Source organism: Cupressus sempervirens, chromosome 11 (assembly GCF_028749045.1).
Source record: "Cupressus sempervirens isolate cs-2001-9-10 chromosome 11, ASM2874904v1, whole genome shotgun sequence".
NCBI classification, from domain to species: Eukaryota; Viridiplantae; Streptophyta; class Pinopsida; order Cupressales; family Cupressaceae; genus Cupressus; species Cupressus sempervirens.
Window position 1 is genome coordinate 696,443,123 of NC_143128.1, and position 144,179 is coordinate 696,587,301.

The window sequence follows — 144,179 nt, forward strand, 5'->3', positions numbered from 1 at the left end:
CAATCATCACATTCAGAGGATGAAGAAAGAGGAGAGACCTTGGTAAATGAAAGAGTCCTACTAAGTGGTGAGATTGAACCAGGACAATGAAGGAGTTTGTTTCATACTAGATGTAAGTGTGAGGATAAATTTTTTGATGTGATCATTGATGGTGGTAGCACTGATAACTTGGTATCAGAAGAGATGGTCTCTAATTTGAAGCTCAAGAGGGAGAAACATCCCTAACCCTATCAAATTGCTTGGGTAAAAGATGATCATAAGGTCCTAGTAAGTGAACAATGTTTAGTAAAATTCAAAATTGGGAGTTACCATGATGAAGTTCTCTGTGATGTTATTTCGATGGATATTTTCCATCTATTGTTGGGTAGACCATGGTAGTTTGATAGACATGCAGTACATGATGGACATGCAAACACATACTCTCTGACAAAGGGTGGAGTTTGCCACAAATTGAAGCCCATGAAAAAGGAAGGTGAAAAGGTATGCAACAGTACTAGGATTTTTCTTGTTGATCAAAGGAAGTTTTTAGATGGCATGAAACATTAGCATATGTGCTATGCTTTGATTCCTAGGAAAGATAAAGAAGGTAGTAGTGAAATACCACTTGAAGTTTCAGATTTACTAGGGGAATTTGGAGATATTATCTCTGATAATGTTCCAGATGTATTGCCACCAGTAAGGCAAATTAGTCATCAGATAGATTTGATTCCAGGAGCTATTTTTCCTAACAAGGCTACGCATAGGATGACTCCTACTAAAAAAAAGGAGCTAAATAAGCAGGTTCAGGAGCTATTGAGGAAGGGCTTGATTTGAGAGAGCCTGAGTCCATGTTCAGTACCTGTAGTACTTGCACCAAAGAAGGATGGGGAGTGGAGGATGTGTACAGATTCCTGAGCTATAAATAGGATAACCATCAAGTATCGATTTCCTTTGCCAAGGATGGATGATCTTATGTACTGCTTGAGTGGAGCTCAGTACTTCACAAAGCTAGATCTCAAGAGTGGCTATCATCAAATATGGATTCGAGAAGGAGATGAGTGGAAAATAGACTTCAAGACCAAGGAGGGTCTTTATGAGTGGTTAGTCATGCCCTTTGGATTGACGAACGCCCCAAGCACCTTCATGCAGCTGATGAATGAGGTACTTAAGAATTTCTTGGGAAAATTTGTTATTGTCTATTTGGATGATATTTTAATTTTTAGAAAGACTTTGGAAGAACATTTATTGCATATTCATAATGTCCTTGAAAGGCTAAGGGAAGAGAAACTGTTAATTAATTTGAAGAAGTGTATCTTTGCAAAAAGGGAGTTAGTCTATTTGGGGTTTGTTATATCACCTAAAGGTCTCAAAATGGATCCAGAGAAGGTAAAAGCCATCTTGGAATGGCCTATTCAAGGTCTACTACTGAGGTAAGATCATTTCATGGTCTAGTTAGTTTTTACAGGAAGTTTATTAATAATTTCAGTGGCATATGTGCACCCCTAACTGATACAATAAGAGGGGATAGAAAAGAGTTCAAATGGACTGCAGCAACTACGAGAAGTTTTGAATTGCTAAAGAAGAAGGTGATAGAACAGCCTGTGTTGGCACTTCCAGATTTTAGAAAAGTGTTCCAAGTGGATTTTGATGCTAGTGGTAGCGCTATTGGGGCTATATTAAGCCAAGAAGGTAAGCCTATTGCATATTTTAGTGAAAAATTGAATGATGCAAAGAAGAAGTATTCTGTTTATGATCAAGAGTTCTATGCAATAGTTCAAGCCTTAAAGAAATGGAGGCATTATTTATTGCCAAAGGAATTTGTTTTGTATACTGATCATCAGGCATTATAGTACCTAAATAGCCAAGGTAAATTGAATCAGAGGCATATGAAGTGGGTAGAGTTCTTGCAGAGTTATACATTTTTGTTGAAGCATAGAAGTGGAAAATCTAATAGGGTTGCAGATGCACTAAGTAGGAGAGGGTTGTTGCTTACAGTAATGCAGGTTGAAGTAGTTGGGTTTGATGAACTCAAGAATTTTTACCCCGAGGATCTTGATTTTTCTGAAGCATGGAAAGCTTGTAAAGAACCTATTGCTGTAGATAGAACCAAGTGGTTAGACTATTTGATTCAAGATGGCATGTTGTTCAAGGGTAGTCAATTGTGCATTCCAAGGAGTTCCATGAGGGAAAATCTGATTAAGGAGAAACACAGTGGAGGGATGGCAAGACATTTTGGTCGAGATAAGAACATTGCCATTCTGAGAGAACATTATTTTTGGCGTCAAATGTCACAAGATGTGAATGTAGATACCTAAAAATCCTTTCGAAAATAAAGTATTTTTATTTTCTAAAAAATTCCTGATGACATCATCATTTATTAATTAATTAATTATTTAATTAATTAATTTATTTTTATGCCATTAAATCCCTTTATCTTAATTAAAAATATTTAATTAAGGAATCCCTCCCAAAAATGTTTAAATCTTATTTAAACATTATTTCCTTATTTATTAATTATTTAATTAAACCCAAAATAAATAAATTTTTTTTTTTTGCCCAAAACTTGGCCAATTTCCTTAAGACCACTAACCTCTTCCAAAATCTTCTAATCCTTCTTTAATTTTGATTAAAGGCTAATCCCATCATTTCCTACCCCTAATCCCAACTCAAAATATTTAATTAAGATTAAATATTAATCCTCATGTTTATGAAAAAAGTTTTAATAAATATCTCCTCAACCCAAACCCTTGAAATAAATAAAACTTTATTTATTTCCTAAAAATCTAATTTATCTTCATCCTAAGAAGTTCTATACTCTTCTAGAAAGTCTTCATCCTCATCCTAGGAAGTTCTAGACTCTTCTAGAAAGTCTTTATCCTCATCCAAAGTCTAGACTCTTCTAGAAGATGTCTTTAAACCTAATCCTAATCTCCTCCTAACCTTGTCACATTCCTTAAAAATGGGTTAAGACTTACTAACCCAAGCCAAAGTTAACAAATATCTCCTCCTTCACCCACCCTCATTAAATGCCATCCACTTGCCTATCCCTAAGCTAATCCTAAACCATCCTAATCCATCCTCTAATCATTTGCACAATCCTAAGCAAGCTTAAAACCTTCCTAATCAAGCCCAAGTTGAAATTCCTCTCATCTCCCTCAAAATATCCCAACGATAAAACTTTATGAAGCCCACTAGGCCATCTTCCAAGCCCTTTTATTGCTCTTACAAGCCATTATGAGGGTCTTTATGAAGATTTTATCCCTTGAACCTCCTTTTTTGACTCATCCTTCCCCTTTCCTCCATCCTCTCACCCTGTGACATGTGGCACTCCTTGATTGGCTGTAAGGAAGCACAATCCATGTGCTCTCCTCTCATGCAATCTGAGCCTTCCATAAGATTTTTCCCATCCTTGCATCCTAGCCCTTGATCCCTCAAGCCCTTTGCCTATTTAAGGAATCCTCTCCCAAGCCATTTTAACACAATCCATGAAGTAAAGTCATAATGCCATTTAAAGAAGCCATTTTACATCAAAACCATACACTCACACCCAAATTCCAACTTCATTTGAAGCCCTTTTTGAAGCATAAGCTTGAGCATACATCCTATCTATTTAGACAAAGCCACTCAACAAGAGAGCTTCTCTTTGAGAGAGTCCATTAATGGCTCATATTCTCAATTAAGAGTTCATCTTAGTCTATCTTGAAGTTTATGAATTTTGTTTAGTTTGTAGAAGCTTTATTTAAATTTGGTTTCTATTAGCATACTAACATTGGTCATATACAGTGAAAAGGTTTGTACAGAGTTGTCAAGTTTGTCAAGTTGCTAAGGGATTTAGCCACAATACTAGACTATATCAGCCATTACCTATTCCATCAAAACCATGGGAGGACATAAGTATGGATTTTGTTCTTGGATTACTGAGGACACAAAGGGGTAATGACTTAGTATTTGTGGTGGTTGATAGGTTTTCCAAAATGGTACATTTCATTCCATGCCACAAAACTCATGATGCTGTCCATATTGCAAACTTATTTTTCAAAGAGGTGGTAAGAATACATGGTCTTCCAAGGAGTATAGTTTCAGACAGAGATACTAAATTTGTGGGGTATTTCTGGAGGACATTGTGGAAAAAGTTGAGAACAGAGTTGAAATTCAGTTCCACGTAGCACCCACAAACTGATGGCCAAACAAAAGTGGTAAATAGAAGTCTAGGCAATTTGCTGAGATGTTTAGTTGGGGATAAGCCCAAGGGATGGGATTTGATTCTACCACAAGCAGAGTTTACTTACAATAACTCTATAAATAGGAGTACTGGAAAATCACCATTCCAAATTGTACATGGGAATAGCCCAAGGACTGCACTAGAGGTGAGGAAGATAGAACAAGGGGAGAGGACAAGTGCTGAAGCTGAGGAATATGCTGAACATATCAAGCGTCTACATGAGGAGGTTCAGGCACACATTACCAAGATGAATGAAGAGTATAAAGCTAGGGATGATCAAAGGAGAAGACATAAGAAATTCCAAGTAGGGGATCTAGTCATGGTGCGCTTACAAAAAGAAAGATTTCTAGCCGATACTTACAACAAGATGAAAATGAAGAAATTTGGCCCCTGCAAAATTTTGAAGAAACATGACTCAGGAAATGCATATGAGGTGGATCTAGCAGATGGTATTCACATTTCTCCTATTTTCAACATTGCAGATTTAATAGAGTATCATGATGATGGTGCAGATGAGGAGCTGGTGTTAGAGCCATGTCCGATTCCTGCTTCTAAGAAGGAGGAGATAGAAGACATTCTAGATCATTGTGTGGGTAGGAGTACCAGAAACAAGCAGTATGAAGAGTATTTGGTCAAATGGAAATGATAGCTGATCAAGGACTCAACTTGGATTTCAGCAGCTGAGGTTTCCCATTTGGGATTTCCTCTACCATTCATAAAGTGGCAGGGTCATTTTTCAATCTACCCTGGGTGTCTGATGTAGGAGCATCTAGAGGTATAAGGGAAATCTTGTGTCACCCAAAAAATATACTTAGACTTAGTTTCTGTTTCATGTGTTTTCATTTTTGGACACCCATTTGGGTCAAATAAAGGTTCCAACTCTCACAGTTCCACTATCAATGTGCTAGTAAATCCTGAAAAAATAGGAGTATGTAATTGGGCCATCATTTTGGTGAACTAGGAGGTGTAAATTGTCCAAATGAATGTAATTGTGATTTAGAGCATTCCAAAAAAAGAATTAGGTCAAAAGGCCCCACAGTTTGAAAGTAATTGCAGTTTTTTGGGTTGTGGAGACCTCCTAAGAATGCTTCAAAGTCAGGTTAGGGCCATTAAATGACCTCAAAAAGGGCCAAAAAATGGGGGATGAGCAAAGCTGGTCCATAGGGCTATAGAGCACTTCGAGAGCTTTTTGAAAATGTAAACAGTTCGTCAATCGGGGCTATGATTCAAAAGTTATGCCTTCCGAAAGTTTGATTACCATTTTTGGATTCTTCTAGATTTGTGCCAACTTCTAATGCAACTTCTGGAGCCTTCTGTTTGGTTGGTGGATACCTACTAGCACTTTCTAGAATGTATTCCTAGTCCTTAACCCTTCAGGGTCTATTTAAGGAGATTTCTGGCATTGTAAAAGGCAGTTCGGAGTGGAGTTTGAGAGGAGGTACTGATAGGAGAAATTATCTCTGCATTTATGCTATTGTAAGCCCTTAGGGCATGTTTTGAAGTTTATTTTCTATGTATTGAATGTACTAGATTATTTTTTTAGTTAATACAATTTCCCTTCTTTTGTTGTGTCCATTTTGTTCCTGGGTTGTGTCCCCATCACATTGGAAGCACAGTAGATTGGTTCTAGAATTTACATGATAGTTGCATCACTTGTTGGAATGATCTCGAGGTGAAATTTCTTTAGAGATTTATGCCTATGGTTGATGTTGCTAAGATCTTATTAAATTTCATTTAAATCAAGATCAAATAAGGGGAATTCATGAGAGATTTTATTGATATATTTAATAGAAGTGTTGGTAAGATACCTCTAACTAGCCAACCAATTGAAAATAACCAGTTGTGTGTTTTCATTGCTTCTATACAAATAGAAACTAAATTCTTGCTTCTTCATTTAAAATTGCAAAGGTTGCAAGATGCATGAAGGGAAGCTATTAATTTAGAAGATGACATGATTCTAAGTGGAATGAAGTGTAAAGAAATTACATAGACAGGAATTAATCTCTATGAACAAAAGGATTATCTAAAGGAAAAGCCTAAACAAAAAGGCTCATTCTCAAAGCAATTAAATCACCACCTCCTATTTATCAAAATTTAATGGCTTTCAATGATGAAGATCACCTAATCTCTCCTATGTTTGAAAACACTTCATGTAGTGTGGCTAGAGCCTACCATCTAAATGTTGATTATGATGATGAATGTGCCTCACAATCAAATAACTCAATGATTGGCCCAAATATACCTCCTATCAAACAAAGCCCGGGGGGTGAAAGATAAAATGAAAACTTATGAAAGGATGTTTTAAATGTAGAATTTGATTCTTTTATATTTGAGACTACTATTGATATTTCACCAATTAATATTGTTTAGGAAGGTTTGAAAGATCAACACACACAAGAAATGATTGATGATAGATGCTCTTCTAAAAGTATGTCCGATCTCACAATGAAATGTCTCTCAACATGCTTGGATGGCTCTTCCTATGGGCATGAAGTTGATTATGAATTATTCCTATTTGATCTCTTGGAGACTAATGAAGCATTATTACAACCTAAAAAATCAAATGATTTCGAAGAAGCAGGAAAGGATTCATGTGTTTTTGAGCCTCTAACAAATTGTTTGCCTTCTTTTCCTTTGGAAGAATCAATGCAGCAAATTTCAATTGAAGAATCACATGGGCAATCCAAAAATTGAAGGACTTAAGGTATGGAAAAAATAGATGACATTCCATCTATCTTTCTAAAAGATAATATTGATTTGAAAAATGTGGAGGAAAATCTTGAATCTATATTTATTTTCCCTCCTGTGCATTCATTTTATATACATGAGTTAAAGATCACATCGGCCATTTTGTTCACTCGTGTGTAAAAAATTCTTCCATTGTATCCAAAGTTGGTTTAGAAGGGCTCATACTTTTCCTAGCCTATAAGTGGTCACATCTAAGTTTTTAGGGTTTTACCCTCTCTATTGTAAATAACCATTTCCTTTTGCAAATTTTGGCTTGAGTTTGCTTCCTACTTTTTTGTTACTTCCCTTGAAAAGATGCATCCTATCTAAATCTTCCCTTTCCTTGAGGTAATCCATACTCTAAGGAGTTTCAAGAAATAAAGACCCTGCTGAGATGATTGGCAACACTTCGTACTCATCTAGTTCCACTATCCAAGTTAGATTCAAAGGTCAATTTTAAATCTTAGGATGTAGTTCCAAAGCTCAATTTTTCGAAGCTTATATATGATTGTGAGGACATGAATTTGAAATAACTTGATCAGATTTTCATAATCTTTGTATAATGGTTGTATTAGAGGGAGATTCCTTGAAGACATTGAGACAGATGAAAATGATCAGCCTATAGATTTTTGTGACTTGGGAGATGGATGAATCTTTTTAATTAAAGTTGTGCTTGGCCTATATTCAACCTAGGAGAAGGTCCTAATCATATCTGAAATACAAGCATAGACTGAGTCTCATGCCTTGTTTTGTGGTTAGGTGACTAGAAGAAATAGTTTAGACTAGAAAAGGAACTCACACAATTAAAAACCCTAGTTATTTCTTTGATTAAATTGTTTAGATGGGACACTTAAAATTTGATGTATTACTATTTAATTTTTAGGGAGAGATGTTGATCATCCTTTGGAGGCTTGAAAGGTATGTGATATCATTATATTTGACATAGATTCTTAAAATTTAGAAAGACCACTATGAGAAATTCTACAATAAAACCATATGATATCGTAGATGATTTATGGCTCTCACATAAATGTGGATGATCAGATAGCTATGTAGATGTAGAGGGCATATTATGAGTTGATGCAAAATTTCCTTGAAGTCCAATGTTATCAACATGTCACAATATTTTGATAATTATATTGTTGTCTAACTTTTAATATGCCGTGGAAGTTTCTTGATAATAGATAGTCAGAGGCTAGTTCTGAAGATGATAAATGTAGCTATTTATTTTAGATGGTAATTGCATCAAAGCCAAACACATGTAATATAACACAAAGTTCACAAAAATGCCAGTGAGTAATGAATTTGGTAGAGTTGCATAGAAAGTTTGTGAAATAAGCATAGGTTCAAGTTTCCCCAATATTCACACCCTAGAATTTTTTTGACATCAAGATCTTTACAGCTCAATAGGACATGTGTATTGGGGCTATCTTCTTCCTCACTTTAGATTATAAAAAGTGGTGGGTTGGAAAGTTGGAACTATGATGTATGTTCCAAAGGCGCAAGTATCATTTTTAAGGAGCATCTCACTTTTAAAATACATAAGGTGGTGTACAAGGTTAATAAATATTTGTGAATAACATGATAGAGGTACAGATTTGACATGTGTCACCTGGTGCCCATCAATTCAAATATCAAAAAATAAATTATTGCATGTTTGAATCGCCAAGAGAAAGATTAGAAGTAGGATAGTTCTTAGCACTTCATTGGCTTCAGTAATAGACAATGCCATCATCCTCCTGGTAGGTGGAATAGAGCTAGTGCTTCATTCACTTACACTTGAGCTCAAATGGTTTTAAATGTGATAGATAATGTTCAGCTTAGTCTTGTTTTAACACCAGTTTTGAGTGCAATCAATGCATAGAAATGAAAAGGCTGAATCATGAGATCAATTATTGTTTGCAGGTGAATACTTGAAAAATGCACACAATCACAAGATCAATTATTTCTACATCATGATCATCTAAAACAAATGGGCCTAAAGAATCAAACCTTGTCAGTTGATACTTTGAATGTAATCAAGTTTCTGTTGGTGATCCTACTTATTCCATTTCAAAAAAATATGAAATAGACAAACCAACTATCTTCTTCTTCTTCTGAGGAAGTAGTGAGCCCCAACAAGCCATGGTGACACCCTAGAAGTTGGGAGGTTCATCAAAAATTACATTTATGTGTTCAAAGTTAAGACGCTAACAAGACAATGAGTGTTATAAGTAAAATGGTGATCGAGCTAGATCTTTTAGATCAAGATGTGATAAATATAGCAGCCATGATTGATGCTGAAATACTCACTCTTGTGCCAAGAGGAATGTCTCTTAGAATGGTTTTACAGCTCCCTGAAGTAGACCAAACTAGTATTTCTTGTAAGTAGATGCTAGCACATCTAGATGTCTATATAGGTGGGAAGAGCATGAGCATAGAAGAAAGAAAAGTGCTTGCACCAGAGAAACACAAAAGAAACTAGCGGGCTAGCATTGGAATGTATCCAATTTTACTTATGAAGCATAGACAATGTTGTCATAAATGAATGAATGTTATTGAACCTGAATAATTTTAGGGTTACCAATCTATTTGTGTAGCTTTCCATTCAAATATAGAATACATGTGTAGAAATAACTGATAAAGTAACACAAAAGGTTTGCATAATGTTCAAGAGCTTATTGATAGTGTCAAAGCTGTTATTTGAAGATTGGGCTTGAATGGGAAAAATGGCTTAAAATATTTTCCACTTGTCATGGTTGGTGATGTACTTGAGCCTGAGGGGAGAAAATAGATGGAGAAGAAAATGTGAATGAGTCAGAATCCTACTTCACTCAAGAAAGCACACGAGGAAGTTATAGAGTACTGCAAGGAAGGAATCCATAATTTGCAGATATGAGATTACAATGATAAATGACTTTATAGCCCAAGGAATCAAGGCAATAGATAGTAGTAGATAGAGATCCTGGAGTTCTCTACACCCTAGCATAGAGTGCAACCCCCAGAGAGAGCCACTGTTACCTAGGGTTTTGAAACTCTAACTATTTCCCTCTAGCTCAACTATGTGAAAAGATTTTAAAAAAAAGAAAAAGAAAGCGTTTAAATTAATAATTTATTAATTATTTTTCTTTATATAATATTTAATTCCTAAAATAATTAAATATTAATATATTTAAATGCAAAATAATTAAATGTCAAATTAATTTTAAAAGAGCATTAATTTCTCACATAATTAATTCTATAGGAATTATGTGAAAAGAAGTGAGTTAGCGAGAGTGGATTGAATTTGAAGAAAAATGTAAAATAATTAATTCTTAGTAGAATTAATTATTATTGTAATATGCATAGTGATTTGTGAAATTGGAGTGGGGGATAAAGTATAGAGATAAAAAAAAATTAGTTCGAAAGAATTTGGGGGGTAGTTGAACTTCTTTGAAAATTAATTAATAGGTGAAGAAGAATTGTAACCTCTTCTTGTTCTTCTTGGGTGGGGGGAAATGTCAGCACATTTTTCAATACAGGGGAAGGCATTTTAAGTTGGAGTATTTGTAATAGAGAAAGGGAAGGAGAAATTGATTTTATTTTGTAAACTTGTTTATGATATAGGGATAAAGTGATCCTATGGTTGTTTTGTTTACATATTTGGAATAAAGAGAAATTTAATTTTAGATCCTATGGTTTGAATTTACATTTCTCTGGTTGGAAATCAATTATTTTGAATCAAAAGGAGGGAGTTGTACCTCTATTTCAAAATTCAGAGAGCACTTGACAAGATAACTACAAGTGACTCTATTGTTAGTTTCAGAGTTTGTCTTCTTTAGGGTATTCAAGAGTCAATTGTAATGGTGTTTTCTAGAGAGAAAAAACCTATTTAGTAACAATGATGAAAAAGAGGATGATGATAAAGATAACATAGTTGGAGAAGAATAGAGAGTGCATGATACACAATTTTCGAGTGTTAGTCCTCCCCATGACACAAAAAAAAAAAATTGAAACTATAACTATAAAGGATGTCTCTAATCCATCAACCAAGAACATCAATCCTCTTACTATAGAAGACTTGAAGAAGATATTAGATCAATCTACATTACAAGCCAAACTATGTGGCAATCTAGTTTTGGTTAGCATAGAAGAAATACAAAGGGCAGTAACTGATGTCACAAGGGAAAAGGTGAATCCACAGGAAACACCTTCCTTCATCCCTTTATTTACTCATGTACAACCTTTGGTCCTAATGCCAAAAGTTACACTACCAAGATTGATACAATTGTTAAGGTTGTTACTATTGAGAAGAAAGCAAAAGAAAAGGACACCATCGTAGGACAATAGAAGTAACTAGGATAGATAGATTCATCTCTACCTATAGCACAAGAACAAGGTGAAAACTAAGTCATAGTGATAGACCAAGACAAGCCTAAAGAAAAAAAACCAAAGGTGAAGGAACAAGTGGCCATCCAAGCATTGGTAGCCTTACCAACATCTGGCACTCCTTCCACACAAACTCTTCAAAAGTCAAGAATAGATGCCACTCTATTGTTCATCTCAATGCCACGCCCAATCTCATCAAGGGTTGAAAAGGTAATACATTATGGAGACATAAGCCTTGATGAAGAAATTATTATTCCAATGTATGATTATGATACTATGACATTAGAACAAATAGGCAATTTATAGCAAGCCTTAGAAAGGAAAAAACATTAAGAAATGGTTAGGAGAGAACATAGGTAGAAGCAAGCACTTTAAGATATTAAGGAAATCTTTCTAGATGCATTTCATCTACCAACTCTTGAAGAGACCAAGCCACTAATAAAACAACTAATAGATATAGTGGAGAAGGTGAGTAATGAAGACCTTGATACAAATGAAAAACTTTTAGAATAGTTAGAAAAGAAGTTCCAAAATAGAGTAAATGAGAAAATATCAGTTGATATAGCACTAAATCAAGTTGCATTGGAAACTAAGGTTGAGGATGTGAAGAAGTTATTTGAGAAAATATTCTCATTGTATACAAAACTATGCAATCCTACACTCTTCACCAAAGAGACTAGAAGTCACTTTCTGAACCTAAAAAGTCAAATATCTACATTAGGTGCAAGACTACCTACAAATCTAGTTCAAAGTGAGAAGCATTTTAGGAGATTGCTTTAGAAATAGAGTTAGTTAGCTATCTTAATAGCAGATAAGGCTAACATTAGAGCCAGACTAACAAGCACACAAGCTACCCTCACCCCACACATGGAAATATTATGCAAGGAGCTATGCTATGTTGAAACTCTACTAAAGAAAGACCGTAATCTTTCTACTTTAGATGGTCTAGTACACCTTGTTTCCAAGCTTGCAATCCAAATAAAGTTATTGAATGTTGCATGTGATAACTAGGATGTAGCCCTCAAGATAACAATGGATGTCCATAAATATTTTTTGGACAAAAACACCATAGGTATATAGCCCATTTGACATAAGTGTCAACAAGGGGGAGAAAAATAAGAAAGGGTGCATATAGTAGTCGGGAGAATAAAACAAAGGAGAAAATGGGGAGATATATCACTGGGGATATATATATATATATATATATATATATATATATATATATATATATATATATATATATATATATATATATATATATATATATATATATATATATGGGGAAAATGAGCAAAAGGGGAGAATGATACAAGAAGAATTAGATAAAAAAGTACCAACATAAATACATTTATTCAGAGGGAGTACATAATTTTGGTTATAAAATAGACATATTAACTCAGGGGGATTCATCAAAATTGGGAGTTATCAAAATTTGAGATATCTAAGTTATTGCAAAATTTTTGAAATTTTTAAGTTTTGTATATAAGTTGAGTCATGGATATGTTATGCTCGAGAGATTAAGATGTATAATGTATCTTTTTGACACTCATGTCAAAGGGGAAGATTGTTGATCTTAGATTGGTGTTGATAAGTGAGTGTCAACACACTTAAGCTATTTGCTTAATTCATGCCAAACTAGTAATACATGCCAAGAACAATATATAAATATTAGATCATGCTGAGTTACAATGAGTACTGAGTCACTCATATGCCGATTCACTCAAGTGTTGAGTAGATAGACCATGCTAAGTGATTCATGAGTTGAGTAAATAATGGATGCCAAGCAATGTAGGTGCTGATTCATAGTAATTAGAACAATACATACCAAGCATCAGAGACTTTATATGCCGAGTAAGATAGTTTTGACATATTTTTTTGCAATGGAACAAACAACTATGTAAACTATTTTTAAGCTGACTTAAGATTATGTTTTGATATTTTAGAGATAAGGAAAAATTTATATTTGAATTCCCTATGAAATTACATGCAACCAATCAGAAAATAGCAAGGTTTAAGTGGAAAAAAGGATGAATCTCAACCACAGATTCATACCTAACCCTAAGCTACCAAAGTCTTGTTAAGGAGGATGAAACCCTAAACTTATAGAGACTGAAATGAATTAAAGGAGCGAAGAGAATAATTTGCATGTTAAAACAAAGCATTCATGGTGACTTAGAAGAAAGAGTAAATTGAAGAATGAATTAGAGAAGAATAGAGGATAGAGAAAGGAATACAACATTAAGACATCAGAGAAAAAAGGATCAAGAAGACATTGTTTAGAGGTGATCTATTATTGGGCAAGCAAGTGCCAACTACAAGATCTATGCTGAGATATTTTAACAGATGATTTCAATCAAATCTCTTTAGAAGAGTAATCCTAATAGGATATATGAAATCCTTTAATAGGGTGTTTAGTTGTAAGGTGAAGTCCTCTATCAAGGCACACTTCTAATAGGGTGTTGAAATCCTCTAACAAGGTGAGACCTAATAGTCTTTGTTAACCTTTAATAGGGTAGACCTTTCATAGAGTAGATTATAATTCATGGTCAAAATATTGTAACCTTCATTATATACACTTTATTACTATAGTAGTGAAGATTTGTGGGTGTCATCCCCACACTAGTTTTACCTTCTCACTTGGAGGGTTTATACATAATCATATCTAGTGTATATGTGTGAATTCTTGCATGTTTATATGATTTAGATGCACATGCTTTACATGTTATTTCGATTCATCTATTGAATGTATAAGATGGATATATGGTGAAAGTTTTATGTGTCTAAGTTTGAACTAATAATTCACCTCCCCTCTCTTAGAAGTTCACCTTTCCTAAGGTAATTCCAACAATTTAGATCTAATAGAGGAGGAGAATTTATCTATAATGGATTCAACATATTCTACAATGGTAGAAGAATAAAAAGATAGATGTTAGCACCTAGGACACCTACCCAGAAGGAATAGCTAAAAGGAGAAATGGATCAATCATGGATTGTGCTAGAACATTGATGATGGAGAAGAATGAGTCATAGAAATACTGAAGAGAAGTTTTAAGTACAATAATTTATACTTTGAATTGACTACAAGTCAAGAAATCTACAAACATTACACCCTTTGAGTTATGATATGAATATGCACCTAATGTGAGGTATTTTAAAGTCTTTGAAAGAAAATTTTATATACTAAAGGATAATAGAAATAGAAACTTAATGCTAAAAGTGATGAAGACATATCCCTATGATACTACACTAAGAGAAAACATAAGTGTTTGAACTCTAACACTAACAAAGTTGTGGAAAGTGCAAATGGGAAAGTTGATGAATATATAGAGAAGAATGAAGTTGAATGCAACAAAGAATCTAAATATTACAAAACATTCATATATGTCAATGAAGGAATTCCCTACACCCTACTTGAACTAGAGAACAAGGCTATTTATAAACAAAAAATTGTGAATGTAGAGTTACAACTTCAAGCTACCGAGTAATAAAATGTACTATTGAGCATCAAAAAAATGATGTTGTGATACAAGATGAAGCTTCCATACACTAGGAAGCCAATGACAAGAAACCAAAAGTAGAAAGAGATACAAAATGAACTTGAAATAAATTTTGAGATGAATCTGAAGAATAAGAAAGAAGAAAAGAACTAACACAAGAAAAGTATGTGAGAAGACACCATGCACTTGAATAAATCATTAGAAATAAAGACTCTATATTTATGAAAAAGAAAAGAATAAGAAGTGATAAATGTTTACTTTGTGAGTTTGAGCCTAAATCAATAAAATATTCTTTGGATAATGAAGACTAGATTCGAGCAATGAATGAAGAAATTGAACAAATACAGAAGAGAAAATCTTGGTCACTGGTACCTAGACCAAAGGACAAGAATGTTATTGGAACAAAGTGGGTATTAAGGAATCAGCAAATGAAAATGGTGAAGTCAGAAGGAAAAATCCTAGATTGGTATAAAAAGGATATGCACAAGATGAAGGTATTGATTATGGGGAAACATTTTCCCCAATTGCAAGATTGGAAGAAGTTAGAACATTACTTATATATTTTTCTTACAAATGACTTAAAGTTTATCAAATCGATGTCAAATCTACATTTACAAATGGAATACTAAAAGAAGAGGTTTTTATTGAACAACCAGAAAGATCTATTGATCCCAACAAGAATATAGTAAGTAAACTCTACAAAGAAATGTATGGATTGAAACAAGCCCTTAGAACATGGTATGAAAGGTTGCACAATTATTTGATAAAGATTGGTTTTGCAAGAACTAATGATAACAGTAATTTGTACTTGAAAATTGAAGGTGCTAAAGGGATACTGTTTGCTGAAAAATTTGTTGATGATATCATATTTAGAGGAAACAATGCATTATGAAAATAATTTACTAATGATATGACAAAGGAATTTGAAATACTTATATTTGAGGAAATCAAATTATTTTTTGGATTACATGTATATCAGATGAAGCAAGGTATCTAAATCACTCAATCAAAATATATCACGGAGATACCAATTTTTTGGGGATGGAAGATTCAAGACTAGTTAGCACACCTATGGATATAGAACATAAGCTATCTAAGAATGATGATTGCATTGATGTCAACTAGATATTGTATAGACTAATGATTGGAATCTACAATATGTAGTTCACATCAAACTAGCTATTGCATTTAATAGTTTGAATTATTGCAAGATCTTTTTGTAAATATTAAGGGGAATCATATGATGGTAGTGAAAATGATACTGAGATATTTGAAAGGAGCAAAGGATCATTGTATTATTACAAAAAAAATGACAAGTTTGAACTAAAAGTGTACATAGATGTTGATTGGGAAAGAAATATTGATGACAAGAGCAATACAAGTGTTAGAGCTTTCTTTCTAGGAAAGAGACTAGTTTCTTGGACAAGTGAGATGCAAAACCATATTTAATAATCAATAGTAGAAGTTGAATATGTAGCAGCACCAACAATGAATTTTTCTAACATTTTATGGATTAAGAAATAATTAAGAGAAATGAAGGAAGAAATCATTGATCATGTTGTTATCTACTATTATAACACAAGTGTTGAAAATATATCAAGGATCCCTATCATGCACATAAAAATAAAGCATATTTCTATCAAGTATCATTACTTGAGAGAGTTAGTTCAAGAAAAAGAAGTAAGACTAAAGTATGTGAACAATAATGCATTACCTAAGGATGCATGTGAGTAATTAAGAGGCAAATTAGGGGTGATTCCCTTAGCTAAGATAACTTGAGCTAAGATAGAGCTCTATATCAATTGTGTTGATCAAAATATCTTACTAATTAATGTAGAAAGATATACTTTATGAGCTACCTAAAGTAGTGAACCTATCCCAAAGAACTATCTATCTCTGCAACTGATGAAGAACCCTTCCGCAACTACTGATCATAAGTATCCACAATCACCTCAACCTATGACAATTGATCGTGTAGAGAATGAACAAGAGAGTCTGATGGAGCCCTCATGACAACTGAAGAAGGTAATTCTACATCAAGAAGAAGAGGTAGATCATGAATACTATCCCCCAAATCTATCACTAAACTTGTATCTGGAAGATTGGATGCACCTTGTCATTCTAGACCTATCACTATGGCTATGTATACATGTGGAATGAACTGATGAAGTGATCTCTCATTGCAACTGTCGGTAGAACCTCACGTTTTTGATTCTATTGAAGCACTATCACTGAAATCACTACCAGTTTCCACATTGTATGATGTGCGAAGAGGAGTAGAGGACAAGCTTGGTGAATTTTCCTCAAAATGTACATCCTTCTTCATAAATATCTGATGTGTCTGAGGATCTAGAAGTCTATATGCCTTCACACCATCTTCATAACTAATGAAAGTACAAGGATGAGGTGTTTTTACCTTGCATCCCTTGGAAGATCTCTTTGCCCATGCAGGACAACTGAAGACTCTGAAGTTTGTCACAATAGGTTTTCTGCCACACCATGCCTCGAAAGGAGTCTTTCCATCTAAGGCTAGATGAGGAGAATGATTACGAATGTGAGTGGCACTAGATATTGCTTCGACTTCTAATGATGGATCTAGAGATTTGGCATGAATCATGCAACTTGCCATAGACTTAAGAGTTATAATCCTTAGTTTTGCAACATCTATCTTATGCAGACTAAATGCTGGCTGAGTCTGAAGATCAATTCCTTCATGTCTGTAAAAGTCCTTAAGTCCTCTATTCAAATCCATGTTTCCATTGTCCATGCGGAGTACTTTGATGGCCTTTCTAGATTTCAGTTCTACATGAGCCTTGAAGTCTAGAAACTTGTCCAACACTTCATCGTTGTTATGCAGAAAGTAGACCCAAGTGAACCTTGAAAAGTCATCAACATAGGTAAGTATGTAGCGACCTTGGTTGAATGCAAAAGGGCCTGCTAGTACCATGTGAACCATTTGTAGAACACCTATTGCTCTAGAAGACTTCCCTCTTTGTAACTTTCCCTTCGGATACATATCCACTGAATCTATTGAACATTTACCCATAGAAAAGTTGATTTGAGGTAGACCATTGACCATGTGGTATGTACAAAGTTGCTGAAGATAGTGGAAGTCAAGATGACCATACTACTTATGCCATAATTGCATGTTTGAATTTGATTGTGATAACAAGGCCTTTGAAGGAGACTTGGGTACAAAATGAGAGAAAGAGTACAACCTCTTATGATCATTCACTTTCCCCACTGCAACGAAGGAATTATCTTGAAGATTGTGCATCTGAATTGAGTCTGAAAGGAAATCAACTATATGTCCATCTCTAAGGTGAGTGATTTGGTAGATTGATAAGAGATTTGAACTTAGGTTTGGAACATAGAGAACCTCTTGAAACCCTCCATTTTCCATCTCCACATTTCCTTTTCCTTCAACTTCCATTTTGCTATCATTCCCCATGAAGATGTGCGGTACCTTTGAGTGATTCAATGAAGAAAAATGCTCCTTTGAAGAACCCATGTGAAATGAGGCACCTAAGTCAAATATCCATTCCTTTGAAGAGTTTGCATTTTCCATGAATGCTTTCCCTTTGCCCTTTGAATTTGAAGATGGACCTTTTATCTTGTAAGCATTAGGAAATGGAACATTATGTTTCTTCATGATTTTGGTCAATTCATCAATCTTTTTGAAATAACACTCATGCTCTTCATGACCCATTTTCTTGCAATAAGTGCACTTCTTCTCCTTATTATTGTCCCCTTTCTTATTGGAATTTGAGGACTTGCCTTGTTGATTGGATTGAGGTGTTGTCATTTTTGCATCCTCAGATTTATCTTTCTTCCATTTCTTCTTACCCTTTCCTTTATTTGAAGACTATCTAGCTGAATTTTGAGAACCTTCATTGTTGGCCACCAATGCTTTGGACTGAGGTGTTTTGAGAATCCCCATTGATTTCAACTTCTTTTCTTCATCATCCAACAGTTTAGCATATTCATCAAAAGTGACTTTCTTGTAGGGAGACCCTAAGGTAGTCTTTGAGGTGTTAAAAGAAGATACAAATGTGGAATATTCTAATGGTAGCTTGTTATGAATGAGATAGATCAGTCTATCATCTTTGATAGAACTCCCACAATCAGTAATATTTGCCCTTAATTCATTCACCTTGATGATGAAGTCCTGTATTGAGTCATATGACTTAGGATCTAAGGAAACAAGCTTATCTTCAATTTTGAAAACACCCTCTTTAGACACTTTACCATAAAGGCTTTCAAGGGTATCCCAAGCTTCCTTGGATATAGTACATTTCTTAATTTGATACATGATCTTATCATCTACCCCCAAACATATATCACCTAGGGCTTTCTTATCAATTGCTACAAAATCTGAAATTTCACTTGTTGATACATTATCACCTACTAGTTTAGGAAGAGTACCATCTACATATTGTGAAACTCCATTATGCATTAAGTGATACAACATTTTGATTGACCACGAAGCATAGTTATGAGGAGTTAATTTAGGAGACTTAAAGTTGCCCATAATGCAGAAAATGAAAGAAAAGTACAGAAAAGAGAGAACACAACACCAAGAACACCCACCCTTTCACTAAATCAAGAAACCCCCCCAAAATACATGCTTTGGGAACTTTATCAGTAGTGTGATTACAATGAGCCACTTGCCAATTTTGACCTTCTTGGACTTTTGAATTTACTTGTTACAACTTCTTAATGGAGTACAAATCTGAAACTTTACAATGTGCTACACCTCTGAAACATTATAAAGAAAAGAAAGGCCCTATTGCTGAAAGTGAAACTTTTGTCCACACAACACTATAATTTAATGTCAAATCTAGAAAGTAGACAAAAAAATACGCACTTTCAAAGAAAATGAAACCTGTTTTCGACTCTAGATAAGCCCGTATAAAGCATTTGAAGTTGCAAAATTTAGGATTATACAGGTATAGTGGCTAGAAAATGCAATTTTTGAACAATTCGTGCACCAAAACTAGAAAATAGATGCACCATTGAAAAATTTAGAAAATTCTACCCAATTTCTAAAAACATTGCACCTGATTTGGAGTCTAGATGTTTGAGTTATGACCTCCCGAAGTCGGACTGCAAAATTGAAAATGAATCTGGAGAGAGGTTGCATCAGTGAATAATAGGGTTAAATTTGATGGTCATACAACCATCATAGTAGTTCAAATTTTCCCTTAAATGATGTCCAAATGGGCATCAAATTTAAGATCAGGGACGTCACTATGTAAGGAACTGTACAAACATTACAATCCTTGCTGGCTCGACATACAGATAAGCTGAATGGGATATTGTACAAGATGCCTACATGGGTGCTAACTGGAGGATGGTATTAGATGAAATGGAACGTGTCTACAATAACTTGGGTGCCTATGCAAAGATACACTCACTGATGACTATGCAGTGGATGTGGTAGTATGGGTCACATGGGTGTATGAGATTATGTCACGTGGCATTAGGTTTGCACAGGTCGATCCTAAAATTGGTTTGAAAAATGCTAAACTATATTCTCATGCTAGAGATCCTTTCTGCATTGTTGAAGGTTCAAACTTAGTCCCACATGTGTGGGTTGAGTGCTCAATGTTCTATTTAAAAGATAAGGCTCACACAATGGAATGCAAACAGGTGACAGGGGAAAGGGTTCCCACAGGTAGTGAGAAGATTGTTGGGTTATTGCCGTCGGTGAATGATACCTGTTGAAAAATTTGTGCAGGTGCTCAATATGATTTGTGTGGTACGGTGGCTGATGTGTAATATGAAGCTCGATGAATATAATATATTAACCCTGCAAAATAAATTACAAACTATCCACCACCAAAAATGTAGAATCAAGCCGGGGTGTCACTAACCAGTTCAACCAAAAAAAAAATTCTGACAAAATTTGAAAAATAATTTCAAAAAAAACACAGAGAAATAAAAATAATTCAGATCTGCAAACTGAATTAATTAGATCCGAAATTGATCATACCCGAGCTGTAAATCGAGGCCTCAGGGTTTCGATTTGCAAAAAATTTTTGCCTCACGATCAACTCTCACAAAATATAAGAAATTTATAGCTGATCTTCATTAAATTGATGCTCTGGATGCAACAATGAGGTCAGTTGTGGCTCTAGATGCTCCTAATTTTCGTGGATCCTCTGAATTTGTGTTGAGGTGCTGAAGCATGAACGGTCTTGAATGGCTACATGATGAGAATCTCCCTCAGCTCTAATACCATGTAAGAATTTGTCTTAGGCCAAAATTCATCCAAGAACTAAAGAACTCAACACAAGCATACAATAGACCAAAATAGATAGTGTATGATCAGAATGACGATATTCATTCAATAACTTGTTGAGAGTACACTAGGAGTGCCTGAATATAAAGGCCTCAGGAGAGCTTCTAGAATGCATAGAAATTAGCATCATGATATGTCATACAACTAGGCAGATGTCTACCAGAAATGGGTTATACTCCATTAAGCATAGGATTAAGTGCAATGATGTGAGGATAAGCCTACAATGGTGTAGCACACAAATTAGTGGTCTAGACAACATGTGCTAAATAAGGAGTGCAGATAACTATGTTGTCAACATGACAACTCAATGAATGGTGCATGCTCCTATGTTGTAGACACCATGTGCATAATTAGAGTTGCATAACTCAATGAGAGTACACAAACTCCTAAGTGTGTCACCTAAAATAATAATAAAATAATGCAAAATAATTAAATAATGCATTAACCTAAGTAAACTAAAGTAAGTGTAATAAATAAATACTTATTTACACCAACAGAATCAAAATGTAACTAAGGATATAAATGGAGATCTAATACTGAACACATAGGGAGCTTCTCAAAGAGCTTGGATGTTTTGGATTGCATGGTCATTAGATGTGTTGCCATCATTACGAAAGAGGGAGATTGTTAGAGATACAATTGGATATTTCTTTATGTTATCATTGATGTCAAACCTTATTGGCAAGATATTTTCTATCTGAGTGGAGTGGCAATCAAGATGATTGATGAAGAGAATTTGAGAAGAAAAACATTAAAAAAGGACCTAGCAGAAAAGTTGAGTTATGAACAAACTACAATGGGCACTTGATTAGTTAAAATTTGACAAGATAATATGGTTGTTTCATCATAACCAAGTGGAGAAGATAGTGATATTGAAGCCTAGAAAAAGTTATCAAAGAAAGACCAAAAGCATAGGATTGACCAAGAAAAAGAGAAGAAGATTAAGGAACTAGAATTTTATACTGAGTTATGCTAGAGTTGATAGAGAGATATTATAAGTCAAGGAAAATATAGTTTTAACTGAGCATCAATATCAAATGATTATCGAGAAGTATTCTAAGAAAGACCATTTAGTTGAGGGACAACATTTGATAGCTTATGTAGAAATTTTGATTTCTAGCTTACACAATTCAATTCTTTGAATATGAAAAGCATGTTGAAGATAAGTTTGGATAACCTAGAACATTTAATTCAAGGGAAACCATTTTTTAGCATTTCTATGCATTGACTCAAGGAGAAGTTTTGAGAATTTTCTAGAAGAGAAAAGAGAAGATGAAATGTTGGAAGGATTTGATGAAATTGACCAAACCTAAGATCTATGATGATGTTTAAGTGGAAAAAGATTAGAATCAGCTATTTAAGAAGGCACAAGGGGTATACTAAAAGATGTTAGCAGAGATGGTGAAGAGCTAGTAGAGGTTGGAGAAGTTGTTGATTCTATTAATTGGTAAATTTGAGTAGAAAGTTGAATAGTGTAGTGTTGAAGTAAAGAGTGATTGCTTGAAGGGTTGCAAGGAAAATCAATGATGAATATTTTAATGGAGGCTAGTCAATGAGTCAATTGTTGGACCAGATTTGTGATCTATATATGAAAAGTGAGTCGGATTTATCAATCTACCTAATATTACTTTATAACCATTGTATACATTTAAAAAAATAATACTCAAGTTGGAATTCTAATGGAATTTTCTAAATCCCTTTAACAAGACCACTCCTAAAAAAGTCACATTAACAATGTGTTTTGTAACCTTGAATAGGGTTGGCTCCTAACATAGCTCAATTTAGAATAGTGAAAAATTGGTGACATATTACTGGGTTTTTTTTCCCCAAATTGGGGTTTCTACATTAAATCCTTATGTCATATTTGTATGGATGTTATCTGAGATGTTTTGTTGTTTATGTTTTATGTTCTACAAGTTTTTTTACTATTAGGATAGCAGACTACAAGTTTATTTTGTTGATTATTTACTATAAAGATTGAGCTACTAAAAATTTAGATCTAAAATATTTGAACTAATTAAAAATTCAATTGGTATATCTGGACCTAAGGATGAAATATTCACCCCCTCCCCCTCTTATTTTCTCTAAAATATTCTAATATTACTTTGTTAAGAGTATACAATCAAATCTCCTAAGATCTACCTTCTTTAAGGACTTTACAACACTATCCTAAGTGTGTACTCTATTAGGAGATTTTACATAAGACTAATAGGGTTATTTCAAATTTTAAAAAGAGGCTAGACTTGGTTACCAAGGTTGGCCAAAATACATTAGAAAAAGCCCAATTTGGTTTTGAAATCAGATGGATTTTATAGGGAAAAAATATCTTCAAAAATCAATTGGGTAATTCAAAACCTAATCGGGTGTGAAGAAATAAAAATAGGCTTTGTTGTGAAAGCCATAACTTTTACATCTAGAGTCTAATTGACTCTATTCAAAATGAATTTGAGAGTTATTAAAGAGATCTACAACATAAAAGCAACTCAAATAATACAAGGTGACTATAAAGAAAATATAAACCTCTTCTCAACCCTAATTTCTAAAAGGAATTATCCAAATTAATTAAACACTTCAATGTAGAAATGGATCAAGTGATAGAAAATAGGGAGAAAGGGGGTCATATGATCTTTCTATTATGGGGGAATATGTGCCTAATTCTTGAAATAGATAGAAGATAAATACTAACCTTGAATCTCGAAAATGTTGTTTTCTAATGTCTATATGTAGTCTCTGGAAAATCTGCAATCCATTCTGAATAGGAAATATCAAGATGGAGAGAACCTATAAATCTTGTCTTTTTGAAGGGAGGTCAACCTTGACCCTATTAGTGGGGTATAATGTTAACCTAGAGCACAATTGTACCCCAAAAAGTTAACCTTGACTTGCACTTCTCTGACAAATTTTTTGTTCATGAATCTCATAAGTTCAATGAAAGGGGTATCTAAATTAGCTTTCTAATTCATTGTTCGAGACTTGTATCTGCAAGAAGAATAGTTTGTTTGTTGGATGGATGGTTTTCCTTAGTCAAACCCTAATTTAGAATTAACCTTGAAATATAATTTAAATTATAATATGCATAAATAAAGTAAAAATGAATCCTTCAAAGGCTAACAATGGATCTCCTTGATAAATTGGATACTTGAATACTTGATAGAAATTCACTTAATGTAGGTGGATGCTCACATAATAATTAGATAGCTTGTAGATGTGTGTGGATAAAAATTAGATGTCAAAATGAGGGAAGAATACTTCCTTATATAGAGATCTAGGGCACAAATTCCTAGAGAAGGTTGACATAGGAGAATTAAATGCCATTTAACCTTAACCCCTAGGAATGGACCTAGATTAAATGAAATTTAAGAGTCGACCATTTCAAAACCTAAAACAACCAACCCAAAAGTGGGAAAAGAAACTTTCCAAAGCTCGAGACCCTAAAACTCCAAAAAATTGAAAATGAGACTCGGGTTAGGGACAGGGTCAGCCCTACCCTAGGTCAGGGTCAAGGTTGACTTTTTCCTAGAAGGTCATTCTTGAATTAAAGGTCAATGTCCTTAGTTTAACAAAATAGTTTGTCAAAAATAGTTTATATATATATATATATATATATATATATATATATATATATATATATATATATATATATATAGAGAGAGAGAGAGAGAGAGAGAGAGAGAGAGAGAGAGAGAGAGAGAGGCATGAGTGGAAAATAGCTAGATCCATGCAAAAACCTATTCAAAGTGTTTAAAGTTACCCCAAACCACTTACTTGGAGGGCTAAACACTCTTAACATCAAATTTCTTCTATTTTAAGATGATACATTAAGCCCCCACTTTAGCAAGAGTATGGACTCAATGCAAACTCTTTGTAAAGTAGATCATAGTGAAAAGATAATCTTATTAAAATCAAAGGGACAAAGAAATCCTCAAGCCCCTAGAGAATGAAGTCTTCATCAAATCCAAGATCATAATTATTGACATATCAGTCAATTTTTTTATTAGTGACACACATTTATTCAGATTGTATATAGCTATCGAGCTTAGTGTATAGTTCACAGTGTTTGCCATGTATTTTAGTTTTCACTGAGTTCTACAGTTGCCACCGAGTCCTTTGCACAAAACCTAGTGGTTATCGAGTAGATTCAATTAATATGAAGACTAGAAGTGTAAATTGTGCATTCAAATTTATGGCAAATTTATCAATGGTTACCAACAAGTGCAATGTTCACTAAGTTAGTAGTGTATGTGATGAGAGTCTAGTGTTAACCTGGCTTCCTAGTGTTAAATAAGACTCAATTTATATTGAGCTCAAAGTAAGAAGATTTACCAAGTCATACAATGTAAATCAAGAGACTCAATTTATATGATGAGTTTCACAATGTCTCAAGTTCAGTATGGACTGAGCTTCTATGTCTCAAGTGCATGACAATGCCAAGTATTGATAGTGGATCCCAAGTATTAAAACCTCACTGAGTCAGTCTTCAAAACCTAAATTTCTTCATGTCAGTTGACTTTGTCACATTTGTGGTAACTTGTATGATGGCTAACTTTGTAATTTGTATAATTGGATTGATATATATGTAATGCATTGTATCATATCCAAAGCATGGATTATGTAATATGTGAAAAATAAAAAAATGTGAATGCAAATTACATTAGAGAAAAGTAGAAGGAGCGAACTGTAAAGGCCATAATAGCATAAGGAGCAATAGAGACATATCTTCACAAAAAGGTGATTAGTATACAAAGGAATCTCATTCAGCAAGCCAAGTTGCAAATTAGAGATCATTTACTATTTCATCCTAATAGGTAGATTAGTCAAATCCTTTCACAAGGTAGATCTAATAGTCTTTTGTAAATCTCTTTACTAAGCGTATACTTAACTATATGTTTGGAAATCCTTTCACAAGGTGTATCTAGCAATATATATTGCTCCTAAAAGGGAAAATCATCAAAAGTGGTCAATGTAAGCTTTAATAGGCTAACTTTATACTGCACTACTAGAGTTGTGAGTATCATCCCCACCCCAGTTTTACATTCTATTTGGAAGTTTTTGGGGTCACCAAATCTTTGTGTCTTAGTATTATGAATGTTTTCAGTTTCTTATGCATGTGATTAGATCATAATTTATATTATGGATTAAATGTTAATTGAATGGTTTGATTAAACGTTAAATTTTTTGAAGTTTTATAAGTTACTTATTCACTCCTCCCCTCTTAGTAACTTAGCTTAGTCTTGAATATTTCCAAAAATTGGTGTCAAAGCTTTTTTGGTTCTTAGTAGAAAGCTTAATAGCTTGAACAAAGATCAAGGCCATGGAGATATTGAGACTTGAAAAAGCCATTGATAATAAAAAGTTGGATTTTAGAAATGGTCGTTGCCCAACTCAAGAAAGCAAATGAGAAACTCTCTCAATACTTGAAAAGAACAAAAGAACTTGCAATTCAAATGAATGATCAACTCTACATTGAAGAAAGAATTGAAGACCTTCATTTAAGCAATTCAGATAAAGGCAATGAAGTAATCAAATAATTACTAGAAAAGAATGGTTCATTGCAAGAAGAAGTAAGAAAGCTAAGAAGAGAACAAGAAATTTAGTTAGTAAGGTTATGTGAAGTCTTGGAGGATAGAAACAAGATAAAAGAAGAGATAGATGGAAGGAACAATGAAATCTAGAACCAATTTGATGCAAGCAAAAGGGTGAATAACTAGGGCCAAAGGCTCAACCAGCTATCCAAACCACCCTCAAAGAGTTAACACAACAGAAGAAAACACAAGTGGATAGCAACTAAAGGAGGAAAAAGAGTGAATTACTTTTATTGATCCATTAGGATATCTTTGTACATGCCCAACTATAAGGCCTTCTGGGTTACAGCCAATTACAAATACATTCACATTCAAAGATCCAACTGCAAATTTGCACTTTTAGTTCTGCTCTCTAATCTTCTTTTCAAAATCTTCTCCAAAACTTGCCTAATTCTAAGCCTGAACATTCTATTTATTCTTACCAAAATGGCTTATAGATAATTCTAGAATCATTACATAAGAGGAAGGCTGACCCAACAATAGTTTGGACTCATCCCAAGAAAATATCTTAACATAAATGTCATGAATGAAATAAATCCTACAAGTTGCCTCACAAAATCACATCTAAATACTGACACTCAACTTACACTAGATAACTCGGCACATGAAGAAACACTTAGCATGCACTGAGTAACTTGGCACATGAAGAAACACTCGGCATACATTGGGTAACTTAGCACATGAAGAATCACTTGGCATACACTAGGCAACTCGACACATGAAGGAATACTATAGTAACTTGGCACATGAAGGAATTTCTACAGTAACTTGACACATGAAGAAAATAGGGTTACTAGGAACATGAAGAAAACAGGGTTACTAGGCACATGAAGAAAATAGGGTTACTAGGCACATGAAGAAAATAGGATTGGTATGCACATGAAGGAATTGCTAGGCACATGAAGAAAATAGGATTGCTAGGAACATGAAGGAATTGCTAGGAACATGAAGAACTACTAGGAACATGAAGGAATTGCTAGGCACATGAAGGACTACTAGGCACATGAAGGAACTACTAGGCACATGAAGGATCGCTAGGCAGATGAATGACTGCTAGGCACATGAAAGAAATGCTAGGCACATGAAGGACTGCTAGGCACATGAAGGAACTACTAGGCACATGAAGGACTACTAGGCACATGAAGGAATTGCTAGGCACATGAAGGACTACTAGGAGAACAAAATGAGTAGGATAAAAAGGCAACCCAAGATGCTCATGCATCAAACAACAAGGGTTGAAAGAAATGATTCTCCTAAATCATTGAGATGTCCCAACTTGAGCTAAATCCAACTAAAATTGAGAAATCCATGAAACATCTTCAATAGGTTTGTTGTTCCACTTCACCAAATATTCATAGTAATATTTTGCTCTTGTACTCTTGCCAGCTCTCTCATCCAATATCTATACAACTTCCTCAATCTGTTTCTTAGGATAATCATCTAGTATAACAACTTCATCCTCTAACTCCTGATACTTATACAAATCAGCAATATTAAATATGAGAGATATATCCATGTCATTAGGTAACTCAAATTCATAAGAATTACCATTGTCAAACTTCTTCAGGATCTTGCAAGGTCCAAATTTCTTCATCTTCAGCTTGCTATATGTTCCAATTCAGAATCTTCCTTTCTTTAGATGAACCATCACCTTGTCACTAACTTGAAAATCATGGTGTCTTCTAGACTAATCAACATTCTCCTTATACTTCTGATTGCTTTGTTCCAACCTCAACTTCACTTCCTTATTCAAGGACTCCATAAAATTAACAAATTCTTCTCCTGTAGTGCTTTTCTTTTCTTCACTAGCAACATCTCTCAAATTTGATATACCTCTAGGATGCATTCTGATAACAACCTCAAAAGGTGTCTTCCCTATACTCCTATTCACAAAATTGTTATATGCAAATTTAGCTTGTGCCAATACCATCTCCAAATTATGTGGCTTATTCCAAACTAAACATCTCAAAAAATTTCCCAAGCTTATATTCACAACCTTTGTTTGCCCATCTATTTGTAGATGGAATGTAGAACTGAACTTCAGCTCAGTACCCATCTTTTTCCACAAAGTCTTCCAAAAATAACCAAAAAACTTACTATCTCTATTTGAAATAATTCTTCTTGGTAATCCATGCAATCTCACAATCTCTTTAAAGAAAATTTTAGCAACATGTTCAAAATATGATGTCTTCTTACATGGTATAAAATGAGCCATCTTAGAAAATATATCTACTAAGACAAATATGGAATCATACCATTTCACTATTTTAGGCAATCCAAGAACAAAATCTATACTAATGTCAGTCCAAGGTTTCTTAGGAATAGTAATAGGTGTATACAAACTAGTATTTTGATTCACTCCCTTTGCAACTTGACAAATTCCACAACTCTTTACAAATTTTTGAACATCCTTATACATTTATGGCCAATAATACTTCTCTTTCAGCAAACTCAATGTCTTATCAATTCCAAAATGTCCAACTAATCCACCACTATGCTTTTTCTTAATCAAATTCAACTTCATAGGACTTCTAGGAATACACAATTGGATGCCTTTGAACAACATACCCTCTTGAATGAAATACTCATCATACTTACTAATGTGACCTATCAAATTTGGTGCTCTGTACTCTCTCCACGCCTTAGAAAAATTAGGATCAACATCATACAATTCTTTCATTTTTTCAAAACCAAGAACTTCAAGCTTCATTTTAGTCAACAAAGAATGTCTTCTACTCAATGCATTAGCAACTTTGTTAGTAACTCCACTCTTGTGCTTGATCACAAATGTAAAACTCTGCAAATACTCAACCCACTTCATATGTCTTTGATTCAATTTATGTTGACTTCCTAAGTATTGTAAAGCTTTATGATCAATATACAACACAAACTCCTTATGCATCAAATAATGTCTCCATTTCTTCAATGCTTGAACAATGACATAATTCTTGATCATAAATAGAATATTTCTTTTTATCATCATTCAAATTTTCACTAAAGAAAGCAACAGGCTTATCTTCTTGACTTAATATAGCTCCAATTGCATTACCACTTGCATTACATTCAACTTGAAATACTTTGTTGAAATCAGGTAAAGCCAATATAGGTAATTCATCAACCTTTTGTTTCAAAGTCCTAAAACTCCTATCAGCTCCATGTGTCCACTTGAATTCCTTTTTATCTCCCCTCATTGTTTCAGTCATAGCATCACAAAAAACACTGAAATTCTTTATAAACTTTCTGTAAAAACTAGCCAACCATGAAATGATCTTACCTCACTCACATTCTCAAGTGTAGGCCATTCCAAAATTACTTTAACCTTCTTAGGATCCATCTTCAAACCATTAGCTAAAATCACAAATCCCGAATACACAATCTCCTCTTACATAAAAGAACACTTTTTTAGATTAATCAACAACTTTTCCTTTTTCAACCTCTACAATACTTATCTAATATGCTCAAGATGTTCTTCCTTAGTCTTTTTGAATATCAAAATATCATCCAAATAAAAAATCCCAAACTTACCCAAGAATCTTTTTAGAACTTCATTCATCAACCTCATGAAAGTACTAGGTGCATTAGTCAGACCAAAAGGCATAACCAACCATTCATACAAACCATATTTTGTCTTGAAAGCAATCTTCCATTCATCACGTTCTCTAATTCTGATCTGATGATATCCACTCTTCAAATCAATCTTGCTAAATACTTTGCTCCACTCAAACAATCCATTATGTCATCCATCCTTGGCATAGGAAACCTATATTTCACTGTTATCTTCTTAATGGCTCTGGAATTAGTACACATTCTCCATTCTCCATTATTTTTAGGTGTTAATATAGTAGGTACAGAACATGGACTCAAGATTTCTTTGATCAAACCTTTCTGCAACAACTCATGCACTTGTCTATTAAGTTCTTCATTCTCTGCAGGTGTCAATCTATATGGTGGTTTGTTTGAAAAATTAGCTCCAAGGATCAGATCCATACAATGACTTATACTTCTTACTAGAGGTAAACCATCAAGAATATCATCAGCCATAATTTCTTTATACTCATTCAAAAACTCTACAATTTCTTTTGGCACTCGGTGAATACTACCATATATCATTTGGTCACCACTGACTAGCACTTAGTTAACACTATTTTCTTGCACTCAGTCTTCATTGACAAAACTTGGTTTTCTTGGAATTATAGAAAAAAATACTTAATTCTTTTTCATTTCCTTTTCAAATTGTTTCCCATTAACCATGCAAATTTTTATAGTAGTACAATTAACCTCATCTAGACTTTCGAACAAAGGCAACAATGTTTGTTTCTTTCCATTTACCCAAAGAGTATATTGATTCAATCTTCTATCATGTACAACATATCTATCATATTGCCAAGGTCTACCCAAAAAAATATGACAACAATCCATAGGCATAATATCACACAAAACTTCATCAAAGTAATGTCCAATTTTGAGCTTCACAAGGCATTGCTCACTTACCAATATCTTATGCTCATCTTTGATCCATGAAACATGATAAGGTTTGGGATGTTTTAGCCTCTACAACTACAACTTTGTAACTAGCTCTTCTGATGCTAGATTTGTCAAACTTCCATTGTCAATGATCACTTTACAACATTTTCTAGCCATCTTACATCTTGTCTTGAAAAGACTTCTCATTAAAATAGGTTCCTCATCACCTCCCTTATTACATAAGGTTATTCTCACCATCAAATTTTCTCCAGCCTCAGGTCCACTTGGTGAACTCTCAATGTCTTCTTGAATCATAGCATTTCTATTATTCTTCCTATCTTTAGAAGATCTACATTCAAAGGATCTATGCCCTTCTTTGCCACATCTAAAACAATTACCATGAAATCTACCTCTAGAATAAGAATTACCTCTTCCTCGGTAAGAATTAGTGCTTCCTCGGTAAGAATTATCATTTTTTCATTTAGTCTTTCCTTTTTCATCATTCTTCCATTCAAATTTTTCTTTATCCTACACAGAACTTTCAGATTGATCACCTTCACCATAAGCTCTACCTCTACCTCTCTAGAATCTGCTACTTCTACCTCTTTATCTTTGTTCATGCTTCTTTGTCAAGATCTCCTCAAACTTCAAAGCATACTGGTATGCTTCTTCTACGCTTTCCAACTTCACAAAACTTATTTCATCTTGTATTCTAGATCTCAATCCATTAATGTACCTTGCAATTTTCTCAACATCATCATCCACATGTCCAGATCTGATGTCCAATCTATAGAATTCCTCAGTATACTCTTTCATAGTCATATCTTTTTGCTTCAAATTTTGCATCTTTCTCAACAAGAAAACTTGGTAATGAGATGGAAGGAATTTTTTCTTTACCTTGTTCACCATATTTGGCCAAGTTCTAATCTTCTCCTTTCCTCTCCTTTGTCTATCAATTTGCAAGTGCTCCCACTATAGAGATGCATGACCTTTCAGCCTAGTGATTGCAATATTCACCTTTCTATTATCGGGAGTGTTTTCATACTCAAAGAACTTCTCCATATCAAAGATCCAATCTAACACAACATCAATGTCTAATTTTCCATCATAAGGAACAACTTCTACAACAGGCTTTGAATTCGCTCTAGACAATACTCTCAACAATCTTTCCTCATCTTGATCTTCTTTAGGTTCTAGATTATGGTTTGGTGTTGTTGCTTCATCATCACTTACATCATCAAGATGTGCTCCTCTCCTCTGGGATGTCTCCATAGCATCTAATCTAGCTGCAATTTGTCTCAACTGATCCAATATAGCATTATCAACATTATTTCCTCTACCACAAACCATCTTTACAAATCAGGTTCCTACAAGATCATAACCCTCTACAAGTTATAGGTCAAATTCATAGATCCACCACCCTACAACCAAATCCAAATCAGGGTTCTACATAGTCCAATCTCCATAGGGATGAACCTCAAGTTCTGATGCCAATAGACACAGAAAAAAGGGTGAATAACTAGTGCCAAAGGCTCACCTAGCTATCTAAACCACCCTACAAGAGTTAACACAACAAAAGTAAACACAAGTGAACAACAACCAAAGGAGGAAGAAGAGTGAATTAATTTTATTGATCCATCAAGATATCTTCATACATGCCTAGCTATAAGGCCTTCTAGGTTACAACCAATTACAAATACATTCACATTCAAAGATCCAACTGCAAATTCACACTTTCAGTTCTACTCTCTAATCTTCTTTTCAAAAGCTTCTCCAAAACTTGCCTAATTCTAAGCATGAACATTCTATTTATACTTGCCAAAATGACTTACAAATAATTCTATAATCATTACATAAGAGGAAGGCTAACCCAACAACGGTCTGGACTCATCCCAAGAAAAGATCTTAACATAAATGTCGTGAATGAAATAAATCTCACAAGTTGGCTTGCAAAATCACGTCCAAATACTGACACTCATCTTATAGTGGGTAACTTGGCACATGAAGAAACATTCAGCATGCACTGAGTAACTTGGCACATGAAGAAACACTCAACATACACTAGATAACTCAGCACATGAAGAAACACTTAGCACACATTGAGTAACTTGACACATGAAGAAACACTCGACATACACTAAGTAACTCAACACATGAAGAATCACTTAGCATACACTAGGTAACTCGGTACATGAAGGAATGCTACAATAACTTGACACATGAAGGAATTGCTACAGTAACTTGACACATGAAGAAAATAGGGTTACTAGGCACATGAAGAAAATAGGGTTACTAGGCACATGAAAAAAATAGGATTGCTAGGAACATGAAGAAATTACTAGGCACATGAAAGACTACTAGGCACATGAAGGAACTATTAGGCACATTAAGGACTACTAGGCACATGAAGGAACTGCTAGGCACTTGAAGGACTGCTAGGCACATGAAGGAACAACTAGGCACATGAAGGACTACTAGGCATATGAAGGAACTACTAGGCACATAAAGGACTACTAGGAACATGATGGAATTTCTAGGAACATGAAGGACTACTAGGAGAACAAAATGAGCAGGATAATAAGGAAACCTAGGATGCTCCTACATCACAACCCTTTAGGAAGCAGACCTTATTGATTAGCTCCCAAATGCAAATGAAGAAATCATAAGCATAAGATTTGAAAATGAAAGAATGAGGAATGATCTAAATTATGAAAGGAAAATCAATGAAAGAATGAAAAATGATCTAAAATCTGAAAGAAAAATCAATGAAAGATTGAGGAATGATCTAAAATCTAAGAAGCAGATCAATGAAAGAATGATGAAATCTTAAGTAGACATAAATCAATTGAATGAGAAAAACCTCTATAAGAAGAAAGGAAAAGAAAGAATTGGATATATAGAAAAAGGAGAATCATCCAAAATAGAAGCTCAAAAGAACCAAAGACCTACTTGCAATCACTATGGTAAGATAGGTCATACATCAACCAAGTGTTAGAGTAATGGAAAAGAAAAATTCAATGGAAAATGCTACAATTGCAATCAGCATGATCATAGAGCTAATGAATGAAAATGTCACAAATGCAAGAAACATGGACACAAGTCATCAAAATGAAAAACCAAGGTATTGAATCCAATAGAGAAAATTGTGAAAGCAATATTTGGAGGGGACTACAAAACCTAGTGTAGATGTTGTTTTTTGTGGAGAATTTGGACACATTGGTATGAATTGTGTTAAACATCATATGAGGAAAATAGATACCAACAAAAGATGTTTCATTTGTATAGAACTTAGTCATCTTGCTAAGAACTACATCAATACTAGTAGAATTGAAGATGAGAAGAAGGAAAAGGCTAATAACATTTGAAAATAGATGAGACAAAAATGGGTTCCTAAGTCTATCGAGGATACAAGTCAGAGAAATGATGGTCAAGTCACTCAAGAACTAGGTGACTACCATTTCTAATTAAGTTCTCATAGGAGAACTAGAACTATGCTATCAAAGATGACATCCAAATTAGTTCTAGTTGAAAAGTGGCAAAGATCCAAATCTGTATTCAAGATACAAAGGGATCATAAAGTGAGATTAGTATCAATTACTACTGAGTTACTTCTCTACCAAGTAAGGTCAGGTCATAAACTCTACTAAGTGATGTTGGAAGTAATAAAGATTCATATGGTTACCAAATCATGAAGACTTCACCAATTTTTTAATGCCAAGTAGTGGATAATAGTCTATCAAAATATCTACTTTTGAATTGAGTATTAATGGAAAATTTTCAACAAAAGGCATGGAATCAAAATCATTTCTTATCATGAAATTTTGAGTGCCATTGCAAAGAGTAATTTTCAGTACAATCACAGTGATTTGAGAAAATATCCAACAATTTTTTTTGGATTCTCTCAAACCCTACCAAGTGAAAATGGCATCTAGTAGTAGCAAGGTTAAGTAAGGATCTAACATGTTGGTTCATGGAGTTGAGTGATAGGTGCCAGATTTCAAGCTCACTCTTGTGGTTGCTAAAACCCTAGATCCAAGTGGCGAACAATCCAAAATTCCTCCCAAGGTACTTCTTGTCAATAATATTTTCACTCATTTCAAATGTCTTATCCAAGAAATTGGTACACTAGAAATGGATGATGACTAGGTCAGTTATGTGTGAATGGAGTCCTAAAACCCAAGCATCAACATCCAGAAACCAAAGGGTTGACACACATCCCTAACATGCCCCAAGAATTTCAAATCAAATGGATTAGGTTTATTCTTGACGTGATTCATAATGGGCACCTATGGCTAGAAAAACCAATTCTAATAACCAAAAAGAGGATTCATCAAATCACTAGCCTTCCTATGCTAGCCAAAGAAAAAATGACAAAAACCCTAGATTGGGCAGAACTAGAAAAGAACACCCTAGCTAAATGGGATGGTAGAGGAATGAAAATTAGTAGTGTCACAAATGCAAAATTGAAGTTTGGTATTCACATCATTGCACATAAGATATATAGTTCAAATAAATTGAATAATGTGTCATGTGAAGCCATGGACTTAGCTTACAAGGTGATTAAGAATAATTTATCATACAGCCTTGCTAAGCTATTGTTGAGATAGTTCAACAAGAATATGGAAAGCATAAGAACTTTGAAGAACAATCTATGTCAGTTTGGTTCCTTGTTGACTTGCCTATTATTTTATATATAGAAATTATTTCCTTCTTAATGCAAGGTCCCATCCAAGTAAGGACTAGAACGATTGTTAATTTGTCTACAATATAATTTGATTAGTAGTAAATATTAATTTCCTCATTAGAAGAACATTATAAGACTTATACAATAACATGATTAGGGAGAATCCTTATGTGACTTGCTATGATTAGTATTGTTTAAAAAAGATTGACTTATCATTCGTAACCATCTAAATATTAGGTGCAAATGTGTATGTGATACTTTGTATAGAAGAATTCTACTTATTTAATTAATGTGAAAAGTTAGACTCAACTTATGATCAACTGTGGATTTTGTTCATACAATTGACAATAATTATAAATAGAAATGGTCGGACCTCTTTACATATGATACAATAGTTTAGATAGTTTATGAGACTGGTAGCATTAGAACTAATTCACACTATGATGGATTGTCTAATATATGTTAACATGTTGATTAGCTAATGTGAGTTACCTTATGGATAGATAATTTATATTATTCATCTTATCTCATCATGATAATTAGATAGTTTTAGTAATTGAAATTATGGCCAATTGAATTGAATAGATATTGTGTTGTGGTAAATACATTCTACATAAGGTGACTGTGAAAATGGAAATCAAGTTTGGGTTATGTGATTATTGTTTTGAAGTAAATTATGTATCATTTAATTCAAAATAAAGAAGTACAGAAATGAATAGAATATAGATAACACAATGAATACTAGTGATACTCGTTATGTTATTCTAAGAGATGTTATGATTTGAATCCTATAATTAGTGAGAGTAAGTACTTATGCTTGATGAATTTGATTAATGTATGTGTAAGGTGTTTTGATACTTATGCTATGAATTATTAATGTGGTTATTATTCTTGAAAAAGTTTGTAATTAGAGCAATTAAAGTAAAAAGAATGATACTTATTTGTAAATGAATTTCATATGCAAATGATTCTGAAGAAATGATGCTAGAATATGATATTGATCTAATGGGTTGATCTATGGTTAATTCAGGGATATGTATTAATGTTCACAATCTTATATTTATATGTTTGAGTTATTGATGTTAAATTTGAATTTGTGCAGCGGATGATTATGAAGGCCTAATCGGATGATTATGAAGACCTTTGAAAAAACTATTCCAACTCTTGTACAATAGTCAAAGTTGACCTCAATGCAAACTTTTTGTAAAATCGGATATGAACTAAAGTTGGACTTTAGAGGGGTTAAAATGGATCCTAGAGTGCATTCTGGGTTAAAATAACCTAACCCACTTATACTACCTAAGGTTGGGGGTTAGTTAAGGGTCAAATCATGGTTAAAATTTACATTATGACACCTCAAAAGGGCCCCACTTCAAATGCGACGAAAATGAATAGTGGGAAACAATGGGTTATGACACATTGATAAGAGAGCCATGTGCCTTCATTAAAGAGGGAGGAAGACTTTGGAGGAGGGACTTTTCACCATTGTTGCAGATGAAAAGGGGAAGATATATGCAGAAGACGAGGGGAGAATGATAGAAATATGGAGAGGAAGAAGAAGATGGAGGAAGAGGAGGAATGATTCTTGGTTGAAGATGAAGATCCATCTAAAGGGAGAGCTCTTGAAAAGATAAGTAACTTATATACATTTAGAGTAGTTCTTACTTATTGAGATGAAATATTGTTAGAAAATTTATTACATAGTGTTTAGAGAGAACTCTTAGGCTTGCATCCATGATCTCTTGGTTGAAATGAGTTCTCTTGCCTGGGGGTATGGCTAGGGCACAAGCAGCCTCATGATGCCATTATGGTAGGGTGGAAAAGGGCACTTGTGTGAATGGTTTTGATAATTATTGTTGCAATCTTGCAAATGAATATGAATGAAAATTTAGATCTTAAGTTTTTGATAATATATTTAAACTTGTGTATGAGAGAAGAAGTTGTGATAAAGATTATACAAATAATGCTATTGTTATTTGAGATATTGTAGATCTGTTCTAAAAGCTATTGTTATTTATGGTATTGTTAGTTAAGAGAAATTATTTTGGATGTTAAATTTGTGAATTATTTCGTTAGAAACAAGTTACTAATCCTCAAGATCATGTTATCAAAATGCCTAATGTGGATCTAAATATTGAATCTTAATCTTGATAGTTATTTGATAAATTTAAATGAGTTTTCGTTTGAAAAAAAATGGGCATGACACTTAAGGCACTATAGTATGGAGAAAAGATGTGTCTGTGCTCTATCAAATCAATCAGTATATTGCCAAAATGGGTGAGAACTACAACAATATCATGGAAAAGTACTTTGATATATTTAAGGAGAAAATGAACAATAGGTTTAGAATCCTCAGAAGCTAGTTGAGGACTATAAAGATGATATGTCTTATGGTGGATAGTGACAAGGTGTATATTCAAGCAGTCAAGCCTAGAATTGTGTGGGTAAAACCTCTTGGGTATGAGGTCAACATTGATGAAGAAAAGGATATCATTGAATCTCTTATTAATGAACCAATTGATCCTAATATTGAATACTTTAGAATGTATGATGAAGCAAAGGCTAGGATTGAACTTGAAATAAAGCTCTCTCAAGTAGTCAAAGAAGAGAAAAGAAGGATTGCAAAATTGAAATCAAGTTCACCCCTTCTATTAGTCAAGGGAAAAGGTGAGGATGAGCAAGGTGAAGAAGTAGAGGATGAGGAAGAGTATAAGGAAGAAAAAACTTTAAAGAAGAAAGGCAAGGTGATCATCACCAAGCCAAAAAAACCATCCATTGCAGTATTCACTAGGAGGTAAGGAAAGAAAGTTGATAAATAAGGAGGAGACATCATATTTAGAAAACATCCACCCACCTTCTAGGACAAGTTAAATAAATTGTAAAGAGTAGGTAGAGAAAATTTTAAATCTATAAGAATTTGGCTTAGGGCAGAATTCACCCAAGACCAAGGAACTCAAACACAAGCACAACAATAGACCAAAGAGAGAGTATAATCAAAATGATGATATATTCATTCAATATCCCAGATGCAAGTACATTAGAAGTGCCTATATATAGAAGCCTCTAGAGAGCTTCGAGAATGCATAGAAGTTAGTAACATGTCCACCAGATAGGGGTTATCCTCTATTAAGCATAGAAGTAAGTGCGATGATGTGAGGATAAGCCTACAATGGTGTATCACACAAATTAGTTGTGTAGAAAACATGTGCTAAATTAGGAGTGCAAATAACCATGTTGTTAACATGACAACTCAATGAATGATGCAAAGTCTAGTGTTATGGACACCATGTGTTGAAATAGAGTTGTGTACTTCTGTGTTGTCAACATGACAACTTATGAGAGTACACAAACTCCTAAGTGTCTCACCTAAATAAATAATAAAATAATGCATTAACCTAAGTAAACTTAATTAAGTGTAAATAGAAAATACTTATTTACACCAATAAAATTATTAAAATATGAGATTGGGATGGCAAATGAGTGGAAGTAAGTTGAAGACCTAGTGTTGAATAAAATGGGTAAGTGGAAATACTCACCAGATCAACTTGCTTCTCAAATTCCTAGTGAATTAGTGGAAAAGATAAAGCCAAGATGAGATTTTTCCATGCAAACTATCAAGGATATATATTGGAAAACCTTGAGTCAATTATTACCAAGCATATCAGATGCTAAGGTGAAGAGTCATTGAAGAAAAATGAAGAAAAATTGACTCTAAATTTTAATACTTATTTATATTGGATCAAGGACATTGAGCATGTTGTTAGGAATGCAAAAAAAACTTGGAAAAATATTTATTTGTTACATAAACCAAGTGATTTTCCATTCAATATCAAAGATGGTGATGAAGAAGAAGATAAGTAGAAAGATGAAGAAGAGAATTTTGAGGAAGTAACTCACTTTGAAAATGAAGAAAATGAAGAGGATCAAGTACAAGAGGCTACTAAGGAAGAAAAGCAAGATGATAAGGAGACTGACCCAATCAAGATAGCTGTAATAGTCATTGCATCACTTCCTCACTCTCCAAGTAAGATGGTGTGAACATCAAGTATGGGGATAACATCAACAAGTTTGATTGTGACCACTAGTGGTCAATGTAAGCTTTAATAGGCTAACTTTATACTGTAGCATTAAAGTTATGGGTATCATCCCCACCCCATTCTTAATTTCTATTTGGAAGGATTTTGGTTCACCAAATCTTTGTGTCTCAATGTTATGAATTTTATCAGTTTCTTATGCATGCAATTAGATCAAAATTTATATGATGTATTATATGATAATTGATTGGTTGGATTAAAGGTTGAAATTGTTGAAGTTTTAGAAGTTACTGATTCACCCCTTTCCTTTAAGTAACCTAGCTTAGTCTTAAATATTTCCAACACATAATAAGAGAGACAAATCCAAATAAAAAGAAAATAAAAAGAGTGTTGTTATCTTGTCCAAAATGAGAACTTATGTTCCATTACGAACCACATAAGAAAACAATACAACTGGCAAGATGGAATTGAACTGCCTAGTGAATGTGGGTACTCACTAGTCAACCCATTAAGGATTCACTCTTAAAAATATTCTATTCTATGAGAGTAAAACCAAAAGAGATCCAACCTTAAGGACATCTTCAAACTTAAGGGATAAAAAATATTTGAAACTAGAGAGATCAAGAGATTCTAAAATATAAATCCATGCTTTAAGGGTTAGTCACTAATCAGTAAAGGGAGAAAACTTATATTGAAAAATAATATATATGTATTGAAAAGTGCATGTGTGCAATAAGTGAGTAGAGTGTATACCCCTATGTTAAAGTCATTGCTAACACTTTAACAAGAGCAATAGATTTGATAAAAACATAAACAACTTCACTAATTACATTTCAACTACAAGATGCCCCCAAATGAAGACAAATCAAGGAAAATATTACATAAACATATAGATAACACATAAGGGATCTACCTATTGTGGGGATAGTATGATCATAAGATCATATATATCATATTATTGAAAATTAATTGACATCGTTCCCCAAAGAAAGTAGATCTACAATCACAAAGTAGGAAAGATCACATAATAAATATGAAGAACCTTTTCAGACCATGACCTAGAGACCAAAAAGAATCAGTGCTACCATGTCATGGATCCAAGTAGATTACATAAGGAAACATGTACGAATAATAGCATAAGTACAACATAACATGAAACAACATATGTAAGAATAGATATACATATAAAGGAATAATACAACAAGTTTGATTCTTTTATCACCTTGCACCAACAAAGCAACAAAGATTTTATTAAAGAATCTAACAACATTTAAACACACATATTATAGGAGAAGCATAATACAATAGAAAAACACACAAAAGAGGCCACAATGAAGGAATAGCCAATCAAGCATGATACCTAATCTCCCCATATCATTTTTTATCATTTAAAAAATGTGGTTAACTGGTAAGAGGGACTATATCCAACATAGTAGGAATGATAGCTAGTTCCAAACAAGGATCCTCTTGAGAATGACAATGTTCAATACTAGGTGTAGGTGTTAATTGTGAGGAAATAATATTGGATAAATCAACATCAATGTCAATAGCTTCATATTAATCATTAACATCATCAGTATCATCAAGTGTATCTTCATCATTTGGATTAATCAAAATAGGATCTAAGATATGAATAGAATCATTAGAATCGGGTAGCTTAACATCATTATTAGTAACAACTTCCAACACATCATGTATAGTTGTATCTGAAGAAGAAAAATACTTTTTTTGTAGAAAATTATGAGCTTTATCTTGAGCATGACACTTTTTATGGTGTTCATTAGTATATTGGTTCCATTTTTCCTTACTTGAAATGTGTTGAGAACTAGGAGAAACAATTATACGATCCTTCACAGGTTCTATAGGAGAATTAATATGATTACTAGTAGACTAACAAGAAACAAGAGAAGCTTGATTAGCAAATGTAGAAGCCATAGATAAAGGAGGTATGGAAGGTATAGGAAAAATAACATGGTTAAGATCCTTAGGAGGTAATATTAACTCAAGAATCTTCCACTACTTATAGACTTGATATGAATGAAAAAGATGATCAGGTCGAGCAGGACATGAATTAGGTAATGAAGGCCAAAATAAGTCAATGGTAGTAGCATTTCTGGGCCTAGAAGTATGGGATAAGCTATGATTAACCATCTTCAATTCATCATCATAAACAAACTTAATAAATTTATGAATAGGTTAAGCAATAACATGCATGGCATTTAACCATGGTATACCAAGATTAACTTGAAATTGATTAGAATTTGGAATAACAAAAAAGGTGGTGTTCACAATATTTCCACAAAGTTCAACCAGTAAATCAATAGAACTAAATGATGGATAAAGAAAACCATTACAAGTTTGAATCCATACATCTAATTTATCATAAAAATCATGTTACAAACTTTTCATAAAATAATTTTTCTTTGTAATAACATTGATAAAGGAGTATACTATAGGTTTCAGGTCCTTGTAGAACCTGGTTGTGCTTACTAGTTTATCTTTCACTTTTCTGTTAAGGGTTTTGGGTACCTTCAAAACCTATTTTTGCCTTAATCTAAAACATTGACTAAGAAGGTAGGATCAACAAGACAACAATGAGTAGGCATCTTAAAAACCTTAATATAAATATAATGAGGACCATCATAGCTTTAATAGTCTTAGAATCATCAAAGATAATAATCTCAAGGTCATCTTTTCTTTGGTTATTGTTAATGTTTAGGTTGAGGCTTCAATTTAGGCCTAGGTTTTAGTTGAGTTAGAGCTGAAACTTGAGATTGAAGTAGAGGATGAGATTGAGGTGGAGATATAGATTGAACCACATGCTCCACTTGATTAACCACATGATTAAGATCATCCATCTTCAAGTCATAAACACTATCCATAGAAGATGCCTGAGAAATAGTATCAATATCATGTGTAGGTAAAGGATTCGTATAGATTTGAAAATTTTGATTAGGAGGAGAAACAAATTTATTCCCACTACCATAAAAATTATCAATAGATAAAGCATTAGAATCAATTAAGTCCTAAACCTTATGTTTTAAAGAATAATATTTCTTAGTATCATGACTATTCTGGTGATGATATTGATAAAAAGCTTTCGGATCAAAAGATTTAGCTACCATTGTAGCAAGTGAAAGAGGAAAAATAGAAGGTAAAGTAATGATATTAGTAGTTAACAAACTATTCATAATAGAATTTAAATATATAGAGAGAGAAGTAAATGTATGATTCAATCAAAAAGTGGTGGATGCAGAAGTGGCATTGTGAGATGTAACAACAACTTGATTAGGAACTACATTTTCTTTTTTATTTATCTTGATATAGTTGTTGAATTTTTGAACTTTATTTAGATTAGGAAAAGCATCACTTTTATCAATAGGAACAGGAGCCATTGGACTGGTGGTCTCAAATTAACTCACTTGTGATTGATAATGATGAAGTGCTACACAAAGTTGATGAAAATAAGTAAATTCAATAAGAAAAACCTTATCTCTAATATCCTTTTGTGAATTTGAAATAAAGATACATTGAATATCAATATCATGAACCAAATAAGAAATCTAAGCATGCAAATTCTTAAATCTACCAATAAATTCAATCAAATTTTCCATAGAATTTTGTTTGCAATGCATCAAATCAGTCAAAGACACTTGCAGTCCAATGCTATTTTTAAATTGTCAAATAAAAACATTAGAAAGTTGAGGAAATGAATGAATAGAATAGGGAGTCAAAGATAAAAACCATTGGAAGGCCTTGTCATGAAAAGTTTGGGCAAATAAATTCACTAAAATCTTATGATCATGAGCATAATCACTACAAAGGATTTGAAATGTTTTAACATGATGAATAGGGTCTCCCTTACCATTATAATTCTCATGATGAGGCATATCGACTTGTTGAGGAATGAGTGTATGAATAATATCATGAGACAAAGGACTTCTCATGTCAAAAGTAGGGATACTAAACTTGTTTTGAGTTAAGGATGCAAGTTGTTGTTGTAAAGATGACATAGTTTGAGCCAAACTAATAATTGTACAATCATGAAAATAAAGAGGAGAACTAGGAACATTAGAAACACTAGGTAAAGTACAAGAAGCTATAGGAATAGAAGACAACCCTAGAGGAACACTAGGAACTATAGTTGGCATAGGAGTAGAATAAGTAAAAGGAACATTATGATAAGAATTTTGTGAAGTAAGAAGCAACATAGGAGGAACACTCATAGGAATAGAGGGAACCATCATAGTTATCAAAGAAGGAGTATAGTTAGCAACATGAGGGAAATGAATAGAAAAAGGTTCCACACTAGTGACATGAGGAGTTGATCCTAAATCTTAAGCTTCTTGAGCTAAAGGTTTAACATTGGAATGCACAAGGTGAGTAATACCACACAAGAGATTATCACCTTGGTCACTATCAAAAAAATAAATTTCTTAAGAGCATCTATAGCTTGAATAGAATCTTGATTATGGTTTTCTTGAAGAAGCCAATTACCCATTTTGTGAAGTTCATTTGAAAGTTTTTGGACTTGTTTAGGAGTAACTCTTAAAGCATCATCCTCATCATGAGATGAGTGAGTAAAATTTTTCTCAATAAGAGGATTAGAATTAGTAGGAATCAAAGTTTCATCTAGAATCCTAAGAAAAGGAGAAGAAGACTTAGGATCAAAGGTACCCATAAGTCTATGATTGCATCTATCCCGAAGATTAGAAGTAGGACTAGAAGTAATAAATCTCATAAAGCAATACAAGGAAAATAAACTAAACTATAAAACAAAAATATCATTAGATCTTCAACACCAATCTTGAATGTATCTTTGCATAGATGAAGGCTTGGATGAATGTGGATGGAGAAATCTTCAACAAGAGGGCACCATAGTGATTGAATCCTTCAATTGCTAACAATAGATCTCCTTGATGAATTGGATACTTGAGCACTTGGATGGTTGATATAACTTCACTTCATGCCACTAGATGTTCACATAATAATTAGATAGCTTATAGATGTGCATGGATAAAAGGCAGATGTCAAAATGAGGGAAGAAGGCTTCTTTATAGTGCCTGCCCCTGGTTTGCATTTTGTTATCGTTGCTGAACTCTTTTAGAGCTAGTTTCATGTTGATTGTTAGTAATATTATTATAAGATTATCAGATATTGTGCTATGGATTCAGTTGATATGTGATGAGATTACTTAGACTCTACATTTCATGTATGTATGATGATTATTTTCAGTGTTTGCAGTTATTAATGATGATTAGTAAGATGATTTATTATCATATGTGTTTTCTTATGGATACTTACCCTTTACTTGCATGTGTATGGTGTGCGTGTTTGCTTTTGTATGGTGTGTCTGATGTGGTTAAGGAAGGGAGTCGTAGTCACCTGCTAGTCGGGATCTACACGATGCACCACTTCCTGCCATTGCTTGTTTAGTTTAGTATATATTGTGCTTGTACATGCATGGTTTTTATGCAGGTTGCAGGTACCGGGTATCGACTTTTTTGAATTGTCAAGATGAGCGTACCCTATCACATTATCTCAATGATAAGAGAGAGGAGATAAATTATCAAGTCCAAATCTCAACCCTTTAAGCTATTTGTTCTAATTGAAAAATTAGGACAAGTATCTGAGTTGAGTACCCTCCGACTGCGTCAGATAATGTAATTCGTGATATAAACCCCTTGGTTTGATTTATATGTATATTGGCTATGATGGATTTTTCATATTTTTACCTTTGTGAGTCTTTGGAGTATTTTCTATTAATTAAGCCTAATTAAAAGATTTAGTTAATGGTTTAATTTAATAAAAAATTAATATGGTATTTTGATATTTATTTTATTTAATTAATTGAAAAATTAATTAAATAAAATAATTAAATTAGAAGATAAAAGTTATAATATTAAATTTAGAATGTGACAATATTTATTTTAATAATAATATATTTGGAACTCATTTTTAAATAGATGACTAAATAATATTATTATTAAAGCTAATAAATATTTTAACAATAAAATTTTGGAAAATAAAATTTAAAAGTGAAAAATATATTTTAAATTATTAAAAGATTCTAAATCTCATATGATTAAAATATAAATATATTAGGATTGGAAAGTGGAGATATTAAAGTTAGTGCATGAGACTTAATAAATAAAACTGAAAAAAGTAAAGTAAAATTAGAGTTATAAGCTTGCATGAGAATTAACATGTGTCAAAAACATGGGGGTTAGTGCATCAATTAAGCACAAGGTGTCTACAATTCTATGACTCATCAAAAAAGAATTGAAAAAGACCCATGCTTAGTTGGTGACACCTTTCAACGGTTTCAAGAAGCATTCCAAAAGTTTCTTGAGAGCTCTTGATATTCAGACATTCATAGAAGCTTTAAAAAAAAAAAAAAAAACTTAATGGAAGCTACAAGTTTAATGGAAGCTACAAGCTTAATGAAAGCCACAAGTTACAAGAAAAAATAGAAGCTTCAAAGCTTACATGCATGGGAGAAGATTCATATGCTCATATATTTTTTACTTGCTTCTATGCTCCTTCTAGCACTTCTAATCACTTGGAGGATTCTATCGGCTTGGATTCTTGGAAAAATTGCGAATGATGGAGAAGGAAGGGATTTTCTATGGACTTCTGAGGCATGACAAATTAGCATTAGTGTCCAGGTGCACTCGTGATATTCTCATATTTTCTTTGCACTCTTTCTCTTCCTATCTTTATCATATCTGTTTTATGTGTCTGAATACCTTCTATGATTGAATCTACTATTTGAAATTGGAATCAAGATATTTTATTTGCTTGAGAAGAAAATAATAGAAAAATCTTAGATCCAATTAAGGAAAAATAATTAGATCTTAATCGAGTTTGGGTTCGAATTTATATTGTGAAATTAGATAGACAAGATTCGAAATAAAAATAAAAATTTTATGGTGAAAATTCGAATGATTAGATGTAATCTTTCTATCAATTATATTTTTAGATGCATATGAACAAACCCTTTTATGGTTAAATTTAGAAAATAATTATTTTAAGAAAAAATTCTTAATTCATCACAAATTGTCCTGTCGCTGCCTCTTGGATAGACACAAATTCAGTCATTCATAATTTTTTATCGGGATCAAATTTATTCATTCACTCCAGTCAGAATTGGCGCAACTTAGCTCTCTCTAACATATTTAAATTTTAGCCCGATCCAACAGTTCATTTGGGAGATATGACCGTTGTACTGAGAATGTTTTATTCAAGAACGGATGTCTCTTCATTTCCCATAACCAAGAGTTCTTTATGTTTAAACTTCACAAAAATAATATATCAAAGTAATATAATTAGAATTTAATAATTATTTAATTAGTCTAAAGGCTAATAAGAATGTTCTAAATGAATTAATGACAATTTTTTTAAAAAAAATTTGTAGATGGAGCTGATGGATAGAGATATTGAATTCAATAGAGAATGGATGACTTTTAATATTTATTATTTAATGTATATTAAATACTATTTAACATATAGTTAAGGGGTGGTAAAAGTGTTTAATGATGATTATTAAGAGACTCAAATTTTAATGATATTGAATTTAGATTTAAATAAGAATTATTATATTGACAAAGAGTCATAGTTATATTATAACATTGTTATAACATAGCTACGATTTGAATTATTGATATGCCTTAAAGGTTAGTTAAATAATAACTAATGGGGTTTATGAAAATATAGTTTGATGAGTTTATTATTTATTAATGTTTGTTAGGTCTAACAAACTATTAATAAATAATGATTTAAATAATTATCAACAAATTTGATTAGAGATAATCTATTGGAGATTATTTAATGAATTAAAGTTATCTTCCCTTATTAGAATCTTATTAATATACATTAGTTTTATATGGTCTATTATCTAATCTAATTAAATCAAATTTAATTAAGATTAGTTAATAGTAGAAGAAGTGTAGTTAATTATTAGTCAATCTAAGTAAATGAATTAAAAGAAAAGAGATTTTAATATAATTTATATAGTGGACTTTTTATAATGTATATTGAATACTATTAAACAATTTTAGAGTTGTTTAATGAAGATGATAATGCTAAGAATTTGAAAATTATTCATGTTAAAATCTACAATGAGTCTTATTGGTTTGTGATAGGGATATTTTTCAAACAACTTTTGTATAGACAAAATATTATTAAAACAATTAGAAAATGGAGTCTAATGGTTGATTTTAATATTGATTAAATAATTGTAAGATGATAAGTTATATTATGCCGATTTAAATTTAAAAATTCTAAATGATATTGGATTAAGATTGAATTATTATGTTATTGGTTAATACGTTTGAATACCTTAATGGTATTAAAAGTTAACTAATGAAGTTCTATGTAAAAGTTCTCTAAATTGATTATTTATAGTTGTGATAAGTTTATTATTTATTAATGTTTGTTGGGTCTAACAAACTATTAATAAATAATAGTATAAATAGTTTAAATAGTTATCAACTAATACGAACATAGTTACTCTAAAAGAGATTAGTTAATGATCGAAGTACTGTAAAAGATATTAATCAAATTGAATTGGTTAATAATTTGGAGGATTATCAGTTAACCGAATCAATGTACACAGGAAAAACTTATTTGAGATAATAATACCTAGTATTGAAGATTTATTATAACTTGTTATTATTAAAATATAAATGAGAACATTGTTGCAGAGTGATGTATGTGATCATTAAAGATTTAATAATAAGATTCTCAATATAGCTTGTCATTAAATATTAACAAGTTATTATTATTGAATTATTAATATGATCATTTGAGTATTGAATTATAGTTGACTTTTAACTTGCAGAATTTTAGTTAGTTATTAGTCAACTAATGTTAATTAGAAAGTTCCTATGGTTATACAATTATTAATTAAATTAATTAATGAGAGTTAATTAGATTTAATTAATAATTAAGTTATGTAATAGAGATTTATTTGATATAATTCTTTTAATGAGATTGTAGATTATCTATATTGAAGTTGATAGGTCTTATTTTTATAACTTGAATTATGACTTTTGATATTGTATGGTTGTCAACGATGGTGACGATTAAATTCAAAGACTCAAACTTTAGTAATACTTAATTAAGTTTCTAATTGAAAACTAAAAGGATGTTAATAGGTCATGGATGGTGTACCCATGTTAATGGATTGAGATAAATAAAGTTATAATCTCTTATTCAAAGAATGATAATTGGTCCTCTTATAATATAACGAATAATGATCTTAGAAAAGTTGAAAGGTTAATCAATTAGAATATGGATCATGGTTAAATAAGAGAACAATTTAATTAAAAGTCAATGATGACCAGTTCAGTGAATATTTATCCTTAAGTTATTCTTTAAATATAATTCTTATTAATGGAAGGATAATGTTATCAGAGAACAAACGGGTTGACTTGTAAGTCAAATGATGAAACTTGAGACACTTAAAAATATACTTGCAAACAGAAAACTAAAAACTTCTACACTTGATTCAACTATGTAAGATAGCAAAACTAAAACATGTGTTTGCATCGTGTATTCTTTATGCTTCTTGTTTTGGGTTTTTGGGTTAACCAGTGTTGACCAGTCTTAGATTGTTACCAGAGGCTCGGGGGTTATGAGATGTGTTGGCATGTTGATATTATTTGGTCTCGATCTTTATAAGCCCAACCATGGTAATGTGATCGTATGCTCTATGAAATATTTATATTTACCGATTGTTATTGTTCATCAGTCTTCATGTGTGAAGTTGAGATGTATGCGTATGAGACACTTGAGCTAATCATTTTTGAGTCATCAATCAGTTATCTTTGGATTACTTTCTAGTCACCATGATGAGACTAAAATGTGGATTTATTCTTGATGATGTCATGTTGTGACATGTTTGACTCAACCATTTTGGAGTCTTCGATCAGTATGATATTGAGATATTCTTGGTTGCTTGTTGAGAACCAATGATTATGGTGATTTATTTTGAAATATATTTTGGTTATTGAGAACCAATGGATACTTATGATTATCAGTGATGCCTTCAGTTACCAATAGAGAACTGTTATGGTCATGATTTTCTATGGATTCTTTTCGGATGCTCATGGAGATTTGATGATTCTTATTTTGGAGATTTGATGATTCTTATTATAGATATTTGATTCTTATTTGATGATTCTTTTTATGGATTATCTTTTGAATTTTCATTGTAGTCTCTTGTACAAGACTGTGGTGATTTATGATTCCATGAGCCTAGGGTAGGTAATCTACTTGTAGTGTCGAGAAGTGGCTTGCAATAGGGGCCGAGGCCCTAAGAGGCTGCCAGGGTAACTCATTGTAAGTTGAATTAATAAGTGATAACATTCACACCTAATATTAACTGAATGAACCTAAAAACATAAGAGTTTTGGTTCTTGCCCATTCCTTGAGTGCTTGTATAGGTTAGGATGGGAGTAGTGAGAACGCATAGTTGTGACCTTGCATTCCATAGTATGCCTTGTCAATATAAGAGGATACTAGTGGCCGCATGAGATCTGTATGGACCTGTGGAGTTTAGCTAACTACCAGGGTAACTTGTACAAGATAAATGCGATGACACTTTTTCGCTTGCAGAGTAGGTTTCTTGCATGTCAATGTGTGCCTCTAGAAATTAGATGTTGATTTTGTGTGTGTTGGAACCTTTCAGTTAGTATACTTTTAAGATTTTTTGGACTATAGAGATTTGTGCTATGTGTTATGGATAGCCTGTTTGGGACTTGAGATCATCTCCTTAGCATGGTGGGAGTGGATCACTTAGGTACCATGCGGTCGGGAGGTAGTGTATTTTTCACTCTTATCATTTCAGATTCATTGAGACATCGTGGCTGATGCATCCTTCGTGATGGTGGATATGCATCCTTTCATTGATGATTAGCATATGTTAGATGATGTTATCTTATGCTTATATTTTCATGTTAGATTACTTTCTACATATCATGTTGTATATGTTAGGAGTGATATTCTTATTATGTTAATATTGATGATCTCTTCGGTGATTTGGGATGTTACACATGGAGGGATGGCTAGGGCCCACGATGGTCTAATGATGCTATTAACAGTTGGGAGGAACCGTGCACTTAGTTTATTTTGTTTGATCTTTATGATGGATGTATATGTCTCTATGATGATGTATCATGTGATTATCTCTACTTTGATGTATCATAGATTGGAATAGGATGATGTACCTTATTTCACATATGTATATTCTTTTAAGCCTTCATACCTTGTGACATGTATAGTGGATGATTGAACATTTGGAAATGTAATATATGAACATTGGACTTATCATTATTATTCATGTGGATGTTTTATTAGATGAATTCATGTATGTTAGTTAGTTTAGATGTAACTTAACGTTAAGGAATTCTTAAAGAATGAAATTGGTTATGTATGTTGTGTTTACTTTTAGATGGACATTGCTATTGCTTCCGTTATTATGTACAAGTTATATGTGGTATTTACTATCATGTTATTTAAAAATAAAAATAAAAAAATGTTACCAAATTTAGTGAAATTCTAGGTTAATTCTTTGGATCCCTTGGCGGGGCATTACATTTGGTATCAGAGCCAGAGTTTCAACATTGAGAGCTCTGGGTATATTAAAATGTCACTAGTTATTAACTAGTTAAACAAAATGAAAACTTTGAAATATCATGTGTATCTCTTTCAAACCGAAAACTTGAAAACTAGGTGAACTGAAAACAGATTTTAAAGCTGTTACTTGCATATTTTTCATACTTCAACACTTAGCTTTCAAAATTAAAAATTCTATTGAAAACTTAAATGAGGGCAAAATTGAAAATTGAAACTTATTCTAGTTGCAAAACATGTATCTTTTATCTAAGTTTCAAGGTAGTATACCTTTGTTTATCTTTGCAAGCATTAAGTTGCTCTTGTTTAGAATGTAAAAAAGGATATATTTCAGTAGTTGTTAAAGGAATGATGTTGGATCGATATAGTTTTTGATTTATTATTAAACTAGAATCATATTGCTCTAAGTGTGTTATAAAATTCTCAATGGAATCATATTCCTCTGTAAGGAGGAAAAGGGTTCAATGGGACCCACATAGTGAGTATCTTAGCTTTTCATTCTTATCCCAGGGGGGTGGATGTAGTGTCTGCCCCTGGTTTGCATTTTGTTATCATTGCTGAACTCTTTTAGAGCTAGTTTCATGTTGATGGTTAGTAACATTATTATGAGATTATCAGATATTGTGCTATGGATTCAATTGATATGTGATGAGATTACTTAGACTCTACATTTCATGTATGTATGATGATTATTTTCAGTGTTTGCAATTATTAATGATGATTAGTAAGATGATTTATTATCATATGTGTTTTTTTATGGATACTTATCCCATACTTGCATGTGTATGGTGTGCGTGTTTTTTTTGTGTATTTGCTTTTGTATGGTGTGTCTGATGTGGTTAAGGAAGGGAGTCGTAGTCACCTGCTAGTCGGGATCTAAAGGATGCACCACTTCCTACCATTGCTTGTTTAGTTTAGTATATATTGTGCTTGTACATGCATAGTTTTTATGCAGGTTGCAGGTACCGAGTATCGACTTCCCTGAATTGCCAAGATAAGCGTACCCTATCACATTATCTCAATGATAAGAGAAGGGAGATAAATTCTCAAGTCCAAATCCCAACCCTTTAAGCCATTTGTTCTAATTGAAAAATTAGGACAAGTATCTGAGTTGAGTACCCTCTGAATGCGTCAGATGATGTAATTCATGATATAAACCCCTTGATTTAATTTGTATGTATATTGGCTATGATGAGTTTTTCATCTTTTTACCTTTGTAAGTCTCTGGATTATTTTCTATTAATTAAGCCTAATTAAAAGATTTAGTTAATGGTTTAATTTAATAGAAAATTAATATGGTATTTTGATATTTATTTAATTTAATTAATTAAAAAATTAATTAAATAAAATAATTAAATTAGAAAATAAAAGTTATAATATTAAATTTAGAATGTGACAATATTTATTTTAATAATAATATATTTGGAGCTCATTTTTAAATAGATGACTAAATATTATTATTAAAGCTAATAAATATTTTAGCAATAAAATTTTGGAAAATAAAATTTAAAAGTGGAAAATATATTTTAAATTATTAAAAGATTCTAAATCTCATATGATTAAAATATAAATATATTAAGATTAGAAAGTGCAGATATTAAAGTTAGTGCATGAGACTTAATAAATAAAATTGAAAAAAGTAAAGTAAAATTGGAGTTATAAGCTTGCATGAGAATTAACATGTGTCAACAACATGGGGGTTAGTGCATCAATTAAGCACAAGGTGTCTACAATTCTATGACTCATCAAAAAAAATTTTAAAAAGACCCATGCTTAGTTGGTGACACCTTTCAACGGTTTCAAGAAGTATTCCAAAGGTTTCTTGATGTTCATGCATTCATAAAAGCTTTAAAAAAAAAAAAAAAAGCTTAATGGAAGCTACAAGTTTAATGGAAGCTACAAGCTTAATGGAAGCCACGAGTTACAAGAAAAAATAGAAGCTTCAAAGCTTACATACATGGGAGAAAATTCATATGCTCATATATTTTTTACTTGCTTCTATGCTCTTTCTAGCACTTTTAATCACTTGGAGGATTCGATCGGCTTGAATTTTTGAAAGAATTGTAAAATGATGGAGAAGGAAGGGATTTTCTATGAACTTCTAAGGCATGGCAAATTAGCATTAGTGTCCAGGTGCACTCGTGATATTCTGATTTTTTTTTGCACTTTTTCTCTTCTTGTCTTTATCATATCTGTTTTATGTGTCTGAATACTCTCTATGATTGAATCTACTATTTGAAATTGGAATCAAGATATTTTATTTGGTTGAGAAGAAAATAATAGAAAAATCTTAGATCCAATTAAGGAGAAATAATTAGATCTTAATCGGGTTTAGGTTCGAATTTATATTGTGAAATTAGATAAACAAGATTTAGAATTAAAATAAAAATTTTATGGTAAAAATTCGAATGATTAGATGTAATCTTTCTATCAATTATATTTTTAGATGCATATGAACAAACCCTTTTATGGTTAAATTTAGAGAACAATTATTTTAAGAGAAAATTCTTAATTCATTACAAATTGTCCTGTCACTGCCTCTTGGATAGAACCGAATTCAGTCATTCATAACTTTTTATCGAGATTAAATTTATTCGATCGCTCCAGCTAGAATCGGCGCAACTTGGCCCTCTCCAACATATTTAAATTTCAGCCCGATCCAACAGTTCATTAGGGAGATATAACTGTCGTACTGGGACTGTTTTATTCAAGAACTAATGTCTCTTCATTTCCCATAACCAAGAGTTCTTATGCTTAAACTTTACAAAAATAATATATCAAAGTAATATAATTAGAATTTAATAATTATTTAATTAGTCTAAAGACTAATAAGAATGTTCTAAATGAGTTAATAGAAATTTTTAATAGAGAGTTTGTGGATGGAGCTGATGGATCGAGATATTGAATTCAATAGATAATGGATGACTTTTAATATTAATTATTTAATGTATATTAAATACTACTTAATATATAGTTAAGGAGTGGTAAAAGTGTTTAATGATGATTATTAAGAGACTCAAATTTTAATGATATTGGATTTAGATTTAAATAAGAATAATTATATTGACAAGGAGTCATAGTTACATTATAACATTGTTATAACATAGCTACAATTTGAATTATTGATATGCCTTAAAGGTTAGTTAAATAATTACTAATGGGGCTTATGAAAATATAGTTTGATGAGTTTATTATTTATTAATATTTGTTAGGTCTAACAAACTATTAGTAAATAATGGTTTAAATAATTATCAACAAATTTGATTAGAGATAATCTGTTGGAGATTATTTAATGAATTAAAGATATCTTCCCTTATTAGAATCTTATTAATATGCATTAGTTTTATATGGTCTATTATCTAATTTAATTAAATCAAATTTAATTAAGATTAGTTAATAGTAGAAGAAGTGTAGTTAATTATTAGTCAATCTAAGTAAATGGATTAAAAGAAAAGAAATTTTAATTTAGTTTATATAGTGGACTTTTTATAATGTATATTGAATACTATTAAACAATTTTAGAGTTGTTTAATGAAGATGATAATGCTAAGAATTTGAAAATTATTCATGTTAAAATCTACAATGAGTCTTACTGGTTTGTGATAAGGATCTTTTTCAAACAACTTTTGTATAGACAAAATATTATTAGAACAATTAGAAAATGGAGTCTAATGGTTGATTTTAATATTGATTAAATAATTGTAAGATGATAAGTTATATTATGCCGATTTAAATTTAAAAATTCTAAATGATATTGGATTAAGATTGAATTATTATGTTATTGGTTAATACGTTTGAATACCTTAATGGTATTAAACGTTAGCTAATGAAGTTCTATGTAAAAGTTCTCTAAATTGATTATTTATAGTTGTGATAAGTTTATTATTTATTAATGTTTGTTGGGTCTAACAAACTATTAATAAATAATAGTATAAATAGTTTAAATAGTTATCAACTAATACGAATAGAGTTACTCTAAAGGAGATTAGTTAATGATCAAAGTACTGTAAAAGATATTAATCAAATTGAATTGGTTAATAATTTGGAGGATTATCAGTTAATTGAATCAACGTACACATGAAAAACTTATTTGAGATAATAATACCTGGTATTGAAGATTTATTATAACTTATTATTATTAAAATATAAATGAGAACATTGTTGCAAAGTGATGTATGTGATCATTAAAGATTTAATAATAAGATTCCCAATATAGTTTGTTATTAAATATTAACAAGTTATAATTATTGAATTATTAATATGATCATTTGAGTATTGAATTATAGTTGACTTTTAACTTGCAAAATTTTAGTTAGTTATTAGTCAACTGTTGTTAATTAGAACGTTCCTATGGTTATACAATTATTAATTAAATCAATTAGTGAGAGTTAATTAGATTTAATTAATAATTAAGTTATGTAATAGAGATTTATTTGATATAATTCTTTTAACGAGATTGTAGATTATCTATATTGAAGTTGATAGGTCTTATTCTTATAACTTGAATTATGACTTGAGATATTGTATGGTTGTCAACGATGGTGACGATTAAATTCAAAGACTCAAACTTTAGTAATACTTAATTAAGTTTCTAATTGAAAACTAAAAATATGTTAATAGGTTATGGATGGTGTATCTATGTTAATGGATTGAGATAAATAAAATTATAATCTCTTATTCGAAGAATGATAATTGGTCCTCTTATAATATAACGAATAATGATATTAGAAAAGTTGAAAGGTTAATCTATTAGAATATGGATCATGGTTAAATAAGAGAACAATTTAATTAAAGGTCAATGATGATCAGTTTAGTGAATATTTATCCTTAAGTTATTCTTTAAATGTAATTCTTATTAATGGAAGGATAATGTTATCGGAGAACAAACGGGTTGACTTGTAGGTCAAATGATGAAACTTGAGACACTTGAAAATACACTTGCAAATAGAAAACTGGAAACTTTTACACTTGATTCTACTATATAAGATAGCAAAATCAAAACATGTGTTTGCATCGTGTATTCTTTATGCTTCTTGTTTTGGGTTTTTGGGTTGACTAGTGTTGACTAGTCTTAGGTTGTTACCAGAGGCTTCGGAGTTATGAGATGTGTTGGCATATTGATCTTATTTGGTCTCGATCTTTATAAGCCCAACCATGGTAATGTTATCGTATGCTCTATGAAATGTTTTTATTTACTGATTGTTATTGTTCATCAGTCCTCATGTGTGAAGCTAAGATGTATGTGTATGAGACACTTGAGCTAATCATTTTTGAGTTATCGATCAGTTATCATTGGATTACTTTCTAGTCACCATGATGGGACTAAAATGTGAATTTATTCTTGATGATGTCATGTTGTGACATGTTTGACTCAACCATTTTGGAGTCTTCGATCAGTATGATATTGAGATATTCTTGGTTGCTTGTTGAGAACCAATGATTATGGTGATTTATTTTGAAATATATTTTGGTTATTGAGAACCAATGCATACTTATGATTATCAGTGATGCCTTCAATTGCCAATAGATATTTGATTATGGATATTTGATGCTTATTTGATGATTCTTTTTATAGATTATCTTTTGGATTTTCTTTACAGTCGCTTGTACAGGACTGTGGTGATTTATGATTCCATGAGCCTAGGGTAGGTAATCTACTTGTAGTGTCGGGAAGTGGTTTGCAATGGGGGCCGGGGCCCTAAGAGGCTGCCAGGGTAACTCATTGTAAGTTGGATTAATAAGTGATAACATTCACACCTAATACTAACTGAATGAACCTAAAAAGATAAGAGTTTTGGTTTTCGCTCATGCCTTGAGTGCTTGTATAGGCTAGGATGGGAGTAGTCAGTACGCATGGTTGTGACCTTGCATTCCATAGTATGCCTTGTCAATATGAGAGGATACTAGTGGCCGTAGGAGATCTGTATGGACCCGTGGAGTTTAGCTAACTGCCAGGGTAACTTGTACGAGATAAATGCGGTGACACTTTTTTGCTTGCAGAGTAGGTTTCCTACATGTCATTGTGTGCCTCTGAGAATTAGATGTTGATTTTGTGTGTGTTGGAACCTTTGAGTTAGTATACTTTTAGGATTCCTGGACTATAGAGATTTGTGCTATGTGTTATGGATAGCATGTTTGGGACCTGAGATCATCTCCTCAGCACGATGAGAGTGGACCACTTAGGTACCATGCGGTCGGGTGGTAGTGTATTTTTCACTCTTATGATTTGAGATTCATTGAGACATCGTGGCTGATGCATCCTTCGTGATGGTGGATATGCATCCTTTCATTGATGATTAGCATATGTTAGATGATGTTATCTTATGCTTATATTTTCATGTTAGATTACTTTCTACATATCATGTTGTATATGTTAGGAGTGATATTCTTATTATGTTAATATTGATGATCTCTTCGGTGATTTGGGATGTTACACATGGAGGGATGGCTAGGGCCCACGATGGTCTAATGATGCTATTAACAGTTGGGAGGAACCGTGCACTTAGTTTATTTTGTTTGATCTTTATGATGGATGTATATGTCTTCTATGATGATGTATCATGTGATTATCTCTACTTTGATGTATCATAGATTGGAATAGGATGATGTACCTTATTTCACATATGTATATTCTTTTAAGCCTTTATACCCTGTGACATGTACAGTGGATGATTGAGCATTTGGAAATGTAATGTATGAACATTGGACTTATCATTATTATTCATGTAGATGTTGTATTAGATGGATTCATGTATGTTAGTTAGTTTAGATGTAACTCAATGTTAAGGGATTCTTAAAGAATGAAATCGGTTATGTATGTTGTGTTTATTTTTAGATGGACATTGCTATTGCTTCCGTTATTATGTACAAGTTATATGTGGTATTTACTATCATGTTATTTAAAAAAAAAAAAATGTTACCAAATTTAGTGAAATTCTAGGTTAATTGTTTGGATCCCTTGGCGAGGCATTACATTCTTTATATAGAGATCTAGGGCACAAAGTCCTAAAGAAGGCTGACATAGGAGCATTAAATCTAGTTTAACCTTAACTCCTAGGAATAGACCTAGATTAAATGTAATTTAAGAGCCTACTATTTTGAAATCTAAAACAACTGACCTGAATGTGGGAAAAGAAACTTTTCAAAGCCCGAGATCTTAGAACTCTTAGAAATTGAAAATTGCATCCATGAGGGACAAGGTTGATTTTTCCCTAGGTCAAGGTCAAGGTCATCCTTATTCTAGGTTAGGGTCAAGGTCAATCATGACCTAGAAGATTGTCCTTGACCTAGAGGCCAAATTCCTTAGTTTCATAGAAAATTTTGTGAAGAATATGCTAGAAAGAGAGAGAGAAGAAGAACAAGGGGAAAACAACTAGATCCATGCAAAGACCCAATTGAGGCACTTGACATGACCCTAGACCACTTACTTGAAGGGATAAACTCTCTTAACATGAAAGTGCTTCTATTTTAAGATGATTCACTAGAAAATCAAGATTTTACTTTCCATCCATTTGAATCAATCATGATCTAAAATAGGTAGTCATGATTTTCCAAACATTAATTGAATAGGTAGCTAAAATTTTTATCATACTCTCTCTGTCTCTCTCTCTCTCTCACACACATATATTTTAAAATACAATTGGAACATTTCTTTAATATTTTCATTGATGTCAAACCTTACTGGTAAGACATTTTATAATAGTGTTGAGTGCCATATAACTTAATTGACAAAGAGGATTTGGAAAGAGAGTTAACAAGATAATCTAGCACTTTTGTTGAGTAAAGAGGAGTAAGTATGTTGGAATTACAATGAGAACTTGACCAGTTAGTATTTGATAAGATAATATGTTGTTTGATCATTGTATAAAGTGAAGAAGAAAGATGAGTTGAAGTATGGAAGATATGTTTGATGAAAGATAAGAAGCTAAGTAAAAAATTGAGATTGACCAAGTAATAGTTTATAAGGTGAAGGAAGAATTGAAAGCAAAAGATTAACGAACTTAAGTTATAGCTGAGAAATCAGTATTAGTTGAGTTTTGGTAATGATCAACCAAGATGAAGGGATTAATTAAGTAGTGACTAAGCATAATGAAGGTCAAAGTAGAAAGTGTAAGCCAAGTGTGATAGATCAGTAGTTACTTAGATACCTACTGATGATTGAGTTGAAGAACATGGTGATGACCAAGTGTTAGAAAATTAATAGATTTTGAAATAATTGATATTTGAGATTGATATAGTTGAATTTATAAATTGGTTAAAATATGCAAATGATAAGGATCAATGAGATATCTTATTTAATCCATGAATTGAGTTGCTTAAGTGATCTATGGTGAGGATTCAATGAGAATTTTCTATAAGTTTCAAGAAAAGATTAGAAGATCAAAATGATGGATAGATTCAATGAATTTGACCTAAGACATATAGTTATGCTTAAGTGGAAAAAAATTAAACATGTCTATTTAAGGAGACATCAAAGATGTTTTTATGTTGGTTGTTGGACTAGAAAATTTGTGAAGAAAAAATTTGAAGAGAAAAGTGAGAAGTTGGTGAAGAGTGACCACTTGAAGATTTTCCAAGTAGATTAGAGATAGAGAGTGTAATGAAGTTGAGTCAATGAACTAGGAGTGTGTCAAATGGAGATCTAGATTTTAAAATTGATTTGTATTTTATCAGATTAATCCTAGTTGGTACTTTCTAACCATTTTGGGAGTAAAATCCTTTAAGTAAGGTTTTCCTAATAGTCATATTGTAAACCCTTTAATCAAAATTGACGTAAAAGTCATATTATAAATCCTTTAATCAAGGTTGACCTAAAATTCATATTGTAAATTCTTTAATCAAGGTGATATTATGATGAAATGTTCTAAAGACCTCTAACAAGGTCACTATTAATAGGGTGATTAAATACTTTAATAGATTCACACCTAAAAACATGTTTTGTAACCTTCAACAAGGTTGGATCTTAATTTAGCTCACTTCATAAGAGTGAAAAGTGGTAGCATATTACTTACAGGTTTTTCCCAAATTGGGGTTTCATGTTAATCTTAGTATCATACTTGTGTAAGTGTTGTTTACATGTTTCACACTATTTATCATTATTTATTTTTGTTATTCAACATATACTAAATAGAGAGCTAAGAAATGTTATGATAAGTTAAATTACTAATGAATTTCTATATTGGCCAAATGGATTACTAAGTTGTTAAAAGTTGAATTGGTATATGTAGGAAAAACTGATGCCTCCACCCATTGTTATTCTAATGATTCTAACAATTGGTATTAGACAATTGGTGTATGTAATGAAATTTTGAATGGACTTAAGCCAAAGATCAATATGTACAAGAGAGAGGTTCTCAAGATGAACAAAGAGAACTTGCTAGCATGGAAATAATTGATGAGATCATATCTATTTGAAGTTGAAGATTCTACATTATACTACTTGGACAATGAATACATTGATGTTCCTAGACCCATGCAAATTGAGAAAATCAAAGAGATACAAGAGCATAATCAAATGATGATAGATTTTCAATCTTTCCTAAGTTATGTTGAGTTTGATTATGTAAGACATTGCACTATTATAAAGAAAATGTTGGAAAAGCTAGCACAAATCAATTGAGCTAACAAAAACGTGTTAAAGGATAAAGAAAAAAGTTTGAGAGGCAATTTTGATGACATGAGAATGAAATAAGGAGAGATTATTGCTTATTAATATGGTCAAATCAAAGAATTGGTGAATGCAATTAGAAGTTTTGGAGATGACATATTTGAGGAGACTATTATTAATAAGGTATTGAGGACTTTACTTCATATCTATTCCATTAGAGTATCTACAATAAAATAACTAAGATGTATACTTGGTAATTACTTGACCCTTGATAGTCTATTTAGTTTATTTTCTACATTTGAGATGCCAAATTTTTATAACTATAAACCTTCTAGTGTTGAATGTGATTTCAAGTCTTAACTAACCCTTGATGAATCTAAAAGAAAGAAAAGTTCAAAAAAGTTAGCCTCTAGATAGTGATAGTGAATTCAATGATGATCTAGAAGATTTATCGTCAAGAAGGCTAACAAGAGGAAAAGGAAAATACAAAGGTAAACTTCCTATAATCTATTTTACATGTAAAAAAGTTGGTCATATTGCTGCAAGGTGTCTTCACAAAGATGAGAAATAGGAAAGAGGAGACAAAAAATATTTAGGAAGGCGAGACAACATATAAAACTAAGGTAATAGAGACTAAAAAGGAAAAGGTGACAAATACTGTTACATTATTGAAAAAGATGGTTCTAATAGTGATTCTGATGGACATAATGAAGAAGGTGTTTATGCTTCAATGAAAGATGAATCTAATGAAGATGAAAAGTTTGAGAAAACTTCTTTAATCTTACATGTGAGTAAGAATTATAAATGAATGATTGGTAGTAGTTTCTCACATCATATGATTGGTGATACAAATAAGTTTCAAAAGATAAAACATTATAATGGTAGTTGTGTCAAGTTTAGAAATGATGCACTATGTTATGTGAAAGATAAAGGATTTATTATATTGAATGAAACGATCAAATGTGATTGTATCTATTTGGTTGATGGACTGAAATATAATTTTTTGAGTATTTTATAGTTGAACAATATATGCTACTAAGTTGAATTTCAAAATAAGAAGGTAAAAGTCTATGATGCTACTATTGCACTTATTAGAAGTGGAGAGTAAATGAGAGGTAACTTGTTCTATCTAGATCTATCTGAAGATATAGGTCTACTTGCACAATTTGAACATGTTTGGTTGTGGCATAAAAGGATATGTCATGTGAACTTTGATGATTTGGTAAGAATTAGTATGATGGAAAGAGTAAGAGGATTTCCAAGGTTGAGAAAATTTGATAATGCAAGTACAAAAAATTTCAAATGGAAAAAATGACAAACTCTAGTTTAAAGAGCAAGACCTATTTTTTTTATGATATTTTGGAGTTAGTTCATACAAACTTATGTAGTCCTATTAGAGTAGAAAGTTATAATGGTGATAAGTACTCTATTCTATTTGTTGATGATTTTCATAGAATGTTGACTATTATATTTCTTTAAGAAAAATCTAATTCTTTTCAAATACTGAAGTAGTATTTAGGCTAGGGTTGAAAGGGAAACAATAAAATCCTAAAATACTTGAGATGAGGCAAAGGATGTGAATTCATATATGAGGATTTTAATACATTATGCAATGACAGTTGAATCAAAAGGCAAATGTCAACACCAAGGAATCCACCACCAAATGGGATAGTTGAAAGAAGGAATAGATCAATCATAAACTCTACAAGAAGACTGATGAAGGAAAAGAATGTTTCAAAAAAGTATTTGAGATAAGCTATACGTATTTTTGTTTATACAATATTTTTGTCAAGAAAGGTACAAACTAAACCCCTTTTGAAGTATGCAATGGTTGTGCACCTAATGCCAAATATCTCAAAGTATTTGGAAACAAGTGTAATATACTAAAAGATGAAAGGAAGGGAAAACTTGATGCAAAAAGTCATTAAGGTTTATTTTTATGATATTCCACTAAAAGAAAGGCATGCAAGTGTTTGAACTCTAACACTAACAAAATTTTTAAAAGTGCAAATGTTAGAGTTGATGAATTTGTAGAAAAGAATGAAGAAGAATGGAAGATGGAACTTGAAGATTATAGAAATTTTGTAGACATTTATAAAAGAGAACCAAGTACTTTACTTGAACTAGAGAAAGAGATTCTCAAGAATCAATAGACTAACAATGTCAAGCCTCGATAGAAAATATATTTCAAGCCTCAACAAGCTACTGAGCATTAGGCTATATGAGTTGAGTCAGAGAGAGAAGAGACCAAAAACTAGAGGAAGATGAGATACAATAGGAGATACCTAAAATAGTTGAGAAAACTACACCAAGTGAATTACCACAAGCATAAATAAGATCCAAACCTATTTTAGAAAAATATGCGAGGAGAGACCACACACTAGATCAAATCATTGAAGACAAAGATTTGAATTCATGACAAGAAAAAAGTTGAAGAATGATACATGTTTACTAACTAGAGTTTGAGAATGGAATAATTAAAGATATATTGGAGAATAAACATTGGATTAAAGCAATGAATGAAGAGATTGATCAAATAGAGAAGAACAAGAAATGGCATTAGTACTAAGGCCAAATGATAAGAATGTGATAGGAACCAAGTGGGTATTCAAAAACAAGTTGAATGAGAAAGTTGAAGTCATAATGAATAAAGAAATATTAGTGTGTAATGGATATGCATCAGATGAAGGAATTGTCTATGGAGAGACATTTTGCCTAGTTGCAAGGTTGCAAGGAGTAAGAAAATTACTTGCATATGTTTCTTACAAAGTAACCAAGGTATATCAAATGGATCTCAAATCTATGTTTTTGAATGGAAATCTTGGAGGATTATGTCTACATTGAATAACTTGGAGAATTTGTTGATCCTATAAAGAAGAATATGATATGTAGTTTACACAAAGAATTTTATGGTGCGTAACAAGCCCATGGAGTGTGGTATGAAAGGTTACACACATATTTGGTAAAAAATAATTTTGCAAGAACTATTGATAATATAAATCTATATTTGAAAAATGAATTAGAGAATAAGATATTGCTCGCTAAAATATTTGTTGATAATATCATATTTGGAGGACATGATATATTTTGAAAAGCATTTGCTAATGAGATGAAGATATAATTTAAAATGCCAATGCTTGGAGAGATTAATTTCTTTGATGGTTTACAAGTCTATCAAATGATAGGAGGTACTTACATCACAAGATCAAATTATATCAAGGAGATACTAAAGACATCTAGAATGGAAGGTTCAAGAACAACTGAAATACATATGGCTACTTGACATAAAATTTCAAAGAATGATGAATCTTTTGAAGCAAATCAGACATTGTATAGGTCAATGGTTGGAAATTTGTAATATGGTGTTCATAGAAGACTTGATATTGCATTAGTTGTTGGCATTATTGCAATATTTTTTGGTAATCTTAAGGAGAATTTCATGATGATTGTGAAAAGGATATTGAGATATCTAAAAGGTACAAAAGACTATGGTTTATGATATAAGAAGAATAACAAGTTTGAGCTAAAAGTTTACATAGATGTTCATTGGGCTGATAATATTTATGGAAGAAAGAGTACAAGTGGAGGAACCTTCTTCCTAGGAAGGAAATGTATTTCATGGAAAAGTAACAAGAAAAAATGTATTTCTCAATCCATAGAAATAGATTATTCTGTTTTAGCAGCAATTAATTATTCAAACATTGTGTGGATCAAGAATTTGCTGGAAGGAATGAAGGAAGAGATTATTGAACTTGTGGTGATATATTGTGATAAAACAAGTGCTATAAACATATGTAAGAATCCTATGATGCACACAAAGACCAAGCACAATTCAATTAAGTATCATTTCTTGAGGGAATGCAAGACAAAGAAGACTAGAATATGGGAATACAAAAGAACATATAGTTAATATATTCACTAAGGAACTACCTAAGAATTCATGTGTGCATCTAAGAGGTATGTTAGGGGTCATTCCCCTATCTAAAGAAAAATAATAAGAGATGCAACATTGCATCAATTTTTTATAATCAAAATGTCTTACACCTTGATGCACAAGGTCACACTTTAGGAGCTGCCTAAAGCTGTGAAAATAAGAATAGTTGTATGAATCAATACAATCAAGAAAAAAGATAAAAGAGGGAGTGATATTTAAAAGAATAGTTGATATAGAAAGTGAAAAAAAGGATGATGTATGTAGTGGATGATGTTTTTGGCATTATTATCAAAGAGAGAGAAGTATGTGAAGTTCCAATATAAATCAAGAGGGAGAAGATGAATATCTACAAATGTGTGAGGAAGATAAATATGTAAGTTACCATCATGGAGATATATCAAAGATGGAGTTATTATAGTTTTCATTAGATGAACTAAGAATCTTAATTGGTATCATTGATGGAGAAGTGTAATGAAGAAAATAGATAGAATATCAAAAGTGCATGGATGACAATTAGAATGAAACTAAGGATATTAATGAAGATCTAATACAGAACATAAAGGGAGCTGATAGTGAGAACCATGAGAATTCTTCTTACATTTCATGGCAGCTAAAGATATTTCCATCAATGCCAAAGAGGGATACTATTTGAAACTACAATTGGAACAATTGTTTCATTATCATTGATGCCAAACCATACTCATACAACATTTTCTAATAGTGTAGAGTGCCATATTAATGGAATAATGAAGAAGATTTGATAGATAGTTCACACGATGAGCTAGTAGATTGTTTTAATAAAGTGGAGTAATTATTTGGAATTACAATGAGCACTTTCTTAGTTAGTATTTGAAAAGATAATATGTTCTTTGATCATTATGAGAAGTTAAGAAGAAAGATGAGTTGTAGTATGGAAGATATGTTTGATGAAAGAGAAGAAGCTAAGTAACACAATATGCTTGATTGAGTAATAGGTTATTAGTCAATGAGAAATTTGAAGTAGAAGATTAAGGAACACAAGTTATAGTTGGGGAAATAGTATTAGCCAAGTGTTGGTAATGGCTCAATAAGATGAAAGGAAAACTAAAGTAGTGACTAAGTGTAGTGAAGGTTAAGAAAGAAAGTGAAGGATGAACAAGAAAGTGCAAGTTGAACAAGATATATTAATAGTGACTAAGCTATCAAGTGATGACCAATGAAGTACATAGTGATGATTGAGTTTCAACAACTTAATAGTTTTTAAAATAATTGAGATTGAGGCTAACATAGTTAAATTTTTGAACTGGTCAAAATGCCTAAATGATAAGGATTGACAAGTTGGCATATCTAATGCATAAATTGAGTTTTTAAAGTAATCTATGGTGACAATTCAAGAAGACATTTCTAAAAGTTTCAAGGAAGGAGTATTAGGAAAAAATGATGGATATATTCAATGAATCTAATCAAACCTAAAGATATACAGTTATGTTTAAGAGGAAAAAGATCAAACCCATCTATTTAAGGAGGCATAGGAGATTTTTTAATGTTCCTTTTTTATTTTTGGATTGGAAATTTTTTGAAGAACAAGTGACAAATAGAATTGCACAAAAAAGTGATAAGTTTGCAAAGAGTAATTACTTGAATAGTTTCCAAGAAGACTAGATATGGAGAATGTGATGAAGTCTAGTCAATGAATCAAGGATGAGCTAAATGGAGATCCATATTTGCAAAGTGAGTTGTAATTTATCATATTAAATATAGTTGTTACTTTCTAACCATTATGACATTATAATGTAATGTTCTAAAGACTTCTAACAAAACCACTCCTAACATGTTATAAGGTGATAAAATTGCAATTAACATATGCAATTATAATCAAGGTGACATTATAATGGAATGTTATAAAGACTTCTAATGGGGCCACTACTTTGATGATCTAGGTGAGATCGAAAGTAGTATTATTAACATTTTTGGTTTTAAAAAAGTTAGATATAAATTTATGCAAAGAATTCCAGAGTTTAAAATCAAAAACAATATATTTTCATTGTAGGGTAAGTGCACAAAGTTGTGGTACCAAAAGGGGGGTATAAGATACCACTTTTTTTTTGAAATCAAAAATTTCTGGACATTGATGACAATTTGAAAATAGTTACACTAAAAAAATTGAGATATGACTAAAAAAAACATTGTAGTCCTCTAAATCTAGTTTCTAAACTACTAATTTGTTTTTAAAATGATGGATTTTAAGGCCTTCAAAATAGGGGGCCACAAAAAGTGGTACTATTATTTTAGTAAAAACATAACATAGTGTGAAGTGTGTTCCCCCTAATATGTGTGTGTGTGTGTGTGTGTGTGTGTGTGTGTGTGTGTGTGTTTAAATTCTTTAATTGCTCCAATTAGAAGTTAGCTAACACCATGTAGTTTATCCCTTAGTTTTGGGTAATTCTTTAATGTGTGTGTGTGTGTGTGTGTGTGTGTGTGTGTGTGTGTGTGTGTGTGTGTGTGTATAATGAATTTTGTAAGTGAAAAAATCCCAAAAATGTGAAATGCCTATATGCTCCCCCTACAAATCAATGAGAACAAATCAAAAAGATTTTTTTTTTTTAAGGTGTGTAGAATGGAGTCTAGTTTCTAGAAAACTAACTTGTTGCAAAATTAGACAAAGGAGCTAAAATATAACCCCCAAATACTACAGATTTTTCTTAGAGAGAAAATGGGCATGCATTGAAAAACCATTATAGTTGAAAGTAGTATAAATTCAAAATAAATAATAAGGTTGCATAGCTAATACATAGATCTATAATTTTATGTAACTTAATTTTATCCATATTCAAGAATAGTCAAACCAGATAGAGAGCACATAAGAAACAACATGTATTTTTGGTATTCTTGCTGGAAATCATGTTTGAGACTAGTATGAAACTATGAAACCTTTGGGTTGGATCTCCAATGAAAATCCAAGCCTTAGGTTTGGTGATTTTGAATGCATTATGAAGCACATATATGATATAGTGTGTATATGCTATATCACATATGTACTATATAAATAATAGGGGATATATGCTAGTAAGGACATTTTATATAGCCAAAAGAGAGGGAGGGAGGTAGACAAAGTGATAGGAAGAGAGATGTATCAAATCAATAGTATAAAGAGACATATAGAGAGGATATGATAGAGAGGAACAAATAGAGTGAAAAAGAGATTTAGCACATTTATTTATGAGAGAGAGAAAGAGAGGGAGAGAGAGAGAGAGAGAGAGAGAGAGAGAGAGAGAGAGAGAGAGAGAGAGAGAGAGAGAGAGAGAGGATAAGCTGTAGAGAGGGGATAGGATGGAGAGACATAGAGATGGAAAAAGATAGTGGATGGGATGGAGACATAGATCAAGGCAGAGGATAGAGAGAGAGCTTGGGGGATAGAATGGAGATAGGAAGAAAGAGATTCTAGCTAGGATGTCTAGATAAGAAGATACAGAGTGGATAAGATATAGAGAGATCTTGAGTAATAAACAAAGAGATAGAGCATTGGACCATGAATATATGACAATAAAGAGAGGAAATGATGGGATGGAGAGTGATCTAGTAGGGGATATGAATATGGAGAGGGGATGACGAATATCTAGTAGGGAAAGAGAGGGAGAGAGAGGGAGGGTAGGGTTACTTTGAGAGAGAGGTTAGGAATTAGTGAGAGAATACGTGTGTGAGCACTACAAAATTTGGGTTCAAATTATTATGAAAATCTATGACGGTGGTGTAATTAATGCTGATTTTTAAATTTTTTTTGCAATTATATCTGATGTCATCAAAATACCAATATTGGCATCATAATTACAACATTGGCATGATTATAAACAAAATAAAAATGACATTAATCATTCCCATTTGATTGATTATGGAGAGTTACATGTAAAATATTGTGGAGAGCTCTAAATGAAGGTATATAGAAGTTGTAAAAGAGTGTGGAGTATGGAGATCTATGATTTCCTAGCCATGCCCTTGCTCTACATTTTATTTCCCTTTCTCTACATTTTGTTGCCGTGGTATTTTTCATATAATGCATTTTCCTCATTATTTAGTCTTCCTATTGTTTCACACTAACTTTGAATATCCTCCTCCCTATATGTGATCTTAAACTTAATAAAATGTTTTTTTTGTCCATGGCATCAAATGAGCTTGATTGTATTGTAATAATCTCCATTCAATATATGGCCATGCCCTAGTTCTACGATTGCGTTGCCAAACCATGACCTTGTGATCTTCATGCCATTTCCCTTGCTCTAACCTTGCTTCATACATATTCTAAATCCAAATAATAAAACAATAAAACTCACTCAATGCATGCTTACATATTCCCAACTAGCAAGACAAAATATAGTTTTCCAAGGTGATAAAATTGCATATGCAGATGCATCACTTGCATGCCAAGCATGAAGCACATTCCCCAATTTATAAAAAATGGTTGGATATAATAGCTTTATACACTAACCCAACAATGGAAGCCAAGGATGTAACCATGCATGTATTGGCATAGTCTCCCTATAAGGATTCCAAGTAACTACTGCAACTATTAATTTGGGCATCACTATTTGACCCAAAATTGTTTGAAGTACTAACAGTGGTAGTAACTTATCCCATGTCTCTAGAAAACGTAGTATAGATCTAAGTGTTGGAAATATTTAGGATGAGATATGTTACTAAGAGGGGAGGGTTGAATTAGTAACTTATAAAACTTTTATACAATTCAACATTTTAACCTTTCACCATTCATTCATCTAATCTATTGCATAACTAAAAGAACAAACATTCATTGCACATGTACACAGAGATTTGGTGACCCAGAAACCTTCCAAATAGAAAATAAAATTGGGGTGGGGATAATGCTCACAAAACTTCAATACTGCAGTATAAAGTTGGCCTCTTAAGGCTCACAATGATCACTTTTGGTGATCTACCCTGTTAGGAGCAAAAAGGACTGCTAGATCCACCTTGTTAGAGGATTTCCAAACATACAGTGAAGTATGCACTCTGTTAGGAGATTTACAAAAAGGACTGTTAAGTCTCCCCTGTTAAAGGATTTATAAGCTGATTCACCTGTTAGGATGAAGCAGTGTTTTTTCTTACAACTGTTTGTTGATAAGATCCTTTTTGCATTGATCACCTGATGTGATAGATATAACTTTTCTGCTCCTATGTTGACCTTGCTGTATCTCTTTTACTTTGCTGCTAATTTTCAATATCCTCTTTACATGCGAACATCAATCTCTTCCTTTATATCTTTTTCACACACACCATACCACACTAAAAATGATATCATACATTACATATATACCATTCCATTATTTACAACTACAAGGTCGATCGAAACATAAGTGAACAAAACATTATCGAGTCGGCTAGATAGTAGAAAACTCAGGTTCCTCAAGCTGACTCGGTGACCTTCTGATACTCGACATCCACTACATTACTTGGCATTATCATGCACTCGGTAGAAGTAGAGGCTCAATTCATACTAGCCACACAGCAGTGCTTGGAACTTGGTACCCATTGGTGACTCGATAGATATAGTGTCACTTGGTAGAAACTAACTTCTTCGTTTACCTTGCTTTGCTTGGTGAACACTGAGTTCTTCATTTACCTTGCTTTTCTTGGTGAACATTGAGTTCTTCATTTACCTTGCTTTGCTCGGTGAACACTAAGTTCTTCATTTATCTTGCTTTGCTTAGTGAACACTGCTAAACTTATAACGTAACCACTAAATGCTCGGTATACGTGATAAGCTAGATAAGCATTTAGAATTGAATAAGTGTTTGCACGAATGACAAATATATCATGATTCCAACACTAGGTTCCCTTGGTTCCCAAGAATTTGTAGTATTTATTCTCACCACTAGAAGAATAATTTTAGTGAAGAGTTGAGTGTAAGGAGTTGAAGAAGTAAGTTCTTCTTCTATATAAATTCCATAATCATGAGGGTTGTTCCCTTGCAAAAGCCTCTGCCACAATGACATTACCTATAAACCATACAAAGGATGTTGAAGTGGTTCCCAAAATTGAAACACTCTTAAAAGAAATGGATACTTGGGATCATCATAGGAATACTGTGCCAATACTTGAAACACTCTTATAAGAAAATGCAAATGCAATACATGAAAAATATCACAACTCTTAGTCCTCCAAATATTTGGATTATAAATTCTCAGAGAAACTTGCAAGTGATTCCAATATCATAGTACCTTCTACAACACATTCCTAGATTCTATCTAGTGCCACTCCCATAATATCCTCTATGTTGTCTAGTTATTGTTTCTATCGTGTAGTCTCTTGTATATACATTCTTCTAGAGGTGTGTTCGATGGCACTTCTAAAACATGTGTGATTTCTTCATTTAGGATTGTGAATGTCTATTGCTCATCAACCTTTAGCCCCAAAATAGATGCAATAGTACTTTAGTAGTGGTCTAACATGGAATTATAGACATTCAAGACCATATTTCACGTGTCATTCTTGTATAGAAGAGAGTGTTACCAAAAGAATTCTAGTAGAGTTCAGGACTAAAACAATTTCCTTATCTCACTTCTTGTTTTTCATGGCCTCATTTTTATAGTACAACTCAAATTGATCCCTTTACTAAATTTTTTCTAATATGTATTTAGTTGTGAATGAGATTATTATGAGAGAGGTGATCAATTATTTTGTATTTTGATTTTAAAGATTAGTTTGTCATTCATCATTATTGGGAAAATGAGGTTTTAGGGTTGTGTTAGTTGGTGTTCCATAAACTATAGTAGTTTCTATTTATTGTGTTAATAGTCTAATGATATTGAAATATGTCTAGGATAGTTTATTTTTTGTGTGGTGTTATTATATGATTCTTTTTCTCTTCATTAATTTATATATAAATTCTCACTCAATTAGGGGATTGAACCTCAAGTTTGGAATTTTCCTTCACTGATAGTCATTTCATTCTTATTTAAACTATATTATATCTTAGATAAATATTTCTAACAAAATTTCATTTATATTCCTTTCCTATATGATCATCTTGATTGTGAATTATAAGATTTAATCTCACTAGGTGTTTGAAGAAAAAATAACTTACGTAATTCAATTGAAAAAATGTTCAATACAATACATGTTCACCTATCACTCATAGATTTTATGCCAGGGAAGCTAATCCTTGCCAATGGAGATATTTGTGAACCTCATTGTAAAATACTTAAACCTATCCACAATTATCTTATTCAATCAATCCCTAGTTGAATTCTAAAACATTCACATTATGGTTGAAAATAAGGTAATCTATTCATTAATGCAAATTAGCAATAGATGTTAGAGACCTTAAAATTGACAATTTGAATATATATCCAATTTTTTTACCATTTCAATTTTCATTATAGTGAAATTTCCCCCTTGGATTCATAATTATCTTATTGGCATGGCATAAAAACTAGTCTAATCAAAACAAAATATGATTCATAATAATAGTTTTATATGCTTTTCCAAATTGGTGAATAACAATACATTTTTATTTATTTACATAGAGAGAGTAGGGATTATCACAATGTATTTCAATTTTATTTGTTAGTCCCTAGACTATAGTTTTCAAGTCAATCTAGTATATAGATTTTTTTGGAAAATTTCTTAAAATTATTTTTATCATATGTTAAATTTTCATTTTTCTATGTAAAGACAAATTTTGTTTTTATATTTCTTATTTTTCATTCGTTTTACGTATTTTTCTAAGCATTATTTTTTTTTTCAAGAAAAATTAATAGAAAATAAGGCCATTACAAACATGGAAAACTATATGTCTTTCACATGTATCCTCAATATTGCATAGATGAAATTACTACCAGGCATGTTCCTTTCATTTAAGAGCTCAAAATCTTCCAAAATCTCATTCTCTTAGTAGACCCATTAGCACATCACTTGAATTAGAAACAAAGGAACCAAAAATACCATTAAGGATAGCATCACCCACAAATGTAGATACAAAAGTGAAGGACCAAGAAGATCCTAATTTTTTTGACCCAATATCTTTAGAAGCTACCAATTTTGTTGACCCAAAACAATCAGCAATTCACCTGCAATGGATCAAGATGGGGAATATAAAGCAAATGATCTTCCTTAAGTTAAAAAGTTAGAAACTATTCTAATAGAGGTTGAGTTTGATTAGGAAGAAGCAAAGACATTGGATTTATTTTACCTAATTATATAATTAGATAGGCTTAATCCCTTTGCTTAGGTCGATATTTTCCAGTAGTAGAAAAGATACCTAAAACTAAGACAAGGTGTTGCACATGACCTATTTAGTTTTAAGGATATTTTTATTTTTCAGAGATTATTTGTATGACCATTTAGTATTTGAATTGTATGTAGTTAGAAAATAGTTGGAGGTATTATTGGATGTACATTTAGTGTTGATCTCATTCAAAATTTTGGCTCCTACAATTGGTCTCTTGAGCTTGGGAGATTTCTCTTTACAAAGGTACAATATTGGTCTCAATTGAAATGTAAAGAGAATTTTTTTATAATAGCAATTATTTATAACTTATTTCCTAATATTTAGTGCTATTTAAATTTATCTCTATTCATGACTAGGTTTTAATGTAAGTGAATTTTCCTCTTAGATTATCAATGTGTAAATGTGATGACAATTCTTCAAAATTGTAGAGATTTGTAGTTCATATTCCTAAAACAATTTCCAAGAACATGAGTTCTAACAATTGGCTGATGAAGATATATAATTGTTTTCATTTATGAAAACACATGGTTTACATGCTTACAGGAAACCTTAGAAATAAAGATACTTAGCTTTTGGTACTCAAAAATTGTCTAAGTATGAATTTGGTATATAGCATTGTATTGTTTTCTATGTAACTTGTTACTAATGTTGTATTATGACTAGTGAAGTTAGATGGAGATAGTATACATGTTTATGATGATGAGTATAACCTTGGAAGTTAGTATAGACTGAACAAATAAGAGATATTTGTGTTTTAGCAATGTAATAGGACAAGGAAATTAAAGGAAAGGAATTATTTTGTTTACAAAATAATTACTTGACCAATTAGGGCCAACATCCTAGATGTTTACTCTAAGTTGGGAAAATGCATTATGGTCTTAACTGACCTAGCAATTTTTTTGTAAAGGAATGGTATTTATGTAAAGGAAATCTTGTGATGAAAATAGTAGAAGTTGTGTTGCACAATTATATGCGAACTTTTATAAAGCTATTTTTGTTATTTGAGATAGAGCTAAAGATTAGAGATTAGTCAAGAAAGAAGTTACAATATCTATATTCTAGAAGTCTAATTAATTATTTGGGTAGTGAGCTCTTCTTGTAAATGGAAGTGCATGTTTGGGCATTGGGCTCATCTTGCATCTACTGTACTATAACTCCTAACAGGGTTGATACAACTCCTAATAGGGTTAGAATCTCCTGGCAGGGACTCTATATACTAAATTTTCTCATTGACTCCTAGCAAGGTCCATCCTCTAAGAAGGAACTTATATATCAATATATTATCTAGTGGGTATCATCCCCATTAGGGTTTTACTATTGGCCAGGGTTCCCTAGTTATACAAATATTTTATTATGATTAATCTTTGTGCATGGTTACTATTACTATTCAACATTACTTTACTACTTTTTTTATGTATGGTTCAAAGTAACAAATAATATCTAGTTGGCGACTAAGGTTTTTAGATTACTAATTCACCCTCCCACCCCCACCTCCATGGTAATTCCTATTTCTAACAAGGAGACATCCTTGTTATGTGTTGGGTTATAGTGTAGTGTCTATTTACACATTTTAGATATGCAAAGACAATGAAGAAATATAAAATATTGGGCATGGAGTCATTGGGGAAATTAGTGTGAATACTTGCAAGGAACTTATGCATCATTTGACTATTATAAGCTCTTACAATGAGAAAAGAAAAGAGGCACTAAATGTCCTTGGAGCAATTGAAAACCTTTTTAGCAATGATGCTACCCAAAATCTTTTTTTTTTTTTAAACAAAAGAAGCATACCAACAATTCTCTTTGAATAATATAATTTAGGATCAAAGATTATTGCCCTTATTTGCTATTTTTTTTCTTATTCAAGTTTTGAATTTTTTATTGATGGTAATTTTAATTAAGATTATGATGCTAAATCTCGAAGACCATGTAAATTTCCAATAACATAATTAGTAGTAGTTTTAGTCTTTTTTCATGCATATATTAAGGAGAAGTTGTTGATCTCAGATTAGTTTTGACAGGTTAGTGTCAACACACTTAAATTACTTACTTAGCTCATGCAAAAATAGTAATACATGCTGAGCACAATATGTTAGACCAAGCCTAGCTATAGTGAATGCTGAGTCACTTATGTGCAAAGTCACTCAAGTGCCAAGTAGATAGACCATGCCGAGTGACATAGGAGCCAAGTAAATAGTGAATACCAAGTAATGTAGGTGTTGAGTCATATTATGAAGACTAGTGTATACCAACCATCAAAGACTTCAGATGCTGAGTGAAATAGTTTTGACATATTTTTTTGTAATGGAACAAACATCTATATAAACCATTTTTGAGCCAACTTAAGATTAGATTTTGATATCCTAGAGATAAGGAAAAATTTCTATTTGGATTCCCTAAGCAAGTACATGCAACCAATTAGAAAATGGGAAGGTTTAAGTAGAAAAATGGATGAATCTCAATTTTAGATTCATACCTAACCCTAACTCACCAAGTCTTCTTAAGGAGGACAAAACTCTAAGCTTTCATAGAGATAGTATAAGGAATTAAATAAGTAGAGAGAATAACTTTGCATGTGCAAATAGGTCATTCATAGTGACTTAGAAGAAAAAGTGAATTGCATAATTAGTTAGAGAAGAACAAAGGATAGAGAGAAGGATACAACATTGAGACATCTAATCAAGAAGGATCAAGAAGACATTGTTTAGAGTTGATCTGTTATTAGGAAAACTAGTGCTAACCACAAGATCTATGCTAAGAAATTTTAACAAGTGATTTAAGTCAAATCTCTTTATAGAGTAGTCTTAATAGACTATATGAAATCCTTTAATAAGGTGCTTACTTAATTGTAAGTTAAAGTCCTCTAACAAGGAACACTTTTAACAAGGTATTTAAATCCTCTAACAAGGCGAGACCTAACCATCTTTGTAAGCCTTTAATAGGGTAGACCTCTCATAGGGCAGATCATGTTTCATGGTCAAAACATTGTAACCTTCATTGGATACATTTTATTTTTGTAGCAATGAATATTTGTGGGTGTCATCCCCACCCTAGTTTTACGTTCTCATTTGGATGGTTTTTGGGTAATCATATCTGGTGTTATATGTGTGAATGTATACATATTTATATGGTTTAGATGCATATTCTTTACATGATTATTTTAGTTTTATCATTGAATGTATAAGATTGATATATGGTGAAATTTTTATAGATTCAAGTTTGAACTATGGATTTAAACCCCCACCCTTCAGAAGTTCACCTTTGCTATTGTAATTCCAACAATTGGTATCAAAATTGAGTTCTTAGAGGAAGAAGCTCTATAGCTTTGAGAAAAGATCTTGATATGGAAGTCTAAAAATTAGGAAAGATTATTGAGAATCAAGGGATTGAAATACTACTCGTTCTACATCAACTAGATGAAGCAAGAGAAGAATTAAAGATGTCCTTGAAGAGAAGGAAAGAAATTTCTATTATAGAAAATGAAACACAATACAGACAGATCAACACTACCAAGCTATTTGCCAATGATGAATCCAATGAATTTGATTTAACAATTGTAGATTTAATAGAAAAGAATAGAGTACAAGCTAAGGAAATTAGAAATCTCAAGGTAGAGAAAGAATCTCAAGCCATCGTACTATGTGAGGTAACTAAACAAAGGAAGAAAGATATGGAAGATGAAGGCATGATTGAAGAAGACAAAAGAATCTTGAACAATAGATTGGAAGAAAAGTTAATAGAGCTAACCAAGATTTCCAACATGAAATTGGATACTCTAAGTCAAATGATGAATGCCAACTATGAATTGAATGTCAAAGACATTGAGATAACAACATTGAAGTTGCAAAATGAACAACTAAAAAATGACAGAAAAGGAGAAAAGGAATTTTCTAAAAGTTTTGACAAGCCAAATGAAGCCATAAAATATTTTAAGCAATCATTGAGATTTCCTAAATCCAAGAATGCTACATTAGGACTAGGATACACAAGCATGGAAGAAGGAGAATCATCCAAAAGTGTAGAAGAAAGGAACATCAAAGGTAAGAACTCCAAACCTACATGTCATAATTGTGGTAAGAAAGGACATACTAATAATGTGTGTAGGAGCAAGTTTATAAATTAGAATGTCAAGCCTAAGAACATGACTAATTGTCATAAGTGCAATAGACACAATCATTAGGCACATGAATGTAGAGCCAAGACCATGCATACACAAATATTTGAAGGATATTGCTACAACTATTAGAATTATGGACATAGAACTATTGAGTGCAGATCCACATCCATGTGGTCATCAAACAAACAAGAAAAGGTAAGAAATAATGGAAACTCCTACAATTGGGATTTTAATACAAAATTTAGCTATTATTACTGTCAAGAATATGGACATGTTTATAAAAATTGCATTAGGACACATTTTAGAGGTAACTACCAAAGATGGTTAAGTCAAACTACATGTTTGAGCTGTTTGAAAAGTAGTCATATTAGTAGTTATTGTCCAACAAAGCCAAAGGTACCAAGTTTTGAAGTTGATAAAGGAAAAGGAAAGGAAAAATTTGAATACATTAGAGAAGAGATGAATATGATATGGCAAAAGAAAGATGTTTTTTACACATCAAATAGAGAAGCAATCAATGGGTTAGGTGATCACACCTCATCAAATTAGAAAAACAAAACATATGTGGGACTAATATCTAAAGATACATCATACATCCATTCCAAAAAGGATTGTAATATAGAAAATATTACATTAGCATGAATAAAGATGAAAAAGGTTGTTAGAAATTGAAGACTAATCATCAATTTTTCATGTTGTTGCCAAAATGAAAAATTTTCTATATGTGCCGAGTAGAATGTTAGAAGATGCTAAGCCATCTAACTAGGTAGTTAATGTAGAGTGATGGACATATCAATGGATGTAGAGTGAGTCTAAAATTATTTGATGCCACACTTACAGCTGCATAAGTACTCAACATTTATTGCAAGGTTTTAAAAGAGCATATGATCAATTTTGGCTCATTATTTCATCATTCCAAATTTGAATAAGAGAAAGTAGAGTAGAAGGAGATCTGTAAATCCATCCAACGTAGTTGCAAAAGATTCTAGCAAGTGATTTCACAACAATTTGACAGATTTTCTAAGGTATTTATCAGAAGTTGAGCTACAAAATTCAAATTCTCATAAAATCTAGTTTGAAACAATGACATCAAATTTGAAATTTTTTTAAGGGAAGGATGTTTTAAACATTCAATTAGTGAGTAATGAACTTAAATAGCCTATGTTTAAAGTTATTCCTAATATCACATGTAAACACGACCTTTCTAGAACATTGTCCATGATCCTGCCAAATGTAATAATGGTATAGGATGTGCGAAAATGTTATAAGTGGAAGATAGGTAGCATTAGAGACATGGAAATAAGAGTGCATATAATAGGTTATGTGAAAATGGTGTTTTAAAAGAAGAGTACAAAATTGTTAAGAAAAGGGTTTAACATGAGCCCTAGATTTTCCAAATGTATTAAAAATAGAATGGATACAAATTGTGCTAAGCCAAATTTATGATGGTTCCTTATGGCTGGATAATGGACCAATCAAGATCACCAAGAGAATAATATATAGAATTACTAGCTACCAAACCTTAGAGCATCCTAAGAAACTAAGAAGTAACTCCAAAGAAATGATTGAAAAGAATACTAGAGCAGTCTAGAACAAAAGAGGTATGACAATAGATACAATCATCGATCCTCTTATTAAATCTGTAGTAAGGGTAATATCACATAAATTCTATCAATCCAATAGATTAAATAGTGTACCCTGAATAGCAATAGATGTTGGTTATAAGATTGTAAAGAAATATCATACATATGATCTAGCAAAGCTATAATTACAACAATTATTGGAAAACCTTGGAGCAATTAGGAAATCCAAGAGTGTACAGTATAAATTCAGTTCAATATTAATTTGTGTATTCTTTTATGTAAACAATACATTTCCCTCATTTGGAATAGTAGGATGGAAGACTAACAAATTAGTTGCAGTACAAATTGGTGATTACAATGAACAACTAGGAGAAAACTTTGAAACAATCATGACTAGCTATTTTGAAGACTTCAAGAAGTCAATGAAGAAGAGACTAAGAATACCCATATTCTTAGTTGAAAAATACTATGATGACATTTTTTTCTTGTAGATGTTGACTACACATTTGTACAAGCTGCCATACCAAGGGTAAGATGGTTGAGACCCTTATGCTATGAGATAAATGTAGATGAAGCATCAACAACTATCATAGCCTTAATCACAAAGAAAGTAGATAAGACTACAAATTTTCTTGCAAACTATGAAGTTGCCAAGTCCAAAATCACAATGGAATTGAAAACTACTTCAGTTATTAAGACAAAGAACAAGCTCGTAAAGAAACTAAAAGCCAAATTTGGAGAGGATGCTGAGGAGGAAGATGAAGAAGAACAAGAAGAAGAAACTTAAACACAAGAACCTCTAGCATTGTCATAGAGCATGGGAGAATATAAAGAAGAAAAGAAGACTGAAGGTGCCAAGGGAGAAGAAGTTGAAGAAGCACCTAGCTCTACCAAGCCAAAGAAAAGGAATGCCAAGACATAGCCTTTAACAAGGACCAAGAAAACTACCAAACCAAGTCATCCAAAGGACTATGCATTGAAAATAAGAGCCAAAAAACATGCTACAACTTAAAGAGCTACAAAAATGGTCAAGAAAATAGTGCAAGGAGGAAAAGAGAAGAAGAGACCTAGAAGAAAATATGTGGCACAACTAGATTCTAATGAAGAGATGATTGAGTCAGATGACAATAGCCAATTTAAGGTGGTGATTCACAATCCTCTCTTAGATCTTGATAACTTAGGTGAAAATGTTCAGAATAGTGTAGATCTATCAAATTTTAGTCATGTAAGCTTTGTTAATTTGGGTAAAGTGGAGAAAACCAAGTGGAAGAAGCCCTATATGCCATGATGGAAAAATTCAAGACAACTCCACTAGAATTTTCCAACTCTATACCAAAGAGTTTATATGACCTAGCTGAGAAAAAATGGCGTTATTGTATAAATATGGAAAGACAAATTAGGGAGACAATATTAGCCCAAGTAATGCCTAAGTTAATTAAAGGAAAAAATTCTAAAGTTGTAAAGAAATATGGAATTAGGTTTACACCTAAATACAAAGCCTTTAGCATTCTAAAAAATAATGGTGAAGATGTTCTCAAGAAGTCAACACAAATATGGAAACTCATTTATGAGTTAACCACAGTCACAAAAGGAGAAGCTAAACTACTAGAGGTTGATGATGATGATGATAAAGAAGATGATGACATGGTAATAGTTGAGCCTAAGTAGCAAGAAGAATAGAGTGTGCAAGATACATAATTACTGAGTGTTAGCCCTCCACATGTCATAAGTGTGACTATTGAAACAATAATTTTCAAGGATGTTTTTGATCCATAAGCTTAGAACATCAATCCTCTGACTATAGATGACTTGAAGAAAATTTTAGATGAGTCTACATTATAGGCTACACTTTGTGATAATCCAATTTTGGTTATTGTAGATGAGATATAGAAGACATTAACTAATATTACAAGGGAAAAGGTGAATCCACAAGAACCACCTTTCATGATCCCCTTAGTTACTAATCTACAATCTTTGGTCCTAACACCAAAAGCTATATCTACCAAGATTGATACAATTAAGAAGGAAGAAGAAGAGAAAGACACCACTACAAGTGTTGGAAATGGTTGAAATGATCATAAGAACAATTGTTGGAATAATATATGGAACTGGTAAAGAATGTCCTCAATCATTGTTTTGTCATTGATGTCAAACTTGCTACTTGCAAGGATAAAAATTGCTTTAGTGATGCAAATACTATCAATTAGTTGATTGTCAAGGTGGAAACAATCAATAAGATGTAACTAGAACACCTAGAGAAAGGTTGAAGTTATGATGTTGTAATGAAGTACAAGGATCAGTCAAGACATTAATGAAACAGTGTATTGGATGACATACTAAAAGATACAAAGAATGAGCACATTGAAACATATCAAAGATCTAAGGTTTTTGTAAAGCTCAAACCAAGTTCAAGTGCCAAGCAAGTTCAAGTGTCGAGCAGGTATAGTTGCCGAGTAACATAGAGGTGCCGAGAACCAGTAACTCAATGATGCCGACTAACACAAAGGTACCGAGCACCAGTAACTCAATGATGCCGAGTAACACAGAGGTGCCGAGCACCAGTAACTCAATAATGCCAAGTTACTGCATTATTTAGAAAATCAAAGATTCATTAGATCGAAGCCAACAAAGTTGTTATCTAGAAATCTATGAATTAAAAGGAGGATAAGAATGATGACTTGGTGGCATAGAACACCATGTAGAATGTTTTTAAGATACAACTGGTGAAGTTTCAAGAAGAAAACAAGATATGGGGTAGATTCATTGTATCCTACCTAATCCATTTTTGAAACTCTAAAATTAGAGAGGGAGAATTGAACAACAAAGGAAAATCAGACTTTTATATAAGAAGACATAAGTTAATAAAAAAATAGAGTAGAAGAGAGTGAAAAAGAAGGGATAGTGAGAGAGAGAGATCTGGTCAAGCATTAAAGCATAAAATGCTGAGGAACTCTATTTGGATAGACGACCACAAGGATGATTGCATTGGCAGAATGAATAGGAAAACTCAAGGAGACAAAGCTTGAGAGAGAGACAAGCAAGTCAGAACTAAAGTGATTGAAGCCAAGCATAAGGATTGAATTGAAAGAGTGATCTGAAATCTGCAAAGTATGTTGTAAGCTATGTCAGATCAAAAGACCATTATCGTTACTTTCTAGCAATTGTAACAGTAAGATAAATCCTATGGACTTCGGTTGGTTTAACAACCATTAGATAAATCCTTTAATAGGGTGACATTCCAAGTGGATGTTATAAAGACCTTTAACCAATCCCATTCCTAACAGTTTGGTGAAATCCTCTAACAAGGTCACATTTAATAGTGAGTTGTAAGCCTTTAACATGGCAAGCTTTTAATAGGGCATCACTCTAAAAGAGTGAGAATCAAGTAGCATGTTACTAGTGGTTTTTCCCAAATTGGGTTTCCACGTAAATCATTGTGTTATGTGTTGATCTTGAATGCTTTATCTTTGCATGTTGACTTACAATAATTTTCTTCTATGACTGTTTTAAGTTTGAACATATGAAAAGAGTATAAGAGTATTAGAAAGGTATTAATAGGGCATTTTAGACCTTGAATAACTGATTCACCCCCCCTCTCAGTTATTCTAAAGAATTCTAACAACAAGATAGAAGGAAATAGGTTAGATAAATTTGTCTACACCTACAACACAAGGATAAGGTGCAAGTCAAGTCGTTGTAGTAGAACATAGAATGTCTATAGAGATACAACTGACACCTAAGGTGAAGGAACACATTTACATTCAAGCTTTAGTATCCTTACCCACATCTAGAACTCCTTCTACAAAAACTCTTTAGAACTCGAGCATAGATGCTATTCTACTACAGATCTCAGTGTCGATCTTGAGTTCATCAAAGGTAGAAAAAGGTAATACATTATGGACATGTAAGCCTTGAGGAAGAAGTTTTAATACCAAAATATGACTATGATACAATGAAATTAGAAAAAATAGGAATTTTACAACATGCCTTAGAAAAGAAAAATCATTAAGAAATTCTTAGGAGAGAATATTGGCAAAAGCAAGCACTTCAAGATATTAAGGACATCTTTCTAGATGCATTCAATCTACCAACTCCTAAAGAGACCAAACCACTAATAGAAAAAATGAAAGATGTAGTGGAGAAGGTCAGTAATGAAGACCTTGATACAAATGCAAAACTTTTAGAATGGTCAGAAAAGAAGTTCTAGAACAAGGTTAATGAGAAAATATTTGGTGACATAGCATTAACTCAAGTTGCATTGGAAAATAAGGTTAAGGATGTGAAGAAGGTACTTGAGAATATATTGTCATTGTACAAAAAAATATGCAATCCTACACTCTTCACCCAAGAGACCAGAAGTCACATTTTGTGCTTGGAAAGTGAAATCTAAATTAGGTGCAAGGCTACCATCAAATCTAGCTTAGAGTGAGAGGCATTTCAGGGCATTGCATTAGACACAAATTTTTTTAGTTGCATTGATAGTAGATGAGGCCAACATAAGTGCCATACTAACAAGCATTCAAGCTATCCTCACCCTCCATATGGAAATACTACAAAAGGAACTAGGCTATGCCAAGACCTTAATAAAGAAAGATCCCAATCTTTCTACATTAGAAAGTCTAGTTCACCTTATTGCTAAGCTCGCCATCCAAGTCAAGTCATTGGATGTCACGTGTAATAATTAGGATGTAGCCCTCAAAATAATATTGGATGTCCATAAATCTTTTTTGGAAAAACACACAATAAGTGTATAGCCCATTGACATAAGTGTCAAAAAGGGGGAGAAAATACACAAGAGGAGAATAAGATATAGGGTAGAATAACAAGAATGGGGGAGATAAGATAAAGGAGTAGATAAAAAAGAAATTGAGAGAATGAAACAAGAAAAATTAGATGAAAGAGAATCAAAAAAATGGAGCATGAAGTCAAAGTGTATTAGCAGAGACACATTTACTTAGAGAGAGTATAGAATTTTGATTATGGAATAGACATACTAACTCAGAGAGAGTTATCAAAATTTGAGGTATCTAAGTTATTTAAAAAATTAGAAATTTTGAAGTTTTCTATATAAGCCAAGTTATGGATATGATATGCTTGAGAAAACATAAATGTTAATGTATATTCAAGTGTTTTTGACACTCATGTCAAAGGGGGAGATTGTTGATCTCAGACTAGTTTTGACAAATGAGTGTCAACATACTAAAATTACTTAGTTCATGAAAAACTAGTAATACATGTCAAGCACAACATGTTAGACTGAGCTGAGCTATTGTGAGTGTCGAGTCACTCAAGTGCTGAGTAGATAGACCATGTTTAGTGATACAGGAGCTAAGTAAATAATGGATGCCAAGAAATGTAGGTGTTGAGTCATAGTATAAAGACTAGTGTATACCAAGCATCAAAGACTTCAAATGCCAAGTGAAATAGTTATGACATATTTGTTTTTGTTGGTACAAAAAACTATATAAACCATTTTTGAGCTAACTTAAGATTAAATTTTGATATCTTAGAGATAAGGAAGAATCTCTATTTGGAATCCCTATGCAATTACATGTAACCAATCAGAAAATGGGAAGGTTTAAGTTAAAAAATGGATGAATCTCAACCATAGATTCATACCTAACCCTAAGTCACCATGTCTTCTTAAGAAGGATGAAACTCTAAGCTTTCATAGAGAGAGTGTAAGGATTTGAAGGAGTAGAGAGAATAGTTTTGCATGTAAAAACATGGCATTTAGAGTGACTTAGATGAAAGAGTGAATTGTAGAATTAGTTAGAGAAGAATAGAGGATAGAGAAAAGGATACAACATTGAAACATCTGATTGAGAAAGGATCAAGAAGACATTGTTTAGAGGTGATCTATTATCAGGCAAGCTAGTACCAACTATAGGATCTATTCTGAGACATTTTAATGGGTGATTTTAGTCAAATCTCTTTATAGAGTAGTCCTAACAGACTATATGAAATTCTTTAATAGGGTGCTTGTTTAATTGTAAGTTAAAGTCCTCTAACATGGCACACTTGTAATAGGGTGTTGAAATCCTCTAATAAGGTGAGATCTAATAGCCTTTGTAAACCTTTAACAGGGCAAACCTTTCACAGGGTAGATCATGTTTCATGGTCAAAACATTGTAACCTTCATTGGATATATTTTATTGCTATAGTAGTTAATATTTGTGGGTGTTATCCCCACCTTAGTTTTACCTTCTCACTTGGAGGGTTTCTGGGTAATCATATATGGTATTATATGTGTGAATTCTTACATGTTTATATGGTTTAGATGCATATGCTTTGCATGATTGTTTTATTTTTATCATTGAATGTATAAGATGGATATATTTTGAAATTTTTATAGATTCAAATTTGAAGTCTTGATTCACCGCCTAGTTCACCTTTCCTATTGTAATGCCAACAGAAGTTTTATGGTCTAGCTTGTAGTTTTGCTCTAAACATGAAATATTGAAAGAATATCATGAAGAAATTTAGAAATAAAATACTATTGTGAAAGGTGTACTAACTCAGCGTAGGCAAAAACTTAATAAGCTTTATTGTAGCAGAGAAAATCTTGAAGATTCAATGTTAATACATATATCTACTTATGATAAGACTAGTCCTTGTTATTTATTTAACATGTCTACAAAGAAACCTGAGATTAGATCATATCTAAAAGAAAAAGATAAATATGATGTTAAGATTGAATACAATCAATCTTCTAATAAGCCTAAAGAAGTTGGACAAGACAAGGAAGTTGAGATATTGGTTGAATCAAAGCAAGTGGAATCTCTTAAGGAAACTAGGTATGAATTTAGAGGTAAGTGTTTTTCATGTAATGAAATAGGTCATATGAATAGAGATTGTACAAATAGGTCATTTAATCATGTCGGGGACTTTTATTGTCATAATTGTCATGGTATGGGTCATAATGCAATTGATTGTAAACCTAAATGTGATATTGATAGAAGAAATAGTAGAATGTCCAAAAATACTAACCCTATAGATAGAAAGAGGTCAAATGAAAGAACATCAAGAGAAGGAAGACCTTATGAATAAAGAAGATAGATTGTATATTGTAAGTGCAACAACTTTGGATACATAGCTGAAATTTGTCATGCACCTGATGATCAGTAGAATTTTAGAAGTAAAACACCAATATGTCAGTTATGTAACAACTTTAGACATATAGAAAAGTATTGTAGAATTGAATAAAAATTTGGAGATAGAAGGAATGATGGAAGAAACTTCAGAAATAGAAGGATTGATGGAAGAAATGTCAAAAATATAGAAGCAACTATAAAAGAAACTCATGAACTAATAAAGACAATAAGGAAAAAAGAAATGTAGTTAGTGAACTTTGAGAAGAATTCAATGAGGCATTTGTAAAAGGATTAGACATCCCAAAAGAAAAGCTAGAAGATGACGAGACAAGAAGATCAAAGTGAATTATTGAATTTGATTCAATTAAGTTGAATTAAACTTGTTCACAACACCAACATTTGAAAACTTCATTTAGAGATCAAATTATGGGTAGTGAAGTTGGGAAAAGGTGTATCAAGATAATTTTAGATGGTACCTAAGCTCACTTGTAATTTGGAGCTTATTTAAACTAGTTATGAAGGAATTAAAAGTTACTATCATTATAGAGAAAGCCAATTATATAACAAAAGATGAAAACTATTTTTTTGCAAAGAATTTCATGAAGTGAAGTATTGTGGAGCATTGTCATGATGAGAGAAAACTATAGTAAACCCTGGGTAGCATTTGAAGATCAAAAAAATAAAATCTTGAGCTAATATTTTTTTCCATAATATAATTCATAGTTTTTCATGTTTGCAAAGAATGCAATTATTGCAAGTTCAAGTTGAAGGAATAAAATGGAGAGAATAATTGATTATCACTTCATTACAATCACATTAGTAGCATGGAGCACTCAGAAGCAACTTGACAACGTGATTTCAAAGCAAACCCTATTTTTTGAAAAAGGTATTTTATCATTCTCTGTAGAATTTATTTGATTAAAGTTCATATTTGATAGAATCATGGCTATGTCAGTAGTTCACAATGTTGAGAATAAGGAGAGACTACAATTGAAGGTTGTTTCCTTGAAACCCATAGAAGGAAACCCTAACTCAACATTATCCATTACTTTGAACAATGTAGTGTATTTGGAAGATATAAGAAGTTATCTTACCAGTAAGTTTGAATCTATTGGGAATAAGTATATGAACAAGGATATAGAATTAGTATTTAATCATGATATGATTATAAACCCAATTTTGAACACTTGAAGGAACTAGACCAGTTCAAATATCATTTCTACTAAAAATTGGACATAGATCATAGACTAAGTAGAATACATGATGGAAACATATGAACACAAAATAGTGTAGTTGATATTTCAACCAACCTTATTAATGAGGTAACTGGTCTTTGCAAACAAGGTAGTGTACCTATAGGTGATAAACTAGTTAAGAAGAAAGTTGAGAGCTACACAAAAGCAGTGTATAATGGAAAGGCCATAATGATAAGTGAAATTAAGCAAGATGATGTAAGATTCCTGAGTAGAATCATTGCCTACTCTATATGTACAAGTTCAAAGATTGATGAATTGTTAGTCAGATTCATCTATGCAACCTACAAGTTATGTGTTGAGAAGGAACAAGTTAACCTTAGTGAAATTTTAAGAATACAACTTATTAACAACTTACAAAAGATCAAAAGGACTAAGAACATTGTGTTTAGATTTTAGTCATTGATGAATCACATATTCTTTCATATACTTAAGAGATTTCCATATTTTTCAATCATAGAGATTATGACCAGTGAGATGTGTGCAATGGAAAAAATCATAGATGTATGTAGAAGACATCTAATAAATAGAATATCGGATAGTGGAAACTTGATAATGAAAACATTTTAGAATGAAATGAGACAAAGATTTAGAATTGCACTTGCAATTATGGATAGATTTAAATAAGATATTTGTGTTATGGTTGATATAGATTTTACTTATATTCAAGTAGTAGAACCTTGGGAAACATTTCCTAATCACTTAGGTTATGAATTAAGTGATGAAACAATAGATGGATATATTGATTTATTATTGAAATTAGAGAAAGAGCAAGTTGAATATAGATTTGGAACTTATGATGAGATTACCTAGTTAGCTCATCAAGAATACTTGGAGAAGAAATCTCACAAGAAGATTGAAAAAATAAGGAAGAAAGCTTTAATAGAGGCTAGTATGATTGAGAATGAGTCACAGGTAGTCAGATAGATGATGAAACAAGGTATATTAAATGTGCAACCTTTTTCAGTGTCTATTGTAGAGACATCTTTAGAGCACAACATTCCTTATGTAGTATTATTAGATGTTCTGACAAGTGAGCCAAAGAGGAAATTTAGAGAGATTAGTGGAAGCTGTGACCACAAACACTAAAAGGGTCAAACAATAAGCCACTAGACTAAGAAAAAGACAAAAGACATCGTTGACAATTATTGAGTCTAGTGAAGAAGAAGAACAATAAGGTGAATAGGTAGAGAAGGTAACTACTTCTAAGTAGTTAGCAAGAAAAGCTCAGCAACCCTCAAAGCCAAAGAAAGAGAAGATAAATTCAGCTATTGCTAATGGAGGCAACTTTGTGCAAATGAACAAATTTTATGACTTGTATAATAATTTTGAAAATGATCAAATTGATATCTCTATTGTAAGATACATAATAGCCAATAATTTAAAACTTAAAGATATTGAAGGTACAATAAACTAGAAAGTCTATGACAAACTCATTGAAAAGAAGGCACTAGCTCAAGAAGAGGACATAGAACTTCAAAAGTCTATGTTAAGAACAATATGCAAGGTTGTTGATGAAGAAGAAGTCAATAGTTTCTTAAACAATCTAGCACCTTACTTGAGAAACAAGGTAAGACCATTTCTATTTATGGTGGGTGAGAAAGATAAGATAAAGAGTGAAACTATGGTACCTATAAGTTAGATGATGACAGAGTCTAAGGCAACATCTTCACCAGCATCTGGAACCTCAGAAGTGTTAGTGAGTGGTGAGACAATATAGATAGATTAGACCAATGTTACATTTAACATTGATGATACTAACCCTTTTGAGAGTTTCAAATAGAATGAACCTCATACCAAGGATATTAAATAATAATTGAGACAAACTGAAGAGGAGAAAAGGCTATTAGAAGAAGAGAAGAAGAAAATAGAAGAGGCCAAGAAGAAATTGCTTCAAGATGAGATGAAAAGAAAAGTAGAGGAATAAAAGAAAATATTAGATGAAGAAGAAATGAAAAAGAAAACAAAGGAAGATAAGAAGAAGAGATTAGAAGAGGAAGAAAAGAGAGAAAAAGAAAGAAAGGAAAGAGAAGAGAAAGAGGAAGAAGAAAGAAGAGTCAAAGAGGCAGCTAAAATGAAACAAAGGGAATATGACACTAAACATTCTAGTTCATCTACTCTACTTTCACTTACTAGCCTAACAAATAATGATGATGATCAAATTAGCTTGATCTCATCTTCATCAAAGCTTATTCAGAAGAACAAGACAATGAAGAGCTTGTAGAGAACCTTGATGGGGGTTACTAACAGATTATGTAGTACTCTAGTAGTGCAACATATAGAGGTAGGTCCTAAATAGAGGGTATAACCAATGCTAAAATCTTTTGATGAGGAATTGAATTTTTTTTTGAATGTTTCATAATTGAAGGCATAGATCTCACATGATGTTAACTTGTTTAGCACCATTTATCATAATATTAAGAATGATTTCATAAGTCCTTATACTTGTATCAAGGAACTGTGGAAGTGTTAATAGGATGGCAAGATATTGTACACCAAGTATACACTATCTCACAAGTTGACTAAGGATATTGACAGTTAGATTGGAGGAAAGATGAGTCAGCTTGAGGCTTTATCTAGCTAGTTACAACATCCTGCTAGTAAAATTGATGATTTTAAAGGACAAGTGGCTAGTATTCATAATGATATTAGGAAACCAGAACTTTAAAAGGAACGAATTTTGAAGATAGTATCAAATTTTAGAGAATCTATTGCTCTAAAAATATCTATTATTGAGAAATAATTGGAGGGATTTGTCAAGGCCAAGGACACTTATTCTAACTTTTTACACTCCAATATTAACACAGTTGAGATTGCATCATATGCTCTATGTGCAATTCTCACCTCTACCAAATTAGCCAAGGATATGTGGAAGAAAGGCATGAGCAATCTTAAGGAAAATTTTGATGATTGCATGAAGATACTATCAATTTAAGGAAAATGTTTACAAAGATTTTGACAGTAGATGGACAAATTTTGGACAGTTTTTGACATTTTAACTTTTGTCATTGATATCAAAGGGGGGGAAGTACATAAGAAAATTGTAAATAAGGTAAAGAGAAGATAATATTATAAATTATGAAATCATATTGTAAGGGGTAGCACATGTAAGATGGACAAGTTGTAATAGATGTAATGTTAATGTGCTATTTATTTTAAGTTTTTGATACTTAGCCAATTTTCCCTATTTTGTTGCCATCAACGACAAGGGGGAGATTTTTGACAATTGGCTAATGAAGATATATAATTTTTATCATTTATGGCAACACATGATGTACATGCTTACATGAAACCTTGGAAATAAAGATGATTAGCTTTTGGTACTCAAAAATTGTCTACGTATGAATTTGGTATGCAACAATGTATTATTTTGTATGTAACTTGTTACTAATGTCATATGATGACTACAAAAGTTAAATGGAGATAGTATACATGTTGATGATGATGTGTAAAACCTTGGAAGTGAATACAGACTATACAAAAAAGAGATATTTGTGTTTTAGCAATGTAACAAGACAACAAAATTAAAGTGAAGGAATCATTTTGTTTACAAAATAATTACTTGACCAATTAGGGCCGACATCCTAGATGTTTACTCTAAGTTGGAAACTTGTATTATGGTCTTAGCCAACCTAGCAGCAATTTTTTTAAAGGCATGGTATTTATGCAAAGGAAATCTTGTGATGAAAGGTGTAGAAGTTGTGTTGAGCAATTACATGCAAACTTTTATGAAAATGATCATATGCAAAGTTTTGTAAAGCCATTTTTGTGATCCAAGATTGAACACAAGATCAGGGATTAGTCAAGAAAGAAGTTATAATATTTATATTCTAGAAGGCTGATTACTTGTTTGGGCAGTGAGCTCTTCTTGTAATTGGAAGTGCATGTTTGGGCAGTGGGCTCATCTTGCATCTACAGTACCACAACTCCTAACAAGGTTAGAACAACTCTTAATAGGGTTGGAATCTCCTACAGAAATTCAAAGTCTCCTAATAGGGACTCTCTTTACTAAATTAATTAGTGTCAATATTTAGAAGGAACTTGGGCATCATTTGACTATTATAGGCTCTTACAATAAGAAAAGAGAAAAGGCACTAAATATCCTTGGAGAAAATGAATACCTTTTTAGCAATGATGCTACCCAAAATCATTTTATTTATTTCTAAATAAAGAAGCATACCTACAATTCTCTTTGAATGATATAATTGTGGATCAAAGATTATTGCCCTTATTTGCTAATGTGTTTCCTATACAAGTTTTAAATTTTTTATTGATGGTAATTTTTATTAAGACTATTATGCTGAATCACAAAGATCATGCAAATTTCTAATGACATAATTAGCAGTAGTTTTAGTCTTTTTTCATGCATATATTAAGGTGAAGTTTTACATTGTAGCTTTTAGTTTTGTAGTGGAATAAGTAGTTAAGAGTCCAAGAACAAATCCATGATTTCACACACATATCAAACTATTTTTATTTATAATAAACCATGTACAACATGTGTAGGAGTTGTTGGATACAATTGTCTAATTGTGTGTTTTCTTTGATGTTACAAAAATGTCATATCAGTTGTCTGCAAGTGCTTACTTAGCTTACTTGGTTAGAAAGATAGTTTTCCTTGTCTACCAAACATTCCTAAAGATTACTCTGTGGAAATAGTGTTAACCGAGTTCTCATGGTTAGTGAAGAAAATTAGACAGAGTCACTATTCACTGAATTCACTTGGTTGCCAAAGGATTTTGCAAGTTTGCAATGTTGACCAAGCTTTTATTGGTTAACATAGGTTATCATCTCTGAACTAGTTTTTACCAAGCAGGGTCAGCCAATAAAGGAGATTTTTGTTTTGACATAAGAAGTTTAATAACTTTAAGTATTTTTTCTAGCTGACTATGGTAATGATTATTGGTTATTGTAATTTTTAATTGAGCCAACTTGATAATCTAGATGGTATAAATGAAAGGTCAACTTGAATTTTTTCAAGTGTGTGCGAATGTGCTAATTGAATTGAGAAAGAAAGAGTAAGAGTGAGCTTGAAGGATAAGTAGATATCTTTGTGGAGTAGAAAAGTGTTATATGATCAAGAAGGATCAAGTATGAAGTAGAATAGAGATCTATAATTAGCAATTCATTTGCATCATAGTCAGGTTATTTCATTGTTACTTTCTTACCATTGTAATAGTGATCCAAAATCTCTTAATAGAGTTGGTTTAATAGTTCGTTGTAAATCCTCTAACAAGGTGACAATTCCATTGAATTGTTTTAAGACCTCTTGCAAGGCCACTCCTTATAGGGTGATTAAATCCTCTAACAAGGTCACATTTAATAGTGTGTTTTATAACCTTTAACCAGGTTGGCTCCTAATAGGGCTCACTTCAAAAGAGTGAAAATAGTAACTAGTTACATTGGCGGTTTTTTCCATATTAGGTTTCCACATTAAATCCTAGTGTCTCACGTGTTCATTTTATTTCTCTTATGTTTAAAAATTAATCACTGTTAATGTTTTAAGAATAGTTAAAAGTAAATCACACTCTACATTTTCTAAGTTACAACATTTTATGTGTGTTTACCGAATAACAACAACAATTAGTTTTATCTAACATCTAAGGGATCTAAGATATATTTTAGTGGTAATTGATTCACCCCTCCCCTCTTAGTTACTCCTATATTTCCAAAAATTGGTATTAAAGCTTTTGGTGCTTGTAGGAAAGTTTTCAAGAACCTAAGCTAAAGGTCACGATGTCTTACAAGAGAGAAATTCCAAAACATAATAGAGACAAATTTTTAGCATGGCAGGGACTCCTGAGACTTCATCTAGTTTCCATTAGTGCTTCAGGCTTGAAATACTTTGATGAAGAACACACAACTCTCATTGGTATGCTATCTAATGGAGACATTGCTCAGAAAAAGAACCATAACACCATGATGATTGATATTGCATCTACTCTTAGCTATTATGAATTTGATAATATTAAGGACTACAAAACTACATTTGGTATGTGGAAAAAGCTAAAGGAAATCTATGGTGGTGATGACAATCTGAGGAGAGCCAAAGCAAAAAAGCCTTAGAGGATAGTTTGATCAGATGAGAATGAGAGAAGATGAAAATATTTCCAAATATGTAGAAAGAATCAAAGCCAGTGTTAGTGAAATTAGAGCTTATGGAGGATAAATCAAGGAAGAAACTATTGTAAGTAAAGTTCTTAGAACATTTCTTCCTATCTATGCAATCAGAGTATCTACTATTCAAGAAAAGAGGTGTGAGACAAATCACAAGGTAACTTTGGATACCTTACTAGGAAGATTGATAGATTTTGAGCTAGAGAACTATGACAATTATGTTTCAGCTTCCAAAAATATTGAATCTACATTTCAGGCCAAACTTTCACTTAAGGAGAAAGACAAGAAAATAAAGAACATTTAGTCAGAAAGTGAAGAAGAATTAGAAGAAAGTTCTGATAGCGATCTTGAAGTTTTTGAGGCTTTACTTACAAGGAAATATTCTAGAGGTAGAGAAAAATACAAAGTTAAAGTTCCCCTAATCTATTTTTCATGTGAAAAAATTGGTCATATTGCTGCCAGGTGCCCAAACAAAGAAAGTAAGGATGAGAAGCAAAGTCACAAGTGCAATGACAAGAAGGATTTCAAAAATAAAAACTCATTCAAGGACAAAGGTAAGAAGAATTGTTTTATGGCTAAATATTTTGATAATAGTGAAGATGAGATAGTATACATTACTGTGAAAGATGAATTTGATGAAGAAAATAAGATGACACTTATCTCTCATGTTAGTAAAAATGACATATGGTTCATAGATACTGGATGTTCACATCATATGATTGGATACAAAACAAATTTTGAACACTTTGAAGACTATGATGGTGGTAATGTAAGGTTTTGAAATAATGAACCCTATTGCATAAAAGGGAAAGGCCAAATCTCATTAACCAAAGAACTTGTATGTGACAATGCCTATTGGGTTGAAGGACTAAACCATAATCTATTGAATGTGGCATTGCTAATCAACATTAGATTCAAGGTGAAATTCATGCATGAGAAGGCAAGACTATTGGATGACAAAGGAAATCTAATTGGATCAAGAAAAAAAACAGGAGGTAACCTATTTTATCTTGATCTTGGTGATTGTTCATGTTTTATTGCTCAAATGGAAGAAAGTTGGTTATGGGAAAAAATATTATGTCATGTAAACTTTGATAATATTCTCAAGATAAGAAATTTTTTAAAAGTAAGAGGCATTCCTAGTCTGAAGAAACTAGATGTTGGTTTATGCAAGAATTATCAGATTTGTAAAATGAGAAAGACTAGTTTCAAGAGAAAAAACTAGTAGTCTAGAGATGTCTTAGAAATTGTGTATACTAACCTATGTGGACCCATTGGAATAGAAAGCTATAGTGGAGAAAATTTATTTATTCTTTTTATTGATGACTATTCAAGAATGATGACTGTTATGTATCTTAGAGAAAAGTTAGAAGCATTTGAGAAATTCAAATGTTATCTAGCAACAATAGAAAAATGAAACAATGAAAAGATTGAAATGCTTAAGATCTGATAGAGGTGATGAATTCATCTCCAATGAATTCAATAACTTTTTCATTGAAAGAGGAATTAAAAGATAGGTATTAGCCCCTAGTACTCCTAAGTAGAATGGAATAGTTGAAAGAAGAAACAAATCTATCATGGATTGTGCAAGAATTCTAACAATTGAAAAGAAATAAATGTTTGACAAATTCATGTAGATGCACATGCCTCATTCATGGTTCTAACTAGTCACAACTTCCATCAAGGAATAGTATTGGAAATGCCATTTTAGTAAACCTGATGTTACATACTCATTGATAGGAGAAGAACCAATACCAAGCTAATCAATCAATTCTATTGGTTTTGCATCAGGGCTATTAATCCACAATTGGATTAATTCCATTTTTGTTTGAGCATTTGGTGGTTTTGAAGCCATTGATTTAGTGTTCTCTATTGTATTACCTTCATCAATCTCCAACATAAGACTGGCATATGTGACTTCATTGGTATCTGAGTCAAATTCCATTTGTACTATAGTTAATCTACTAAATATATTTTCATTTGTATTCCTTGGTAGGTCATTGAGAGCATTTTCATCAATAATAACATCTAAATAAAATTTGTCATGCTCTATTTTACATTTTGGTGCTTTGTGAACATGATCTCTATTGACAGTGAAATTATAATTTGTGTCACATTGATTCCTTCTTCTAACAATAATAATGGGAAAATTTTGTATTATGTGTGGCAATATTTTTGAAAGTTGCTGTACATTTTGAGGAAAACTTATGGTGTGACCTTTGTATTTATATTGACCAACTTTTGCATGGGCCACTTACAGTATTGGGCTTACACGTGCAATCAACATTTCCTCTACTTATGTCAATTTGAAAAATCCTCTGCTTGTTGTCTAGGATCCATATTATTTGAAGATGAAAATCTATGAATTCATCTTTCTTGTCTACATCTATTGCATATAGGACCTTCAAAATTTTAGGATACTTTGGTTCCAATAGATGATTCTTGACAAACATAACACATCTTTGGGGTTCTAAAACTATCTAGTTGAGATCTAAACTGCATTTGGAATCTTTTCAAAGAAAATTGAACTGAACCATTAGAATTGTGTACATTGTGGACACTACATTGAACACCTAAATTCATTTGTAATGAATTTCCATGTTGAGGTGTTTCTGGAACACAATCTATTGAGACTGAATTTTCATTTTCATCATTGAACTGAATATTTCCATCCAAGTAAGGATAGATAGTCTCATTTGGTTTGACATGATCCTCTTGTCTTTCTTGACATTGATAATTAGAAGTTTGTGCAGGTGTCGATTGATGAACATTTATTTGCAGAGTTGTATCCTCACTATTGCCAACTTCCATATGTTTTACACTTTGATTTTCCTTTTTTTTTGCATATCATTCTCTATCAGCTTGAGTTCTCTTCCCTTTTTTCTTTTCTATTTGAGATCCTATTTGTTGTTCTCTTCTTTTTCTACAATAGTTTCTATGATACTCTCTTTGGTATTCTCTTATATATAGTCTTCGTTGGACTTCTGATTCAAAATTTCAATTCGGACATACCATAGCTAATATTGAAAAAATATAATATCAAAAAACAAAGTATATTTCAATATGATTGATAACAATATGATTAAATATATACTTCTATATAATTCATGACTAAGTAATTCATTTATCTATTTTAATATTGTGTTTGTATCTATACAATAGATGCTTACTTATCAAAGACATATTTACTTTTTAATTGATTAAGTAATACTCATGCAAAAATAATGAATAAGAATATAAAAGTACATTTACATTGATTTGGTGGGACAAACATTATCAATAATTTATTTATTTGTAGTTTTTGCAAGTACATGAATTCAAATAAGCCTTGTTGTTAATATCTCCTTGTTCAAGCGATGTAAGAAATCATCACATAACATTTGAGAGTTGAACAATTTATTTAGTTGTGGTTTTTGTAACTACATGAACTCAAAGAACCCTATTACTATATCTACTTGTTCAAGTGAAATAAGAAATCATCACGTAATATTTGAAAGTTACCTAAATCATAATGCTTATCATAAAACATCTCCTTGACAAATACTTCAATGCTTCCTATTTTGCAAGCTGCTTTTCTAATGAAGGATGTTATTTCTCTTGATACGTTGACATCGGTCATGTCAACATCATGTATATGTACTACTAGGTTCTCAATATTGGTTACCATCTCTTGGAAATGACCACAAATGTTTTTCATTACATTTTTAATGGATTTTTCTATGTACCCATTTGAACCTATGAAAATTGTAGGACTCGATGGAGGTGGCCCATTTATGATGTCTTATGTATCTGATATTTGTATGACACTATTTTTTCATTGCAGCACAAGTCCATTGTATATCTAACCTATGAATATAATGGAAATTTATATCATGTATAATGTCAACTTCATAATTCAAATCTCTATATAATCACACAAAAATGCAATACAATGTAAGAAATTTATTTATTAAATAATAACTGAAAATATTATTGAAGCAAGTCAATAGATATAAAGGACCTAGATAATGACCTTTAAAGTAGTCAAATGAGTTGTATGACCAATATATTAGATACCTACAATTTGAAAGAAAATAATATAGTATTAGTCCTGAAGATAATGTGATTTTGTGCATGTGCTTTATTTATAATAAAACATTTATATTAAATTAACAAATTCAAAAATATTTTAAAAATATTTAAAATTTAATGGTTAAATTTTAAAATAGTATAATTTATGAAATCCTAAACCATTTACGATAACAGATACAAAATAAAGCTAAGTATTAGCAAACTAAATATAATAAAAGAAAAAATAAAAATTAATCTTAAATTTATTTTGTATCTACATCATATATGACTAAAAATTAGTTTTCAATTAATAAATAATAATAAAATTTGAAAAGATATGATCAATCTTATGTAAGATATTAAAAACTAAACATATCTTGATATGATAATAAGTTTTGATTTTGCTTATAAAATATCCTATACTTTGAACTTGAGATCATACTCAGCAATCTGTCAATCACAATGATATAAATTTTTTTAAAAAAATGATTACTCATATAATTTAAAATGCTACAAAATCAAAATCTTAATGAAATTTGTCAAATAAAATTTCATGGAGTCACATTCAAAAGCATTTTGCGCTGACACAACCAATGAAAATAGGTATCGAACAGAGTAATCCAAAAATATTTCAATCTAATTTTATGATTTGCTTTTGATTATAAGATATCTTCTACTTTCAACTTCAGATCATACTTAACAATCCGTTTATTGGAATGAATTAAACATCAAAAAAATTAATGATTACTCAGATAATATAAAACATTACAAAATCAAAATATTCTTTAAATTTATTAAAGAAAAATTCATGGAGTCACATTCAAAAGCATTTTGTGGTGACACAACCTATGAAAGTAGACCCACTAACAAAGGTATCAAATAGATTAATCTAGAAATATTTCAATCTAATTTTATGAGGTGTAAAAACTTGATATGATCGATCTTCTACATATTTTTATCCAAAAATCCTTCTTTCCAAAATCATAGGCCTTACAATAAAAAAATAGTTTTAAAGAGAACAATGGCCAAATTGATTCAATCACGCAATCCATATTCTCATCAATTGTGCTTTGAATTTTATTTGGGAAAAGAATTGCAAATGAAGGAGAATAGAATAAATTAGCAAATCAACTTATATGATAAAGTTTTTAAAGTTATATACATATATAACAGAGCATAAAATAAAATAACCAGATGATTTGATTCTTGAAAGGAAATATTGTAAAATGATACATTTCAACAAAACTTATTCCAACTAATAAAAAGAAAGAACAAATTCACTAAGTTGTGCGCTCGATTTCTGTGAGGCTATTGTGTGTGAAGAGTTAATGGTAGATTTAACATTATAAGATTTTTTCAGTAATGACATCTCTAATTTTGTGGAAAAATGATGACGCACTGCAAGTAGTTGAAGGGTTAAAATGGAGAACTGGACTTGTTAGCCACAAGTATTTAATTTTGACCTGTAGTTGTAGTTGAAAAATTATGACATAGTGCAAGTTTATGGAGGGTTAAAATAGAGAACTACAATTGTCATCTTGAAGCGATCATTACAAACTATCAAACTATAAATGATATTTATCATAGAAAGATCAATGCAAAAATCAAACTACAATTTTCATCGGTAAGTATTTCTCACTGAATAACTATGGTATTTTATCACATAATCATTAATGCCAAAAATTGTGCAATTAGGTGGATCCAACTTGATGTGCAGCTGGTTGATAGGGTCACATGAAGACATCAAACTAAAGACAACAAACTGCAGTTGTATCTGATTTTTGCCTCTATAGAGGATTTCCCACCATTACTTTTGTCATCAAAATAACTCGCTGTAGCTGAATGCAGATCTGATTACGGTAGCAACTTTGTTTGGGTGTTTGAGCAGGATTCAAAGTAGGTAGAGAAAGATCATGGACACAAAATATCTCATGATCCTTCTTCCATTGTAGGATGCCTATCAACGTAATAAAGATAAAGATCAATGGGTTTTCCATTTAATCCCTGTAATTGGGTTGTATGATGACTATAAAAATAATAAAAACTTAAGCTGGACAGATGATTTTCTTTGGAAATATTATATTATAAAAAGAATTATTTCAAGACTATAATTTATTGTATAAACCAAAAAAGATTGTGATTTTCTATCATGAAGGTAGAAACATCAACCGTCAATATTGTTCTTTGTATTTGTTTACAATATAGATTTTCTTTGAACACAAAAAGTAATAATTGTAATTTATTATTATAAAGGCAACAAAGTCAACAATAAGTGGCATGGAAATAATTTTTTTTATAATAATGATTTTCTTTGAGGGTTTTCTCCCTACCTAGTCTAGTATAGATTTTCTTCAAAAATTTATTTCCCAAAAATCAAAGGATCCAATCAAAGAAATGTTGGAAATGATTGTAAAGATCATGAATAATGGAACTGGTAAAGAATGTTTTCAATCATTGTTTAGTCATTGATGTCAAACTTGCTACTTGCAGGAATGACAATTTCTTAAGTGATTCAAGTACTATCAATTGGTTGATTGACAAGGAGGTGGGAATCAATAAGATGTAAGGTTTAACTAAGTCATTTGTAAAGCCTAACTAAGTTCATTGGAGAGAGTCGAGCAAGCTAGTTAGAGCCGAGTAGATTCTCAATTGAAGTCAAGCAAGTTCAAATTTAGTGTGTGCCGAGCAGCCTTCAGGTGTCGAGTAAAGATCAAGTGTCGAGCAAGATACAAGTGCTGAGCAAGATACAGGTGCCGAGCAAGATACAGGAGCCGAGTCTTCAAGTGTCGAGCAAATAAAAAATGCTATAGGTGCTGAGCGCCAGTAAAACAACAATAGAAATTGAGTAACACAGAAGGAGTCAAGCATCAATAATCCAATGATGCAAAGTTGCTACATTATTTGTTAAGTCAAAGATTCACTGGATCAGTGATGATAAGTTTGTTACATCAAATTTTGTGAATTAGTTGGATGATAAGGATAACGAGTAGATGTCACAGAATTCTATGTAAACCATGCAAACCAATTCAAGGTGAAGGCTGGTGGACTTATCATGAAGTTTCTAGAAGAAACAATTTGGAGGGAAAAAAATACCATTTTCTCAAGATCAAATTAAGATTTGAGTGAGAAATGAAGAACAAAACTTCTTTATCAGGAGTTACAAGTTAGAGATCAAGTGCGCATGCATGAGAGGGAGTTGGTCTTAAGTGTGGTCATGCAAAGAAGCCAAGAAGAGTAAGAATAGAGCATTAAGGCTCTGAATTGATCAAGTGACCATAGAGAGAATTGGCATAACAAGTGGAAGAACTCAAGGAGATGGATCTTGAAGGGTGAACAAGCTGTCAGCACTGCAAGGGAGGAAAGCCAAGCATAGAAAAGGACTGAAGAGAAATCTTAAATCTGCAAGGTTGAAGTTGCAATCTGTATCACGTCAAAACCCTTCTAATACTTTCTTACCATTGTATTAGATATTGAAATCCTACACTACTAGTTTAGATTAACAATTAGGTGGATAAGCCTCAAGAGAAGGATAAAGAGATCCTCAAGAGGAGGATAAAGAGATCCTTAGGAGAAAGATAAGAGATCCTTAGCAGGAGGATAGGAGATCCTTAAAGAGGGATGAAAGATTCTTTTGAGAAGGTGACTGTAAATCCTATAGACTTCGGTGAGCCTAAAAGCTCTATGTAAATCCTTTAACAAGGTGACATTCCAAGTTGAATGTTCTTAAGTCCTCTAACAAGGCACACTCCTAACAGGGTGTAGAAATCCTTTAACAGGGTCACATTTAACAATGTGTTGTAGCCTTTAATAGGGTAGACCATCAGAAGTGGTTGAAATCAATTGTGCAGTTATTTTGTGGGCATCATCCCCACCGCATTTTTACCTTCTTATTCCTGGACAATTTCTGGGTCATCAAAATCCTTAGTGTTATGGAATGATGCATGTTTTCTTTCATGGTTGTTTAATGTTTAGTTGCATGCATAATCATTTTAGTTATGTTCCATTAAGGATTAGAAGAAAAAGTTGTATTGGACATCATTGGACCTTGGATAACTGATTCAGCCCCCCTCTCAGTTATTCTAAAGAATTCTAACAATTGGTATTAGAGCTCATTGCTGATTTGTTTCAAGGTACTAGCAGCCGGAAGATCAAGATGTCCAAGAGAGAAGTTCCCAAGCTGAACAAACACAACTTTGTTGCATGGCAAAGTCTGATGAAGCTACACCTCGTATCAATAGGTGACTATGCACAGACCTAATCATAGTTGATCATGTGGACCCTACAGGACTCCTCACTGCAGATGACATGAGCAAGAAAAAGGAGCACAATCAAGTAATGTTAGATATTGCTTCAGCACTAAGCTATGTCGAGTACAATGACATCAAAGGATGTGATACTGCACATCAGATGTGGAAAACATTGTCAAGGATCTATGGAGGAGATGATAATGCAAAGAGAGCCAAAATAGAGAGCCTAAGAGAAAAATTTGATGATATGAAAATGGAAGAAGGAGAGAATGCTGCTCAATACAGTGCAAGGATGAAAGAAGTCGTAAGTGCAATAAGATGCCTAGGAGGACAGTTAGTAGAAGAAATAGTATGTAACAAATACATGAGAACTTTGCATCCTATCTATGCTATAAGAGTATCAGCCATCTAAGAGCTAAGGTGTTTACCAAGCAATGCATTCTCATTTGAAGGAATAATTGGAAGACTCACTGCCTTTGAGCTATCCAACTTTGACAACTACAAGTCAGAAAACTTTGAATCTGCATTCAAAGCCAAGATGACAATAAAAGACAATGATGAGGTGCAAACAAAGAAAAAAAATTGAAAAGGAAAGTATGTATCTAGTATACTTTAATATTAATTCCCTAAATAATTTAAAACTGCGATATGTCGTACACTCTTTTTGCAAGTTTAGAATATGTATCTCCTCTTCTCAGTCATAAGTGGTTCCAAGTTTTAGTTGGATAATCTCATTTCTCAAAATATATCTAATTGTGCATAAATGTGGGCATGATGTTGAGGCACCAAATAAGATGTTGCTATTGTTGTAAGCTTCATAATGAATTGAAGTGGTGCTCTCATAAATCGGATATTCGTAATCAGTAAGCTACCTCAATTATTATAGATATGGATTAGATAGCAAAATGTGATATTCTATTGCAGGATTATTAACCGAAGATAACCGAATAAATATAACATTCAAATATTTTTGGATTTAAGCTATTTAAGTTCAGCTATTCATATCAAAATATTCCAACATTGATGCACTGAGCTTTAGTTGGAAGTTGGTGTGCACTATGACGAAGACTCTTTTTCCAAGATTCACTAACAGAAGAAAACTGAGAAAATATAATTTTCAAGAGTTTGAGGATTTAAGCTGCTTAGATTCAGCCATCCATATCGAGATGTTGCAGCATTGATTGCTCATTCTTATCTCTTAAATAATATCATTAAAAGATGAAGAGGATTGGAATTCCTGAAAGTGGCCTTTGAGTTGAAGAAGACAGAAGGCTTAGCCTGTCTCAGCGCAATAATATGCGAAAGCTACCAGGATGAGTAAGAAATATGAATTTATGCTTGTTGAATAAATAATTTGTCTAAATGGGTAGTACTTAGAATAAAGTAAATAACGTGTTAATAGAAGATATGTAACAAAATGTATGAAGCAGTTTATATATTTATTCAGATAATATCTATATTAAATATGTCGATCAAGATATTGATGGACGCATTTAATATAGATATTATCTGAATAAATATATAAGCTAGTAGCAACCATACATGACATAAATGGATGATAACTATAATTTCTATATATAAGATTTTAGACAATATTTTAGTGAAATACATATTAATAAAAATAAATGTATTTAAACAATATTTATTTTTCGTCATTTTTTGGACATTGGTAAAAATAAATACATATCAATAAAAATAAAAGCATTTGAACAATATTTTAATTTTGTTTAAATTAATTGGAAACATAGTATATGATAATTATACTAACAAAATGCATATTTAGGTATAATTGAGTATTACTTTGAAGACATATATGATATGTAAAATTATAACATTTTACAATAGTATAATTCAAATTTTCATTTACATTTTAATTACAAATATTTATATATTTTATAATAGAGTATATTTTGGAGGACATATATAAGTAAAATTGAAATATTTTTCCATATTATTATCTGAAATATAAACTAAATCTATAATTATTGATCATTTTTAAGAATATAATATTAAAGCATCTACACAAATCACATTCATCAATCTAAACCATTATGCAAGGATTGAAGTTGAAGCAAAAATAATTAAAATAACATATGCAATTGTTCATAATTAACCATATGAGTTGTTTGATTCAAAAAATTTGGAATAGTCATACAACCATTACCATATCAATTATAAACCATAACAAATTTAATAGGTCAAATTAAAAAATTTCATAGGTCAAACTATGTAGCTTATTGATACAATTTAGGAGTTTATAGATGTTTCAAATAATTGTTATTTAGAAGTTTGGTGATATTACAAGTCACAATGATCAATCTAAATCATTATAGAAAGCTTGGAGTTTAAGGCATACTAATTATTTGATTCAAAATAGTTGAAAAAGTTCTACAACCATAAGCATATAAATTATAGAGCATAACAAATCATAGGTCAAACCTTGTAGTTTATATCACAATTGAAGAGTTTAGAAATGGTTGAAATGACTCTGATTTAAAACTTTTATGCTGACAAAGTGGAAATTACGTAAAGAGCAGTACATTGTAATGGTGCAAATACATTGCATATTTTTTAGTGATTAGAATAGTATCACGACCTTTATTATGCAAATGATCATGACATACTTCTTCCATAAAACTTGTGAAGGCAACCACCTTTGTATATGTTTCCTTAACCTTGTGTGCAACATCTTTCATCGTCATTATTTCTATCTCTTCAACGTAATCAATGGATAATGCAGTGTTTTCAATAGCTTGAAGAATTTTAGAGTGCAACACTATAAAATTGACGTTGTGCATTTATCAACAGGTGTTTCATCAAATGGAGTAAAGTTGACTGAGATGTTTGGACTTGCATCAACAATTCCAAATTCATTGTCTGATAGATCCATAGATAAAAGTGTTCCCTAAGAATCAAACAAAATCAAATCAATGTTAGTATATATAATTTAAGATAATTTAAGTTTGAACATCAATAGGAAAAAACAATTTGTAGTTTTTCAATTTTGTGTACTTATATATACATGCAAGTTTATATGGATGCAACCATTTTAAAGTCATTATTATTTGAACTTATATAATGGACCAATATATTTTAATTAAAGAAATATCAAAAGTAAAATGAATACCTTAATATTCTTCTAAACATTTGAGTCTATTTTCTTTAGCTTTTCTTTTGGAAAGTTGTATGCCTTTTTTCATTTTCTCATAATGGTCATATGTGAATGGTGGTGTTATTCTAAGACTTTGTAAAGACTTCACATGAGATATTGCCACAAATGTCAAATCTATTCTCTCTCTTGGACCTATATCAATTGTAGCTTTTGAGAGAGTTAGTCCTCGTGATTTATGAATGGTCAATGCCCATGCCAATCTTAAAGGTAGTTGAAGAGTTCCACCCCTTTGTATTGGTATTATTGGGACTATATTTGGTTGATAATCTTGAAAAGGTAATCCAAAGCAATTATCAAATTCAACCAATACATATGTTGGTGGCTCTAGTGGTTTACTTTCTGGCTTATAGATAATCTTTCTAATATACCCTAATGCTCCATTTACAAGACCTGCCTCTACCCAAAGATTTATAGTCAATATCACTGTTGAATTGTTACTGATTAATAATTCAATCTCAAGCTCTCCATTTGAGCAATCTTTTATTGCATTCAAACTTCCTACTTTTGTTGCAGGACTTCATGCAAAAAGATGCTTCAATGAATGTAACATTATCTTTGTTATGGTTATAAACATTGTCATTTGTGGAGAACAAATGGACACAATTTTGAAACTCATCATTTGTTGAAGCATTTAAATTGATAGGAGTTCTCATCATAAGTAATTTCTATTCTTCAATTTTTGGGTCAGCATCTCTTAAGATTTGTTAGAAGTTGACGAAATCTTTTTTGTTCAATGTTTCCCCTCTCTTGTCTAAAAATCTTATCTAAAAATCTTATCTGGTGGTATGTTTCAGAGATCTTCTCATCTTTTGATGCATACTTTTCTATGTGTTTAATGACTGCATGTTTGCAAAAAACAAGTTGCCAATCTTTTTTTGCTCTCCATAATTGCAATATGTGAGTTCATTCTATCATCATTTCTTGCTGACTCAATTTTTTTTCACCTGTTCCTATTTCTTTGTTTTGTCTATTTGATATTTATCTTACTTTGTATTAATGAAATTAGAGACTTTCAATAAGGAAACAATTCCTTTAATTTAACCTCCAAATTTGTGTGCAATATATCATAGATTAAAGAAATTTGTATGCAATAAATCTAAATTTTCTATAAATCTACATTGTTTTTTTGTTTTTCCTTTTTTCTAGAATTCTCAAATTATATGTTTTTCATATTTTTTTTTATACTTATTCATATATAATTCAATTTTTTTTTCCCCAAATTTTAGGCTTAACTTTTTCATAATAAAAATCATAAATTATCTATAATTTTTTTTATATTGAATGTAAGAGTCTATAACTAGTCATTTGAGGCAACAGTCTCTTGACTCAATAACCTATAAGCTTAAAGAAAATAGGACACATTACAACAATAAAATCTAATTTATAATCTTCTATAAATGTGATATTATTACATATAATGCATGTTTTATTTGTTTTTCCAAAAAAATAAAAATATTATTATTATTTTCCAAAAAATATTTTAATTTAGTTATAAGATTAATATATAAAATATTTTTACCTTATATTAGGAATAATATATTAATAATACGGATTATAAGTGTATAATGAGAATATTTTACAATAGTAAGAATACATTACACATAATAATAAAAGTTAATAATATAAAAATATTTTAATATAATAATAGCCAATATTAATTATAATATAATAATTTTTTTAATTTTGAAGTAGACTAATGAACAAATTTAACATCTTTTTGATGTACTTTACTTATATTCTTCTAAAAATGGATATCTTAGTTTATATAGTAATATACGGTATATGCTAATCTATTGAATTTCAAATTTGTTAATATAATTAACAATACTTAAAATAAGAGAATAATGAAAACACTAATAATACATATGTTAGTATGCATTAGATGAATGCAACTATTAGTGTGTAAGAAGATATTAGTCAAGCACAAAGAGATTTCTCACATTTCTAATTTTTAAAAAGTTCCTAGCTAATATAAAACAGGTTGATTTTGTAAAAGATGAGGATTACCTAATGCATTCATTGAAAACAAGGCGCATGACCACAAAAAAGATACCCTAATAAATAAATGTCAAAATTGAGACTAGACTTATGGTCCTATTTCCACATAGGGCATATTAGATTGTTGTTAGGAATCAATAGTGTTGCAAATGGAGGTGGAATCAAGGAACATTTATTACTATCTCACTACTCCACACCATGCATGTTATTATTCTCAATATTTTCTTGTAACTAAAATATATGCATTTTTGTTTTTCTTGTAACTAAAATGTGTTTTTTTTCCCTTCTAGTAAGAATAAATGATAGATGTCCTTATCTTTAAATAGTGTCTACTAAATAATGTATGTAAGCCTACATGTTCAATTATTGATCAAACACAAGATGCAATGTGTAAGTTCTCGTCGATAGTTTGACTGCTTGTATTAGTATAGAAATTTACTTAGAAATACTAAAGACCAAACCTAATTTACACTTTTTTGTAATGAAAACTAAAATATCAAAGACTCGATGACTTCTAAACAAATATTCAAATAAATTGGGCTAAGACTAGACACACAATTTTTTCTTATAAAGTTGTTGAAAGTCACTACTATTTTCATGATTATGATTTGTTTTAATTTTTGAATCATCAAAACCAAAAAAGGTGACACATTAATAAAATAACACAAATAACCTTATATCACATGGTTAGGAACAAATGATTGACTCCCCACAAAAATTAAAACCCTCAAATTTGAAGATAGTCGATTATATTAAAGGATGAATTTTGATGCAACAATATTTCATTATGATTGACTTGTGTGAAAAAGAATAATGGTGTGTCCAAACCTCATTATGGGATGCAAAGAAAAGTTATTTAGTTGTAGACTTTTGAAGCTCATTAGATTGACTAGTAATTTCATCACTTTCTTTGTAGGTAGTATTTTCTCTACATTTCTCTTAATACACTTAAGGTCCAAGATTACACACATCAAAAGAGATATTGGAACCTAAAATTATTGTAGATACTAGTGCACTCTGTAGATGTATTTGCATAAAGTTTGCATCTAAGCACAATAAGTTCAAATTAGACTAGAAGGTTGCGATCAAACTACTCTAGGAGATCATGTTGTCAACATAAGTCTATTTGATCATGGAGCCTTGATATTTTCTCTTGGGACATGATGTAAAAGTGTCATAAATATGAGGGTGAAAATTTAGGATTCTACATTTTCCCCCGCTTTAGTGTGTCGATCACTATGAGTAATTGTGTGTACTAAAGTTTTACCTATGAGAGAGAAGTGAGGTGCATTGGTTGTCTATAGGTGAAATAAATGCTCTAGGTGTAATTAATGTAATGAGAAAAATGTACCTGCAACCTTACATGTGTTGCAGAGGGCAAGTGTCAAGCTACTTGGTTGCCTCTAGCTTGGCTTCATTACAAAACTAAAAGAATTTCAATAAATTTCATTGTTTAGATAATATGATATGGTTCATATCACTAGAATAATAGAATGCATTTATATATAAAATGTGTTTCTTTGAATGATGAAACTTTAGGAAATGTAGCTTAAGCCATTAGTGATGTAAGCATGTAAAATATTGAAAGTTGTTAAGCCATAAAATTGTAGACAGAATGAGTGTATTTTGTTGGTTATAGGTGGCTTGACATATTAGTTTTAATATATGCACCCTTGGTCAAAATATGAAAAAAATCACTGATTAAATTCATGGACACTAGTGAAATATGTCTTATGATAGCGAAATATGACTTATAATTAAAATTAGATTCTAGTCTTTATTAATGATATAATTATATGTCAACTCTTTAATTTGTGCAAAAAAGTTTAGAATTCATGCATAAAGAAATTTCCAAATTTGAACATTGTAGGGGCCTCTTGTATTTTAAAAACTGAAGAGACATCACTACCCTTGGTCTATGTGATTGTAGATATATAATCTATTATAAAATTATAGATAGAATAAGTGTATTTTGTTGGCGATAGGTGGCTTGACATATTGGTTTTAATATATGTATCCATAGTCAAAATATGAAATAAAATCACTTATTAAATTCATGGACACTTGTAAAATATGTCTTATGGTAGTGGAACATGTCTTATCATTAAAATTATGCTCTAGTCTTGGTTAATGATCTAATTATATGTCAACTCTGTAATATGTGCAAAAAAGTTTAGAATACATGCATGAAGCAATTTCCAAATTTGAACATGGTAGGGGCCTCCTTTATTTTAACAACCAAAAAGATGTGCAACATAACTATAAATACTAGTTACACTACCCTTGGCCTATGCGATTGCACATATATAATCTATTATGAAATAAAATATCCTTAAAGATTAATGAGGAAATTAGTTTCAAATATGGATTTTAACTCACAATTAAGTAAGAACCTTATTAGAGGATTTCAATATAGCCTATTAAGACTACTATGTTAAGAGATTTGATTGATTAGCCTGCTAAAATGATCTTGCGGTTAGCAGTTGATTATTTGATGATAGATCACCTCTAAATTGTTGTCTTTTCAATCCTTCTTGATCAAATGTCTCTTTGTTGTATAGACTTCTCTTTCCTCTGTTATGCTCTAACTGATTTTGCAATACAATCTCACTTCATAAAACCTTAGCCATCATGAATGCTTCATTTTTCATATGCAAACTACTCTCTTCACTCCTTCGTACACCTTACACATGCTAGAGAGTTTAGGTGTTTGTTCTCTTTAAGAAGACTTTGGTGACTTAGGGTTAGGTATGAATCAACGGCTGTGATTCATCCATCTTGCTGCTTAAACCTTCCCTTTTTCTAATTGGCTACATGTAATTGCATGGGGAATCGAACATAAGATTCATCCTTATCTCCAAAAGGTTCGCTTTAAAAATGGTTTACATAGTTGTTTGTGCCTATACAAACAATTACGTCAAAATAGTGTTGCTCGAGATCTGAAGTCTTTGATGCTTGGCATATACTGATCTCTATGTTGTGACTTGACATTTATATCACTCGACATCCATTGTTTACTCGGCTTCTAAATCACTTGGCATATACTGTCTGTTCGACACTTGAGTGACACGACACGAGTGGCTTGACGTTCACTATTAACTCGACATGTTCTATAATATATATGTTATGTTCGACATGTATTACTTATTCAACATGAACTAAGTAAATGACTTAAGTGTGTGGATACTCAATTGTCAAAACCAATATAAGATCAACAATCTCCCCCTTTGATATGAGTGTCAAAAACATTAGAGTATACAATAATATCCTTAATCTCACAAGCATAACATATCTCTAAATTGGCTTATGTACAAAACTTCAAAATTTCAAAATTTGGTAATAGCTTAGATACCTCAAATTCTGATAACTCCCCCTGAGTTGATAGGTTTGTTCTGTATATGAGCAATGTTAGTATGCTAATAGAAACCAAATTTAAATAAAGCTTCTACAAACTAAACAAAATTCATAAACTTCAAGATAGACTAAGATGAGCTCTTAATTGAGAATATGAGCCATTAATGGGCTCTCTCAATAAGAAGCTCTCTTGTTGAGTAGCTTTGTCTAAATAGATATAATGTATGCTCAAGCTTTATGCTTCAAAAAGGGCTTCAATGGATGATTGTGGATTTTTGGTGTGGATAGATGGCTTTAGTATGGATTTGGCTCTCAAAATAGCATTATAACTTTACTTCATGGATTGTGTTATTTTGCAAAGGGGAAGGATCCAATTTATAGGCAAGAGGCTTGAGGGATTGAGGGCTAAGATGCAAGGATGGGAAAAAGCTTATGGAAGGCTCAGATTGCATGAGAGGAGAGCACATGGATTGTGCTTCCTTATAGCCAATCAAGGAGTGACACATGTCACATGGTGAGAGGATGGAGGAAAGGGCAAGGATGAGTCAACAAAGGAGGCTCAAGAGATAAAATCTTCATAAAGACCCTCATAATGACTTGTAAGAGCAATAAAAGGGCTTGTAAGAGTCATTTATGACCTAGTGGACTTCATAAAGTTTTATGGTTGAGATATTTTGAGGGTGATGAGAGCAAATTCGACTTGGACTTGATTAGAAATGTTTTAAGCTTGTTTAGGCTTGTGCAAATGATTAGAGGATGGATTAGGATGGTTTAGGATTTAGCTTAAGGATAGGCAAGTGGATGGCATTTAATGAGGGTGGGTGAAAGAAGAGATATTTGTTAACTTTGGCTTGGGTTAGTAAGTTTTAACCCATGTTTAGGGAATGTGACAAGGTTAGGAGGGGATTAGGATTAGGTTTAAAGACATCTTCTAGAAGATTCTAGATTTTGGATGAGGATAAAGACTTTCTAGAATAGTCTAGAATTTCCTAGGATGAGGATGAAGACTTTCTAGAAGAGTCTAGAACTTCTTAAGGTGAGGATAAATTAGATTTTTAGGAAATAAATAAAGTTTTATTTATTTCAAGGGTTTGGGTTGAGGAGATATTTATTAAAACTTTTTTAATAAACATGAGGATTAATATTTAATTTTAATTAAATATTTTGAGTTGGGGTTAGGGGTAGGAAATGATGAGATTAGCCTTTAATCGAAATTAAAGAAGGATTAGAAGATTTTGGAAGAGGTTATTGGTCATAAGGAAATTGGCCAATTTTTGGGCAAAAAATAAATTTTTTATTTATTTTAGGATTTTTGGTCAATTTATTAATTAAATAATTAATAAATAAGGAAATAATGTTTAAATAAGATTTAAACATTTTTGGGAGGGATTCCTTAATTAAATATTTTTAATTAAGATAAAGGAATTTAATGGCATAAAAATTAATTAATTAATTAATTAATAAATGATGATGTCATCAGGACTTTTTCAGAAAATAAAAATACTTTATTTTCTAAAGGTTTTTAGGTGTCTACATTTTGCCCTTCTTTGATGTGATGCCGCAAGTGGCATGACATCAAAGATAAGAAAATAAGATGCCCAAGGCTAGAGCAGAAGAGGAGAGAATGGACTGTGAGATGCCCCCTCAAGAAGGCAGCGGGGAGAGAAAGTGAGGCTCGATGGCTTCTTGAAAAGTACAAGAATATGGGATGAGCAAGGAGACTTAGATTGGCAAAGAGAAGGGGCTGAATTAGCTCAAAATCTCACTATGGGAGAATGATAAAGGAGAATCGGATGCACAAGAGGAAGCAAGCTTAAGACCTTAGGGAAGGTGGAGGATGAAGGAGCAGAGCGCTATAAAAAGGAATCCAGGATAGGGAGATGGATGAGGGGATTATAAAGATGATGGAACAGGATTTCAAAGAGTTAGATTGGTGGAAGATGGGTTTCGGAGATCCCTAGGACTAGGATTGTGGATCTCGAAAGATGAGGCTTGGTGGGTTGATTTGGATTGGTGGATCCCTAAGACTAGGATTGTGGATCCCTAAAGCTAAGAGTGATGAGTGATTCAAAGAGATACTGATGCATCAGCTAGGGTAGGAGAGACAGATGCTGGATATGGGTGGGGGATAATGGAGATGAAGGAAAACCATTGAAGCTTTTTGAGCGAGGGGATACTTCAAAGAGAAGTACCACCATGTAGTTGAGCACTAGATTTGCTATAGGACTATTGGTTAATTGCCAAGGTTACCAAGAACATCAAGGCCTTTTCACCAACCATCCAAAGGACTAACAAACTAACTCAAAACAAACACACAAGGATTGCCCCAGCATCACACATGAATCCTAGAGGAAGCAGCGTGGAAACGACACTGGAGAACCCACAAGCAGAAAAGAAAAATAAACGAAAGACCTGATCAAGACCTTACACTCTAATTGCCCCATTCGCAGCATACCATGATATGGAAGATCGTGGCAACCTTGAGGAGGGAACAAGGAGATTGCTTGGAAAAGATACTTCAAGACCCAAAAGGGGAGATTCCAAATCAAACGAAAGTGAAAATCCAAAAGAGAGTTGTTTGCCAACGAGATGGGTAGGACGAGGTACTAACGGACCAAGATTAGACTTGAGGAAAGCTATATCCTGCAAGGACCTATCGGAGAGCACCTAAGTTGGTGGATCGGGATGAGTGGTGCGTCTGGCAAGCTGAACTAAGAAAGATAACACTTTGGTGACAGGAAATCTAGCTAAAGGATGCATTGGAATAGCTAACCAAGATGTGTGATGGGTGCAAGATGCTGATCAAGGACAAACTGACATGAACGCTGGATAGATACAATGGTACTAAGTTAAAGAGGATGTACAAGCTGATGGACCAAGATATGTTACAAATGTACAAGTTTGTTCATGTTTTGGTTTTTGTGAGATGGAAATGTTTGTGAAGGATGGGATGTCTATAATAGGTGATAGGTGGATAGGTAGATGGTTTGCTAAAAGCTTAAGGAAAATGGAATTTTGTGTGTGCACGTGATAGTATACAAGCTAGGATACAGGATTATTTATAGGCTGGAATATGGTACAAACGTTGGACAAGATTTGGATAGACAAGGTATGGTACAAGATTTACAAGGTATAATACAAGCTTTGGTACAAGATTTACAAGCTGTACAGGAGGTATTTACAAGCTTCATCAGATTTTGGATATTTGGTTGGAACACCAAGGGAACAAGCAAGTGTGTCTTATGGGATGGTGGGTAAATGGATGAGGGATAGGATAGTGATAGATAATGGATTAGTCTTTAGTACACAAGGTGCCTGAATTACCAGGTTTTCACCAAGGTACCTATCCAAGGTGCTTGAATTGCCAAGTTTTCACCATTGGACGCTTATTTCTCTTTACTATTTTTTTCTTTTGTGTTTTTCAAAAGCTAGGTATACCAAGGATCTTCAAGCATAGAACTTCTTGAGATGAATGATGTTAGTAGGATCATTCAAGAGTTCTCCTTCTGGTGTAGATAGCTGATAAGCTCCAGAGCCAAAGGAAGCAGTGACAACATAAGGACCAAGCCATGTAGGTTCAAACTTGCCTTTCTTTTCTCGATCTACTTGGACTTTCATGTTTTCTTTGAGGACCATGTCACCTGGCTGAAAGTGTCGTGGAAGCACCTTCTTGTTGAAATTTCTTTTGAGACGAGTTTGATAGACTGTGAGATGATCATAGGCTTGTTGCCGCTTCTCGTCTAAGAGATCTAGCTGGGTGAGTCGAGCTACTCTATATTCTTCATCTAATATTTGCCCTTGCAAAGATATGCGCAAGGAGGGAAGTTCAACCTCTATAGGTAGTACCGCTTCGGCACCATAGACTAGGGAGTATGGAGTTGTGCCTGTGGATGTACGGAAGGAAGTTCGATAGGCCCATAAGGCTGGATTTATTTGTAGGTGCCAATCACGGCCGGAATCATTGACAACTTTCTTTAGAATTTTGAGGAGGGTTTTGTTAGTTGCCTCTGCCTGGCCGTTACCTTGTGGGAAATATGGGCTAGAAAAGCGGTGATGGATGCGGAGGGAAGTGCATAATTCTTCCATGTTGAGATTTTCAAAGTTACCTCCGTGGTCGGTGAAGATGGTGGATGGGATGCCAAAGCGGCAAACAATGTGGTACAAGATGAACTTGGAGACCTGAACTCCTGTAGCTGAGACTAGGGGGACTGCTTCCACCCATTTAGTGAAATAGTCTGTAGCTGTTATTATCCATTTATGTCCATCAGATGAGAGGGGTGTGATAGTTCCAACTAGGTCAAGGCCCCAACAAGCGAAAGGCCAAGGTGGTGCAATAGGCTGTAGATCCTGTGCCGGAGCGTGCACAAGATTTGCATGCTGCTGACATGGGAGACACTTTCTGACAAAGTCACAAGAGTCTTCTTCAATGGTAGGCCAATAGTAGCCTGCTCTAAGGATTTGTCGCGCTAGGACAATACCACTTGTGTGGGCACCGCAAAGTCCAGAGTGTACTTCCTTTAACACCATCGCGGCCTCATTTTGGTCTAAACATCGAGAGAGAGTATCGTGATAACCCCGACGATATAGGGTATTGGCTATGATAACATAGCGGGATGATTTTCGGATGAGGTTCTGGCGTTGGGTACGTGTGAGGTGAGGGGATATGATACCATCGTTAAGGTAAGCATGAATCTCATGGTACCAAGGGGATTGGGGACCAACCAAGATACAAACACGGTTTGAATCCTCATTCGCATAAGCGGGTGTGAGGAGCTGCTCCACTAAAAACTCATATTGTGTAGCTGCTTGGGGAATTTCCAAGAGCGAGCCTATAGTAGCCATAGCATCTGCTGCTTTGTTCTGTATTCGAGGCACTTGTGTAAACTGAAGCTTTGTAAATTGTTGGGTTAGCTGATCAACTAGCTCTTTGTAGGGTAATAGCTTTTCATCTTTGGTTTGATATTCATTTAGGACTTGCTTGATGATGAGCTGAGAATCGCCAAAGATTTGTAGCTCAACAATGTTCCATTCTACAGCTATCTTTAATCCTGCTATGAGGGCCTCATATTCAGCTATATTGTTGGTGCTAGGGAATTGTAGCTTGAAGGCTTTTGGAATGTAATCTCCTTGAGGTGTGACCAACAATATTCCTGCCCCTGATCCATGAGATGTGTATGAGCCATCAAAATAAAGTTTCCATGGGGGTTGTTCTTCAATTAGACAGATATGCTCATCTGGAAATTCTGTGATCAATGGATAAACATCTATTAGAGGTGCATCAGCTAGGTGATCTGCTATAGCTTGCCCTTTGATTGCCTTTCTATCCACATACTGGATGTCAAATTCACTAAGGAGCATAACCCATTTGGCCAATCGGCCTGTAAGTGCTGTTCTAGAGAGCATATACTTGAGAGGGTCAATCTTGGAGACTAGTTGGATGGTATGACTTAGCATGTAATGGCGAAGTTTTTGAGTTGAGAAAACAACTGCCAAACAAGCTTTTTCCATAGGAGTGTAATTGAGTTCATAACCAACTAGGGTTCTACTGATGTAGTAGATGGCTCTTTCTCTGTTGTAGTCATCAAGCTGTGCTAGAAGTGCCCCTAGAGCAGTAGGTGTTGTTGATATGTACAAAATCAGGGGACGACCAGGAACTGGTGGAACCAAGATAGGGGGATTGATGAGATATTGCTTGAGATGGTCGAAGCTGCGTTGACATAAAGGATCCCACTTGAAGTTCTCATCCTTCTTCAGTAAATGTGAAAATGGTGTACACTTATCTGCAAGCTGGGAGATGAAGCGCCGAACAGATTGGAGCTTTCCTTGAAGAGAGCGAAGCTGTCACAGTGTCTGGGGAGGAGGCATGTCTAAGATAGCCTTGACCTTCTTGGGGTCAATCTCTATACCTCGTTTAGAAACTATGAAACCTAGAAGCTTGCCAGATGTGACCCCAAAGACACATTTCTTGGGATTCAGCATGAGATGATATTTGGCTAACCTATCAAAGACTTTCTCCAGGTCAGCAAGATGATCCATGAAGGTATGAGACTTGACCAAGATATCATCCACATAATCCTCCAAAATGCTATGGATGAGATCATGAAAAATGGCTGTCATAGCTCTTTGATAGGTAGCCCCAGCATTCTTTAGGCCAAAAGGCATCATGTTGTAGCAAAAGGTTCCCCAAGGGGTAGTGAATGCTGTCTTATGCTGATCCTCTTCTGCAATCTTGATTTGATTATACCCAGAAAATCCATCCATGAGGGACAAAATTTCATGTCCAGCTGTAAGATCTACAATCATATCTATGTTGGGCAAGGGAAAATCATCTTTTGGACAAGCTTTGTTAAGATCTCTAAAATCAGTGCAGATTCTGATGTCACCAGAAGGTTTAGTGACAGGGACCATGTTGGAGATCCACTCTGAGTAGTCGATAGTTCGGATAACCTTAGCAGCTAGCATTCTTTCTAATTCAGCTTTGACCAATAATGCCACCTTGGGGTGCATTTTTCTAAGCTTTTGTCTGACGGGCTTGATCTTTGGATCAACTGCAAGATGATGAACTACAAGCTTTGGATCAAGTCCTGGCATGTCCTGATATGACCATGCAAATCGGCCAATATTCTCTCTTAAGACCTCAAAGAGGAGGTCAGCTTGGTCTTGTGATAGGGATGCAACAATGTGAACAAGTCTGGGGATCTCTGAAGAACCAATGTTGACTTCTCGAGTATCCTCAATTAGAATAGAAGACACCTCTGGTCGATTATCTTGAGGAGGCAATGCTAAATCCTCATGTTCTTCTTGTGGCTCTGGATTTTCTTGCTGAGGGGTTCTCTTCGTTGCCTTAGCTAGTCTCAGATTCACCTTAGTTCCAATTTTGGGTGTATCGGAACTAGGTTGGGGATTTTCTCTAAAATACCCCTTGGGATCTAGCTTGTAGATATAGGTAGAATCTGGCTTTGTTTTCTTGTGAGGAGTTTCAGCTCCCATGAATCTTAGAAGTGCCTCCTCTGATGTGAACTCATCGATGTGTATGACACTTGGTTGGTCCCAATCTATGACTTGTGGATGGGCGAGTGGTAGGTCAATGAGGTGGATGGATAGTTCTTGGAGAACAGAGTCTCCGAGGGAGATTTGGTCTAGGATATCGTCGTAGGCTCTCTTTTCAACTTCCTCAGGAATGTCTTCAATTTCGACAAGGTTGCGGTGAATGTTCGAAAAAGCGTGACCGTTCTCATTGGTGCCCCCAGTTGTGGATATGCCAAAGCCAAGACTTGACTTCGATTCCCACTTATGTGCATCGATGGGGCACTGCATGCCTCTTTCTTCTGGTCCTAGACCACCACCTTGATAGTTCCATTTGTCAGTGATGAGCTTATGTTCTTGGGGATACTTTTGGCTGAAGTGATCAAGGCGTGCTTGATTTCTTTGAGGTGCATCCTTATGTAACCATTTGTTGATATCTGGAGTGAGCTCCTCATGAAGAGGGATTTTTGAGGATACAAAGGTTGTTGGGCCAAACTGTTTGTATCGAGGAGGTGGAACCTCCTTAGCTTTGTGATATGTCAGTCGTCCATGGGCATGTGGATCAAGTGGGAGTGCCCCGACAACAAATGCATCTGACAGACTATACTCTCCACAACCTTTGTTATTGATCTTCACGGTAGACAGGGTAGAGGCGAGGATGGTTTCTGGGTCATTATAAGTGTGGGATGAGCTGGCGATGGATGTGCCAATATCAATTCCAGGGCAATGGTTTGTATATGAAGCTTCAACCGCATTGCAGTAAGCAAAGGGTTCTGGATCGGCATGGATGGTTACCTCAGTGCCTTGATGCGGAAATTTGATGCACTGATGGTAAGTGGATGGAACGGCTTTCATGGCATGAATCCATGGGTGACCAAGGAGGATGTTAAATGGTAGGTTTAGATCAATAACATGGCAGAGTGTCTCTTGGATGACTGGCCCAACCTTGATTGGCAGCAAAATAGTTCCTTCTGTGGTTCTTTCCAAGTTGTCATAAGCTTTGATGGTGATAACCTCACTGATGATATCTGCCTCAGTATACCCAGCTTGTTTTATGAATTTTAGGGTGCAAATATTCAAGGCTGATCCATTATCTATCATTACTCTTTTTACAGCAAAGTTGGATACCATGATGGCTATGCGAAGCGGAAGGGTGTGATCTGGCTCGACCACGGGTATGTCGGTGGGTTTGAATGATAGGGCACATGAGGATGAGAGGTGTCCAACAAGATTACGAAAATCAGTAGCATTGATATCAAAAGGGACACGAGATTCTATGAGAGCACTATCAAGGATGTTCTTGTACACAGGACTAGTGCGAAGAAGGTCTAAAATGGAGATTTGGGCTGGCATGTTCCCAAGGTGTTCCAAGATATTGTACTGGCTTTTTGATGGAGCTGATGGTGTTGGTGTAACAGGTGGGCCTGCGATGTTAAATCGCGCTCTTCGAGTGGTGACTGCACACTCATTGTTTGGTCCTTGGATATTGATAACATTGACGGAAGGCTCTTTCTCGAATATACAACCTATAAGGCTACCATAGTCTATATAGGATGAAGTGTGGTCATTGTTCTTCCCATGCTGTTGGTTTGGCTGACGGTTGTTGGTGTTGTTGTTGTTGGTTTGGATAGGTGCTTTTCCAGGATTTTGGTTGTGGTGTGGAGGAAAAGCATTTTGATAGATCTGTAAGCCTGCATTGGGAGAGGTTTGGGCACCAACAGTGATTTCCTTCCGATCAATGAGGTCCTGCACATAGTCTTTTAGTTTCATGCATCTGAGGGTAGTGTGACCTTTTACCCTATGAAATTTGCAGTACTCATTATCTTTGTACCATGCAGCTTTGGATTGGCTTGGGTCAATTTGCTGGGTAGGAGGAAATTTGATGAGGTTTTCTTTGACTAATTTCTCAAAAATGACATCCAATGGTTCACCAAGGGGTGTATAGTTTCTAGGTGTAGGTTGGAATCTAGGCTTTTGTCCTACAGCTACATTGATGGCATTAGCTTGATTGCTAGACCCTTGGAAGTTAGGTCTTGGATTGTGGTTTTGATAGCTTTGGTTATTCTGTTGTTGGTAGTTGATAGCTTGTTGATTTTTTGGTTGATATGGTGGGTTGGACTGGTTGTGAGAAGGACCAACAATATTCACATGTCTGGTGTCAGTGACGCCATCTGTTGCAACGTGCTTGTTTTTGTTCCAATACCTAGACTTGTCATTGGAATGTGATTGATTTTGGTTGGCTTCCTTGTAAAGCTTGACCACACCATCTTTAATGAGTCCTTGCTCAAGGATCATTCCTTTCTCTTTGATATCTTTGTAGGTTTGCAAACAGTTCATGGTCATGTGGTGAGCCAAGCTAGGATGGGCATTATCAATAAACATTTTCACAACATGGCGTTTTGGCAAGGTGCAGGATATGCGGGTGGTAAGGGTTTGCCATCTTTGCAGGTATTCGGCAAGGCTTTCTCCACCTTTTTGCTTGGTGTGGACAAGATCAACTATTGATAGCTCTGTTTCAACAAGATGGGCATATTGGGCTACAAATGCCTCAGATAATTCAGCAAAGTTTTTAATTGTGCCATAGGGGATTCTATAAAACCATTCAAGAGCTGGTCCAGCTAAGCTTTTGGGAAAAAGGCGCAAGAGGAAGACATCATTGTATGCTACGTCTTGGCAGTGCATGTAAAATTCTTTGATATGTGTGACAGGGTCTCCTTTTCCTCTGAATTTGTCAAATTTGGGTACCTCAAAGTGTTTGGGAAATGGTGTCATGGTAATGGCTCTGTCAAATGGGTAAGGACACACATTCTCAAACTTGAATGTCTTCGGATCATTCCCTTCTTGGATGGCTTTCAGAGCTATCTTCATTTGCTCCCATTCTGAATTGATAGGTGATGGCTGGGGTGCCCCCAATGTAGGAGTGCCTTGAGGTAGGTATGTGCTAGATGGGGCCGCTGAATATGGATGGCTATGAGGGATTTGCTGATAGGGATTGTACATTGTTTGGGCAGTTGCATGATGGATGACAGGTTGCTGAGGGGGAGGTGGCGCATATTGCTGCATGTGCTGCGAGGGTTGCTGTTGATATGGGATTTGAGGTTGGGATTGAGGAACAGAAGCTGGCTGTGGGATAAATGGATTGCTTTGTGGAGGTAAGGTATAAGATGGTTGAGAGGCTTGGGGAAAGGATCAGGGGGCTTGTGGGGTTTGACCAATATATGTGGGTTGTGCCCCCATTTGGGATGGTATCTGCAAATAATTGGTGGTTGACTGGGGTGGTGGATTACCTCCTAGAAGTGGCATTGAAAAGTAGTTGGTAATTGGAGGTAATGGATTAGTTGGTGGTGGAGGTGGTGGGAATTGAAAGCTTGGGAATGGAACTGATGGGGTTTGATAGCTTTGTGGTTGGATTTGGAAGCTTGGTAGAGTGGTGGCAGGGGCTGGGGTCACTTGGGAGCTTGGTAGAAAATTGGTAGTAGCTTGTGGGATTTGATAGCTTTGTGGAGTGAGGGTAGTAGCTTGTAGATTTGTGGCTAATGGTATTGAGCTCCCAAGACCTAATGGAAATGATGGGATTGTGTGTTGGGCTGCAGTGAACAAGCTGGGGGTGATGAAAGGTTGATTACTTGGCCCCATGGGTGGCATCCCTGTTGTATATTGCTGAGGTTGGCCAAAGATGCTAGCACTGATTTGGGAGATGGGTGGATTTGGAAGGCTAGTTTGGGGAGCAGCAGCAGCAATAGTGAAGGGGGTGAACGATGAGCTATTTTGGGTAAAGGGGGTTTGGAGCGGAGAGGTATGAACCAAGGATGGAGTGGTGGTGGCTGGGTTGGCTTGCGGCATGGAGATTTCAACTTGGGTGGATGATGGTATGTTTGGGTCTGTTGGATCATATGGATTGGCTGGAGGCTCTTCTTTTGGCATATATTGAGGATAATTTGGATCATAAGAGCCTATGGGTGGTGGTAGCTGCCCAAACAATGGGTGAGATGGATCTGATAATGGAGGGGGTCTTCCAAAGTCAAAGGTTCCTACATTTTCCCTTCGAAAATTAGCCATGATTGTCTCTTTGTTCTTGTCTATAATGGCATTTACCAATACTGCATTTCCTGGTTGGTTCATGAAAGCTTCAATGTCAGTACGTGATGGCATAGCTTTCTCTGGGCTGAAGGATGGCTGAGTGCTCAAGGGGGGTGAGGCTGTTCGATCCAAATGATAGGGCTCCATTGTTTCTTTCTTCTTGGCTAAGCGAGTGACGGGTGGCATGAAAAATGCTCCTAGGGATGAGATGCAATAATGCTGATGGATGCAAAAGCGGGAAGGCTTCTCTATGCAAATGATTTCCTAGGTTAAGGCAAAGCTATATGAAAAAACCTAAGGAGGATTGGGTTGGAGATTCAAACTTCAAAGATACGTTGCCAAAGCACGAAAGGTCTGCTTTCCTATGTGCAAGCTCGGTGGTGATTGTGTCAACTTAAGGATAGACTGATGATCCTTTAGGAAGAACATGAGATTGACCACTTGTGGATCCCAACCTTTAGCTCAAGGTGATGAGGGATAACAAGTGACAAAGCTGGATTACCCTAGACAAAGCTCTGTCAAAGGGATAACCTTGGTGAGATTGATGGATTTGGAAGATTTTTAGGAGTGGCAAACTTTTGGCAAAAGTGACAACAATTTTTAAGGCTTGGATGTGAGGTTTTGATTGCTGGCTAGATGGTTTGATTCTAAATGATATGGATGAGCTAATAATACTTAAGGGGATAACCTAAGATGGCTGGCTTTTCTACAAAAATGACTCTAAAGTGAAGCTTATCCAAGAAGATGTGGAGAAACAAGGGTGTCTAATCATAGAAATCATGCCTAGTTGGTAAGGCATAAGCAGGATTAACTCCTGGATGTTGGCTAAATTTGATGGTGCGCTCTAACCAGGCCTCTTGAAGTGCTTCGTCGGTAGCTTTTGCCTCTACTTTGTGGAGTTTGGCAATTCGTGGGCTTGGTGTTATTTCTTTTCTCTTGGCTGAAAGTTCTTGGTATGCTAGAGATGGTTTGAGTTTAACTTTGTGGAACTTCTGTTTGGGTTTGGGTTGCTCTGACATCAATTTCTGAATCTGCTTGGCTTTGAGAGATCTTGGTTATTTTACCTCAACTCATTCAACTTCTGGAATAGGCAGTGACTACGCTAAGTATGCCCTAAGCTAGGATTGACCAAGTTTGGCAAATATTTATTCAACAAATAAAAGATCAAGCAATAGATAGAAACAACCAGATAGAAGTTTTTGATTCTCAGAAAGTGATACTTGCGCCAAGGAGTGTGTATGTTCTACAAATGTTTCGATCAGTCACCTCAAACACATTAACATCCTAGATGGTTGTCTACAGGGTTGACAGTTGGCTTAGCTAAGGAGTCCTCGATATACCCAAGGTACGTGAGGCCCAAATCCGTAGATGAGACCAAAAAGATGTCACACAGCCGAGAGGAGCGGTAACCCACTTCTCCTCTTTCACTTCTCAAGGGTATAAAGTTCCTTGAGGCTTAGCCCGAGTGACAAAATCTTGACCCCAAGAGAGGTGTCTTTTGATTCACCTTCCGATTCTTATACTCCGCCAGAACGCTGGAGTTGAGGTCGTCCAAGGGGTGATGAAATCCCCAAGCAGGCCTCCTAAAAAGAAACAAGGTTTTGGATCCTAATCTTATGCACCCAAGATGGCCTCGAAAAACGACAAGGGGAGAGAAGACTTGGATGACCTTGGGCTAAAAAACACACTTGTTTTTTTTACCAACTGATGCTTAAGTTTTCTGATCTAGACTTTGCAAGCACTCATGTTTAAGATACAATGTTTATTCCAACTTGAAGCGCCAACAAAAGTAAATCGATCGAAGAATGAAAACAATAAGAAGAGTTAGGGTCAACAAAAGCAAACTTGCGCGCCCAGAGGCCCTCCACGTCAAGTATCGATTAATTTTCTTTAAGGCATTCAAGATTGAGTGTGAGTTTGTTTTAAGCCCAAAACAAAAGTGTGTGAGATTCGATTTCAAGCGTGCGCTCGGAGGCTCTCCACGTCAGTTGTTGTTCAATTTTAGTGCCCAAACTTGAAGTGTGATCGATTTAATCTAGAGTTTTGATCATTTAAGAATTTTGATAAAGTTAAAGCAAACATTCAAAGACCAAGTGAGTGAGTTAGATTGTGGAACATTTAACACCTTTTTCAAGTAGACCCATCCCCATAAATGGCGCTGAGATTGCAACCAATGGTTAATATTTGATGGGTGATTAGAAAAGAGGTGAGTCCAAGGAACTACTCAAATTGATTTTTGCAAATTTGTATTTTAACTTAACAAGGTTTCTTAAATGTCCAAAAATCAAACTTTACCTAGATTGCAAAAAGAGATTTGTTTTGTTCAATTTTTAGAAGCTCCAAATGAAGTGTTTGATATTGCAATGGTTAATTGATCCTTAGAATTCAAGATTAGATTTGTTGTTTTAATCATGCATTCAAGGAAAATTTGATTTTAATCCATGGCATTCAAGAGTGATTTTAGCAACATGCATTCAAAGACAAGTGGTTAAACATTCAAGTGTTTTCTTTTGAGCATTCAAGATTGAGATTTTGTGTGTTGTTTTAAGAACTTTGAAGTGCTTTGTTTTAACCTTAGATCATTCAAGATTTTGTTTTGGACTCAAAAGTGAAAATGACTCTTTGGACTTTGGTTTTCATTCAAAATTTTGTGTTCTAGTTTGCATGTTTTAAGCCCAAAAATGATATTCCTAGATTGTTTTGATGCATGAAAATCCTAAGAAACATTCAAGATTTTGCAATAAGACATTTGTTTGGAACAAATAACAAAGCTTTTAGGACAATTTTTGGCAACCATTTAGGACTCTTAGTTTTCATGAAATTTTTTAAAAGAACTTTAGTGTGCACTTAGTGTTGATTTTGAACCTTTTGAAATAGAAACTTGAAGTTCTTTTTAAATTCCCAAAAATGAAGTGTTCCTAATTTTGCATGAATGCATCTAAAACCTTGATGTTGCAAGGATGCAAATGATTAGATTGGTTTAGTTTCCCTTGTTAAAAGATTTTTTCTTTTTTGCAAATTGTTAGTTTTTCAATGGATTTAAGTATGATTTGGGGGTTCATTTTAAGCACTAAAAAGAAGTGTGTATGATTTTGCTTCCTTAACAAAAAAAAGGCCAAGATCTCCCACAAGAAGAAGAAGAAGAAGTAGATGGAATAAGAAGAACATAGACAAGAAGAGGAAGAATAATCCCAAGTGCTTTCTCCACCTATAAGCTTGAAAAATCTGCAAACACTATGAGATTGACTATGAGTTCCTTTGTCTTCTTCATGCTCATGTAGACCTACAAAACCAATTTATACAATCCTACCAATCACAAAAACAAGAAAAATTAGCCAAAATCAGCAAATGACATACAAAACTTGACTAAAAAAGCTAATGAAGATGACCCATGCGGGGTCCCACCGGGCGTGCCAAAATGTATATGAGCAATGTTAGTATGCTAATAGAAACCAAATTTAAATAAAGCTTCTACAAACTAAACAAAATTCATAAACTTCAAGATAGACTAAGATGAGCTCTTAATTGAGAATATGAGCCATTAATGGGCTCTCTCAATAAGAAGCTCTCTTGTTGAGTAGCTTTGTCTAAATAGATAGGATGTATGCTCAAGCTTTATGCTTCAAAAAGGGCTTCAATGGATGATTGTGGATTTTTGGTGTGGATAGATGGCTTTAGTATGGATTTGGCTCTCAAAATAGCATTATAACTTTACTTCATGGATTGTGTTATTTTGCAAAGGGGAAGGATCCAATTTATAGGCAAGAGGCTTGAGGGATTGAGGGCTAAGATGCAAGGATGGGAAAAAGCTTATGGAAGGCTCAGATTGCATGAGAGGAGAGCACATGGATTGTGCTTCCTTATAGCCAATCAAAGAGTGACACATGTCACATGGTGAGAGGATGGAGGAAAGGGAAAGGATGAGTCAACAAAGGAGGCTCAAGAGATAAAATCTTCATAAAGACCCTCATAATGACTTGTAAGAGCAATAAAAGGGCTTGTAAGAGTCATTTATGACCTAGTGGACTTCATAAAGTTTTATGGTTGAGATATTTTGAGGGTGATGAGAGCAAATTCGACTTGGACTTGATTAGAAATGTTTTAAGCTTGTTTAGGCTTGTGCAAATGATTAGAGGATGGATTAGGATGGTTTAGGATTTAGCTTAAGGATAGGCAAGTGGATGGCATTTAATGAGGGTGGGTGAAAGAAGAGATATTTGTTAACTTTGGCTTGGGTTAGTAAGTTTTAACCCATGTTTAGGGAATGTGACAAGGTTAGGAGGGGATTAGGATTAGGTTTAAAGACATCTTCTAGAAGATTCTAGATTTTGGATGAGGATAAAGACTTTCTAGAATAGTCTAGAATTTCTTAGGATGAGGATGAAGACTTTCTAGAAGAGTCTAGAACTTCTTAAGGTGAGGATAAATTAGATTTTTAGGAAATAAATAAAGTTTTATTTATTTCAAGGGTTTGGGTTGAGGAGATATTTATTAAAACTTTTTTAATAAACATGAGGATTAATATTTAATTTTAATTAAATATTTTGAGTTGGGGTTAGGGGTAGGAAATGATGAGATTAGCCTTTAATCGAAATTAAAGAAGGATTAGAAGATTTTGGAAGAGGTTATTGGTCATAAGGAAATTGGCCAATTTTTGGGCAAAAAATAAATTTTTTATTTATTTTAGGATTTTTGGTCAATTTATTAATTAAATAATTAATAAATAAGGAAATAATGTTTAAATAAGATTTAAACATTTTTGGGAGGGATTCCTTAATTAAATATTTTTAATTAAGATAAAGGAATTTAATGGCATAAAAATTAATTAATTAATTAATTAATTAATTAATTAATTAATGATGATGTCATCAGGACTTTTTCAGAAAATAAAAATACTTTATTTTCTAAAGGTTTTTAGGTGTCTACATGTTCTATATCCAAAATTTTGTACTCTTGCTGAGTAAATATGTCTCAATTGATATTCTTTTGACTTCATGTTATTTTTTGCTTTCTCTAACTTAGCTTAATCTATCTTTTCTCTATGCCTTTTCTTACTCTCCCTCTTGTTTCTCTTATCTTGATACACTCTTGCTCTTTTGCCTACTCTCTCCCATTTCTCATTCTCCTTATATCTCCCCCAAAATTCTCTCTTTTTTCTCTTCCCCTTTATCTTCCTCCTTTATCTTACTCTCTCCCTTTTTAACACTTATGTCAATGGGCTATACACTTATAGTGTGTTTGTCCATAAAAGATTTATGGGCATCTAAGCTTATCTTGAGAGCTGCATCTCAATTTTCACATGTTACATCCAAAGGCTTGATTTGGATGGCCAGCTTGGTAGCAAGGTGGACTAGGTCGTTGAATGTTGAAATATTTGGGTCTTACTTCATGAGAGTTTGAGCATAACCTAGTTCCCTATTGAAAATTTCCATATGAGGGGTCAATGTTGATTGGATGCTAGTTAGGTTAGCCCTTATATTGGCTTCATCTACTAACAATGCAACTAACTAACTCTAGGTTTATAGTAATATTCTAAAGTATTTTTCACTTTGAGTTGGTGTCATATGCAGTTTTGCACCTGATGAACTAGTATGACTTTCCAAGCTCAAAATGTGACTTCTAGTCTCTTGTGTGAAGAGTGTTGGATTGTACAATTTTGTGTACAATGAGAAGATATTCTCAAGTACCTTCTTCACAGTTCCTACTTTTGTTGCCAATGCAACTTGTGTCAGTGCAATATCTCATAAATCTTTCCATTTACTTTGCTCTAAAATTTCTTTTCTAACCATTCCAGTAATTTAACATTAGTGTTTAGGTCTGTATCGCTAACCTTCTCCAGTATATGTGTCAATTTTTCAATGAGTGGCTTGGTCTCATTTGGAGTTAGTCGACTGAATGCATCTAAAAAGATGTCTTTGATATCCTGCAATGCCTTCTTCTACTTGTGCTCCTTTCTAAGCAATTGTTTCTTGCTAGGGCTTCTTGCAATATGCCCATCTATTCTATATTCATTGTATCATAATCATACTTTGGTAAAAAAAATTCTTCATCAATGCTCACATCTCCATATTATATCACTTCTTTAGCCTTTGATGAGCTTGGGATCGACACTAAGATCTGCAATGGAGTTGCATCCTTGCTTGGCTTCTAAAGAGTATGACTAGAAGATGTCCTAGATACTGACAAGGTTACTATGGCTTGAATAGTTATTTACTCTTTCACTTTTGGAGTCAACTCGGTCTCTTCAATATTGTCCTTGTGTTCCCCAATGCCTTGTGATGGACCTTGTATTTTTGTTGGTGGTACAGATAAGATTATTTGACCTACTTCACTCTGTTCTTCAGTAGTGGCTTGAGTTTCCATTGTATCTTTTGTAGTTGTATCAACCTTCTTAGATGTAACTTCAGCTGCCTTATCCAAAGGTTGTACATTAGTGACTTGAGGGGTAATAGTAGGTGGTTCTTGTGTATTCACCTCTTCCTTGGTTGTTTTAGTCATTGATGTTTGCAATTCATCCACACTGACCAATACTAGATTATCAAAAAGTTTTTCTTGTAGTGTGGACTGATCACGTATCTTCTTGAGATCTTCCTATGAAAGGGGATTTATTTTCTAAGACGTGTCATTAGAAACATCCTTCACTATTACTATTTCAGTATTCTCACCTATTTCATGTTGGGGGCTGACATCAAGCAGTTGCATGTCTTGCACACTCTGCTCTTCTTGCTGCTCTACCTCAACTGTTGCTTTGTCATCTATGTGAATTTCAGTTCCTCCCTCAACAATGTTTTCATTTTCTTCTTCTTCATCATCATCCTTTACATTTATGGGCTCTTCCTCACCTTCCTTCACTATAGTTAACCCATATGTAAGCTTCTACATCTATGTGGACTTCTTGACTACATCTTCAATATTGTTTTGCAAAATGCTAAAGGCTTTGTATTTAGGTACAAACCTAATTGCATATTTCATCATAGCCTTAGCAATCTATACCTTATTGAGTTTAGGAATTACTTGTGCAAGATACATCTCTCTAATTTGTCTCTCCAAGTTTAGACAATAGTGCCATTTTTGCTCAACTCTATCATATAAGCTTTTGTGCATTGAGTTGGCAATTTCTAGTGGGGTAGTCTTGGATTTTGCTATCATGGCATATATAGCCTCCTCCACTTGATTCTTCTCCACTTTTCCAAGATTATCAAAGTCTATATGAGAGAATTTTGATAAGTCTACACTATTCTTGACATTTTCACATAGATTTTCAAGATTTGATAAAGGATTGTGACTGACCACTTTGAATTGGCTATTGTCATCTGATTCTATTTTCTCCTCATCTAATTAAGCTTGTGCAACATATTTTCTTCTTGGCCTTTTTTGCACTTGTCGTCCATCTTCTATAGATTTTATTTTCTCTTTAGCCTTTTGTGCAGTCACACATGCACTAGCCCTTGAAGTAGGTGCAGTTGTTTTGGGTTGACTTGGCTTGGCTATCTTCTTAGCTTTTGTCATTGGTTGGGCTTTAGCCTTCCTCTTCTTTTGTTCTGTGGAAGTAGGTGCTTCCTTGAATTATTCTCCCTTGGAAACTCATAAATTTCAGTCTCTTCCTCCTTTTGTTCTTCTCCCATTCCTTGATTAAGTGCAAGTAGTGCTTGTGTTTGAGAATATTCTTCCTATTCATCCTCTTCATCATCTTCTTCTTCCTGCTCAACACCCTCTCCAAGTTTGGCTTTCAACTTCTTTACCAATTTTTCCTTCTTTATTATAGAAGCAATCTTCAATTCCATTGTAATTTTGGAATTTTCCATTTCATAGTTTCCAAATGCTTTCGCATTTTTATCTACCTCTTCTACAAGTGAAGCTATTATAGCTACAGAGGCCTCATCCACATTTATTTCATATCCAAGTGGCCTCAACCATCTTACCCTTGGTGTTTCTACTTGAACAAAAGTATAGTCAATCTACTAGGAAACATACATCATCATAATGTTTTTCTACGAGAGATATTGGTATTCTCATTCTTTTCTTCATTGATTTCTTGAAGTCAACAAAATAGCTTGTCATCACAGATTCAAAATTCTCACCCAATTGTTCAATATACTCACTAATTTGTACTGCTACTGATCTATTGGTTTTTCATGCAACTATGCCAAAAGTAGGAAAAACATTTTGCACATAAAAGAATATGCATATTAGAATAGAACCAAATTTACCTTGTGCACTCTCTGTCTTCTTGATTGCTCCAAGGTTCTCAACTAGTTGCTATAGTTGTAGTTTTGCTAGATCATGTGTGTTCTTTCTTGACAATTGTATATCCCACATCCACTGCAATATAGGGCATGTTGTTCAATCTGCTAGATTGATAAAATTTATGTGAAATAACTAATGTCACTTAGGTTTTCACCCTTGTCCAAAGCCTATGCATGAGGACAACTTAGTGAAACATGGAAACAACCTCCAAGCTATGGGACTTGAATTGTGAGGTTGAGTCTCCGGAGAAGGCCGGCTTCCTCTTATTATTAGGATGCACCTAACTACTCTTGGAGAAGAAAAGGGACAAGGAGAGCATGAAAGAAAATCTACATAATCTAATCTAAATAGGTGATGCACCAAAATAGAGTGTTTAGACCAATCTCTGCTCATATATGCTCTATTGAACTAGAATGAAACTAAGAATATACACATTCAGACTTGCTTTTAATCTAATAACCACATGTAGACTAGAAAATTTGAATGAATGACACAAGGAAAGAGAAGATTCACTTATGTGTCATTCATAGGCTGAAAGAGATATAGTCAGGCAGATTACAGACTTTCACAAAACAATGGCGAAGGCAAAGAGTTCTTGCACTTTCATACCAATGACTGAAGGAGATAAGGTAGAGAATCATACAGTTCAGAGGCAAGGGGAATTTTACACTGGAGTTGTAGAGCAATAGCAGAGAACAACAAAGAATGTTCTAACCCTTTCAAAATTTACAAAATCTGCTTTTATGTTCTGACCCTCTAATTTTAGTTACTCCTCAACCACTGTATTGAAGTCTTGTAGAGAAAAATCATGGGGGAAATTTGATCATGGATACAAATCTAGGGTAATGATATCTGATCTTCTGTGTCAAATAATGTATCGAGAAGATAAAAATGGTGCCATAACTGTGCTCTAACTAGGTAGATGGATTACTAGAGGTGGCAGAGTGCTCTCCCGCATTTAGCATTCATTTCCTAGTGGTTGGGATTGATTATGAAGATCAGATTCAACAAAAACCTTGATTTCCTCTGTTCCTAGTTTTTGAATCAGCAAGTTAACTTAGTCAATCTATCTTGGCACCAAGATGAGCCATGTGGTCCAATTAGTTTACTCCATTTTGCTACCTCATCGGTCTTGCATGGTTGACCATTCCTTCCTTTACTAACTATGCCAACTTTTCTCAAAGAATCTTGACCGTGATGTTACACTAATTGCCGGCTACATCTATCTATTACTGCCTCAACTGGACCCACATAATTCTGAGCATACATGGAAAATCCTTGCTATGTTGCTATAGCTAAAGATCAAGCATCTTTCCATAATGACCTAGCGAGAAACATCGATCTTCCACCATTCGACGGTCCTGAAGATACACCCACTCTGTCAGTGCGCTGACCAATAGAAACTTGGCCTTTCTCCAACTTGTCTAGTAAGTTCTTTCTTTTGCAGCCTACCAAGGAAAATAAGACCCACAATCCATGTGTCACCAAGTCATTAACTCGCTATACCTAAATAGCGTGCATCTTCCCATAGCGAGTTTATGATGACCTTTGATCCATGCTGATCTGATGATAGTGAAAGATGCACTGAAGGGACTAGCCCACTTTTTGCATTGTCATCGCCCTAGCCAATGAGAAATTGACCAACTACCAACGTGTCATTAATCTGTACACTCATTCTTAGTGCATCATTGGTTCGAAGTCCACCTTGTGGCTTATGGAAAAAACTTGACCCCACAAGACACGTGGCAGCGAATCACTATCTCACTATATATATCTTCTGAGCATCTTTCCATAGCAAGTTAATAAGAGCCATTGATCTAAGGTCAATCCAAGGGTGAAGAAATTGCATTAGGCATTATGGAGATTGGTGGGTCCCATACTCATTAAGTCGCTGTGAGTAAACAGATTACAACTTTCTATAGTGAGTTAGCAAGGATTGTTGATTTTGCATTGATCCGACGGTTAGAATCCCTCCTGAGCATCCACATCGCATGAGGTCCCACCAACACTCATTTCATAGTGACTCACTATGCCACTAACAATGAGCTATTTGAATTTTCTAGTAGCGAGGTAGCGAGTGCTAGTGACTTTATCCAAACTTAGCGCTGAAAAAATAAAAAAAACCACCACTGCCAAACTAGGCCCGCTGATCTACATGGCAAACACTCGCTAAGTCACTATGCATATCTATCGAGCAACTTTTCTTGGTGACATATTGAGGGTCATAGATCCTAAGAAAATCCAACGACGGGATAGGATGCAAGCGGACCGAAACATATCATAAGTTTGATTTTTTTAAAAAAATTTCGATGTTTCTTAGGCATTAAAAATAACATTAACTCTGGGAACTAGCCATTGGCGGGTAAGCATTTAAAATTTGAATATTATCGGGGCACAAAATGAGCAACATTTTTGGTGAATCATAGGGGATGCGAGCCTGCTACGCATAAGACCAGTGGCCTGAAGCATCCATTAGGTTACAGAGTCATAAAATACGTAGATTCTGAGCACTGTGAAATCCTAACCTTACCTTTGAGATAGCAAAACACTAGAAAACCCTTGTTTCTACAACTGGAACCAGAGACCAAAACCTTCATCTACAACCTTCAAAATTTCAAAAATTTCTTTCTTATAGAGACAATTGTGCCTGTGCACTTCTTAGAAAAGCAGAGAACAAATAGGAAAACAAAACTAAATTAACTATATACATGGAATCTCAAACCCTCAGAAACATGGCTTGAGATAAATCCCATTGACTGGGATGGGCAAAATTTTACCACCAAGCCTGCTTAACTGGAAACCATTGGCCTGTTTAAAACTTTCAATCAGATAGGGACCACTCCACAATGCATCAAAATTTGAGTGTCTTCCTAGTTTTGCACTATCTGCATCCCATTTTAGAACCAAATCTCCCTCCCTGAAGATTCTAACCCTAGCCTTTTTGTCAAATCTCTTTTTGACCTACTGCTGGTGTGGTCTACATAGCTTGATTACTTTTCTCTTCTAGCTCCATCACTTCTACCATTCTCACTATCATGGCCTCATCTTCAATCAATTCCAATTGATGAGCTAACTCTAGGGCTGGTAACTCCAATGAAATTGGAAGCCTTACTTCTCTACCATATACCAACACAAAAGGTGAATTCCTTATTGATCTTTTAGGTGTTATCCTATCAGCCCACAGATCTATCCTTAATTTTTTATGCCAACACCTCTGGTTATCCTCTATTGTCCTTTTAATAATTCTGATCAGGTTCTTGTCAGATGATTCAGCCAGGCCATTACCTTGAGGATAGTAATTTGAGGATGTGCTCAAATAGATATTATGATACACTATCCATGCACAAATCTGAGCTCCAACAAAAGACTTTGCATCATCTAAAATAATGGTTGAAGGGGCACAAAAATTGGTCATAATTCCATCAAGGAACTCAACAACTGAAGATTCAGTGGCATCCTTCAATACAACTGCCTCTGTCCATCTGGTGAAGTAATCTGTAGCAGCTAAAATCCATTTGTGACTAGAACTAGAGGAAGGATTGATAGGGCCTATGAAATCCAATCCCCCCTAAGAAAAAAGTTGATCCACCTGGATAGGATGAAGGGGAAGAGCTGCAAGTCTTTGTTTGCCAGAGAAGAAGGCACATTTTTCACATTTCCTCACATACTTATGATAATCATGGAAAAAGGATGGCCAAAAGTAACCAGCCCTCATGATCTTCATTACAGTTGTCCTTGCTAAGAAATGGCCACGATTAGGACCATCATGAAGTTCTTTAATCATTCTTTTATCTTGGTCTATATCAAGGCATCTTAATAGGGCTCCATTAAAATCTCTTCTGAAAAGGATACCATCAACTATGACATAAGGAATTGACTGCAATCTATATTGTCTCCTTTTAGTTCTATGTAATCCTTGAGGGTATCCATTCCCTAATAAGATATTTTTCATACCATCCATCCAACTCTTTGGGTAACCATTTCTCACCTCTTGTTGCTCTATCAATACCATGGAAACCTCCTCATTAGGTTCCTGAGATGATAACATCTGTTTACACAACCCCCTCCCTCTTACTAGCTTGGTAATCTGAATGTCAACATCATATTCCATTACCTTAGTAATCCAGCTAGCTCTTTTCTCACCAATATCTTTATTCAAAAGAAAATCCTTCACACTGGCATGGGGTACTAACAAATGAATCTTATTATGAGACAGGTGGTGTCTGAATTTCTTCAAAGCTCTTATGACTGTAAGGGCTTGCTTCTCAACATAAATGTACTTATCTTCATACTCTTTAAGCCCTTCACTAAACAAAGCTATGGGCTGCTCACCACCTTTATCATTTCTTTGAGTTAGGATAGCAAAAATGCTTGACTCACCGCCTAGAGTATAAAGGATGAAATCCTTCTCAAACTTTGGGTTCATGAGACTAGGGGTTGAGACTATGGCTGCCTTGATCTCTTCAAAAATTTCCTTCCCTTCCTTGGTCCATGCAAAGACCATACCTTTCTTGAGCATAGTTGTAAGAGGTTTTACCATGGTAGCAAGATTAGGGATAAACCTTCTCACAAAATTTATCCTACCAAGGAAACTTTGCAGCCCTTTCTTGTGTTTAGGAAGAGGGAGGGAAAGTATTGCTTTTTTTCTCTTTGGATCAATGGTTAAGCCATCCTCAGATACAACATGTCCTAATAATTTTCCTTGGCTAGTAGCAAAGACACACTTGCTTGGGTTAAGGGAAACCCCAAACTCTCTACATCTTAAGAATACCTGTCTTAGATGATCAAAATGATCTTCTACATCCTTTGAATATATAGTAATATCATCGAAGTAAACTAAGAAAAACTTGTCAATCAATCTTTTGAAAGCCATCTCCATTGCCTTTTGAAATGTAGCACCTACATTGGTTAGCCCAAATGGCATCTTACACTAAGCATAGGTACCCCATTTAGTGGTAAATGCAGTCTTGTATCTATTAGACTCCTTAACCAGCACTTGATTGTAGCTAGAAAATCCATCAAGAAATGAAAATCTCTTTGAACCGCTAATCTTGGAAAAAATTTGCTCCATAGAAGGGGAGGGGTGGTGATCTTTAAGGGAAGCCTGGTTAAGGTCCCTAAAGTCCACACACAATCTAATTTCTCCATTCTTTTTCCTAACAGGGACAAGATTTGCTACCCATGATGAGTGCTTGATAGGGAAAATTATGTGGGCCTCAATCAATTTGGATAGCTCCTTTCTCATTAAAGGTTAAATCTTGGGATTCATTGGTCTCTATTTTTGTCTTACTAGTTTTACATTATCAACTAGATCTATGGTATGCTGAAATAACCTTGGGTCAAAACCCTTTAAATCATCATATGTCCAAGCAAAAACATCATTAAATTCTTGACACAAATGAATAAAATTTTCTTGTTCAATTTTAGAACATACCATACCCATGTTTAAAGACTTTCCATCAGAAACCATGATTGGAATGTAGTCACTTTCATCAGTAGCTAGGTTCATGCCTCTGCTTCTTGTTTGGTCATTAGGATTAAAAACACTTTCTAAGGTAATGAGACCCTTAGGCAGCTTATTAGAACTGAGATGAATGATCTGATCACCATATTGATTCTGCAGTCTTGACTGATTTCTCTCTAAAAATGCTGCCTCATTCTACAAGAAACTCACAATTTGCTCATTAGAGTCAAACACTTGCCAATGGGTGTTGTTATTAGGGATAGTAGGCCTTACTACCACTCTAATTTGTTGCTTCTTCTCCTCCTCAAGATTCCTTGGCACGTCATAAGATGCACCTATTGCTGCAAGTCTATCAGCATGTCTATTTTATTTTCTAGGGATGCTTTGAATGTTAAATGCATTGAAACCTTCAAGCAAATCCCACACTCTATGTTTATAAGACATGAGCAAACCATTCTTGGTGGTATTCTAATTTCTCACTTGATTAACCACCAACTCACTATCTCCATACACACTTAAGGCTTGGATTCCTCTTTTTTGAGCAAGTAGGAGGCCTTGAATCAAGGATTCATACTCAGTCACATTACTAGTGCAACTGAATTGGAGCCTAAATGAGAAGTAATACCTTACTTGTGCAGAAGAAATCAACATCACACCAGCCCCTGATCCATTTTTATTTCTTGATCCATCAAAATGCATACTCCATATTCCACTCATATCCTCTTTAGTACTCACAAGATTGGGAACTAGAGCATCTTTTTCCACTATACAATATGTATTGAGGCCTGTCTTAAGGGTTTTCGACATAGGGTCAAATTGATATGCATTAGCCCACTCATCCAAGAAAAAATCAGGTATGTCTACTAGGGGATAGTGGGCTCATTCACTATGTCACTCTCATTCATCTCTAATATAGGAAAATTCATGCTAATGGAGTGGGGGATGTAGGGTTCAGTATGATGGAGGGCTTGAGGATTTTCTCTAATTGAAGCATTTGCTCCATATCTTGTCTTAAAAGACATATATGACCAATCAGAAGATATGAAACCACCTATTTGGGCAGTAAAGTCTCTTGATAGACAAACGAAAAAATATGGTTTGACCTCAACAACAAAGATATCTTGGGTTACAGTACAACCAAGGCATGCATGTAAGGCCATCTCCACATTTTTAAGGATCCCTACAGTCTTGACAGTACTATCATCCAACTATAATACATCCTTGACAATGGGCTCATATTTCATTCCCAAAGCATCATGAACACACCTAGGCATCACTGAACTACTAGCTCCTAAATCAATCATGCAATTATGGACTAGCTTACCACCTATAATCAGAGAAACATAGAATGCAGGAGGTCTAACCTTTTTGCTTGTTTCTACTTCCCTTGATGGTTGTACTAGACTTGTGGCACTTTCCATACTAGGTGTCTGATCTTTTGGTTCAATCTTTTCCAATTCTTGTTGCAACAACCCCTTTTGCATGGGTATAATAGCAACAGGATCCCACATGGAGATATTCAGATTTTTCTTCTTCATTTTCTCTACCACATTGAATGGCATAGTAGATGTCTTGGTAGAAACTTTGGGAGTTGCAATTGTATGAGGTTGAGGTGGAATAGCCTAAGGATCACTTGTTTCCTTTTTGCCATGATTTTGCCTTTGCTGTTGAAAGGTACTCGATTGATTATTTGCTTCTTGCTCATAAGATACTGCACTTGAAGTTGAGGCCTAATTAAGGGGAGGAGGGATAAAATCTTCCATAGCTCTTCTTTTTCTTCTAGTGTTATGAGCAATGGAATCCTGGTTTACATTACAATGCTCCTCCATTTGATGATTCATAAAAGAGCAATCACCTTGTCTTTGCATATCTAAGGCATCCTTATGTTGGTCCTCTTTGTATGATTGTTTTGCTGCAGGCTCTTGGATTGTCAAAGCCATAAAATATTTAGCCTTTTGACACATACAATAGGCATAGGAGTAGTTGCAAGATGGACAAAAATCCTGATTTTGAGCCATATTGTTTTGAGGGACTATGGCCCTACTTTGATTTACATTTGAGGTTGAAGCATGGCCACCCTGCCTACTCTGATCAAAAGAATTATCTCAATGATTAGGATTTGGAGGCCTACCACCGCTTGGGGTTTGATATGGAAATTGATGAGGTTTACTACCTTGAGCTTGCTATCTTTCTAAAGTCACCACCTTGTTGCTCACTTTCTGCATCATAGAGAAATTATCCTCCAGCCTCTTTCCTTGATCTTGCAATCTTTTCTCTAGGTTCTTCTCTCTTTTGTCAATGTTCTGCTTTAGAGATTGCATCATTTCTTTAACTTCATCTATCCCATTTGAAGATGTAGAAGCTTGAGGGACTGGAACAAGGGATTGTGATGTAGAAGTTGTGGGAAGAGGAGCCACTGTTGGTTGATGAATTGGAACATCAGGGAAGAGGGGCATAGGAGGCCTTGGAGCTAACTTATCTCCTTGTATTAGAATGTTCTCTGATTTTATTGCTATTTTATAAGCATTAGTTAAGGTATCTCCTCCCATAGTTGGGATTGTGGTGGAAATATCACTGTTAAAAGCTCTAAGATAATGCAAGAAGGCATTACTAGGGGTAGGCTTCACTGAAGTAGGTATTCTATCCCATGTCTTTTGAAATCTATAATTAAAATCAGTCATACATTCATGGGGGGCTCTTTTTATAGTAGTCAACTAATCTAAAAGCGACAAATAGTCACTTTTATCCTCAAAATGTTTGCACAATCCTTCTCCTAATCCATCCCAATCTATTATAGAACCATGAGCTAAACCTCTATACCATTGTAGTGCTTTTCCTTTCAAGGATGAGGCTAGGAGCCTAACTGCAACATCATCCTCTGTAATACCATGGATATTACAAACATTTGCAACCTCTTGAATGTGTTCTGAGGGAGAGATAGAAGTTTCACCAGTAAACTCTGGTATACTTTTGAGAGAAGCTACTGGTATATCATGTCTTTCGGCTAATAGGAGAGGGCTCCCATCATTAAAGGTGGAAAAAGTATGAGCTCTAGGCAACGTCATATAGACAAGTGATCTATTGATATGTATTGATGGTAATCTAGGCTGAGATCTAATAGCAGGAGGAGTAGAGATAGATTTTGTAGGAGTATTTGTTACTATTGCACTCCTAATTGGTGATAAAGATATTCTAGACCTCCTTCTTCTAGGATTTGAAAGCACTCTTGGTAATGAAGCTTACCTCTAGAAGATGTCCTTGTTTCAGCTCTAGGCATGAATCACTACACCTTTGGTCTGGAACCAGATATGTATTGAAGCTCAGAGTCACCAAGTGCTTTGAATAATGAGCCTCTCGAATGCTTGAACACCGAAGCCAGTACTATCTCCTCGATATTGGTCTTGAAATCTTCCCTTTGACACCAGTAGGCTTGAAATTTTGAGATTGTTTTAGTCCCATCGGGTGTGCCAAAAACTATTTTCACTTAGGTTTGCACCCTTGTCCAAAGCCTATGCGTGAGGACAACCTAGTGAAACATGGAAAAAACTTCCAATTTGTGGGACTTGAACTGTCAGGTTGAGTCTCCAAAGAAGGTTGGCTTCCTCTTACTATCAGGATGCACCTAACTGCTCTTGGAGAGGAAAAGGGAGAGCATGAAAGAAAATCTACCTAATCTAATCTAAAGAGGTGATGCACCAAAATAGAGAGTTCAGACCAATCTCTACCCATATATGCACTATTGAACTAGAATGAAACTAAGGATATACACATTTAAACTTGCTTTTAATCTAATAACCACATGCAGACCATAAAAGCTGAATGAACGACACAAGGAAAGAGAAGATTCACTTATATGTCATTCACAAGCTGAAAGAGATATAGTCAAGCAGATTATAGACTTTCACAAAAAAATGGCAAAGGCAAAGAGTTCTTGTACTTTCATACCAATGGCTGAAGGAGATAAGGTAGAGAATCATACAGTTCTGAGGCATGTGGAATTTTACACTGGAGTTGCAGAGCAATAGCAGAGAACAACAGAGAATGTTTTGACCCTTTCAAAATTTACAAAATCTACCTTTATAGTGTAGGCATAACTGAGATGTCCTCTAATTGTAGTTACTCCTCAACCACTGCATTGAAGTCTTGCAGATAACAATCATGGGGGTAATCTAATCATGGATACAGATCTAGGGCAATGATATATGATCTTTTGTGTCAAATAATGTCTCCAAAACACAAAAATGGTGCCATAACTATGCTCTGACTAGGTATATGGATTACTGGAGGCAGTGGAGTGGTCTCTCACATTTAGCATTCATTTCTTGGTGGTTGGGATTGATTATGAAGATTGAATTCACAAAAAACCTTGATTTCTTTTGTTCTTGGTTTGTGAATCAACAAGTTAACTTAGTCAATCTATCTTGGCACTGGGATGAGCCACGTGGGCCAATTAGTTCATTCCATTTTTCTGCCTCTCGGGTCTTACATGGTTCACCATTCCTTCCTTCACTAACTGCACCAACTTTTCTCAAAGAATCCTGATCGCGATGTTACACTAACCGCCGGCTGCATCTATCCATTACTACCTCAACTAGACCCACATAATTCTGAGGATACATGGAAAATCCTCGCTATTTCACTATAGCTAAAGATCGAGCATCTTTCCATAATGACCTAGCAAGAAACATCGATCTTCCACCATCTGATGGTCTTGAAGATACACCCACTCTGTCAGTGTGTTGACCAATAGAAACCTAGCCTTTCTCCATATTGTCATGTAAGTTCTTTCTTTTATGGGCCATCAAGGAAAATAGGACCCACAATCCATGTGTCATCAGGTCGTTAACTCGCTATACCTAAACAGCGTGCATCTTCCCATTGTGAGTTAACGAGGAACTTTGATCCATGCTGATCTGATGATAGTGAAAGATGCACTGAAGGGACTAGACCACTTTTTGCACTATCATCGCCCTAGCCAATAAGTAATTGACCAACTACAGACGTGTCATTAATTTGTAGACTCATTCTTAGTGCATCATTGGTTCGAAGTCCACCCTATGGCTTATGGAAAAAACTTTGCCCCACAAGACATGTTGCAGCGAATCGCTATCTCACTATATATATCTTCTGAACATATTTCCTTAGCAAGTTAATGAGAGCCATTGATATGAGGTCAATCCAAGGGTGAAGAAACTGCATCAAAAATTTTGGAGATCGGTGGGTCCCATACTCGCTAAGTCCCTGTGAGTAAACAACTTACAACTTTCTATAGTGAGTTAGCGAGGACTGTTGATTTTGCATTGATCTGATGGTCAAAATCCCTCCCGAGCATCCACATCACATGAGGTCCCACCAACACCCATTTTATGGTGACTCGCTATGTCACTAACAATGAGCTATTTGAATTTTCTAGTAGCGAGGTAGAGAGCGACGGTGACTTTATCCAAACTCAGCACCGAAAAAACAAAAAAAACCACCGCTGCCAAATTGGGCCTGCCAATCTACGTGGAAAACACTTGCTAAGATGCTATGCATATCTATCGAGTAGCTTTTCTTGGTGACATAGTGAGGGTCATAGATCTTGAGAAGATCAAACGACAGGATAGGATGCAGGCTGGCCGAAACATATCATAAGTTTGATTTTTTAATTTTTTTTCGATTTTTCTTATGCATTTAAAATAATATTAACTCTAGGAACTAACCATTGGCGAGTAAGCATTTAAAATTTGAATATTGGCAAGGCGCAAAATGAGCAACAATAACCCTTACTACAAACTTTAAGAAAGGATCAGTAATTGTGTTAATAGTCATACCTCTCTTGTTCCATATAGCTCCAGTATTCTTCTCAATCACCTCTTTTGAATCACTCCTTAGTGTCTTAGGCTGATCGAGGGTTGGATAACCAATAATCCTATGGATTATCCTCTTGGTTATTTTGATAGGTCCATTATCCAACCATAATGAATTATCATGAATCCTACTAAGCACTATCCTTATTCATTCTGTTTTAAATACATTTGGGAAATCTAGGGCTCGTGTTAACCCTTTCTTCTCTACGATTTTGAATTCTTCCTTCAATACACCATTATCAAAGAGTCTTTCATAAGCTTGTCTAATCTCCATATCACCAATTCTACTAGTTTTATAGTTATAACATTTCCTAACATCTTACACCATTAAAACATTTAGTGGTATCATGGATAACACACTGGAGGGGTCTTGCTTGTAAGAAATATTATGAACAACTTTGAATATATGTTGCTTGACCTCATTACTCACTAAATAAATGTTCAAAACCTCCTTACCCTCTACAATATTTAAACTAGATGCCATATTGTGAAACTAGGGTTTACAAAACTATAAATTTTGTAGTTCGACACTTGATAAATACCTTATAATATTTGACAAACTGGTGGTAAATCATTGCTCAAACCTTTTGCAATCACTTTGAATGGATTTCCAGATCACCTACTACTCTCCTTGCTCTTTCTTGATTTTGAAATGATGTGAAATGAGTTGAGAAATTGATAAAATACCCTTTGAAACTCTATAATTAATGTTGAGTGCTTACACAACTGTAAACTCGACATCAACCAATTTCAGGCTCACTTGACATTCATTAGCATTCCATTCGCTCAACATCCATTACAAGCTTGACATCAACTAGCCAATCTGTTAGCTCAATATCTTCTAGCATTTTACTCAACACACATGGGTAATATTTCATGCTCGACAATAACATGAAAAACTTAAAGATTTTTCCTTAAATTCCTAACATCTTGCATCTTTGTTCATGCTAGTGTAATATTTTCAATACTAAATGCTTTGGAATTGATGTATAATATAACCTTTAAATAATAGTCTCACATACCTCTTGATTGCTTAGTTTGATGAGGTGTGATCACCTGACCCGTTGGGTGAAGTGATCCCTTCTCCATTTGATGTGCTGCAATCATCTTTCTTTTTCCATGTCTTGTTCATTTCATTTTTGACATCTTCAACATCTGCCTTGACTTTGCCTTTATCAAACTCACAATTTGGTGCCTTTGACCTTGTTGGGCAATATTTGTTGATGTGACCAGTCTTCAAACAGTTAAAACATGTTATTTGACTCAACCACCTTTTGTAGTCACTTCTTAAGTGAGTCCTAATACAATTCTTAGCAACCTGCCCATATTCTTGACAATAATGGTAGCTATATCTTGTAGTCTAATCCTAGTTATAAGAGTTGCCATTGTTCCTTACCTTTGTTTGCCTGTTTGTTTACCACATGGGTTTGGATCTATATTCAAATGCTCTATGTTCATAGTTATGATAGTTGTAGCAATATCCTTCAAATCTTTGTGAGTGTATGGTCTTACTTTTGCATTCATTTGTTTGATGAGCTTGTTTGTTGCACTTATGATAGCAAACCATGATCTTCTGCTTGATATTCTGATTTACGGTCTTGTTTCTACACATATTAAGTAAACATCCATCCATCCACACATCCATCTCATACATTTATTAAGTAAACTGAAATACCATGTAAAGCATGTATGTCTAAAACATAAAAGCAAGTAAACATTCACATAGGCATGACACTAGATATGATTACACAGAAACCCTCCACATGAGAAGTTAAAATTGGGATGGGGATGACGCCTACAACTCTTCACTACTACAATAATAAAGTGTATCCAATGAAGGTTACAATGTTTTGACCATGAAACACAATCTACCCTGTGAAAGGTTTGCCCTGTTAAAGGCTTACAAAGATTGTTAGGTTTCATCCTATTAAAAGATTTCAACACCTTGTCAGAAGTGTGCCTTGTTAAAGGAATTCAACTCACAATTAAGTAAGCACTTTGTTAGAGGATTTCAATACAACTTGTTAGGAATATTCTGTTAAGAGATTTGACTGATTCACCTACTAGAATGATTCAACTATGATCCTGCAGTTAGCACTTGATTGCTTGATGACATATCACCTCTAAAAAGTTGTCTTCTCGATCCTTGTTGATCAGATGCCTCTTTGCTATATACTCTGCTCTTTCCTCTGTTATGCTCTAACTGATTTTGCAATACAATCTCACTTCATAACTCCTTAGCCACCATGAATGCTCTATTTTTCACATGCAAACTACTCTCTTTGCTCCTTCGTACACTTTACACACACTAGAGAGTTTAGGGTTTGTCCTCCTTCAGAAGACTTTGGTGACTTAGGGTTAGGTATGAATCAACGACTATGATTTATCTAGTTTTCCACTTAAACATTCCCTTTTTCTAATTGGTTGCATGCAATTGCATTGGGAATCCAACATAAGATTTTTCCTTATCTTCAAAATATTGTAATTCATCCTTAAGTTAGCTTCAAAAATGATTTACATAATTTTTTGTTCCTTTACAAACAATTATGTCAAAACTGTGTCACTCAGCATCTAAAGTCTCTAATGCTTGGCATATACTAATCTCTATGCTATGACTCGACATCTATATCACTCCACACCCACTATTTACTCAACTTCTAAATCACTCTGCATATACTGTTTATTTGACACATGATTGGCTTGGCACTCACTATTGACTCAGCATGCTCTATAATATATATGTTGTGCTCAACATGCATTACTTATTTGACATGAACTAATTAAATGACTTAAGTGTGTGGACACTCAATTGTCAAAACCAATCTAAGATCAACATGATCAATTGGATTCCTATAGAAATGTAAGTTTGGATATACCATCAAAATAGTTGGACCACAGTCCATGCCAATGCCATGGAGTAATTCTTTCTGTCATATCAAGTTCCATGCTGCCCTAGAGGGTACAATGTTGTCAAATTTTATGAAGAACTGTTGTTTGTTTCTTGAGAAACTCTACTATTGCTTTAACCAACATATGAGTAGCTACTTATTGATTGGAAAATATCCTTCCGCTTTGGATATCTATCTGCTAATTGTTGCCCCTTCCAAACAATTTGGAATTATTTTGTATAACTTCCAATATTCACTTCCTTTACTTGAATAAGTTAACTAAGACTGATGCAAGAAAGAGCAATAAATAAATAAAATCATGTGCATATGGTGAGCTGCACATGATGATATGCATAAGGTTTCAGCTTTCAAGTTAGATTCCATTATAAAAGGTTGTCCAT